Genomic DNA, 133,221 nt, shown 5'->3' with positions numbered 1-133,221 from the left:
TTTCCCATGTAACAAATACAAGAGTTTCCATAATGAATGACCTAGATCGCCATTCTCACTTGAATCGTGACATCAAAAGTCACACTCCAAACCCAAATCCAACATTACATGGTGTAACAAAATATGAAAAGAAATACGACCAAAACACAAGCTGCAATTGTAAGGTCCAAGTCTGCAGCTGGAATCGCCAGGTCCTGGAGGAAAAACAATGGGAAGCGACTGAACAGTGAATGTGGTTAGCGGCAGAGAAGGCGCCCCTGCACTTTAATGTGGCTTCGAGCTGTCGCACAGGCTGCCAGCTTCTCGCTGATTTACACCACAGCAGCGATTCACAACCCAAACAAACCCCAGACAACTAATTATGTCAGGTTTACTCTGTCAGCTTATCATAGAAGAAAAACAGAAAAGAAGCTAGTGACCACAAAGCCCCACGTTTCTGGAATGTAACTCCAGACAATATGGTGATGGGGCCTTCGTGCTGTCTGCTGCGGCCGGTTTGCGGATCTACTGTACTACAGTGCACAAGCCCAGGGAGGTCTGAGGTGGACGGGATGTATATTTTATGAGGTGAGGAAAAGGGAGGCCCAGCGAAAAATTTATATCCCAGCTCCATGAATGCTTGTAGTATTTTACATCAGCACTGATACATATATCTGCATGCTTTCCCTCACTTTTTCTGCTTTGTTGTGTAGTATTAGTAGTATCAGTATTAATGTTGTGTAAATGAGTCACGTAAAAACAAAGCTAAAAAAACTTGAAAACTTATGGTGAAGGTCTATGCATGTTGTAAATGCAATGTAAGCGTCTACAATTTAATGGAACATAAGAAGAAATGTATTAATAATCCTTCTTTTTATTGTCTAAGTAAAAATCTCATTGAAATTCAAATGTCATTTCCTGGCCTGGCAGTCTCTCTGGGAAGTGTGACTACTTTGCAGTATCACAGTATCTCTGCCTGATCACAGAATTGTGATGCTATTTTAATAAATGTGTATTTAAGAATTGCTACAAATTACTTTATTAAGGCAGTCTAACAGTTCTGCCTAATAAGCTCCAAAATTGTGTTATTTTAGTATGGTTATTATTTCTGCCCTGACTTCCACTGGAGGTCGAGATCAATTAGGGTCAACCCATTTATTTTCAAATACTCTAAAACACCAAAAAGAGACGAAATAAAAGATAAAACTGTTTATTTTATCATTAAAAGGTTCCTGTATAACATTTAGAAAACAATTGATATTGACACCTGCAGCTATTAATTGTAGTTAGCATCCTGTTCGTTGCTTGCACATCCTAACAATAGCCAAAATAGAGATGAAACATACAAGACAGGCCACTGTTGCTGGATGCCATGTCAAACTGTATTTGTCACACACTTTATACTCATGTGCTAATGTTGTGCAAGTTAATTTGAACGTATTCTTACCTGTTTACAAAATGCTAGCTACAAAACATAGCAGCTAGCTACTCTTCCGTAGGCCACAGTCAGAGGCTGAGAGACCGGTCTACAATCATCTGGCAACTACTGATCACAAAGGAGCCAGTTGGTGAGTGATTGCTGGAAGTTGCTGGCTGCTGTTAGGTGGTACAGTCATCCCTAACTATAAGGCGGTTCACAGGTATCGCTGTTTCGTGGATTGTTTTTTTTGTGCAGTTTTATTGGCTGTAGACCATTGTCAATTAATCTCGTGCTGTGTCTCCTGTACAGTACAGAATGCCTTCAGCTTGTCAAATTCACATAACTATTTGATCGCTAGCAGTGTGACTCTGAAGTGCTGTACTGTATGTTTTTAAGTTTTCTCCCCAACAAACAACAATGTCGACGAAACGTTTTGCACCATCAAAGGAACCTGCGGGTGGTTTCATTCTACAATACTGGACTTATTCTTCTACAAAGGTTTGAACTTTGAGAACAAGAGAGAAAAGTGTGAAAATGTTAATGCCTGTCTGAGAAAAAGAGTGTAGTGAGGGGTTTTACTTATAAAAAATAAAGCTGGCTACTTCGCGGATTTTTAGAACGTAACTCCCGCGATAAAAGAGGGACCACTGTATATGGTGCTGCTAAAGAAAAAAAAACAAAAAAACCACCTACTTGTGCAATTTTTTTAGTGGTTGCAAAGTAAGTTACTTGTGCTGTATGCAATTTTAGATACACAGAAAGTCTTCACTTACTATATATGGCTGTCATAGTGTCCTTATCAAGGGCAGTCCCTGGGACAGGCTTAAATCTTCTGCATTTTGGATTTTTGATGCAAATTCAACCCCAGTTCTTTACATAGAAATCCATCCACAAGCTGTTAGATGTAGCCAGAGTGAGGAAGGTTTTAACTTACATTTGAATCTGTTTGCACATTAACAGTAAAAATGTTTTACTCATGAAAAATGTTTCAAACAACAAAACAAAACAAAACTCTCTCTTGGACATCTCACCAATCCTTCTAACCGAGCATACTAGCCTCCAGCAAATGTATATCCACAGAGTATGAAACAGGTTGACCTTCTTGGATTACAAAAATGTATTTAGGCTGGCTTTGTTCCTCAAAAACAACCCGAGGCTCTCTAATTCCTCCTTCTGAGGTTTAATTCAACTAGACAGACTATTTTTCTTCGGATAAACTTTTTATTATTGTTGTTTTGGAAGAAGCTGGTCTGTTGAAAAACCTAGGCTGACGTACATGCAGACTTCTGTGTGGTAGTCTGACTCCTCGTGTCTGGCTCTGTATCAGTTTGGCTCGTGTTCAGTCCACCTCTTGCCTGTTATAAATGCTGTTTTTACTGCATACTTTCCTATACACTCCTGTGTCTGAGGTTTACAAGTTTCCTAGTTTTAATGGCACCACTAAGGTATTTTTTTGAACTTCCTAATTCCCCCAGCTTAAATAGTATTGTAATAAGAATAAAAAAGGTATCAAGGGACATTTTAACCATTTTCATTTTAACGATTTTAACATTTATTTTTTTAAGGAAGACAATAACTGTTTATTAACTTAAAAAAAAAAATCATATCTACTCTGGATGGTGGTCACCTCAACGGGGTTTTTTCAAAATAAAATCGGAAACACAGCCGCAGGAATGCGGCTTACTGATACTCAACTACAAAGAGCACAAAAGGCATTTAATATGATGCAGATCTCCACTGCTTATCTGAAAAGGAGAGGAACAGTCAAACTTGGCTCTCCTACAAACTTTGGGTATATAATTTCATCTTTGCCTCCTTAGAGGCAAAAACAATGGTCTCTTCTCTCCTAAGGTTATCCAAATAAAGCTGCAACCTTCCTGACTGAAAAATAAAGCCAATTCAGAAGTGCTGAAAGCTCCAATTCCTTGAACAACCACTTCAGGTTGGTTCAGTCTCCACAGACTGTCATGTTAAAATGCCCAGATTTCAAGGAGGTCAGTATCTGTGTGGTGCACCTATACCATCTAATGATGTGCCTTGAGTAACAATTTAGCTAGTATTAACTTTTGGCTTAGTGCCACACATTGTCATCCAAATATTGCACCTTCTGGCTTCAAATTTAAAAAATGAAAACACTTAATATGCAACAAACATTTTTCAAACCAACAGGCGGTGCCATTTGAACAAAGTGGCAGTTTGTCACATAACAAAGGAAAATATGTTTGTTTATCCAAGACAAGCAGAAGATATCATCTTCCCCCTTTTTAAAGGCAGATGAAAGAAAAGTACTAGCAATGTATAATTAGTCATGATTGTAACTGCTCATGGAGGGAGAGTTAAGCTTTTACTGAGCTGAATTCAAACTGTTTATCTTGTTTTTGAAATAAGTCTAATGGGCCAGATATGTGTGCCATATTGTCATTGTATGAACATCTTACTAAAACCCATTGAACAGCCTTTATTTTTATTCTATTTTGTTGGCATTGATTCAACAAGGTGCTGGAAATATTCGTCTTTTGCTCAGTATTGACATGACAGCATCACACAGTTGCTGCAGACATGTTGGCTGAGGTTGAGTTCTGGTTACTTTGGAGGCTAAAACAGAAATCAGTTTGAGTTCTGTGGCATAGCTGGAAGCAGTCAGCCAAAGGTGGGTGCACCGTGGTCCCTATAAAAGGGATGGCCATGGTCAGCAATGATCCTCAGGTAGGCTTTGGCATTTAAACACCAAGAAAATGTCCTCCACACCAAGGCAGGAGGGATCTGTGCTTTCATGTTGTTAACAGTGCATTCTCATCCCACATCAAGACTCAACAGACCAGGAAACATTTTTTTAGCCTTCTTTTGTCGAGAGTCCATGGAAAATGTAGCCTTAGTTTCCTGTTCTTAGCTAATGGTGTGGTCTTCTTCTTATTTGAGTTGGTGTCGCTGTCCTATCAACTCTGACCCCTGATATCGCCAGGTATTTTCACCCAGAGATTTGCACTCACTGAATGTTTTCTTTTCCCATCATTCCCTTAAAACCATAAAGATGGTTTTGTAGGAAAAACCCCAGTAGATCAGTTTTGAGAAATACTCAGACCTGTTGTCTGGCACCAACAACCATGCCCCAAAGTCACTTAAATCAAGTTTCTTCCCTATTTGGATGCTGAGTTTGAATTTCAGAAAGCTTTGACCATGTCTACATGCCTAAATCCACTGACTTACTTCTACACTATAGGCTAATATATTTGCATCAATAAGAAGTTAAACACTACCTAATAAAGTGGCCAGAGGGAGTATGTTGATTTAGTGACTCATAACCACATTAATGTGGCTTCTGTGGGAGTGATACTGTGCACAGAGCAGCTTATTCCGGCACACTTGTTTGTTTAAATTGTTTCCCCATTATTTTGACCTTCCTTTAATCAGTTTAAGTCTTTAATCATTCCGAGTCCTGTAGTTTTCTAGTTAAGAACAAACATCACACTGCGTCAACAACAGTGTCGCAGCACACTTGCTGTAATCGTATACGTGGGCCAAAACAGAAGTTTCAGCAAGACAAATTAATGCAAAGATAAAAATGTTAACCAAAGAGTCGTCTGGGGGGATCTATTTATTCTTTGTTAGCACTCAGGCAAACACAGGAGCAGGAACCATAAACATTTCCTTTAGAAACTTGAGAACAGGCCCTGTCGGTTTCTTCGAGGCCTAAACAACTGACACAAACACTACTTTTCAAAGTCTTTTGTTTAGCTTGGAGACTTTCACGATCTAGCTGACATTAAGAAGAAATGCATGCAATGTTTGGGTTTGTTTTTGTTTTTCCCTTCACTGGCATGTGTGTCATGCTGAAAATAAACTGAGGCCTTTTGTTCCTGTGCTGAATGGTGTTTTTCACAGCCGTCTCAATGTGCTGACTGAGCAGAAATGAAACAAAACGGATGATGGAGGTAAAAATATGAGTGAAGCCACAGAAACAGTTTCTCTAAGAAAAAACACCAAATAAATTATGATACAAACAAGACTATGTTAACTTATCTCCTTTAAAGACTTAGAATCATATATATTCAAGGAATAATTAAAGGAAGTTCCTTTCACCTTGTAAATTCTTGCATGTCTTGTCAAAAACAGAGGAGTCCATTCATCTATTTTCTTCTGCTTATCCATCAATCTGCTTTAAGTTGGGTATGGCAATAAATCTATATGTATATTAAAGATATTGACATGGTAAAGCTCCGTGGCTTCCTCCTCCCCTCCTGAATGGAGGTCCAGGCTCTCTTGCTCACTTTCCCTAGCTTTCAATTTTGGAACATGGGTCACCTGACAACTCGAGCAGGGCAATGACCCTGCATACCCAAAGAAATCCCGATAATGCTTTAGAGTTTAAGTAATTTGCAGACTTCTTTCTTATGTTTTTGTTTTGTTTTTTCATTTATCAGAGAGAGTGTATTCATGTGTTTAGGAAAAATTTATGGCTAGAGGATTTCATGCTGGCGTTTTCTGAACAGAAAGCCACAGTGCATACAGTTTGCAAAGGCTTAAATAAACACAGTATATAGTGTCAAGTAGCTCTGCCACATGTCTTTACAAATACACTGCCATGTGACTGTGATGTCACTTATTCTGACTTCCAAGGGAAAGGGAAAAAATGGTTCTGGGTGAAGCAACTCATTCTTAAAACCACAAACAATCACTCTCTCTGCACAGAACATGCAGCATTAACCAGAGAATGTCTAACATTAGTATGCAGTGATTTTTGCAGAAAATATGAAGCGACCAAAATACAATTTCTAGAGGCTTTTAAATCCAAACATATAATTCTCTTGTAAAATTTGCCTTGCCGTCGCGACGTTATAACCACTAAGAGCTTGATTCACATACTGTCTGTGTCGAGACTTGCCTACAAAATCATATCATTATATTGCAAACCCTGAAGTTGGAAAAAACATTTGCATAATTTGGAGCATGTTCCAAATGGGAGCATATATAAGTACATTTGGAAGTTCAGAAGATTGGCTAAACTAATGCTAACCATGCAATGCGAGAAAAGGCAGCTTTCTGCTTTTCATTAGCGCCAGCTTGCAAACTGTCAAGTGTAGCCAGCACAGACTTTCCAGATGCATATGTCCCTTTGCGCTCCTGAGATCTGCTCTGAGGTCTCACCTCGGGGATGGAAAGCAAGACAAAGAAGCATGCGCAGCAAGGGAGCCCGCTCATCCGGCCAAAGTTGTACGTTTGCAGGAAGCTGGGCAGACAGGCAGAAGGCTGTTCTGCAGTGGGTCTGCCAAATTAACAACACATCTCTGCACTCAGTGACTGGCACAGCTGTTTAAATTGATGCCAGGGTTGTTTTTTCTTTTTTCCTTCCTTTTTTAAAAAAAGTATTTGTCATGTGTTGTTAGTGGGTTGTTGTTCTTTCAAGTGGCAGGACAGGAGAAAACATTATGCCAGCACGAAGTCTTTCATCCAGTACAACTTGTCTCAATCACCTCTGAAACCTCAAACATATTAAAGGATTTAGCTATGCTGCTAACAAAGACTTGCATTCACCTGTAGTCAGTTTTATTTCAAAAGAACAAACACAAATTGAATGCCTAATGTGATTTGGAATTTCGGGTGGTCTGAAAACTACAAACTGATCCCACTAAATTCCATTAGAAGCTGGAATCAGATGATAGTGCTTTATAAATTCACCAAATCAAGTGCTGTCCACAACAATGTCCTAGCGAGGATAATTAATAGTAGATGCTTGCTTTTATTCTCTTGAAAGCTGTGATTGGGACTTCAAGCAGCTTTAACAACTGAAGGGAGTGATTCACCAGTTGTGGTATTACATTTTGTTATTTTCTGCTATGCAATACCGTTCAAAAGTCTTGACTTCTTTATATTTTGAGAAGAAAATGTGGAATAGGTCCAGCGATTTTTAAGTATATAATGCAAAAACAGCTTGAACAAAACCTTTACAATTCTAGCAGTTTAAAATTCAATATTTGGTATGACCACCTTTATTCTTCAACACAGTCTGAACTTGGGCAAACATTCTTGCAGTTTCTTTAAGTAGTCTTCAGGAATAGTTTCCAAGGCTTCTTATGGGACAACCAAAGCTCTTCTTTGGATGTGGGCTGGGCGTTGTTCTGTTCTCTGTCAAAATGTGACAAATGTTCACATCCAGGATCTGTGAGGCCAATCCATGACTGATAGAGTTCCATTGTGGGTTTTTCCTATCAAGATATTGCACTGCGTAATGATTCGAAATCTGGCTATCATTTTCCGTGTTCATAATTTCATGCCGCCTCAAACTAGGACAAAGCCTCCTCGTGATTTTCTCCACACATACTGGTAAAAGTAAGGAGTGGTTCAAGAGTTTTGCACAGTATTGTGTATGCAGTTAAAATGATAGACACTCATATCAAGTGGTTTGAACAATGAGATAAGAGCATGTAAAACATTGAAAACATGGAAACATTACCCACCTTCTGTTCAAATCTTAAGACCAAAGTTAGATTAAAAAGGCTTGTTGCAAACAAGCTGGACTTATACAAAAGTACTTTATTTGAATACAGGAATCAAATATGGTGTTGGAAAGTACAATTATGGGTCCCTTTTAACATTAGCATTGCCAGTACTGGCTTAGACTTGTGGAGACATGCAAGACAGTCAATAGTTAAATATTGTAGAAAAAAAGAGAAAGAGTGCCAATAGGTTTCATCAAAGAAAACCTTCTAAATAATATGATGTAAGAAGTTGTACCGGCCAGCTGAAAACCAGTACCAGTACAAGTGTAAACATCTCCTAGAAAAAGTAGTGAATAAATAAATAAATGTCCTAGTAAACTAAAAGAACTGTTCAAAACTAATAAAAAAATAAAAAAATCAGTCTGTAAAAAATAATCCTACTCAAGCAGAACACTCTGCAAAGTTACAAAGATAACTGACATTTGGATAATATCTGTACTTGGTGTGCTTTCTTGAATCTAAATGGATAACAAATGGATCTGCCAGGGAGTGATGAACACTGGCTCAACAACCAAACTTCTCATAACCAACTTTTCATGTCTGTCCAAAGCATTTACTCTTATTATTAACGCCATACGACCAGCTTCTCGCAAGGACAAACACACATTTGTCAAAACTGTCCCACATTTAAGATTTTGGCTAAAGCAAAATTATGCTGTCATGCTTCCTCTTCACCGATTAAGCAGGCCAGGAGAAGAAGTAATTATTAGCAGGCAAAGCAAGCGGACAATCAGAGGGGGTAAAATTATGACATCACTTCCATAGAAGCTTCTAAGACTTTTCTGTTTATGTCAACAAATATTCAGCCAGGTCTGTCAGGAGTTCTGACAATATATGAAACAAGAGAAAAGTTTGAAATGCATGAGCTGGAAAACCAATGGACAATTAAATGATTGGCTTAATAGATTTCAGGCTCCAGTAGATCTGTTGTTTTTTTGATTTTTGTTTTTTTCACGTCATTTCAAGTCTACTAGGTCAGAGCTGTTTTCCACTTTCCCGTTTCACTTTCTGCATAGACAGTGTTAGGTGACAGACTTCAAAGGCTTGTATAAACCTCAAATTTTAAGTAAGTAAGTAAGCTTATTACAGTCATTTATGTTTATGTATTTACAGTTGGTCCTACAGTGTAACTCACTGGTCAAAATAATCCCCATTTAATAGGTCCTTTGTGCAACTCCTCAGTTCAACCTACACCTGAAACAAGCTGCTTTGGCTTATGATTGACGAATGCCACTTACACTTTAAGTCAGTTCTCTTCTGATACACTTGATTAGGATCTGACATCTGAGGAAAAATTTATTTTGCTTGAAAGAGACAAAGATAAAAACTGTTGTAGTGTATTCGTTTTCATGCTCAGTGGTACATGGTATAATGCAAAAAATGCAATTTAAATGTGTGCTATCAAGAGGTGTTCAGTTGCCGCAGTAGTACTCTACCAGGGCAAACAAGGCAGGCAGGGCTTTCCCAATTAAATCTAAATACAGATATTAGTTAAAACCTGCAAATGTGAACTCAGTCTCTCTTTCCACACAGCGTTCTGTCATAAAGAACATTGGGGGGATACTCCCACTGGGTTTAAATCTGGGACTCTCGGCCATTTGACCTTACAACTGAAGAAGCTTCTCGGATGAGAGGTGGAACGTCTTCAAGCAACTTAAAGAAGTCCAGACGCTTTTCTTTGCAAGCTCCTTTGACTACGATGACCTGAATGACTGAGAACCTTCACAGACATAAAGAACATACGCTTTTCTCATTGCCATCCTTTAAATTACTGCCTTCTTGTGTATGCAGTTGGCTATTATTTCTGGAAGCAGGCTTAACTGTGTTTTCGTCAGACTTCACAAAAATTATTTGGTATGCGTATCTCTTTGTCCCACTAACAAATGCTGGAGTTGGAGAGCTGAGAGGACAGCAGCCTTTACGTCTGGTCTTTGATGGCAAACATGTGAGACAAGCCACTGGCTCTGCTTTCACTGCTCTGAGATCATTTATGATCTGTGTGATTTGTGGAATCAGAGATACCATTTCCAAGTAAGCAAACATGCTATGATTTGTCATCTTAAGAGATAGGTTCCCTGTTACTGATGACATAATACTGATAGGTCAATGCAGCTACACAGCTCCTTACACTGACCTATAGGTCAGCAACACTTTGAGCATAAATAACCTGCAGGACTGATGGACTTACACCTGGTGCCAGTTTTTAGATAATTATGCTAGTTAACCTTGCTCACCATAAAGCTATCTAATACAATACAGTAAATTAAAGCACAGAATAACCTGGGCCCTAGTTCAATTTAAATTTCTTATTTTCTCTGTCTCCAATTGTTGCACTTCATAAAGTTCTGTTTTCTTGCCTATAAAGAGTCTATGATACACCAGCAGCGGATGTTGTTGTCATCTATTTCCCACTTCTATTTTGCACTCCACAAACCAACCTGCCATTATCATATAATGTATCCATGAAATCATATTTCACCACTTATTACAGAGCATAAAACCACATGGTCACAATTTTAAATCCACGAAGTTCAAAATGTTTCTCAGTGACTCACGATTGTCCCCGGTGTCATGGCTGAGAGCTACGCAGACAAGCTGTGTTCATGTAAGACCACACAAACACAAACAGCAAGGGATTCATTTGAAATCTGCAGGGGGAAGCCAGATTCATAATGAAAGCAGATGGTTACTGATATAAAGTTGAAAACAATTACAGCATCACATCATAAAAAGCAAGGTTTAAAAAAGTGTGTTCCCATTTATGATTAAAAAAGTCGTGCTTTTTGGTCAGTTTCAAAACTTTTGCCAGCCACAGACAAACATGGTGCATTTTTACACATTCTTGTGCAGTTTGAATTGAAAAAGAATTAGGAATTTTGAAATCCCAGCCACCCACTGATAAACATTTCTATCACTACTGTTGTTAATTTCCTTTGAAACTGTTGGGTTGATAACAGTTTTTCACCCCAAACATGATTGATAGAGCTGTTGACAAAAGCACTAACTGCAAAAAGGCTGCTAGTTTATCAAGTCCTGAGGACAGAGTGGAAGAAACCCAACTGCTCGAAACATTTCATACACTGCTGATTAGTGACTTAATCTATTCAACAGACTATTCTATTCAATACCCTTGTAGATGTGTCATTTTAAATATCTGTGCTTCTAGTATTTATTTGTACAGAAACAATGAGTAAAAGTAACTATTCCTTTTGGGATTATTCAGTGCAAACACACTAAAAAGCATTATGCTGGATTCTTACTGTATTTCTTATTTTTCCAGTTACCAGCCGAGGTTGTTGTGTGGTTTATTCCTCCACAGTTCAAGCACCAGAGCTGAGAATGTGGCTTATGCCCATGAAAAACCTGCCAAAATTTCTCTCCTAATATCAAACAGCTTATTTTGACTCTTTTTCCCGCAGTGTCACTGTTTAGAAGTCTGAAGAAACGAGATAAAGCAGAAATTCAACATTTCACAATTTTACAACAGCTTGAAGAGTAGTTGACCATCAGCAGTCTGCAACCAAAGCAATCACCAGGAGGTTTTCATCAAGCAGCTGGGGAATACACATTTTTACTATGAACAATGATTGTCAGTTGGTCGCTAACCAGTCTTCAGGCCTGTACGACTGGGGTTTTGTTAATTTTATTCACTTCTTTTTCCCAACCAAAGCAAGAGAATCTTAGTGAAATGCTGCATTTCTGCCTTTGATGGATACAGTTGACTAAAAACAAAAACAACACAAAAATCCATTACAATTTGTATCAGGTTGACAGGTGGGAGATACTATATGTTTGAAAAGCTATAAACTAAGTTTTTTTTCTTCTTTCTGGTTCCAAAAGCTGCTCTGTCGATATGTTTTCCATGGTGGCTATATCAAATAAGTATGTTGTTACATAGACACTGGTGCATTCTCAACTGGTGAAATCAACAACAACTTAACTATGGTGGGTGAAGGATGAAGGTTATCTAGTGGATGTTTTCTGGCCATGACCCTTATACCCATTTTGGTGTAATGTCAGCTCAAATGAAAAAGTGCTGCTCCACTCATATTCCAGCTTTCTCCAGTCCTGTGCCTTTTTGTGAGAGCCACTGATGTGTCTCATTTACTACCTGAAGTTTCCAATGCACCTGGTTAGTCAAACAGGCCTGTCTCACGGGGTACTTACCTAAGTATCTTGGGGTGTTGTTTACGAGTAAGGGGAAGGGTGGAGTGGGTGATGGACAGAGCGGTTGTTCTGGGTGTCAGTGATGCAAATACTGTTCCAGTCTGTTGTGATGAAGAGAGAGCCGAGTGTGACACCAAAGCTGTGAATCTACCAGTCCATCTATATTTCGATGTTTTTACCCTCGTCCATCATCACGAGCTTTGAGTAGAATGAGACTGCGGATTCAAGCAGTGAAAATGAGTTTCCTCTCATGGGTGTCTGAACTCAGTCTTAGAGATAGTGTGACATTGTTTATTTGGTAGATGGATAGATGAGACATTTCAGGCATGTCCTAGTGGGAAATTTGTTTGCTTGGGAACATCTCAATGTCCTACCAGAAGAGCTGGAAGAGGGAGGGGAGAGGTTATGTGGGATGGATGGATGGGCTGGCACTACAGGGCTACAGTTTTGAAATGGAAAGTGTTAACCTACAATCTTTAATTAATCTTAACCAAGCAGTTTTAGGGCCTAAACCCAACTCTGTAACTTAAAGCAAAAGTGAACATAAAAAAAAACATGTTTGTGTGTTACACTCAACATATAACAACAGTTTTGTTATAGACAGAATGTGAAAAAAAAATCCATGAATTCACATGGTAGGATTTGTAAAGAATTTATTCGTAAATCAGGGTGGAAAATAAGTATTTGGTCACCTCAAACAAGGAAAATCTCTGGCTCTCACAGACCTGTAACGTCTTCTGTAAGAAGCTTTTCTGTCCCCCACTCGTTACCTGTATGAATGGCACCTGTTTGAACTCATCATCTGCAGTGGCGTGTCTAGAAAATTTTTGTTGGGGGGGCCAGGTAGGGGCACAGATTTGGAGAAGGGTGGCAGATTTAATTGGCAGATAATGTTTAAAAAAAAATTCTACCAACCCTTAACCATAATTCAATAATCCTATAAACCTAATAACCAAATGCACTTTTAACTCTTATTAGAATGAGATTTTAACCACTACGGTGCAAAGTTTTTAGATACTGCGTTGATAAAGTACAAGAGATACAATCAGTGCTTTGTCAGTGCTTACTCAGCATTCAAGGACATCAATATTTGCATAGCATTTTTACTGACATGTAGTGCACATATGTTTTGGGCAAAAACATTTTTGAAAATTAAAATACGAACATTTGTAACAAACAATTGACAAATTAGCCAATGCCAATGCAAAACTTTATCTGCCTGTTAAAAAAAGAAGATAATCTTCTCACAAACTGGTGTTTGATTTTGAAACAGGAAAAAAGTGGGGAAACTACTGAAAAGACTAACATTTGAATAAAACCTGAAAGCAAGTAAATACTTTCTATGCTGCCTTATGGTAAACTTTGGTAATATTGATAAAGAACAACACTGGCTGATGATGAAATACAGTCAGCTGGCATGGTGACACTGCCAGTATTAACCTGCAGGGCTGGACTGGGACAAAAAAATTGGGCATTTTTACTACAGACCGACCCACCAGGTATTAAAGCCATAAAGCCTTTGAATGAAAACAAATGCTGTTGTGACAGTGATGTACAGTCTTTTTGGTATATGTATGATTTCTATACATTTTACGTCAGATAAAAACTTTGGTTGTAAGATTTAGATAATTATTTAATAAAAACTAGGTATTTTAAATGAGAATAAGAAAGAAAAGTATTTCTTTGTGCCCACCTTTCCCTGTTAATGCCCTACCTGGCCCCCTGGCAAAACTTTGCTAGACCCGCCCCTGCACAGTTACCAGCTGTCAGCTACATAAAAAAGGATCCTGGTGTTATTCGTCTCTCAGAAACAGTTCATAACTTCAACTCATTCATGTCACCTAAAAGGTAAACCTGTTTCTCCATCACCTGTTCAGCTCTGATGATTCAGTAAGGACATCTCCTGGTTTCATCTTCATGTTTCCCTCTCACCACATATCTAAACAGACATCATGACCAGCAGCTTTACAGCTGTGGCTCCAGCAAACATCAGCTGATACTAGAAATTAATATTAAATACATTCTAACAACAGCTGATCAAGCTTAAACGTGCTGCTGTTATTTAGCGCAATATCCGCTGGTTTCCTCTTTCTGGCGCAAAGTGGGCAATAAACAAACAAGAGAGACGATCAGCTGATCATTGATCAGTTTCATGATTGAAGTAGCAACAGGAGAGGGAGGGGGAGAGAATGAGAGAAGAAGAGGCAGCTGTGCAGCATAAAGACAGAATAAATCCAGCTTTGTGTCTTTTTTCCATTCTAGCTAAAGTCCGGGACAAACTGCGTCTCTTCTCAGCTCAATACGAAACGCGTAATATTTTCTCTGAATGAGGGACCATCCCATTTTTTTAAGGAGCCGTTGGCAACTCTACTAACCTTATGAATAAAATAAAGTTCACTATCAGTAACATCATAGCACCCACCCAGCTGTATAAAAACTCCGTCAAACTGGCTAGAACGCAGTATGAGTTATTGCAACTGACAGTAAAAAGTCAGCAACATGAAAATAAACTCCACCTAAACTTGGTTTATATCTGACCCAGATAGACTGCAGGTCATAACTTCTTACCTGAAGTTCAGTTCACCTGACACTCGGACTGGCGGCTGCTTCGGGTCTCTCCTCCTGCCTCCCCTTCCCTCATCCACCTGTTGCCTCTGTGGAAGCCCCGTCATAGCCACCACCAAACAACGGAGTTATTTCTACACATCGACCTGCATCTGGCCAATCCACCACCTCTCATTGTTCATGCCATTACAAAAAAATAAAATAAAATAAGTCACCGGGCACATGCCCGGTATGCCCGATGGCCAGTCCAGCTATGTTAACCTGCAACCAAATCTGCAGCTCCATGCAGCAATGTTACGACTTAGATTATATCTTATAACTCATAACTCTTATGTTAGCTGCCCTCAGTAGCATACTGTCTGAAATATTCCACAGCTGCAATAATTCTTTAAGTGTTATTTTTTTCCTTGGTATTCTAATTTCACCGAAGTTTACTAAATTCAACAAACTTGATATTACTTACCGGGACATTTATTCTGTCCTCATTTTCTTTCACCGAAAAATTGTTTCCTGCAGTGCCGTCTTTCGCGCTTGGCTCTCCTACCTTTGCTAACGTGATGCGCATAGCGCAGAAGCGATGCTGCATTCACTTACACTCGGATATCTGAGCGTCACCGTGAAAACATAATCGGACATTTGATATTTGATTGAATTTTATTGTTTTGCCTTTGGGGTGGCACCTGGGGTGGCCAGTCTGGTTTGGGGGGTGGCCTGTGCCCCCCCAGGCCACCCCGCTGGACACGCCATTGATCATCTGTATAAAAGACACCTGTCCACAGCCTCAAACAGTCAGACTCCAAACTCCGCCATGGCCAAGACCAAAGAGCTTTCGAAGGACACCAGGAAAAGTATTGTAGACCTGCACCAGACTGGGAAGAGTGAATCTACAATAGGCAAGCAGCTTGGTGTGAAAAAAATCAACTGTGGGAGCAATCATCAGAAAATGGAAGACATACAAGACCACTGATAATCTCCCTCGATCTGGGGCTCCACGCAAGATCTCATCCCGTGGGGTCAAAATGATCATGAGAACGGTGAGAAAAGATCCCAGAACCACACGGGGGGACCTGGTGAATGACCTGCAGAGAGCTGGGACCAAAGTAACAAAGGTCACCATCAGTAACACACTACAACGGCAGGGAATCAAATCCCGCAGTGCCAGACGTGTTCCGCTGCTGAAGCCAGTGCATGTCCAGGCCCGTCTGAAGTTTGCCAGAGAGCACATGGATGATACAGCAGAGGATTGGGAGAATGTCATGTGGTCAGATGAAACCAAAGTAGAACTTTTTGGTATAAACTCAACTCGTCGTGTTTGGAGGAAGAAGAATACTGAGTTGCATCCCAAGAACACCATACCTACTGTGAAGCATGGGGGTGGAAACATCATGCTATGGGGCTGTTTTTCTGCCAAGGGGACAGGACGACTGATCCGTGTTAAGGACAGAATGAATGGGGCCATGTATCGTGAGATTTTGAGCCAAAACCTCCTTCCATCAGTGAGAACTTTGAAGATGAAACGAGGCTGGGTCTTCCAACATGACAATGATCCAAAACACACCGCCCGGGCAACAAAGGAGTGGCTCCGTAAGAAGCATTTGAAAGTCCTGGAGTGGCCTAGCCAGTCTCCAGACCTCAACCCCATAGAAAATCTGTGGCGGGAGTTGAAAGTCCGTGTTGCTCGGCGACAGCCCGAAAACATCACTGCTCTCGAGAAGATCTGCATGGAGGAATGGGCCAAAATACCAGCTACTGTGTGTGCAAACCTGGTAAAGACCTATAGTAAACGTTTGACCTCTGTTATTGCCAACAAAAGTTATGTTACAAAGTATTGAGTTGTATTTTTGTTATTGACCAAATACTTATTTTCCACCCTGATTTACGAATAAATTCTTTACAAATCCTACCATGTGGATTCATGGATTTTTTTTTCACATTCTGTCTCTCACAGTTGCAGTGTACCTCTGGTGCAAATTACTGACCTCTGTCATCATTTTAGGTGGGGGAACTTGCACAATCGGTGGCTGACTAAATACTTTTTTGCCCCACTGTAGGTGATATTATCCAAGTGTGTGCAGGTTTAATACACAGGTCTTAAGGTGGGGACTGGTATTAGGCCTATAAGAGGAAACGTTAAAATAATATCTAAATAGCGTTAGCAATATTTGAGTTACAAAGCATCATAAGTCCCCTTAAAATTAAACTCAGCCCAACTAAGCCGAAAGTGAAATGTATCTTTAAGACATACACAATAACAAGAAGACGCATAACAGTCAAGCTATTTAAAGCAATTTAATTTAGCAAATTTTGTAAGTAATCTGAATTTAATAAGACTGTATTGTCTTTACGTATTTTGTTTGTTTGTTGCGTTTCTATGAAGATTTAAATTTTAGACCCATCATTATGGTCAGCTGGAGTCAACTGCTAATTGGGTGCTGCCAAGCCGTGCTTCCACCCACAACCCCATTCACCGAGCAGGCAACTGTGACTTCCTAACCACATCAATAAATCCCATCAGTAAGAAGACGACATCAACAAGACTTTCACATAAACACCTACTTGTTTGCTGGGAATTCCCCAATGCTTGGGCTATGCCATGAAGCAGTTTATAAATTCAAACGTGCACAAATGTGACTCACTTCAACCACTGGTGTATGTTTATGCAGCATGACTTTTTCTTTCCTATAATCGGATGCTTATGGTTGTTCAGCGTTTAGTTCTGCTAGACACGTTTATACGAAAAGACGACCATCTTCTTGAGCTATATTAGACAACAATCGCATCATTACTGCTTTAATGTGTTGGTTATGGTGACTGGCTGAATATGTGCAACAGGATCTTTTTCAAGCACACTGTGGGAAGACTTAAATTTTTGGGGGGAAAGTACGTGCTATTTGATCTCCAGTTTGCAGGGCTTTTGGATAAAATTTTAGCAATCTATCACTTTGTGTTGCTTGAGTGTGGTAGGCCTGAAATTTGTATTGGTAATACATGGAGAGTTCACTGCCCAAAGACAAATGTTAATGAATATTTTTCACTATTCTCAGTGCTTCTATGAATTTTATCATGTTCTGTTTTAGTAATTGGTGACAATCTTTGACTGATTATACCATGGTGTCCTCAGTGTCACAATTGGTGGGATTCTGTTTTTCCCCCCGCTACTTCTCTATATCCATTGCTTTCTCATTGCCAGCAAAGTTCTCATCTGGGTACAGCCAAGTTTTTCAAAATAGAAGCCTAAATGTGGCAGCACACCACCCAAAACCAGCAGTCAGCCAGTCGTCTGGGTGTTTTTCCCTTATTTTACAGATTTTGTCCCCTGGCTTGATGTGGCCCTTAACAAGAGGGTGGTGGCACAGTGCTTCTGACTTCTTCTGTGTGAGTTTAATCATCAGAGGACAAAACTTGCTATGTTCACATATAGAAGAGTTTGGAGAGGCTTTGGACTGTAAAAGCGACTGATAATTTCAACTATGACCAACTATGTTTTCACTGTGGCACAGCAAGTTATGAACTGCATTTAGTGTTCATTTTGAAAAGCAGTACTAAAGCCTCCAAAAGGAGTACGCGTCAAAATCACATCCAAGGAGTAGCCTTGACTCAAGTAACACGATCAGATCACAAAATAAAGGCAGTTCTGGAGAAGACGATGTGGTTTCACTGGCTTGCAGTACCATAACGTTAATGTCCCCTGTGCTCGGCAAATCTGTCTCTCTCAGACGCCATGTGTATGTGAAACCCCCTTTATTTAACCCCTATTCACAGTCCCACAGTGATGGGAGCTAATTGGCATAGACAGTTAAAATTGATAATGATAAGAGGCAGCTCCCCTAGACCGTTTCAACGAATCCTGATGTTATGCTGTTTGTCACAGCACTGGGGCTGGAATGCAGGGCCTTCTTGGAAAAAAGATGAACGCAAAAAGAACAAAAAATGTGAGGGATTTTTTTTATTATTATTTTGATCTGTTGCTTTTTGCTTTGTTTTTTCAAGCTAGACCTGAGAAATAACAATGATATAGTTGTGTTATGTTAGCGAAGTGAAAGAAAAATTAATATATTTTGATGCATTCTCTGTTTTTGTGATTGGATGAAACAATATATATTGTAGATCAAAAGTTCACACCGAACTGCCTGGTAAGCAGCTGTAGTGGTAGAGAGGCTTGTCCATTAATCACAGTTGGCTAATCCCTGGTGCTGTGATGGACCAAAGTGTTCTTGGCCAAGTTATTAAACCTGAAGTAATGAGAGTGCTTTGTAAAGTACTTTGGAGTCACAAAGGTTTAAAAGGTGCTTTATAAGTATAGTTCATTTAATCTAAACATTAGCTTCTTATAACAACAAAGACAGTCAAACCACTCCGTGTATATCAGTGGTACTTGGGTCACTCTGTCCTTCTTCAGAGGTCAAAGGTCTTAAAGAAGAACACTGCTCATCATTACATCTCCACAGTCCACTGGGTGCATTTAACTGATCAACAGCTGATGACCGCTTGGACTCAGTCACTCTGCAAGCTGCCTAATAATGTCTAATGACCTGCTGGGTAGTAACCCTCATAGATGAAAGGACTCTCACGGATGATGCTTCCAGACTACTGGGGTTAAAGTGTTTTTAGAAAGTTCCTTTGTTGTCTTAGCCACTCGAGCGGCACTGGAATTTACCTACGAAGTGTGTCTGGTATTTTTTTTTTTTTTTTGTTAAATGCAGTTTTAGCAAAAGAAACAAAATTAGTTTCGGCCTTCTCTTCTAACCATTCACATATTTGCACAGCACTTTTAGATACTTACATATGGCACATTTCCTCTTACATTAACTCATTCTGCTGCTTTGTCTGCAGCAGCTGTGCTGCTTTCTATCATTTTGTGTTTAACATAACATACTTTTTAACATGATTGCTCAGATGCTTTCCACGTACCTCCCACTCTTTCACACACACGTGTTTTGTTTTGGTTCTACTGACTGTCATTTCTCTTACTTCCAGAGCATACCTCTCGTAAACCTTCCACCTCACTACAGATCGCAATTTTCTGCAAACATCATTGTCCACAGAGACTCCTGCTTGACCTCAACTGCCAGCCCATCCATCACCACTGCAAAAGGGGCTAAATGCCGATCTCTGATGTAATCCCGCCCCCACCTTGAACCCATCTGTCACTCCTACTGCACACTCACCTCTGTCTCGCTATCTTCATACATGTCCTGCACCACCCTTACATACTTCTCTGCCACTCCTGACTTCTTCATTTAGTTCCACAGCTCCTCTCGTGGCACTGCACTAGGTTCTTTCTCTAGATCCTTCTCCATCAACACTCTCAAAGCAAGCATCAAATCTGTAGTGCTCTTTCTAAGCACAAAGACACACTGCTTTCCTATATCTTCGTGGTGTGGCTCATCAGCTTTATCTCTCTGTGGTTACTGGAGCTCTGCACATCAAATTAATTTTTGAAAACCAGTACCAGTACTTTCCCTCATGTCAATATCAGAGCATACTGTTCAATTCAATTCAAAATTTGTTTGTATAGCACATTTAAAAAACAACAGAGTTGACCAAAGTGCTTCACAATCGTTTAAAAACAAGAGAAAACATTATGGTCCAGGTATCTTGAAAATGCAGCTTTCCTTCACACCATAATATCACCAAGCTGTGAAATCAAAACAATAATCCAAAGGCCACAAACACTCTAGGAAAAGAAAACGTTGCTTCACTGTGATATTTATTATTTGGGCTCCCATTCCATGTATTTTATTTTGAACTGCAGCTTCGCTCAGTTTTGCTCACCTTATGTTTAATAAGCCTTAAGTCGTTTACAGGAAGAAAAACAAGCAGATAAAAGGGGCTCACTGTTGTTCTTGTGCTCCCATTGGAATATCTCTGTAACCACTATAGCAGTGTTGTGTATTTAAACTACATTGCACCTCTGAAGACAGAACAAATACTCTCCCTTCAGACTGCAACAAGGCCACAGCAGTTTTAATTAACTGCAATAATATCCTGACATTATCAAAAATAGATCACCACTGACCTGCAGCTTAGAACAGTAGCAAGAGTGTCCTTTCAACATGTTTGAGATATTGCAAGTTTCCCAATCGCCAAAGAGGTGATTATTAGAAGATAAAGTAACTTAAAAATATATCTTATTAAAATTATTTTATTTAATGTTGAACTTTTCTGATCTGTTTCATGGAAGGCTGTCAGATTTGAAAAACACTTTGACTGTAAAGTGTTTTTTGCTGACTTTCATTGGAAAAAAAATCATTTGTATCTCAGCTGCCTACTGAAGCTTTGATGAACCAATTAATTTAATAAGCAGTGATCATTTATAAAGCACTTCAGTTTGAAAAAGTGTGTAGCCAATACCAAATTAAAATAATGCAAAAAGCTCTATTTAAGCATTTAAGACCCTCTTTACTGTGCAAAGAGAAACAGTCACGACTCTGATCAGGATCCTGCAGAGCAGAGAGGCCACGGGCTGCTCTGTGTTGTGACTCCAGCTGCAGCCAGACATTTCCTGGACGTCCTGCACGTGAGATGGAAAAACACATCACTGTCCGCTTCCCATGTGAAATTCCCTGCCCTTTACTAATCCCCTAAAGTATGTGGATGACTCATTAAAATCACAAAATTAACAGACAGACATACCTGGAAATTAATGGAAAAAACAATAAAATGGGGACATGAGAAGGTTAGATCTTTAAGATGTTTTCAGTTTTCAGAGTTGGTCATATGATGATTACTGTGGAAAAAAGGGGAGAATTCAGTGTAGAGCCTTCATTATTTTTATTAGATTTTTATTTTATTACATTTTCTCAATAGAACACCTGGATAAAATGCCTCCATAAATTACACAGTGTTCTAGTGGCACATGTGCTTTCACATGCAAAGAGAATCCATTCTTCATCACTATGCATCAATACTGGGATAACCTGAATTTGTAATCATCTGAAACAGATCAGGATTGTAATAGATGTTTTTTTGTAAGATTATTTATGTAATTTTCAGAGCAAACTACTACAGAACAAATATTATAGTAGGCCTAATGGTTTCCACATGAAGAAAAGTCATCATTCTACATTATTCAAAAAACAAAATAACAGATGATTAATGGGCCATCTGTCTGCCCCACTTTAATATCTAATTGAATAAACTATGGCAGCAGCTCAGTAGACAAGATCAAGGTGACCTGCTGAGATTCAAACTGAGCACCAGAATAGGGGGGGGGCAAAGGTGATTTGCCTGACTTTGAATGCAGCATAAAAACATCCAGTGAGTGGCAGTTCTCTCAGCAAAAAACAAAACAAAACAACTTGATGGAACAGGAAGTCATCGGAGTAACCCAGTAACTCAAACAACCCCTCATTACAAATATGGGCTGCAGCAGCAGAAGACCATACCGGGTCACACACAGATAAACATTGCCTGGTCTGATGAGTACATTTGTGCTGTGACATTCTAAAGACAGGGTCAGAATTTGGCACAAACAACAATCATGGATCCATCCTGCCTGGTATCAATGATTTAGGCTGCTGGTGGTGATCTAATAATAATAATGATGTGAGCCCCTTACTATTGGACCATAAAGTATGGCTGCTTCCAACAGGTTAACATAACACGTTACAAAGTTCAGATGAACTCAAACTGGTTCCTGTGATTGTCCTGGGATGGTTAGGATTCCTCTGTTCTCTTCACTAATGTTTTGGCCTTCATTGAGGATGTGCAAGTCCTGCCTCAGACTCCACCTGCTGATTGAGCCCCCTGGTTTCAGCCTACACACCTGATTCTCATCAGGCCATCAGTGACAGTATTTAAGGACCAGCTGATGTTCCCAATCGCTGCTAGATTGTTGTTTATTGGTTGCAAAGACGTCTTTCATCGACAGAAGGGTGCAGTCTCCTCAAATTTTCTCCATTTTCTCCTGCATTGTCTGGTAAGGAATTGCTGAATACTTGCCTGCCCGTCCACCTTCTGACAACACCTACTACCTTTGGAATCCTAACCAGTCATTCCCAAATTGCCTTGCTCCTGGAAAATCAAAATCAGTCTGCCTTTGCTGTGCAGTAGACTGAAAACCTGTCCAGGGTCTACTCATCCTTTTGCCTCGTGACAGTTGGGACAGGTATCGGCCCCCATCCAACCTTAAATCAGATGTATAGATGGACTCTACACTACACTAACTCTAAAATACACTTTAACTCTATAAACACACTGAAGAAGCAGAAAATCTGAGAGGTAAGTTATTCTTTAGATCACCATCAATTAACCAGTTTCATAATGAATGGAATGAGTCTGCTATGTTGAAATGATAAGGATGTTTTTTGTTTTGTTTTGCTTTTTACCTTTTGTTCCTGATCCTTTTGGATTACTTATGGGTATTAATAATCTTCTTTAGCATGTTGAGATGATGTAATAACAGCAAGCAAAATCTCAGATAAGCCGACGTTGTCGTTTGGTGCTAATGACGAGAAGCAGATGAGGTTATCAGCTACTTAAAAAATATAATGAAGTTAGTGGAGACTTAAATCGGAAGAAATCCATCTACAAGGTAAAGTTGCTTTATGCATTTCCTTGTAAATAGGCAACAATTTGTGAAAATGCCTAGTATATCAACTTTATGAGGCGATAATAAGCAATTGTGTTCACAGTTGCTACCAAGTCAGTAAAAAAATATTTATGGTTCTCATAAATATCTCAAAAATTGGCCACAGAAGTTTAGCAGGCTATCAACGTGTTTTTTTTTTCTCACTTTTTTCCCCCTTTCTTACTTTATTTGCTCGCTTGTTTTGTTTTTATTTCTTCATACATCAACTCCTTGTGAAGAGGACCTCATGTGGCCACTAAAGGAACTGCAGATTCTGGCTTCATTTTTCATCCCTGTAGATTGCCAATTGGTGGGGAGGCAAAGGCTAGTCTGCAGTTCTGTATTACAAATTAAACAGTCAGGATGGTTGTTAATGTATAACGCCAAACCTTTTTGCAGGTATTTCTTCCTGAAACATAAACCCACATAAAGCACAGTGCATCTGGAGTGCACTCTGAGGCAATGCGTGGCACAGTGGCACAAGTGAGTCTTTGTTGTTTAGTGGGTCTTACATCATCTCCAGACTCCAGTTCCTGGATCAGCTACTGAAGGGGTTGGTAAGCGATCCCAGAAGTGCACTTTACCCTGGCCTGAACCCACTGGAGTTTTACCTGTCTCACAAAAGCTGCTGTTAGCTGCATTTTAACAGTGCATGTTCCCACAATATGTTTTTGGGATTCTGTCAACCAGTGAATTAAAATCTCACCTTCATGTCCAGTGTAAGCCTTTGAGCCTTGCTGTTTTCAATCAGTAGATGCAGGGAGCCCTGCTGGCAAGCAGGTCAACAGTTTCAGTGCTGAAACAGTTGTTGCACGGCAGTATGGCTACTGCTGCTGCTCCATCTCAGCCCCATCTCCTGCCTGAGCTCAGCTTTTCCAGCCGTAACTCATTCCTGCTAATTAGGACAAAGGCTCTTGCTGGTCTGTAAGGGAACCACTTTCACATGGGAAGCCCTTCGTTTGTTTCCACCCCCTGTGCCCAAGCACGAGTTAGCCGCGTTATGAGACAAGACTCCAACAGAAAAAAACACAGACAAGAAGAATCTTTCAGCTCTTCCCTGAGGTCACCTTCACTTGGCAAAATAAAATTCCCCTCACGTGAGTGCTGCTCAGCCAAATGTATAAACATAAAAAATTGATGGAAACAGCTATGAGCTGCTCATCCTTCATCCAACAGACATTTCTACATGATCTAACTTGACACACACAAAAATGAATATGTAAATAATTTTCCTAAACCGCACAAGCTTTGAAACAAGGTGCTATTGATCAGAAGCTGACATGTAATGACTTACTGACATGTAAATGATTCATCATTTCCAAATATATACTTTTTTTGACTTTGCTGAGCACTAAAAGAGTTTGGTGCAAGTAACCTTTAGTCCCGTGCTTGCTGAACACACCTCACTTTGCCTTGTAAATTAGTGAGGTGTAAATGACCCTATTTAATTGGAAAAATCAGTGCAGACGAGTGTGGAAGTAAATGGAAAATGCAAATCAGTAACTGGAGTCAATACCCAAAACTGGGTAACTACAGGGAGTGCAGAATTATTAGGCAAGTTGTATTTTTGAGGAATAATTTTATTATTGAACAACAACCATGTTCTCAATGAACCCAAAAAACTCATTAATATCAAAGCTGAATGTTTTTGGAAGTAGTTTTTAGTTTGTTTTTAGTTTTAGCTATTTTAGGGGGATATCTGTGCATAATTATTAGGCAACTTAACAAAAAACAAATATATACCCATTTCAATTATTTATTTTTACCAGTGACACCAGTATAACATCTCCACATTCACAAATATACATTTCTGACATTCAAAAACAAAACAAAAACAAATCAGCGACCAATATAGCCACCTTTCTTTGCAAGGACACTCAAAAGCCTGCCATCCATGGATTCTGTCAGTGTTTTGATCTGTTCACCATCAACATTGCGTGCAGCAGCAACCACAGCCTCCCAGACACTGTTCAGAGAGGTGTACTGTTTTCCCTCCTTGTAAATCTCACATTTGATGATGGACCACAGGTTCTCAATGGGGTTCAGATCAGGTGAACAAGGAGGCCATGTCATTAGTTTTTCTTCTTTTATACCCTTTTTTAACAAGCTTGACTCCATCCTCAACCCGAAAAGGCCCCACAAGCTCATCTTTGATGATACCAGCCCAAACCAGTACTCCACCTCCACCTTGCTGGCGTCTGAGTCGGACTGGAGCTCTCTGCCCTTTACCAATCCAGCCACGGGCCCATCCATCTGGCCCATCAAGACTCACTCTCATTTCATCAGTCCATAAAACCTTAGAAAAACCAGTCTTGAGATATTTCTTGGCCCAGTCTTGACGTTTCAGCTTGTGTGTCTTGTTCAGTGGTGGTCGTCTTTCAGCCTTTCTTACCTTGGCCATGTCTCTGAGTATTGCACACCTTGTGCTTTTGGGCACTCCAGTGATGTTGCAGCTCTGAAATATGGCCAAACTGGTGGCAAGTGGCATCTTGGCAGCTGCACGCTTGACTTTTCTCAGTTCATGGGCAGTTATTTTGCACCTTGGTTTTTCCACACGCTTCTTGCGACCCTGTTGACTATTTTGAATGAAACGCTTGATTGTTCGATGATCACGCTTCAGAAGCTTTGCAATTTTGAGACTGCTGCATCCCTCTGCAAGATATCTCACTATTTTTGACTTTTCTGAGCCTGTCAAGTCCTTCTTTTGACCCATTTTGCCAAAGGAAAGGACGTTGCCTAATAATTATGCACACCTGATATAGGGTGTTGATGTCATTAGACCACACCCCTTCTCATTACAGTGATGCACATCACCTAATATGCTTAATTGGTAGTAGGCTTTCGAGCCTATACAGCTTGGAGTAAGACAACATGCATGAAGAGGATGATGTGGACAAAATACTCATTTCCCTAAAAATTTCCCAAAAAGTTTCCCAAAACCTCTCCGCTAAACAGCCACCACAAAGCAACAAAGAAAAACACAGTTCAACAGTCCAATCCCCCGGTCCAGTGGCAGCAAACACAGTTCTGGTGGCCGACCCGCAGGACGGCAAAACAAGCGGGACCTGCTGTGGGTTAGGCAGTGGCGGCAAAACAGTTCTACCTCTAACCCCTTGATGGAAACGCAGCAGCTCTGGGCGGCCACGGGTCCGGCAGCAGCAGCGGAACAGTTCTGGTGGCCTGCCACGGGTCCGGTGGCAGCGCTGCTCCTCCGGTGGCCTGCCCCGGGTCCCGTGATAGCAACAGAATGCATCAGGCGGCCTGCCACGGGTCCGGTGGCGGCGGCATCGCAACAGCTCCGGCGGGCGGCCACGGATCCGGTGACAGCTCCGGCGGCCGGCCACGGGCCCGGTGACGGCGGTGTTGCAGCTCCGGCCGATGGCCACGGGGCCGGTGACGGTGGTGTGACAGCTCCGGCGGACGGCCACGGGTCCGGGGGCGGCCGTGTGACAGCTCTGGCGGACGGCCACGGGTCCGGTGGCGGCGGCGGAGTAGAATGGCCCATAATCCCCGACGTGCTGGACGTGGACGGCGTGGAGGTCGTGGACGCGGATCGCGTGGATGGCGTGCTAGACGTGGGCGGCGTGGATGTCGTGGAGGGCGCGCTAGACGTGGGCGGCGTGGATGGCGCGCTAGACGTGGAGGTCCCTCCGGCTCGCTGACCTCCGGCTTCGGCTGAGCGGGTCCCTCCAGCTCGCCGAGGTCTTCCGCTGGCAACGCCGGTCCCTCCGGTTCGTTGAACTCCTCAGCTGGTGGTTCGTTGAGCTCCGGCTCCTGCACGCTGAGCTCCGGCTCGGGCAGCGCGAGCTCCACCGGCTCGCTGAGCTCGACAGGCTGCGGCGCGGGCTCCTCCCGCTCGCTGAGCTCCCGCTGGGGCTCGCTGAGCTCCGGTGCGGGCCCCTCCGGCTCACTGCGCTCCTCCGGCTCGCCGGGCTCCTCAGCTGGCGGGGCTGGCTCCTCCCGCTCGCTGAGCTCCTGCTCGGGCAGCGCGAGCTCCTCCCGCTCGCTGAGCTCCTGCTCGGGCAGCGCGAGCTCCTCCTGCGGCTCCCGCTCGCCGAGCTCCTCTGCAGGCTGCTCTGCAGGCGGCGCGGGCTCCTCCCGCTCGCCGAGCTCCTCTGCAGGCTGCTCTGCAGGCGACGCGGGCTCCTCCCGCTCGCCGAGCTCCTCTGCAGGCTCCTCTGCAGGCGACGCGGGCTCCTCCCGCTCGCCGAGCTCCTCTGCAGGCTCCTCTGCAGGCGGCGCGGGCTCCTCCCGCTCCTCAACTGGTGGCTCGCCGAGCGGCTCCCGCTCCTCAGCCGGTGGCTCGCCGGGCTCCCGCTCGGGCAGGGCAGGTGCGGGTGGCGAAGCAGCAGCCGGTGAAGAAGATGGCTGAGGGGTGACTGCAGGTGGATGAGATGACGGCGGCGCTACAACTGCAGATGGTGAAGCAGCGAGTGGTGTGGAGACCGCTGAATGAGGCGGCGCTAGCTGTACCGTTGGCCGGCTTGCAGCAGCGTCAGCGGTGTCACCATCCACTGTAAACAAAAAAGCAGACGGGGTGAGAAATGAAAAAGTGTCCTTATTACTCACCACAGCCGGCTCTTGAGATGTCCAGGAGGTCGGCTGCGGTGAGGAATGCCGACGGCGCGAATGTCGTTTCCGGGTAGACGTCGGGGCCGGCATGTCGGGCTGAAGAACTTCAGGCTGGCCGGGTGGGGGGGCAGCCTGGATCGGAGAGTGGAGGTGAAGGGTGTTGAGCAGGAAATCCGCCACAATCGGAAAAAGATTGTCCAACACCCAGGGAAAACAAGTCAGTGTTTCCTGCAACCGCTTCTCCACAGCGCACCGTAAAACCTCCGCGTGCGCTTCCAGCCACAGGTCTCACAGGTCCATCTGGCAGGATCGTTCTGTCATGGTCTGGGTGGCAGACCGTGGGGGGATGTTGGAGAAAGGACCCAAACGCTGGACTTAGTGGAATGAGCAGTGGATTTATTTACAGTGAGGTAAATGTACACCATACAATAAATCTCCAAAGTGCTACCTCGACTCCCGTGACGTGTCTTCCCCTAAGTGCTGGTATCTCGTGCTCTCTGCCCTGTGCCTTCGCACACCCCATGTGTCTTGCAGTCCTGTGTTCTGCTGTCCTCCTGAGAAAAAACGACAGACACAGCCATTATGGCACCAACTCCAGCAGGCATACACTGACCAGCACTATCAACACTGACATGGAGTCTAACTCAACGATCCTGCCCCGGAGGAAGCTCCATCGCTCTGTTAAGTACGAGCCCGATCAGAAGCAGGTGTGTGAGAACCTAGGCGTGACCGGCAGCCGGAAGGGCCACGCCCATCAGGCCTGCAGGTGGCTGTCCTTCATTCTTCAGTCACACCCGCAGACACCCACACACCCACACCAGCATGGAACACAAGAGCACAGTGCAGCAAACATACATCCAATACACTAATAACAATAATAATAACAATAACAATAATGGTTCACACTGTTCACGAACCCCGAGTCCCCGGAACCGGATCCGGGACATATATACAACAACTATTTACCTAAAAATGAAACCAATGGCTCTGGCATTTTTTTGTACAACCATTTAAAACTTGCCACATATAATTTGAATTGCATATATTTTTTTTAATCTGAACTTTTTTCTACATGGCCTATCAACACAATTAAAACTGGTATATAGTTTGAAGTCTGCAATTTCAACACAAGTTGAAACAGAAACATAATGAGGCTGCATTTTGCTGCTATGTCATCTTAAATTGGTTATCTGTGTCTGTTTGAGATTCTTGCATAGAGCTATCAGCATTAGCTGATAACATAGCCCTCCGCACTGCTGTCCAAATCCCATTACCAAAATGCTATAACTGAGGCGCCGGTTAGTAAACAAACCAATTAGTTATGTCACAGAGCCCATCTTCAACATACAGTCTATGCTTTCATACGTTCACTAGCTACTTGCTAACATTGTTTGTCTTTGCAGATGACATAGAGCAAGGTTATCAAAGATAAAAACAACTGTACATGGTTGAAAATGACAGCAGCAACAGGGAACTAAATCACAGCAATAAACTTCTTGTCCACCTAGTCAGTGGGTAAGTATTCATATGGCCTCTTTGGTAGTTACATCTTGCTAGTATCAGGTCAAGAATTCAGAACTGCCTGAATTCTTTATGGCACAGGTTTAAAAAAAGCGCTGGAAACATTTCTTTGGTCCACATTAACAGCGATAGTATCACACAGCTGCTGCAAGTTTGTTGGCTGCACATCCATGATGCAAATCTCCTATCCCACCGCATTCCAAAGGTGAATTGAGATCTGTGACTGTGGAGGCCATTTGAGTACAGTGAACTCATTGTTATGTTCAAGAAACCCGTTTGAGATGATTTCAGTTTTGTGACATTTTGAATTATCATGCTTGAAGCAGCCAGAAGATGGGTACACACCGTGATCATAAAAGGATGGGCATGGTCAGCAGTTATACTCAGGTAGGCTGTGTTGACTAAATGATGCTCAGTTGGTAATAAGGGATCCAAAGAGTGCCAAGAAAACATCAGAAGCAGCCTGAGCTGTTAAGTTATTTTTCTCTTTTTTTGTATCACTTTCTGTAAACCCTAGAGATGGTTGTGTGTGGGAAAATCCCATCAGATTAGCAATCAGCAGGCTGAAATGCTCAGACCCAAAAAACCTGCCATGCAGAGTCACTTAAATCACATTTTCAGTAGGCCATCTTGACAACGTCTACATTCCTAAATGCAGTGAGTTGCTGCCATGTGATTGGCTGATCATCCATTTGTGAAATCAGGGCGTTGAACAGGCAGTGAGTGTACATCATGTTCATATGAAAAAGGGAAAAAAAACACTTTTTGTACAATTTATTGCACAATATGGATTGGCTCTTTTTTATATAACTACTAAATGTAAATAATATTTTACTCACTCAAACATTCATTCTTTAGGGGGTGATCAATTTAAGGGTTTTAAATTCAGAAGATTCCCAGGAAATGATTTTTAAAAAATCCCCAGGAAAATAACACAAAGTTATTCTATGAACTCGTGCAGTTTTGTTTATGTTCTATGAAAATGTGGGCCAACAACAAAAAGGTTATAACCCCGTGGACTTCGCTCCTTCTTTTTTTAATGTGCCACAAAATCTGCAAGGTTTCGTGCTGATAAAATTACACTTGGGTAGCAACAACACTCTGTGATTGTGAGAGCCATTGTGCATGTTTTTATATGAGACACAGTAAAGCTGGTATGCAGCAGAGCGAGGTGACTGGGTGGAAAAAAAAACACAAGGAACACGCAGTCTGAGCCACAGTGGGGAATACAGAGAAAGCTTTAAACCAGAAAATCTCCCCTTAAATTACAAGAAGCCAAAGGAACAAGAGATGCGAATAAGAAGCCAAGAGCACGACGGGCAGAAAAAGAAACAAAGAAAAAGAAAATACAAGAGGCAGATAGAGAAAGGGAATAAGCCCTGCAAACATTTAGACAAAAGGTTCTTCCCTGTATAAACTGAAAAAAGAATCAATAAATGTATTTATTTGTGGCGCCCTGGAGAACTGTCTGCTGTTAAAAATATATATTGCCCCATCTGGCACCAGCAAATATAAATAAAGCTTATCTTGACAGACAGCCCAGGCTTTCTCGAGCTTCTTTGTCCTGAATCAACCCACTGAAGTGTTTGTTATTTTAAGCGTAATGATTATTATATTGCACGATAATAAACACATGAAACACAGAAACGTACATGCACGCACAAGACAAATTAAAAAACGGTCTTAGGGTCTACTAAAAGAGTAACTGTGATGTTGATAAAACTGATTTCTGTTACATTTTATGAAAAGAGGTCATTTTACTGACACTGAGTCTTTTCAAAAGTCCAGCAAGTTCATCTTCCTGCATGGTTCCTTTGCTAAAAATAAGTCTTTTTGGTGCCCAGGAGGTTCATCTGGCACCTTGTTGCAGGCAAGTTGCACATATTCATTCTGCCCTCTGCCCCGAAACAACACATTTTCTTCAAATAGACTTCTCCCCAAAGCAAAGCACTGGTAAATCTGTCATCATACTCATCCAATAATGCCATAAATCAGCAGCCTGCAGCTTATGAGCCAGTGTGAGTTTTAAAACTGGGTTAACATGCTAATATTTTTATTGCGTGCACTGATGTTTATCCTTTTTTCCCCAACTCCAACATATTCTCCTTGCACTTAAAGGAACATGAACGTAAAGATGACTGAAAAATAGTCGTCAGTCTACGGGAAAACTTCATCACCGCTGTGTGTTCTGCCCTGTTAAATCCAGCAGATGGGGTCAGAACTCCAAGCACTCTTTGATTGGGGTTATTGTGACTTCGGTCTGCTGGGAGAATATTGTTACAAAGCCTCGAGAGCTCAGTCATTTAAAGTATTTTATCTTATGTAGTATATAAATATCATCCCTGCTGAGCCCAAACAAGGCCACATATCTTAACTGAATTCAACGGTTCCTTCTCTGCACCATTTTAACCTCAGCCTTTCCATAAACCTTTGGTCCGATCAAAATCCTTCTGGTTTTATTATGTCTCCTTGGACGTGGATAAAATAAACACTCATGTCTTTGAAGCTGGACTCAGAAGGAAGACAGCATCTCTGTGTTTGCTGTCTGTCAGCTACAGACAGGCACAGGGTCTGATTAATGGATCATGTTGATTCCTAATTGAATTAATATTTGCGCAATCATTTTAAATTCTATACAGCAAGATTTTTAACTTTGCTTCATCAAAAAAAAAAAAAATGGTTGCAGACTATGTATTTCCTGAACAATGCATCCATCTGTTTTCTGACACATCTATATATGCATCCATCCAAATGCCTGCTAGTTTGTGTTTCTGTGATCGCTGGCGTGTTAAACGAGATCGCTGGGCGTCCGTCAGCACATCAGCCTGCCTCTGTGTTTGCCGCCTCTGTCCCTCACAATCCTCCAAGACACTGAAGCTTTGATGCCTGCTGTCACCAGAACATGAGAAACTGTCATGTCTGACAGCCGTTTGGTCGCATGGCATGGAGAAAGTGCCTGAAGGAGCGGACAGCCTGCTGTCATGGCTGATCATCATGAGCTACATGTCTCTCACCCTCACAGAATAACCTGGAAAGATTTCTGACCAGTCTATTGCAATTCGTGACTACTGTTGGTTTTGTTATCATGACTCTTTAAAGCACAACAACTACTTGCATAATGTCAAGGTGTTTCCTGTGAGGCACTACTGCCCTCTATTGGCCAAATCAGCCAACATTTCCTTTTTTTTAAAGAAATGTTTGTTCAGATCTCTGTCACTTAAAATCTTGTGTCATTTTTTTATAAAGAATCTCTATTTTTCATCATTCTAATGAGCTGCAGTTGAAGGTACATGCGTTTATGCTTTAGTAGGTAAGCATCCACATAACTGCAATATCAGTCACGCTTGAGTGTGACAAAGGGGACAGCAATGCAACAATTAGTCCTCTTTTCAATGTAGCACTCTCCTGTTTTATTACCTATGAGCCTTGTTTGAATGGTTTTGCTGATTCTCCTGCCTCAGTAATAAAGTCACCTATAAATCTGTTTAAACAAAGGTCAAGTAAATTAAAGGAAAATAATAAAGCACTCAATGTCACCTAATGCTTCTGCTCAAGTGGGCAAATTTAGAAAACAAAATGTCACATTATATCAACGCCGGTGTGCCAAGTGTCTGCGCAATAGGCTCTCAGCTGAATTAGAAATTACAGTCATGTTCAACACTAAATGTCAGCTGTCTACACTGGTACATAATGAGAAAGTAAAAATGTTAAGCCTTTTGAATCTCATTGAAGTTAAACTACAAGAAATACCGACTGTGAAATTAAATAATGGAGCTGCACAGTGCATGAGCATTTTCGAGCTGCTCTGTGTACGCTGCATTCATTAACAGCGCTTCTCTGAATTAAAGCAAGAACTGAATGAATAAACTTGCCTTTTTGGTTATGCAGTACTTAACGTTAATGGAAGGAAAAGATTTAACCAGACAGGCTATAATGGAAACTTCTTTTTTTTGGTTGAAAAAACTGACCCCAAATTGCCACTGTTAAAGTTTGTGTACTTTTAGAAAGGTAATGTAATGAAACGTGAAATATCTGAAGCACAGCGGTCATAGCTTTGACACTTTTGCCACAAGTCTTCATTAGATTTTAAACAACTAACCAAATCATATTATTTCCATAATCTCTACTTTTGTAAATGCCCCACAAAACCACGTGACTGCTGTAGATATGCGCTCGCTAGTCACTTTATTAAGTACACCTGTTCAACTCTTTGTTAACACAAATAACAAATCAGCCAATCACATAGCTGCACCTCAATGCATTTAGACATGTACAGACTGTCAAGACGACCTGCTGAGGTTCAACCTGATCATCAAAATGAGAAGGAAAAAGTAATTTCATTGACTTTGAATGTGGTTCTTGGTGTTGGTCTGTATTTCAAAAACTGCTGATCTGCTGAGATTATCCCACACAGCCATGTCTGGAGTTTACAGAGAAGGTTCTGAAAACCCACCAAACTAAGAACAGGAAAATGAGCCTCACCAATAATTGGATCATAGAAGATTAGAAAATGAGTTTTCTGATGAGTCTCAATTTCTGCTGTGACATTCAGATGGTATAGGCTCAGAATTCAGCATAAACAACATGACAGCGTGACTCTATCCTGCCTTGTACCAGTGGGTCAGACAGCTGGTGGTGGTGCAGTGGTAAGGGTTATATTTTCTCTACATACTTTGGACCCCTTATTACTAAACTGAGGATCATTTAAACTGGACTAGGTGAGGCTAAATCCTCCCTTAGTTATGTTGACATAGGCCAAGACTTTTGAGTTGTTCTTCACTCAACTTTTTCACTTACTATGCGTTTATACACCACTCTGCCTTTAATAATGAGTTATTATGGTCTCTCACTCTCTTGCTGTTTTCCTCCCCTCACCCTCGTGGCAGATGGCTGCCCTTTCCTGAACCTGGTTCTGCCCAAGGTTTCTTCCTTTTAAAAGGTAGGTTTTCCCTTATGCTGTTGCCAAGTGCTTGCTCACAGGGGTCATCTGATTGTAGGGGTTTTCTATATATTTTTGAGTTTTCACCTTACAATATAAAGTGCATTGAGACAACTGCTGTTGTGATTTGGCGCCATATGAATAAAACTGAATTGATTTGAAAATTAAACCCCCACGGCCTGCTTGTGTGTTGCTATTAATGTCCACAATGTACCCATCTTCTGGGTGAACACATCACCTCACAAAGCTAGGATCACTCAAATTGGCTTCTTGAACATGTTACTCAAATGGCCTCGACTGTCACCAGATTTCAATCTGATAGAGCACCTTTGGGATTTGGTGGAACAGGAGAGTCTTATCATGGAGGTGCAGCAGACAAATTGACAACTGACAATGGTGTGATGCTGTCATGTCAAGATGGAGCAAACTCCCTAGAAATGTTTCCTGCAACTTGTTCAATCGTAGAATTAAGAAAAAGGTTGGTCCAACCTTGTACTAGCGAGCTGTACCTAATAAAAGGCTGCTGAGTGCACACCAACACATAAGATGTGTGACCCCAATTTCTATCTCCCTTTATTGGATAGTAAATTGAAGTGAATCTAATAAAGAATGTTGAAGGCATGCAGCATGGACTCAATCAAGAAATCAATCAAAAACGTAGCTAAAACCTGCTTGCATTTTTTTAAAGTCTGTACATTATGCTTACAAATTAAAGTCCAAACACCTTTTGTCAGACTGCTTATTAACAGTTCACATTATGGGTCTAAATTTACATTTATTTTCCTCTGCATTACAGCCTTCCTACAACCTATGGAAGCCAGTTTCCGCCACTAAAAAAATCAACAAAAAAAAAAACATGTATCCATAACTCGAAATTTCAAGTTACTTTTCTCTAAATATCGAGTTAGCTCTGCCAATCAGTAATCTACGTGAACGAGGTCACTTTCTTGTTACCCCGAAGCATATGGTGCAGAGTAACGCACACTCAAAACCAGATCGCAACAAATTGACGCTTTCGCGAGTACGTTTGCTGATAGTAACGCCATGTGATTCAGCAAATAACACAAGGATTTCATCATTTTTGAAGCCACGCTGAAAAAAATCAGCAATCTATGCATTCATGACCGGATGTAACACCGGCAGCTTAGCTGTAGCATTTGTACCTGAGGGCTTCAGCTTCCGGGTAACAAGAAAATGACGTCATCCACATAGATTACTGATTGGCAGTGCTAACTCGAAATTTCGAGCTACTTTTCGCAAAATTTTGAGTTAATAAGTCAAAATTTCAAGAAAATAACTCAAAATTTCAAGAAAATAGCTCGAAATTTCGAGTTATGGATTCTTTTATTTTTTAGTGGCGGAAACGGGCTTCCATATACAACAGCAGCTCAAAGTATTTAACATCAAGTGTGTCATATGGTTCAGATGGACAGGGAGAAACTGCAGCAGGTTGCGTGACAATTGAAAATCTACAATTTTGTAACCACTAACTATCTCTGTGACCACCCATTTAAAACATATTTTATTGCCAACCACTTCATGTAGACACTATTTTTATTTATTTTTTTAGCCTGAAGTATTGTTGGAAAATTGCTAGGAAAATGCAGATCATTATTGACGTCATTTCTCGTTTAAGTGGCTTCAGGGTTGTTAAAATTGTCTCGTTCTTCCATGTTGTGTGTCGCCGTATTTAAGTCCTTCACTAAAACTACTTAATTCACTGAGCTGTGACCTGAAGAAGCAGTCATGCATTTCTATGTTCGATTTAGAACAAAGGTCAGAGCACCTGAGCTTGCATTTTCTATTGATTATTGATTTAAAACTTCATTACAATAGACTGACCTGTCCTGCAGTAAAGCCTCTGCAGTTTCCTATAGACTTGTTGAGTGTGCAGCTGTCATCGCTCCTTGATTCGCTATCTTACCCAAACCCTGCATGAGTCGCAGAGAGCTGGAGGCGCCCCAGGTGAACGCCGGCTTCCCAGAGGGATGATGCGCTGCGGTCTGAACGTATGTGACAGGCTGAGAAAATCCTAGGTTAGCTCTCCGCCTGTCTTTAAATTTTAAACAGCAGTGACAAACTTTAGATCTCTTACAGGTGATTGATTTTTTAAAATGCAGTATCAAGAGCAGCAACTATTTTTTTAGGGTGGCATGAAGTACAGGCTGCAGGAGGCACAAGCAAGCACAAAAAATTGAACATTGAATATTAGATATATTTTCTCTGGACAGTGTTACAGTTATGCATTATACAAATTACATAAGAGGTCAGCCTCCTTTTGCATTCATCATCATTATGATTCTCAGAATTGGGGAAAAGGTTGCCATGGGGATATTTGCTGGCTACCGTTCACCAGTACAGGTAATTGTTCCTCTTCACTGTCTCTCTCATGTCCTACTCATTCAGTACTTTACAGGCTGCTCCAAAAAAAAGAAAAAAACATACATACAAAAATGAAAGAAAAAAATGTTGCCTCTCATTTTTGTGGATTGTTTCTAATACTTGTTTTTTCACGTGACACTTGAGATGAGACTGAAACATGAGATTGAGGATTCTTAGTTGCTTGCGTTAATGTCAGGAAATTAAACTCTGAAGATAAACAAGAAGTAAAATGTAAACTAAACCTCCAGCACTGAAAAATGAGGCCGACAGAAAAGAGCCAAAAACGGAAATGCATTTCGTCACACGGCCATTCAATAGACAGTTTATGACCACACATAAGAGGCTTGACCAAAAGTCCACATTCTTTTTTTCTGAAACACAGCTGGGACAGATCCACCAGCATTTCAGCATTTCCATGGTGTATCAGTCCAAGAGTACAGGGATTTTGCAACAGTTGCTCAAGACGGGACATTCTTCAGCAGACTGAAATATCCTCTGTATTTGGTTTGTTTCCTTTTTTGTTTTCCTCTGTTAAGAAGGCATCGCATCCACTATTTGAGTCAACGAATCCGATAAAACCTATCCCAGCAGTCAGGGCTGAAACACATAGATGAACTGTAGGTCACCTGTCTGTTGAAGGGGTGAAGAGAAAGTTATATACAAACTGTGCAATCTTTGGCATTTTTTGTAGATCCAGCTTAACACATTTTGCCTTTTTGCACTTGGCTGCTAGTAGCAAAGTTTCTAAATTACAATTTAAAATTTGTATAAACACAACACCAGTTTGTCTTTTCAAATAGGTGCCTTTAATATGCTTAATTAAGTTGATGATTAGGCTAGGGTTAAAGAGTGATTAGACTAGCTTAGCAAAAAAAAAGTTATCATTAAATGGTCGGGTACAAGGAGTGGACTGAAAATGATTGAAAAAGCAGCCAATGTTCAAAGAAAAGCTTTGATCCAGTAGAAAATCTACTGCACACAATACCCAAAGAAGATCAGGTTTTATGTGATGAAACTGTAGACTGCAGTGCCAAAGGTATGAAAAACACAAATCTTTACCTTTCCAGTTAGAAGTGTATTCTGTTTTTTTTTTTTACTCACAGAAACATCAGGTGTTGTTTTAAAATGTAAACACATCTGCACTTTAGACAGGAGAGAAACAGAGTCCTTCTGAGTAGGAAAAAGGAGTCTAAGCGGTTCTACATCACCACCATCACCTCTGACAGAACCTGTCAGGTTTTATGCATCAACAAAAATATATTACTGATGAAAGACGAGAGGCACAGGTGAGGACTGCGAACAAAAGGTGCCAGCTGAGCTCTGGGGCCAAGTCTGCATTGATGCACATTTAAATGACACTGAAGCTTTGAAGAATACATCCTAAACATATTAACAGCTAGTTCTATAACATGCACAGAGAACACTGAGGATTTTGGAAAGACTGCTGAAGAAATGTCAAGCTTTCAGATGTAACCATGATGACCTGACACTAACAGAGATGACACCTGTCATTTTCACACCTACACACTAACTCTGCACTCACAGGAACAACCCTTAAAACTGAAGGGCTGAGTGTGATTGCGTAAGCTAGCTCACTAAGAAAGTCCAAGCAATTTCCATTATTTATCTTTAAAGGTTTGACGAAATTACCATTTAGTCATCGCTTGTATACAATAAAAGAGTCACGTGACATCCTGCTGATGGGTTTCAGGCCGAGGTAATTGCTTTGACTCACTTAAACTCACACTAAAAGAAAAAGAAAAGGCTGTCGAGGCACACGACTGTGACAGTTTCTTTTCTGGGCTGCCAGGCAAGCTGAGCTAAGCTGGGTGCAAAAATTGGGTCTCTTGGCCCTGTTGCTCCCAAACAGCTGCCTTCCACTTGTCACACAGGCTTCTTTTATTTATTGAGACCGCAAGAGACACATTTCAAATATCATAGACCAAAGAAAAACCCTGTTGCTGAGCTGTCCTTTGTTACACACACCCCAGAAAGTCAGTGAGATGTGATATAAGAAAGAGTGTGTTCAGGGGGTAATAGCAGACCAACGGGATGAAAATGAAGACAAGACCAAAACATTCAAACTAGTCAAAAAAAAAAAAACAACTTAAAATTTACAAGTCAAAAGAGCCCTCAAAAGCTCTCCCTTATTCAAAAGTTTCTATGTAGACTTATACACCTCAGAATCAAAAAAGAACCCCGCACTATTTGAGATGTTCTTTAACAAGTTTAGTGTACCTGTGATCAACCCAGACAAAGTAGAACAACTCGAAAAATCCATAACTATACAAGAGATACAGCAAGCAATAGATAATTTACAGAACTCCAAAGCTCCGGGTCTAGACAGTTATACTTCGGAATTTTACAAGGCCTTTAAAGACCATATCTCACCCCTGTTACTAGAAGTATATAATGAGGCGCTGGACAAAAAAGCCCTACCGCCGACTCTATATCAGGCAAGCATCTCTTTGATCTATAAAAAAGAAAAAGATCCTTTAGACCCGGCTTCATATAGACCAGTGGTTCTTAACCTGGGTTCGATCGAACCCTAGGGGTTCGGTGAGTCGGTCTCAGGGGTTCGGCAGAGCCTTCGCCATGGCTCATTTTGTGCACCAGTAAAAAAATCACATTTTATTTTTCACTAAAGAGGGGTTCAGTGAATGCGCATATGAAGCTGGTGGGGTTCGGTACCTCCAACAAGGTTAAGAACCACTGATATAGACCGATCAGCTTAATTAATGTAGATAATAAGATACTTGCAAAGATTTTGGCAACACGCCTGGAAACGGTTCTGCCAACAATTATATCTCAGGACCAAACAGGATTTATTAAAGACAGGCAGCTGTTTTTTAATATTAGAAGACTTTTAAACATTATCTATACGCAAGACAAGCATAATCCTAATCCTGAAATTTTGCTTTCTTTGGACGTGGAGAAGGCCTTCGACAGGGTCGAGTGGGATTATCTCTTCTCGACCCTGTCGAGGTTCGGATTTGGCCCTTAATTTATTTCTCTGGTTAAACTACTATACATCCAACCAAAAGTGTCGGTACAAACAAACAATGTCCACTCCGACTATTTCGATCTGAATCGTTCAACAAGACAAGGCTGTCCTCTTTCACCTCTGCTTTTTGCATTGGCTATTGAACCTTTAGCTCTTCTACTGCGCTCAACAGACGAATATACAGGGATCAGAAGGGGAAAAGCAGAACATAAAGTCTCGCTTTATGCAGATGATTTACTACTGTATATTTCTAACCCTGCAAAATCAGTCCCAGTAATCATGGAAATTTTGCAGAATTTTGGAGAAGTGTCAGGATACAAATTGAATTTATCTAAAAGTGTGCTATTCCCAGTCAACTCTAAAGCAATAGGTAACCCAAGTTGTTTCAATACCTTACCATTTCGGGTTTCTAATCAGTTCTAATATCTTGGAATAAATATCACTCAGGATTATTATGGTTTATTTAAACACAATCTCTCTAAATTATATGATGAAACCAAAAATAACATAGACAAATGGATTAATCTACCAATTTCACTAGCAGGGAGGATAAACATTGTTAGAATGAATATTCTTCCCAAATTCTTATTTTTATTTCAGTGTATCCCTATTGTGATTAATAAAGCCTTTTTTAATAAATTAGACTCCTTAATATCCTATTTCATATGGAACAGAAAGAATCCAAGAATCAAGAAAAGCTACCTGCAGAGACTGACATGTCAGGGAGGGATGGGGTTACCATGCTTCCGTCTGTATTATTGGTCATGTAATGCTCGTTCCATGCCGTTTTGGTTGCGGACTAAGGGGGCCGACTGGACAACGATGGAGAATGAAAGCTGCTACCCCTCCTTATTAGAAGCTATGATCTATTCAGCTCTCCCTATCCCTAAACATGACTTTAAAAATCCTGTAGTCTCTCATACAATTAAAATCTGGACACAGATAAGGAAACATTTCGGGTTGAAGGAAGCTTCCATACTAACTCCACTCATGAATAACGCAACATTCACACCATCACTTTCAAACATTTCATTTCTCCAACGGAACCACAAGGGGCTGCACTCAATAAAGGATTTATTCATCAACAAGGTTTTTCCCATATTCCGGCAACTGCAAGAAAAATTTGACTTGCATAGTAATGACTTTTTCAAATACTTACAGAGCAGAAGCTTTGTAAGGAGGCTTTTTCCATCTTTTCCAGGTCGGCCCCCAGACTCTGCCTTAGATAACTTATTTCAGTTTGATCCACTCAAGAAAGGACTAATAACAAAAATTCACAACGCATTGTTACAACTGGATGGAATTGACACACTTGACTATCTGAGAGAGGCCTGGCAGTGTGACCTTGGTACGAGAATTACAGACAATCAATGGACAAAAGCCCAGGAAAATGTACACTCTTCCTCTGTTTGCATTCGTCATGGACTCTTACAGTTTAAAGTGCTACATAGACTCCATTTATCAAAGTTGAAACTGTCAAAAATATTCCCCAATGTAAACTCGTCCTGCGAAAGATGTAAACAGCAACCTGCTTCACTGGCGCATATGTTTTGGAATTGTCCCTGTATAGCAACATATTGGAATAATGTCTTTCATATCTTGTCTAAAATTCTAAAAAAAACACTTAAGCCAGACCCAATCTGTGCTTTATTTGGAGTGAAGCCGGTTGTTGTAGACCTATCAGCCACCCAAAATAATGTGATACGTTTTGTGACGCTGCTGGCACGCCGTTTGATTCTACTAAATTGGAAACAAAAGGTGCCTCCAACCACATCAGCGTTAATACAAGATTTATTGAGACACTTGCAGCTGGAAAGAATTAAACTCCTACTAAAGGGGAGGCTGGAGGAATTCCATTCAACCTGGCAACCTTTTATAGATTTCTTCAATACTGTACAGATATAAATGATCACTGAGCCTCATTGGTAGTTCGATAAATAACATCCTCTGTCCAACGTTGTTTGTTGTTGCTTTTTTTTGTTTTGTTTTGTTTTGTTTTGTTTTTACTTTGTTTAATTTTTATTGTATATATGTAATCATTTATATTTGAATCTTAGTTGCCTTTATGATAAAGAACACTGGAAAACCAAATAAAGAGATTTGAGAAAAAAAAAAAAAAAAAAGCTCTCCCTCAGGTTATGTACTCCAGTCCGAGTGCTGACTGCTGAGTTGAGTCAGCCGTGCACAAACCGTTAACTCCACAGGATAAAACAGCAACCTCTGAAGCTAAATAATGAAGTGCCAAAAACTACGGTTTCTCCAATGGCCACTTAAAGCTGGCTTTAAAAGTGAGATAGTCCCTCCTGTAGTTGCAAAAAAGCAAAGTCCAAGAAAAAAAGAAAACAAAGGAAGAAAAACTACTTTCAAGTCATTGAAGAGAATATTAGGTTTGTTTTTAGCTCCTACGATAAGCTTATGAAATAGCTAGTCATCTATTGTCTGTCCAACCCTTCAAAGTTCACAAGAATCGTTGCACCTCCGACAGCAATGCTCAGACTTTTTCTAATAGGTTTTGATCCAACTGTGCTTCTGGTCATGATTATGTTTGTCATTGTCATTACTGCCAGAGTAATGGTCAGGTTTTAGTGAAACAAGATTATTTTGTTCTGGATATCACTGTTTGCGACGCTTGCCTTCTCAATAGATTCTCATTGGTTTCTTTCTTGTGATGGGTGAGCCGAATGAGCTACTACACTACGGATATTCTGGTTTAAATTATGTTCGTTCTGAAAGTCAGAAAGGAGAATTATCCAGGATATATCCTATTCCAAGTTATTAGCCAATGCGAATATAGCTTCCTGAGTTCCTCAGTGAGTTTGAGTGTTGGGCATGACACATTAAGTTATTGCTGTACTAAATTCAGTAATTATAATAAAGTTATAATTGTGCCTACAGTAGAATAAGAGTGGTGACTGCTTTAAAATCTCTGACTTTGCATCTGTCTGCCTGCCATCATTTGGGCACTCCACATTAGCACCACCACTCTATTCATGTCCTTAATACATACTCACACTTGTTCTGTCCTCAGCCTCCCATTTGAAACCAGCACAATGGAGCTGCTACAGCACCTGCACTAAAGGAACTGGGTTCAGTTGCCTAGCCATCACTCTAACTAGACATCATCATTTGATTCCACTTATTACCAGTAATGGCTACAAAAAATAAATTATACATTTGTTTGTTTAAAAAAAAAAAAAACTTTTGTGCTGTGTTTGTATGTGAGTTCAATTTACATCTGTGTGCTTGTTGTTATTTAATGTTTTAATGATACCAATAATGGCTCTGTGGACCACTTAGTGACTCATTTTCTCAAATGAAAATAAGGCTTGACCGCTGCATAATGACGAGGAGCATATTAAATTATCATTAACGTTGTTGTGCATTTAAATGAACTAATCACCTTTAATGCTGCATTGTTATGTGGTGTGTTTCTGAGACCTCTGTAGCTGTGGCAACGTTTCTGTTCATGTACAGGATACACCTAAATGATGAGTGATGCACAAATATAGTTTTCTTTGTGACGCAGCAGAGAAGTCCATGTTCCTAAGCCTTCTTTTATAGCATGGCTTCAAGCAGGAAGGCAATTATCATTCAAATGTTCTCATCACACTGAGTCTCTGGCTCCCAATTATTGTGTAATTGAAGTCTCTGGGTTTATGTTCTCAGGCCTCTCTGTCAGCCAAGCACAGAATAGCTGATCAGTAGTTAAAAGCAGCTTCAGCCTTTCTTGTTTTCAGTACTACATTCTACCAAAACCAAAGTCCTGTACAATCTGGTCATTGTTATATAAACCTTAAATAAACTATTTTTTCTTTACCATAGTTTCTGTTATTTATTTCACCAACTGAAACAAGTTACAGTTGTGGTCAGGAGCTTACATACACTCATCATGGGCATGAATGTCATGGTACTTTGGGGCTTTTAATGATTTCTTTGAATTTATTTTTGTATTTCCTTTAATCTACACACAGCCAGAAGTATAGATACAGACTCAAATATATTCCGATAGTTCTACAATAGCTTTCATCTTTTACCGTATTAGTCATCATGATTGACTACAACTGGTAGTTACTCTTTGCCAGCATGAAAAGGGTTCCTCTGGAAGCACTGACTGAACTGACAGATTTTTAGAACAATGGAAAGATCCTAAAACTCAGTGAAGATCTAAGAAGGAGATCTATACATTTATACAAGTTATTTGAATGTCTAAGCACTTTGCTAAACTGTGAAGGAAGACCCAAAATCTCACCCTCAGATGTGAGGAAATTAGGTCGTATGTTCAGGAATAACCTAGGAACCACCAAAAGTTTCAAGCCTGCCATGAACTGGAAATGCTTTTTGGCCATAATACCAAAAGGTGTATTTGGAATATGGAATATAGGTGAGGTTTTTAAACCTAAGAACAGTGTAACTGCTGTCAAGCATGCTGATTATCATCATGCTCTGGGGCCGTTTTGCTGCCAGTGGTACTGTTAGGTTGCACAAAAAAATGGAATAATGAAGAAGGAGGAGTACCTCTAAATTCTTCAATTTCCGCTTCAATTAACAGCTAGATGACCTAAATCTGGATAAATTTAGGTGTTCCAGCAGGACAATGATGTCAAATACACATCATGGTTTGGAATGTTTAAGCAGGCTAAGATTAAGCTTCTGAGGTGACCTTTCCAAAGGCCTGACCTCAAGCCTAAAGGAAATTTGTGGACTGCTAAAAAGCCAGGCCCACTCCAGGAAACCAACCAATTTCAGTGAAGTCTTAGACCACTCCTCTGCAGAGAAGTCAATCATCCAACCAGAATGTTCCCATTCTGTGCGCATATTTATTTACCGGTTGGGTTAGAATTAAATTGAAAAAAAAATTCCAAACTGTGCAACCAATTCTTGTTGGGTCTTTTGGGGGTTTTTTTAAAAGTAATTTAGGATGTATGCTGGACAATCATTCAGCCCTGGGAAAAGAAAAGTCCACAATTACCGTAACATTCATGCCCATGATGACGTTTGTAAACTTATGACCATTTATTACATTTTCCATCATAAACTACCAGCTGTGTATAACAAGAAAAGGCAGAAGTAGTTTGGTGCCTTTATATGCCCTCAGACTTTGACCCAAGAGGCTATTTGTGTTATTTATAGTCAGTGTTTATTTCTTGTGGAAGATTATTTTTATTACTTCCCACAAGCAGTGTAAATTGTTTAGAATTAACAGTTAAATGGCACAAATGGCACATCATCAAAATAACATCAAAATTCCATTCAAGACCATTCTTCCCAAACGGGGATGTTGCATAAAGTTTGGGGATGTGACACAACCAAAAGGATTCAGTTTTAAGTCTGCTGTTTGCTATTTTAGCCACTCTGGGAACCCATCAGCTCGTCTGCGGACTTAGCCTCCGAGGTCAAGGGACAGTTTTTTGGGGCTTCGAGTGTAGCTAGCGGATATACAGGCCAACTTTCAGTTTTTCCACTACATTTTTTTTTCTAAATAAAGCTATGAGCAACTATTCAGATGATAGATGATGTTTTAAGATTGCATTTCAGCTAGGGCATTCCCTTTTCTGCTCTCTTCATGACCTGTTTGCCTCCATGCACGCAACAGCTTGCTCAAACCTGATTGGTGAATAGAACTCTGACCACAAAGTCCTGCATATTAAAAGGCAGATTTTAAACTAATTTCATTGAGTCTAGTTCACCACTTGTCAAGATTCTTTAATGGATGATCACTATCAGCCCTTAACCACTTAGCCAATTAGCCCTGAATATTTTAACCTAAATCCTGATTGTTGACTAACTATAATCTACATCATCTCTTTACAAAAGATACTACAGTTTCTAACATTATAGGCAAGTAATATTGTTGTTTAGTTTGCAGGACTTGTTAAAAATACTATACTAGACTTGGTGAACTCCTCAAACAGTCTTACCTGTTATCTTTGTTGTCAGAGTGTTGTTTCTACTCTTCACCAGCAGCTCACTTATGGCTTTCAAACTGTGCAGCCGAACGATTCCACACCAGACTTTGTAAAACTGGTTTTTAAGCTGGAGCCTTTTGGAATCATGAACTGATTTTATTTAATATGATGGTGGTTTATATTTCTGCTAGAAGAGCCTCTGCTTTTGGCTGTTTAGGTTCCAGTTTATAATAGTCCTCCCATTTTTTTATTTCAAGAGAGCATCTTCTTGCTCCTTTGACATTTTACCTGAGTCTTTGTTCAAAAAATGCCTTTCAGTCTATCAGTCCCTGTGTGCTCAGTAAAACTGATGCTTCACTCTGGTCAGGTCCCTGTCTATTTTAAGAATGGCATCATCCTGCTTCAAAAAAATTCTAGTTACATACCAACCTTATAATTAGATTTTATTGCTGGGTTTCAAGAAAAGGTTTTGAGAAGCAGCTTACAACTGTTCTAGAAAAATACGACATTATTGATCTTTTTTTTTATCTTTTTCTGGTGATTATTTCTCTGAAACTGCTCTTGTTAGAGTCTCCAATGACATTTTGGTGTATGGTGATGCAGGACATTGCTCTGTTATACTTATCTCTGTTGATCGTCACATTATGCTTGATTATCTGAGTTACTGGGTGGGTATAGCTGGGCCTGCTTTTGAGTTTACCAGATCCCTATCCAGCACATTTCAAGCACGCTGAAGGACATTTCTTTTCGCTGCTATGTAAGTGACATCATCTCTCTCTTATGAGACCCAAGACGTTTCTTAGTTAGAGAACTTGCATAGGTACTGTAATAAAAGTTGAATAGTTGGCAATTATTGTCAAGTTAATGAAGAAAAATGAGAAGACCTTGTTTGTGGCTCCAACAAACTTGAACCCAAGGTAATGGAAACTCCAGGTTCCCTTGACACATCCCTTGAGTGAACTTTTGACTCAGTCTTTCTTAAGAAGGAGCAAACTTACAAAATATTGGTAAGTTGAGTTCTTTTGTATCACACACTGAATTGGAGATTATTCATTCATGCCTTTATTTCATATTATTATTTAGATTTATTCTCTGTTTACTTGTCTGAACAAAACCTCCTTAAAATATCTGAAGTTCTACTGTAAGGCTTCTGATCCACTCGTATAAATCCTTGTATCGCACATTTGATAATTCTGTTACACTGACTCTCCATTAAAATCAGGGTCCACTTTGAAATTCTAGGCCAGTGAACTTTTACATCCATATATGCTCCGGAGGTCCCCTGAGGTTAAGTGGTTAGGACCTGATGGCTTTGCATGATACAAGACATAGCACTAAAGAAGAGAGAGTTTTAAAAATGGTGGCTGCCAGTTTCTTGAACTCTCTCTCAGTGAACCCAGAAGCTGGGGGCTCAGTGATCTCTTTAAAAGTAGGCTAAGCTTTTTAAATCTTTTTAAATTTGCTTTAAATTAACTTTTTGTCTTTGATTGTCACGTACCTTGTAATATTTATCTTGAAATGTGCTACATAACTACTGTTTATTTTAATGAAATACACAAATTTAAAATTATATGACTAAACAACATTTCCATGCTACTTTGTCATAGCATTTCCATCATTATCTTTGGTTTTACTTCTTAATGGCACCACCGAATTGATCGTGCCCACTGACTTGGTAAACAGCACCTAAAATCCAATACTATCTTCCATAAAAGGGAAAAAAACAAGGACGGTAACCAGTGACGACAATTCCTGCTTAGATTACAATAAACCAAAGCTGATAACAAATACAGACTTTGTTCTCTCACTTCAGTTACTCAAAAATCTGTCATGTGCTCCTTCTTACAAAGACGGCAAAGAAGATTAAACTTTTGCAGTCTAGATTGCAGCTGCTATAATTTGCTGTAATTAAAAATGTTGAAGCATGTTTTACTTAGTTTTTTTCAACTATCTTTGCAAGTCACATAACAAGAGACAGTTTCAGACTAATAAAAGATGGGGGGACTCTTTAGTTAGCATGCCTAAATTCAGCAGCTTTTCGAATGACAGAATACATTAGAGTTTTTATGTAGGTGGTAATCCACTGAACTGCTTCTAATACATCTAGACATTGACCACCCCGTTAGTCACAATAACAAAATCCTTGACAACATGACTAAAGCTCAGCCACAGCAGCAGTAAACTGAAAATATTGGTATTTTCCTGCAAGTGCAAGGAGTCCTCTGTACATGGTGCCTTATGAGGGGATTTTCCAAAGAATACAAATGGAGCACAAATCTTGTTGCCTGAGGACACCAAAGGGAAAGCCAACATTTCAAAGCACACCTACATCATATTGATAGTGGTACAAAATATCCTCCATGTCTTCTTTTGATTGGATGGAAGCACTTTTTTCATGGCCCATTTGGGCCACATCAACCTACCACAACACCTGCAGCTTCTCTGCATGTGTCACTCATGTATGATTTTTTTTCAGTTTTCAAGTTCCTCTATGACATAAATTATTCCCATAACCTTATCAGTAAATTTTACACCAAGGTATTGCATCTGATTCAAAGACACAGAACACTTTTTTATGGTTTTTCTCAAAAGTGATGTTTGGTTTCCGTTCGTACTTCTTTAGCATTAACCACTGACAGATGATGAATCCAGCTGAGGCCATGAGAAACGAAAAACCTTCTGATGATTTCAGCCAGACAGTTCTATTTTTATGCTTCCTTTAAGTTGCGAGTTGTCTGCAATGGTAGTTAGCTGCGTCTCACACAAGAACGTGACCCAATTTTCTGTCAGAGATTAGGTTATCCTCCTCAGTGTCAATCACTGCCTTTGAAGCACTTTCAGTATCACACTCTCTTATGCCATTTTTATTTCCCAGCAATTACTTGAACAAACTGGGTTTCACTTTGATAGAAGTTTAAATTATTTTATGTTATTTTTTTAAGTAAGCAGAAATTACCTCTCTATGTATCGATACACAATACTCAAACAGTAAATAGTCACTTTATAAATTTTTGTGCAGCTGTCCAATATCGTGCAAAGGTCTTGAGCCAGATGTTATCATAATTTTCTTAAATGGTCTTGTACAATAGTTCTCCAGGCTGCTTTTCACTTTCAGTCCAGTCCTGGGACCTGCTAATTTTCCAGAAAATTGACCAAGGAATGTTTCTTTTTCTGTGTTTGTTTTGTTCTTTTGTCCACTTAACACTGAGTAAATGAGTTATTTTAAGTTTTATTTTTAGGCACTTAGTTACCAGAAACCAGCTGCAAATTAATAAGTTAATTAATTAATTAATTTCAATTAAATAAAAAGATATTTTTTCCTAATTCTTTGGGTGAACTTAACAGTATTTGATTAATAGTTCGGGGAGGTTTTGTACTAACAAGGTGAATCACAAAACGTTATTAGCCAAAAGTGTGGCATCTTTCAACTTGGTGTGTAGCATATCCTTAATAAAAGTAATGAAATTTAATAAGTGGAAAACAAAAGAAGAAGTTACAAGTGCCTAAGGTATCTGCAGTGGATTAATAGTATCTGAAAGTGATGCCCAGCAGGCAGCAAAGACCTGACACTGAACATGAGAGATTCATCTGCATTTCAGCTGATCCATCTACTGTTCACTGAAGCCTCAACAGAAGAAATGGTCTCAGTGGAAGGGTGGCTGTCAAGAAGTCAGGAAGGAAGAGATACGGGGAGAAAAAGTTGATATATACCAAATTTCACAAGAACTGCACAGTGACAACAGATCTTATGAAGTGGTGGATTTAAATTTTTCGGTACAAATCATTGTACACAGGAGGTCAAGAGGTACAACACTGAGTGTCTACAGCCATCTGTAATAAATGATGGAGGTGCTGTCATGGTTTAGGGCTGCATTTCAGTCAGTGGTGTTGAAGAATAAAAGGTGGTGCTGTAAAATATTGATTTTCAAGCTTGTTATATTTGTGCAAACTCTGTTTTTGCCTTACATACCATATTTCCATTTATGTTTGCAAATGTTTCAATAAATCACTGCACCCATTTCCCATTTTCTTAGCAAAATATAAAAAAGGGAGGGGCTGACTCAAGACTTACGCAGTGTACTCTACAAGTTACGAAATGCAGTGCACACATGGACTTGCCTCAAGGCACAGGGAAACTAACACTGATTTAACTCTGTAAGAGGTTTTCTGTGGGTTTTGATTTATAATTTAATATTTGACATGAATTTACATAACTCTGTTTTTCTTTTTGTCTTTCTTCTTCAGGGCCATGTTAGCCTAAGAGCTTAAACTAAAAATTCATTACTGGCACTGATCAAAAGCTTCAGAATGGCATCTTAACCAACCTGTGATGGTAAGACCTCCCCAAGGTCAAGAACTACTGTATTCGTTTAGGAAGCAGACTTTAAACCTTAGTGTGACTTCTCTTTTTACAGTTACAATATTTCTGTTGTCAAACCCTTGATCATTGCAAGAGAATCAGGTTAGGGTCTTTGAATAAGCCTTGAATCAATTTGGGTGGGAAATACAAGTCAATATTCTAGGAAACAATCAATAATCTTCTCCTTTTGGCAACACTGAATAACATTTTCTGCTCGGTTTATCCACTATATCTATTACAGCAACTACCACACACAGCCTGACCGCTCAAAAAGTCACTGCTGCATCCAGTGTATTTGAATAAAGCTATTACTCATCTCTCTCTTGCTTTTAAGTAGCACCGGTGGATATTATTTCAAGTCAAGCATGAGTGAACGATTCGCCTGATAACAGCATGGGTAGGATGCAGCATAGATTCAGCTCCTCTGTGGACATAACAAGGAATTGTGGGTAGCCCCGAAGGGAGTTACGGCTTGACAAATATTTGAAGTGTAGCCCAGCTCTGTTTACCTCAGCCAAAGGTGCAGGTCAAAGCTTTTACTGATGAATTCTGCATCACAAAGGAGACAGAGCCAGAAGTGTCAATCAGAGATATTTAAAAGGAAACATGTTTTACAGAGCGTCAGATGATATAAAATGTGCACTTGGTATCTCTGCTCCTACTTATTATACAACATTTTAATTGAGCAACTGACTTTCAGGAAATCTGTGAGAAATCATTAAGATTGATGTAAGGTCGCTAAAAGATCCCCAGTGTGCATGAACCTGCAGATTTCAGTATATGTGATGCACTTCCAGAAACCAAGACTGAACACACAGTTGAACTCGGATTGTTTCACATTGTAAACATGTATTTGCATACTCTACGTCAGTGTTTTAATCTTATGAAAACCATCGACATCGAAAGTGAAAATCACGACAACATCTAAGACATTACTAGAAATGTTCAGAAAGTGGAATTTGACAAAAAACAAAGGCAGCAGACAATACCCAAAACATTTCTGTAAATCAAACATAGAAAAGAAAAGTCCCACAATGGGTTAAGTGAAAAGACCAACACTGAGATGTGTTCATATACACAGTGCAATCAGATTAGAACTATTTTTAAAAACTGTTTTGTTAGCAGGTCCATAATGGTTGCTTGATTATTTGCTGTGGAAATATATTATCCATTATCAGTGCATCCCTCAAGATAATTGGATTTGTACAGTGTTGTTTGACTACTGATGTCACCTCCAATAAAAAGAAAGATTTATGAAGGCATCTATTTTCCTTCATCATGGAGTCATTGTGGAAGTCCTTAATTATAAAACTGGACCTCTCGAAGAGCTGTGAAATTGGATGGAATGGACATATTTGTCAGACTAGAAATATTATATTGATATCAAATTGATTCACAAATGGAAATACAGTGCTTCAGGGAACCTGCTTTTCTGCAGTAAAATGTCGAACCTGAACTTCTACAAGAGCTACAACTGCAAATCAGAAGAAGGAACCAGAAGAAACCATGCAGACATCATTGTCTTCTCCCAAAGGAGTTCTGATTTTTCCAGTGTTGCAGATCAGAGGCCAACAGTACAGTTCATGGATCCACGGTGGGAATTGTGCTGACCTTGTTGTTCCTGCTGATCCTGCGTTCTGGCTTCTGCTTTGGCACTTTGGTCTGGATCAGCTCCTCAGGCGTGTTACCCAGCGGTGGCAGTAGCCTCTTCTTGCTATTCCTGGTCTCAGGTAACCACTGAGGTGGCAGCTCAAAAGGTCCAAAACCAAACTGTGGGGAGTCCTCTGCTTCTGTAGGTGTAGCAGGTGCCACTTGTGATGAAGAGGCATAAGCGCATGTATGGACTGGAGAGGCCCGGGGGGCTATAACTGAAGGAGGGACCTCCTTGGTGATAACCAGCCCTCCTCCTGTGCCCTGCAGAGAGTCCTTTTTATTAATCACTTCACCTCTGAGGCTTCCCATTCTTGACCCACCTTTCTGGTCATCTTTGGGCCCTGAGCCTTCTCCTGATCCTTGAGATGGGAGCTCCACATCATTCTCCCCATCCTCCTCCTCTTCTTCTTCAGACGGTCTGAAGATCTGCTGTTGGCCAATGTTAAACATCTCTAGAAGCTGGCTTCCAGATCGACCAGCAGTCTCCAGTCCTACTGGCTCCCCAATCACGCCATCTGCTCCTAAAGAAGCCAGACCTCCAGTGCTAACCACGTTACGGCGACTGTAACGTCTGTGAATCCTGGCCAGCAGGTCCAGACAGCTGTGACGCGCTGAGCGGTTAACAGTCAGAAACAAAAGTGGGTTGGTGAGCAAGGATACCTTAGGAAGCCAGAGGGCTGTGAGATACAGTGAGACAGGCAGCTCTTTAGCATCTGCCAAAATAGTGCGGTAAAATACTAAGGCCCCATAGGGCGCGCTGCAAGCTGAGAAAGCCAGTACCACAGCCAGAAGAGTTACATGAAGTTCGGCTTCCCTCTGGGACACGTATGGGATAGAGATGCTGTTCTGGGGAGTTCGCAGAGCTGCGATGATCACCTTCTTCTTCTGGCTGGCACTTAGTGCTCTGCGGATCAGAAGCATGAGAAGGAAGACCAGAGCCAGGGGGAGGATCACTGTGGTGATGTTGTAGATCAACACATACACCATGTGACTCAGCGAGCGGGCGGGGTCATTTGAGCAGGATGAGGTCACGTACACATCAGTCACATTGGTCACAGCAAACACGGGGAGGCTGACCACAGTTGCATGGACCCAGATATAGATGACCAGATCTCGAGATCTTGCGTCTGAGATTTTCCTCTCCAGTGGGTACAACACTGAGTAGTATCTACAGACAGAAAGACAAAGTAATTCAATGCTTAACAACATGTATTTGATATTTGATATTTGATAAACCCACTCAATGTCCATTATGCGTTTCCTACTTCACCTTCTAGAGGCTTATTCAGAGAAGGCTTTCTTGCCTTGCTGAATGGAAGAAGTAATGAGTAATCTGTTTTCGGGCTAAAATAGAAGCAAGAATCCACATATGAGGCTGTGAGGAAGACTTTATTCCACTTTACACAAGTGTCTTACATGTTTGAGGTTCCTCGTGTTAGAACATTTCTTACAAGCAATTTCTTTTGAGTTATTTGGAGCTAGCTTGCTGACAAAGCCAACTAGCGTTAGCTGCTAATTTAGCAGTCTCTCGTCCAAAAAGTTGTGACTTCTGGCTCAACAAAATAAATAAACCACTCACAACTCTAAGCACTTGTTACTAAGCTATACTTGTTACTTAGCTCTCCTATGTAATCTGTAATACAGTAGCTAACTGCCTTCTCAGCCTGATTGTAGAGGAGAGCATCTATTAGCAATAGGTACAGGGCTGATAACAGCTGATAATGGTTATTAAATGGTCTGATAACATTCAAATTGGGCGCTTTCCCCAGTGGAGAATTTTTTACATCCTAAAGCTTGCAGCAAATCAATAGAGGCATAGTTTTGGTGATGTTCACACTGTGAAAAAAAAGCTTTTTCCTAAGCCAGAGTGTCACCTGAGTCCAGGCGTACTGAAAATGCTCACAGAAATCCATCTTATGGTGATTTATGTGAAAATTATTTTAAAATAAACGTTAAAAATACTGACGTATGAGCTTGAAGGGGTTTTAGCAGAAAGGTAGTGCTGGTATAAAATTATTGAATCCATTATACAAGCTCCAAATAGACAAAAAGGTGAGAGGTGCAGTTTTCTGGGAGTTTTTTTATGTAGTTACTAAATTTATCCTGCAGCCTCTTCACATATTTATTGTATTACATAGGCTTATTATTTGTCACAGCCATTTTGAGGTATTTTTATAAACAGGAAAAACAGGAAATTCCACAGGAAATGGACAAAGCTCAGTTATCTAAAAATAAAGCCAATTGTGCCATTTTTAGTGGCCACTTTGGATACATTCAATCATGAACATTTAGCCCTTTTTAGATCAAAGAATTTTAATTTATCCATGGTATATTAACTTCTGCAGAGGTTAAAATTATATGGGTGATCTCTTGATAACTGCAGTGCAGATAATAGCATGCAGATTGCCTCACATCCTTTTGTTTTCCCTTACTCATAAGGAGAATAAACGAAATGAAAAAGTCATTACTACGATGTCCCTTGACTATCTTGTCTGTGCTGCAGTATGATTGTGTGTGTTCGTGTGTATGTACACTGCAGTCCCAACCTGTGTACAGAATATCTACAGCCTCGATTACCCTCCTGGAGAATAAATAATTCATTGGTTTGATATCATTCTGACTGTACCAGTTGCTATGGAGGCAACATAATCTCTATAGCAGTGAAACGAGGGCTGGGAAGAGGTTGCAACAATACAAAGTCTCCCTGCAATCACTATAAAGTTGGTAGAGGATATTCACGTACTACTGCAGTCATCCATATTATCCCTGGTATATTTTAATATTATATATTAATAAAAATGTGGCTTCTGTGCACTTTTATGCTCCATTTTGAACATGTCTATTCATGATATTTGCTATTTTTTTCTGCATTACATACAGAAGCTGTGTTATCTTAAGCTGCAACATGCAAAGAGATAAAAACATGATTCGATAAATATCATATAATAATAAGTCATGTATACGATTCTGAAAAAGGAACTCTTTTAGGTTTTCTCAATACTTGTATAAGTATATTTTTTATATTTCGTATAAGTCTGTGCATCTGTACTTGGGCTGCCCACTGTTTTCTATGCCAATTTTCTATTTTCTTACTGGACTTTTTTTTAAGCAAAAACAACACTGGTGTGGAGAAAATGCAAACATTAGAGCCACTGAATAACTACAGTCATTTTTACACATGAGTTCTGTACAATGTTGAGAGACTCAGCTGGGAACAATCTGTGAGAAAGGTCAACTATGGACAAAGTGGACAACAGGAAATAGTCACAGTTTTAGGAAATATTATACACATAACCAGCACCCACTTGCAATAATTAATGAAAGCAAAAGGTTAATTAAAGGGTATAGCATAAGAAAATGAAATTAAACTAGTTAAACAATATGCTTCAAACTCTTCAGCTGAGATAAAGTGGGGAAATAATTAAAATTATCACCTGTTGATTTTATAGGTTTGCTCATTTACAAAAATGCAGAAAAGTAAATTACATAAAGGTTCAAAATTGATTTGCATATCAGTGAGTGAAATAAGTACTTCATCCCCTACGAGCAAGTCAGAGTCTGTGTGCTAATGTGGCAGACAGATTGTGTTCAATTATTCAAACAATGACAAATACTCCTGATCTCAATTTATGTGTACAAACCACACCTGTCCAGAGAATCAATTTCTTCTACTCCAACCTCTCTACCACCACGGGAAACACTAACGAGCTGTCAAAGGACATCAGGGACACAATTGCAGTCCTGCACAAGACTGGAATGGGCAAGAAGCTTTATGAGAAGGTGAGAACTGTTGGTATGATTATTTGGAACTAGAAGAAATATAATGACCATCAATCATCCCCTATCTGGAGCCAAATCATGCCTCATGGGGTGAGCTACACAGGACGAGCATGTTAATGATCTCAAGGCATTTTGGACCAAGAACATCATTGGTAACACACTACGCTGTAATGTAAAGGATTCAGAGAAGGCTTGGAAGAAAGTCCTGGGGTCAGGTGAAACCAAAATCGAGCTCTTTGGCATCAGCTCGAGCCGCCGTGTTGGGATGCGGAGAAATGCTGAGGATGCCCCAAACCACCCTATCATCCCCACAGTGAAGAACGGAGGTGCTAAGGGTACAAGATGACTTCACTGCATCGAGGACACTGCCAATGGACAGGGCTATGTACAGTCATTTTGAATGAGAATTTTCTTCCCTCAGCCAGAACACTGAAGATGAGCTGTGAATGGGTCTTCTAGCGTGATAATTACAAACATTAACCCCAGGTTAACAAAGGAGTGGCTAAAGAAGAAGCACATTAAGGTCATAGAGAGTCCTAACCAGTTTCCAGACTTCAGTCCTGTAGAAAAATCTGTGGAGAGCGCTGAAGCTTTGAGTTGTCAAGCGACAGCCAAGAAACCTAAAGGAGTTGGAGAGTTTCTGTAAAAAGGAGTGGGCCAAAATCCCCTCTGAGATGAGGGTCAACCTGGTGACCAACTACCAGAAGTGTCTTACCACTGTGCTTGGCAAAAAGTGTTTCTCCACCAAGTACTAAGGCGCGTTTTGCTAGAGGATGAAATACTTATTTCACTCAGTGACATGAAAATCAATTTGTAATCTTTGTGTAATGTTTTTTTCTGGATTTTTGATTGGTAGTTTTTCTTTTCTCCATTAAAAAGAAACTACCATAAAATGAGACTATTCATTTAGTTGTAAGTGAGCAAACTTACAAATTCAGCAAATTCAAAGTGGTACTGGGAGGCCTGGGACACACGCTCCACCAATCACAACCCTGCACCTCCTCTTAACAGGGTGTTAAAAGAAGGTGTAGAGATGTTTTTCTGCTTTAAAAAAATCTTTCAGAGTTGGATTTCCAGGTGTTTAAAGAAAGAGAATTAGCCAAGTTGACTATGCTAAGCAACATATTGACAAACTGATCAGAGAGCTGATATAAAGGACCCACTTTTTTTGCCCCAAGCGGTCCATCCAGATACAGAGAGGTGAGTAGGAGGTGCATGTTAGTGTCTTTCAAAAGCATCATTTAAACACAGTGATTCTGGCTACAAACCTGAAGTGAGAAAAAATAAACACATCACTCATTTTACTGAAAGGATAGAGTGCTCTTTGGGTTTTGTAATTTCACGCACAATCCACACTTGATGACTGAAAACAAATGATGCTCCCCCTATCTACTTTAATTCTGTGTATACACTGAAAAGTATCATGTTTTTGCATTTACCTGTCCAATGCGATGGCGCTGAAGCTGAGAACGGTGACAGAGCAGAAGAGTTTGTGGAGGAACTTGAGAGCTTTGCAGAGCACCAGCGTGTGAAGCCACAAGCAGCACCGAGGATTGGCTCCGAGTGCCACATCAAAGGGGATGCACACCAGGCCGGCACAGATACCAGACCATGCCAGGTTCTTGATGAATCGATTGGTCACTGTTTTAAAGACGTTTGTGCAGCAGGTGCACCACAACACAGTGGCATTACCTGTCGAGAGAAAGAAAGATGTTTAAAGATTTAGAATAAAATGAGATTAAGTTTGCCTACTAACCTGCACCCCTCAGTAGAAGCTACAATTATCGACTCCTATAAGTCTGCATCTCTGCCAACCAGTCAAGTTTTGTTTATACGCACTCATTGTAATAAATGTAATGAAGATTTTATTCATTTAAAGGTTAGCTCCAAGGTTTGGTGTCACCAATCCTGCATCCAACCAAATGTGAAATATGGTCACAACTTGGTTTTCTGATCTTGAGTTAAAGTGTAGAATTATGGTCATATTATCAGTTCACATACAAAAACTTGAATTCTACAGTCTGTGTTGTCATAAGTCTAACTCAGTTTAAATAAAGGTTGGAAACCTGAACGCTGGTACAAGCAGCCCTTTCCTTTTGTTGTGCTGGTATGAGTTTTTACCAGGCACACCATAGATCTCAAAGAAAAGACCTGGTTAGCTTGAAGACTAAATTGCCCATTGACAGGAAGGAAGGCTTACTTATCTTACTGATCTGCTATAGCACAGATTAATGATTTCTCAGCTGCTTATTCCTGACGTCCATCCAAGACAAACACTGCGACTGAACAATGTAAGGAATGCAAGTACTTCTCGGACTGAGATTTAAGCCAACTGACAGATGTACGAAAGGAAAGAAAATGTGTCACTTTCAATCTGCCCGTTTTACACTTGCCATCAATGAACTCATCTGTGAACTGGAAGTCTTTACACATTAGATTGGAAGCTGCCTCACAGCAGGACGAGGAATCCGCTACCAAGAATACTGCTTCAAATCAAAATCAAACTCTTTATGAATTTGTCCAAAAAAAAAATGGGGGGGAAAGTTCAATTTGAATGTTATTATTTGCATCTGGACACCCCTTTTTACCCCCATTTTACTGCAAAAAGGCTTCCCCTGTGACAGTTCAAGGAGTTTCAGCCCCCAGACTTGCTCTTTCTTTTCTTTTCTTTTCTTTTTATTTTTGGGGGATTTCTTGAAAAAATTATGAAAATTGTTTAAAGGTAAGCGCCTTCTTGTAAAGACTTGATGGCAGAGCACAGGACAAAATTAGTGATGCAGGTGCCGCTAAAGCATAAAATAAAAAATAGCCAAATGAAATAAATCTATATCAGCAATAACAAATTCGTGCTGTATGTCACTTGTAGCAGGTTCAAAGAGGGATAAAAAGAAAAAAACAAAAAAAAAACAAACAGTTGGTCCACCCTCATAAGACATCCTCCCAATCATTTACATCTAATAGCCTGCAAGCTGGAACTTACTAAAAAGAAACTGTAACTGCAACCAAATCAAAAAGGACAACAGGAGACATTTTTATGTTTCTATTTCTCTCTGCATAATTTGGAGTGACAAAGTGGTAACGATTGGTAATTAAGTTTCAAAAGGTGAACTTTTTCCTTCTTGCACTGCATTAACTCATGTCAGGTCACACGGGACCCTGTGTGATTTCAGCTCCTTCAAAAGTAATTACCCACAGAGTGTTAGCTGCACTCTGGCTGAGAGCAAGATGTTCTGCAGTGAAGGAAACTGTTTCACGTTTTTCCTGAGACCTGTGCTTTAAAATAAAAGGTCTCAGTTTGTCAGAAGAAAAACGCATTCATCGTCAGGTGGATGGGGGAATAGAAAAGTAACCATAGTTTATAAAACTAAATGAAAGAGAGAAAAAAGACCTTTTCTATGAAAGCAAGGTCGTATATAACAACCACTTATCCCTGATTTCTGTTGTTATGTACCTCAGGAGGTTTCAAATGGAGGCGGAAGAAGCTGTTTTCAACAGGACATGGTGTGCTTTAACTATGCAGAACTGTGATACAGAATAGCACATAGGCGTGGTATTTCGGGGAAACCCTGGTAAAAGTACATTCTGCTAGGCTGACTAATGTGGAATAATTAAATCAGCACAAATATTAATTATTTCAAATGCAAACTACATAAAAAGAATGTTTATTACAAATGTCTGTTCATACGGTATGTTGACATTTTATCTTGCTACCTTTGGTCTCTAATGTGAGGCAATTAATACCCAGTCTTTCAAAAAAAAAAAAAAAGAAAGGAAGAAAGTGTGATACTACATTTATAAGGCGATAAAACTATTACTTAAGATATTTTTGTCCAGATCATTTCCAGAGTCATGCTACCATGTGATGTTCAAAGCAGATTTCAATAATCAAAATACAAGAGTTGATTTTTATCTTATAGATTTCAGACAGAAAATAAAAACCAAATTTAATCTCTGTTAAATACTCATAGAAACTGGTAGCTGCCAAAGATTTAAAAAAAAAACTGCTGTGACAAAAAACAAAAATCGTTTTATTTTTTGTTTTTTCAGGACTTGTATTGTCTGGAAAAACAACATCACCTTGTACTTTTGAGCCCAGAATGCTCGCTGGGCATTTGAGGAACACCTTGGTAACCATAGTCAGAGCAGCCAATAGCGAGAGAGCGCAAACAGTACGGATGATTATTTTGCCCGCTTAACAAATGGCACCCTAACTAGTGGTAGCAGCAACGTGGTCTGCTTCAATTTGAGCTGGATCATTTTCCTATTGATGTCTAACATGTGCTGTTCGACATACTAAGTATACTTAACAGTTTTTTACTTACATCCTGGTGATTTATAATTAACCTAGTTTTAGTGACAGGCTCATTTAGGTGCAGTAACCGCAGAGCTAGTCAGCCACATAATTCCCCACAGACCTTAATACAACTGTTGGCAAAGTCAGCCAGTGCCATGCACACTGTGACACATTAATGAGATTTGCAGTAAAACTCAAATCTTTGCCTTATCAGTGAAACTGCATAATTATGGCAGCAAATGTTATACATTAAAAAAAATCTAAATTTTGAGGAATCTATTCTCCCTTTCTAGGAGAGTTAGATGAGAAAACTGGAATGGCTCGCACATCTGTGCATTGGGGGGGGGGGGGGGCATTTCCTGCTGATGCCTCTCTCTTTACTTCAGTTTAGTTTATATTTTAGGAAGAGTTACAGCTTTCTAATGGGGCCTATCTACGTCTGTTTCTGCAATGAAATGACTGCATCAAACTAGTTTCCTCTTTATTTATGGTGTAAACAAACAAGATTTCCTAACTGGTCAACTTTGGAGGTATTAGGCATGTTTGGCATGTTTTAGCACTTTCCCCTCCTACCAGGGTTTAAGCGGTTATCCTTAAAGGTATGAGACAGAAATGCCCTCCTGATCCAAATCTGAAAACAGAACAAGTGTTACAGAAACATTTCTGAAACGTGACAAAATCAGAATGAGACTACAGTCACATTTGAGAAGATTGTGTCTCTACACAACTTAAAGATGATAATGTAGAGCGTTACAAATGCAGTGGTTAAGTGGTGTAAAAATAACTCCCCAACTTCTAACGCCTTTCAGCACACCCACCAACAAGTGCCCATGATTCTCTGGCAAGCTACACACTTCCTATCTGGACACACGTGTATCCAGGTGGGAACATTGAGGAATTAAATGGGATATTTAACACCTGCCAAAGTACTCAGCAAAGTATACTTTTGCTGAAACCACTATATGGCTATATGTCAGTCAACTCCCAAAACAGCATTTTACAGCACACTGTGGCTTTTCAGACCCGTTAATCAGCAAACCAGCTTGATGTTAAGCCAAGGATCCCTACATTTCAAAACATAAAGCAAAAGATGAAGGGGAGGGAACCTTAAAAGAAGCAGAGGAATTTCTATCGTTAATTACTTGTGCTGGAAAACAAACCTTCAAATTTAGATAGCAGGGTTTTTTTCCCACTAGAGAGACTGTTCGTTGGCCTAATTTGTGATAGAAAAACCCTTCTTACATATCCATTTCCATGGGTTCAAATGCTCCACATTCATGCATTATAGCTGAATGTCATTCAAAGCTTCAAAGCAGATCCTACAGTTATAATTTATTAGTCTTATTAGTGTTGTTTTGTTGCACACATCTACAATGTGTGTTAAAAAAAAATCTTTTAAATTTAAAAAAAAAATGTCATTCTTCTCGAGTTTGAGTATTTCAGACCAGAAGGTGGATGATTCAGCGAGTTAATACCGATACAAAGTGCACAAACTAAGTGAAAACAATCTGCATCACTGAGAATTTAATGTGCTCTGGATGTTACCACATTGAGGCTTTTCAACAAATTTGCAGTTTGTGCAACATTTAATTTCCTTCACCTTCGCACATCTCTGTGTGCCATAAGAGAAGAAGTCATAAGCAGATACAGAAGGCAGTTACTTTTATCTTTTCCATGTCAAATGCCTCAGGTAATAAACATGAATCCTTCAACGATTTGTATTGATGTGCACAAGTTGTTAATGACACAGATGCCTCCAAAACAGACATCTCCCCATAAAAATTGCATGGTTTTTTTTCCCTTTCAGCCAGTGATGCAGGTTTTCTTTTGGGCACTAAAACCCCCATAGAGACAACAAAGTGCCTACATAATGGAACCAGCATATCCTGCTCATCTATGATAATAAGTGATGTCTGAATATAAATATGATGCAGCTAGGCTTTTATCATACAATCAAAGCCTTTTTTGAAATCATTAAAAGTAGCTTGAGAATTGACCACAGACACTTTTTTAGGGGACTCAACTTCAAAAGACAGCCCCGTGGAACCATCATCATTTTAACACTCATCATTTTATGCTGCAGGTAATATAATGCATGTATTTAAAGGTGCCCACTGATGAAGTGTTCAGTTTCTGACTGGTCCTGAAATTGATTCAGATATCTGATGCTAATTATCTTTATTTTTTCCAGTAATAATTATTACTGTGATTATTGTGATTATTTCATTAGCAAAGGGGAACCCATTACTGTTATGGCACACACAGTCTGTTTGTATTTTATCACTCATTGTCTTATAGCTGTCATTAATATGTCTCCAAGAATCTTAGTGACCACACAAAGGTGCCCTGTTGTATTGACGTTAGAGAATTTATGCTATTCACCTTCCTGGAAGTGGGTTTGGTTCATTGGTGTATGTATTCCCTGCGACACGTAGAGCATGCAGAGAGAAACAAAAAGGCATTTTGAGCCATGCTGGCAGAGGGCAATTTTTACAGCTAGTCAGGGCACGCTTCTCTGACTCTGCGCATTGCACTGAGCAGCAGGAGGTGGCACTGGATCAAAGCAAGTCATTTGGACGTGTTTTTTTTGTCCGTTTTGTATCAGTTGCACAATATTTCATCATGGTGAGCTGTGCTCCTGCTTCTCACTGAGCCCATATGTTTCCATACAACACTAAGGCTGTGTGTGTTTCTGTAGCAGGGCAGAGAGGGCAACACAAAAACATTTGTGACAAATAACACATTTATTTGTAGCAATCATTAGAAGCGGGTTAATTATGCTTCTGGCGATCTATATGATGGAGACGGGATGTCAAAGCCAGGAGTGTGCAAGAGCAGTAGATCATTCTACACAGCTCCTTCCACACTTATACCACCATCATCATCACTGATGTCTAGTCAACACATATTCAACTCTAAGGAAGTTTAAAACATGTAAGTTACTGCTACTATTTATCAGTTTTCTGGTGGAAAAAAACAATAAAAATCTTCTTTGCTGACTTAAATATACAGCAAATTTTGCCAAAGTATTTCTGCTTATTTTAAATGGAATGCATCCACGTCAAACCAGAAAATCAGGAGTTATGTGTGTGACTGGTTTAGTGTTATTTGAATGGTTTTAGCACCTTGATCAAACTTATACATGACTGCAGGGGGCTGAGAGGTAAGCAGAGTAAGCAGGTGACATGGGCTGTGGGTTGTTTACATTTGGCAGCTGCTGGTGGTTTTAACGGGATATTAGATTAAAAATAATAATAATGTACCCTTGTAGCAGTTTTGTTTGTTTCTAATAAACTGGCCTACGCACTCATTTCTGTCATGCTTTTCTTATCCTTTACTTTTTAGTCGTCGTTTGACTTTTCTTTTAGTCGAAGATACTAGTTTACTATACTGACCAGAAGATGATTGATTGGCTGACTGATAAACGCTGGAAAAAGTCTCAGATATTTCAAATACATTCTACTGGGACACAGGTTGTCCGCACAGGAAGATCCCCTACACAAATCTTAGAGTCTCACTGTTTTCAATTGTATTTGAAAAGCAGTGCCCTGTAGTTCAAAAACTGTGCAGCTGTTTAATCTAAATTTAGCAGAAATGAATAAGTAAATACATAAACGAGGCTGGGTTTGTGTTTATGTTTATGATTCCCTACTGAGTTTGCATTGAATGTGTGGGAGTACTGAGCGGACTTACCGATCAGCGAACCTAGGAGGATGAAAACCTGAACGGTGGTGGTGAAGTCCCGGTAGGCTTGCTCTCGCACGAGTCGCTGCCGCTCGTCCAGCCCGGTGCCCTCGGCAGGCGGGCTGCTGTCCCACCGGGTCGATGGGCTCGAGGCGTTCAGTAGATCCAGCCAGAGGTGGGCTGCTGTGAAATTGACTGCACCGTCCCCCACCATCGCTGCCCGGCTCCCTGCACTATCCATGTCGATTCACGCCGAGATCCTAAATATGCCTTTCTGTTGTTGATGTTTGTTTGTTTGTTTGTTTTTCAAGAAAGCTCACAAAGAGTCAACAGCCAAGAGTAAAGGGGCATTTCTGACCTGCTTTTTTTTTTATAGTAAAAAGGGGGATAATCGACATATCACATCTTATGTTGCACGGGAGATCTCCATGAAGATTTAACGCGGACACAGGCAGGAAATGCGTTCCTCTGCCAGCAATGAGATGGTCTTTTGTCAGTAATTATGTCTGATAAATTGGGGAGGAAAATACATGTTAAAATAATCCCAGTCTGTATCAAAGCACGGGGAGATGGAAAGCCTACGCTGTATGCCCCATATTTCCCCAGTAATGCGGATGCACGGCAGAAATCGGTCACTGAAATCCGTGCGCAGTGTGGCTGGATGGATGCTGGACTATCTGACGCCCAGTGCACCTAAAACCACACCGGTTTGCGAAGTGTCCATTCCGGGAACGACGCCTGCAGCACCGAGAACACAGCACCATCACCCCTCGCCGTCCAGAAAAAAATAAATAAATAAAAATATGTGTGGCTGACAGACTGTTACTCCTGCTGCCGCTGCCAATCGCACTGTCAGAGGCCGTTTATTGGTAGACTGGATGGTGCGGGGAGCCTGCAACTGAATATTTAACAACGTGAGGTGCAAGACTGAAGAGGAGAGCCCTCCTCTTCATGTAGCACCGAGAAACTCCACTTAATCTTATGAATGACAAGCAGCATGGAGGAAGAGGAGCCTGGCTGATACCGAGAAATAAAGGTAACGGATGGCTACATTCCTAATAGGCTGTTAAATCACAAAAAAAAAAAAATACTTTAAGGAAATACTTCATTACATTACTTCACCTTAAAAGTCGTGTTTCTAAGCACTTTATAAACCTTTATATTGGTCAAAAGGCGGGATTAAGGATTAAAATTCAAAAACAAGGGTAGGTTTAACTTCACTCTCTTTTCACACTGACCCTGTTGTCTTGGTCAGTCTGTACTCTCATGGGAGCTTGCGACATTCCTCTCATGGTTGCTGAAAATACCAAAAATAACCCCGTACCAGAGGACATTTCATGGATCACTTAGCATTTTAATTAATAATGGACTTTCTTTTGGAAAATACCATGAAAAAAATGTTTAAATGTAGAATTAGTGCCATTTAAATACACTCCATGTTTTCCTGTTTGTTAAATAAGATGACATCCTATTACACAGAAAATCCACATTTTCATGTGATCAAAATATCAGTGAGGGACATATGTCTGTATGTTTTTCCCAGCTTTCGAATAAGACTCCCTTCTCTGGTGCAGTGTACTCTCGGATCCTTGCTCAGATCATCACAGTATATACACATTCTTGAAACAGGCATGGAAATAAAACCAGCACAGCAGGATTTATAATAGTATTTACATATTTGCTTTTGCTTTATTATAGGTTATATTGTACATGACAACAAATTTCTTTCATTTTTTGGGCAAACATCAAATATTTTTTACAAAGATCACTTTTTTCAGCTTTCTTAAAATACAGAATTATTCCAGTCCCTATACAATTTAAATATCAAATACTGCTAGATAAGTGCCAGAAAGATAAAACAAGATTAAAGAAGCTTAACTATTGGTTTTCAGTAGGTGATTCCATAACATGCTACCGTTTTGATAGTTTTCCACTCAAGCTCCATGCATTTTCACCAGTTCAGATGCCCAAAAATCTGGCACCAGCACCACATATTTACCCCCCCCCCCCCCCCCCCCTTTTTTTTTTTTTTTTTTTTTGCTATACAACATTAAACACTAAATAAGTTACAAATAGCACAAAAGCAGAACTGGTTCTGTACCAACATCATGTCAGTGGAGAAGTTATCATATGTAGGTTATTTTATAGGTAGACATTATGTCAAGTAACTGCAGGAAAAGTCCAAGTGTCTTCTACTTTTGTGAGATACTTCAACAAAACAATCAAGTTTGAGCTGATGGCTGTGGCTTATGACGTAGACCACTACTCAGACCTTGAGTCTGCATCAAGAAGTGGGGATGACACTAAATTCAACACCCTACCCCAACAAAACTCTGTAGTGCTCTTTATGTGCAGTCCCTTTACATTTCCTTCCCATGACAAGACAAAATCTCAGATTCTTTTTACTATAGACGATTTTTTGCTACAAGCCCGTGTCCTACTGAAAAAAACTCATCTGAAACCAAACGATTGTTGGAGTGTTTCCGATGCAGAACACTAGACGGTTAATGGAGTTCTCACAATTTTACTAATTAGAAAATACAGGCACTGGTAACCATTTCTAAGAACAACCATTCAGAGATGCTCGATGGATTAATACAGTATCAAGTGCTCTTGTTGCCCAAGTGGGTCTTGAAGAACTCCTGGACTCTTTCCCACAGGTCCAGCTGAGCCTCAGAGTGGGCTTTTGGCTCCCCACCAAACACCACAACACTCCCTACAGCTGGATGAAAGCCAGATGAACAATAAGGCATGTACGGCACATCCAGAAAGTGACCAGCTTTTGGATAAGTAACAACCTCGTAGGATTTTTTGCCATGCTTTTTCAAAATTTCAGCAGCCTGACTGGCAAAAAACGTGCTGTTCCAGTTGTGGTCATCTTCAGAAGCAGCAAACAGGAAATGGCAGGTGGCTCGTTCAATTGGAATCAAAGACGCCCTGTTCTTGCCCTTGGTGGGGTCTGGTAAGGCGTCACGTATATCTACAAGCCCAGACTCTGTGAATTTCACATTCTCCATGACAGGGGGCAGTGGCGGGAATACAATGTCTTTGTAGTGTAAAGGAAGCACAGTGTTTGCATTACAGGCATTAATACAGACAGTCGCTGAGATCCCAGAGAGAAAAGATGACATGCTCAAAGCCAAGGCACCACTATGAGAGATTGATATGACGCCAATCCCAGGACCTTTCACCTGAATCAAGAGATTTTATGTTAGTTAAATTTTTTAAAGTAACAGGTGCACATCTGCTAATACAGTGCAGATCACAAATTGATGGACACTAGCATTTCTTTGTTCTTTAGGCTCAGCTTCAGTTAGAATGGGTTTACTTCAAAAAAGAAAGATATGCGAAAAGAGGAGAAAAGGGAGCAGCTCATATTGTTATCCGTTCAAGATGCTGGGAGTTCTGCAATGACTGAGAGACATTTAATTGTGCAGTAGAGGACAACAACCTTGTTATATATATCCAATGTGACCAAAGAGGGAGATTATCCTTAGCTGCACAAGTCAATCGACTAATTTTAGTTCAAGAAATATGAGAACAGGGTGTTGTATGCTCACTAGGACTAACAAAGTGTTTGCTGTTGTTTCCATGTCTGACAAATACTTTCTTTAAAATATAAAACTAAATTTTGCTTGTCTTTGTGTGTTTCTACTCAATTACTTTTGAACCCCTAAACATTTTGTAATGTTATCGAACTATTACTACCACAGATCATTACACCTTGCTGTAAACCTCCAAAATCAAAATTACTTATGACCAATTAACTATTTCAACTAAAGAAAAAATGACAAAAAGCTTGTAATATTTTAAGACTTAAGAAATATAGAGGTTTCATCATTAATCCATGATGGTGATATCAGAAGAAAAGCCAGCAGGTGGCAACATTGACACACTAGACACAAATATAGGCCTCTATCTCAAATCCACTTCAAATGCAGATGTTTGAGCAATATTTTCACAACCTTCACATACATAAGATGCATAACATTGAATTACTTCTAATAAATATGTCCTTTGCTGTTTGCTCTTCAATACTAACCTCTTGCCGCTTCCTCAGATATGTGACCGCCTCCTCGAAATATTCCAAATCCAGGTTTTTAGGGTTTTTTGGGAGATCCTGGTAACGAAAATAAGCCAGTGCCAGAACAACAAAGCCTTTACTTGCCAAGAGGCTGGATCTGGGTTCAGTGAGACCTCCACCAAAAGTGTACAAATCTACAATTCCTGGGAATGGGCCATTTCCTAAAGGGGGGGACAGTTAATGTTGACTTGATACCTAATTTTGTGAATAATTTGTTAAAATCCTACTAACCTGGTGGTATGAAGAGGACACCTCGTATTCTGCCCTCTTGTAAAGGTATTCTCTTCATCCCCTCAATCATGTATCCTCTCTCATTAGATTCAGATGCTAAAACCTCGCCAGTCTCTCCATTAAGAGCCTCCAGGGCCACGCGTGTTGGGCTGAGCACATCCTTCTTCATGAGTTTAGTGTGTGGTGCGTCTGGTGCCAGGGCCCAAAACAAACCCATGGGCTCCACGCCGGTGTAACTACCACCCAGAGAGGGTGTGCGGAAGACATCCACCTGACCACTTTCATCTGCTTTGTACAGGGCAGAGGCTTTGAAAGTGACACCTTTGTCATCAACCAGTCTGGACCTCAGCTCCACTGGTTTGTGAGGAGTGAGTCCCTCTACTTTTACCCGCACCATCTTGTCAAAGAAGCTGCGAACACTAGGGAGAATTTTCAAGCGGATCTGTGATTGCACCATTTCAGCTGTTTAAGATGGGAACGGTTGTTTCACTGTAGCCTGGAATCGTGTCACTGCACCTGTCAAGGCAATTGAGAATTAAGTCAATGTAACTGCTTTCACCTAGAAATCACTTTTATGGGTTAACATCATCATTTACAATAGAAATATTCACAAAACAACAAAAAAAAGAGATAAATTTTAAGAAAAACTATTTATACCACAATACGAAACCTAACTGGGCTCATGAGATATATCACAAATCTCATTTTGCATTTAAGCAGCCTATGCATGGTGCCTAGGTGGAAGATAAAAGACAGTCTGTATTCAGCAAGAGGCCTTGAACATAGCCATTGCTCCAGTTTAGATAATTTATTTTGGAGATTGACTACAACAACCAAACAAGGACCGAAGCTGTGAAGTTAAATTGGAAAAACAACAAATGTAGATATAACTACTAAACTTATGATTATCTGTACACTTGCTTTTCATATATATGTAAATTAAAATAGCAATATACCCGGTATAGAATTTGGAGAATACGTGGGGTATTGTAGGATGTGTTCTCTCCAGCCTTGTTGGTGAGCCTTGTACATTAGAATGACGGCATTGACACAAGACCACAAATGAAATTTAAGAATAAAATGGATAAATTTAAGTGAAAGTAACCAAATGAACACTATAATGTACACGTTATTATTAAAATTAACCTTTTACGCACAATAAGAGAGTGACGAGTCACATTGGCACAGTTATCAGGGGACACTATGGTCTGTCACACTTTCTAGCTAAAGTGTTTAAGTAAGAAATGGTTTGATGGTCATCAGTTGATGGGAAAGGCTGGTGTCACGCTGAGATTAAGCAGCCACACGGCGTCACACAGTAATGTTTAACTGGGTGAAAGGTCAAGAAATTCTTTCGTTTTCTCCGGTTGACAAAACAACAAGGGTAGAAAACACAAACAAGCTAACTTGAGTTGCTTTCATTGTTTGGGCTAGCTATAGTTGTGGGCAACCAACAGGCTAAAACCAGGTCAAAATGTTTATATTAATATCAGAATTAACACACCCCCTCTCCAGTCTGACCGTACCTGTCCAACCTTGAAGCTTTAATGTACAAAATCGACGCTAATAACGGAAGTAGCACTGTCCAAGTAGAAAGCAAGCGGAAGCAGCCACTTATAAAAACGGGGGCGTCGGGGGTACGATTTAAGATCACCTGTAGCTTTGTCGTGTTTGTATTGCGTTAGTGTAACACTCTTTTTTACCCTGGTTTTCTAAATATGCCTTTCAAAATGTCAAAAGTGAGAGACATTTTTATTTCATGACAGTTTGAGAAGAATTGTTATCACCACCACCCCCACCATCCGCAATGTAACCGTCCATAATATTTTGAACCAGGTGATCTGTCAAAAAGCGATCGTCTGCGCGTGATTTCTAATGTTTCTATACGATTTTATGCCTAATGTATTTGCTTATGTTGGTAACCTGTAGTCAACTGGAATTACAAAGGGTTTATATAAAAATAACAAAATTGCCTGTTTTGCAAGTGTGTTCATGAGTCTACGTTATTGTACCTACTCAGTTTTCTACAGTATAATCAGTTCAATCATTTTTGGCTACTTAAAATATCCTTACAGAAAATTTATGTTAAATTTGTCGCAATTTCTGCTGCACATTCATTCACATAGACGTTCACATTCACATACAGTTTTAATGTCAGTTCCTGTTTTTATATGGATAAATAAAAGATACATACTTACACTTTAAAATCATTCATGAGAAATATGTCTGAGATTTCCTTGACAGATTATGGGGCAACTCATTTATATAACTAAATACCAGTAATCATCCATTTTTATCACGACACTAGAATGTAAATGAGTGTAAATTAACACATTTCTAATGATAAAGTAATTTATACGGAGATCTTTCTTTTTTTTCAGCAAATATCATGAAGTAAAATACCTATACATGTAGGTAAGTAGTCGATGGAGCCACTAGATGTCAGCACTAGTACAGACTTCTAATGCACAGTCTCACTCAAAGATAATACAGGCTACTTTACATATAGCCTGCGGTCTTCTGTAGAAGACTAGCACTTTTTATATATACATATATCTTAACACAGAATAGACATTTGCATCCAGAGCATGCCCCAGTCTTATCTGTGTGAACACAAATCCAGAACAGAACATGATAAGTCATATCTCATTTACTTATCTAATGTATTTCAATGTAGAGCGAGAGATATTAGTTGTTAAACCACCTTAGTGCATACATTTAAATTTTTATGAACAAAGCGGTTGGACAGTGGGTGTCCCGCTTCTTGTTTCTCTACTGGGTATGAGTTTCTTTACAAGACTCAGTGGCATGTCTAGGTGTCAAACTGGAGTCTTAACATAATCCTATAACTGGCTGACCTTTACTTGGGCCTCTGTTATCAGGGAGATTTCTTCTCAGGGAGAGGAGAAGAGAAAGGAAACTTTTATGGAAAGAGGGGAAATTAAAACATGACAAAGGTGTGAGTAGGGATTAGGACGGCATCCAAATTTAAGCAAAACTGGAAAGGGTAAATTTTAAAAATGTGTTTTAAAAGCTATGCAGACACAACACGTTGGCAAAACATTAAACAGTCGTCAAAATTAGTGATCTCTTATTGGACTCTGAGGGATTTAAAAGGAAATTATTCACGTGACTCGAATGGATTTAAGAGGATAAGAGAGATTACTGTATGATAGGGATGAAATTAAACTCACATTAAAGATAATTCTGGTTAATATCATCCAATTTAAAATCACTCAGTGAGACCTTATTTGGTTTCCATGACTTCTTTATCGGTATTTCATTTTTTTTTCTCTTTAGGACAACCATTCTTTAAAAGTGGATGACAGAATTGGTTAAATGTTTTTTGATCTATCGGCAGTGATGTTTGCAAACAATTGATCAACTTTCTTATGGTAAGCTCTAGTAACATAAGGGGTTTAAAAGGAGTGACTACCCTCTTTCATCCATATTTGCAGTAAAACTTCATGATCTGCAGAGCTGAGTGACGTTACAGTGATGTGTAAACTGCATTTAGCTATAATGAGAAATCTCAAAGATCTCACATTTCTCCTCTAAGCGAATGAAAGCAAAAATTTTCCCACTCGTTTCCTGCCTTCTTCTACAGGCATATTGCATAAAGGCAGACATTTAGATCATGTGTCTATTTATGCATTGCCTCCTCAGTTTAAGAACCAGCCATCTGAGTTAATACACACTGGGATGTTCTTTCACTGTAGCATCAAAACCAATAAAAAAAAATCACATCAAAAGATCTAATGACACACTCACAGAGGCACCAACCAAGGCATTGTTGGTTGCCTCTGCAGAAATCATCGGGAAAATTATTCATTAGATATAAACCCTGGGAGATAATTCAAATACTAATACATTTACATAATCTCACACTTTACCTGTGATATAATGGTAATGTCCAGAATGTATTTGTTTTTAAAGCATGGTTGATGTATATAGAGTATATTAACCTCAGTAAAGGGGAGACAGACAGGCACTAGCATTCTGTTAAAGAGATCATCAGAAAGAGCAAACCTTTAAATTAACAAATAAATTAAAAAACACCTATGCATGAAAAAAGTATAATAATTCAAACATGAAAAATGCAAGGCGCACACAAATAAAGAATCTATTAACATGTCCACAACCCCTCTGGACTATTCTTTTCTATTCTTAGCATTTTAGATTCTGTGGAAACACAGGAACATCACATTATTCCATTCTTCCCTAATTCATGTAATAACGTTAAATGTTAATTGACAAATAGTATGTTATAAAATTAGATATTATATACTAGATATATTGTAGAATGTTAACAAAATGAAAAATCTTTACAGTCATTTTTACAGTATTTTACTGTCATCTCATAAAGCATAACTGATAAACAGGTGAATATTATTTTCGATTATTACTAATTCTCTGATAATATTTGGCTTTTTATCTCTTGAAGCTGATATCTCGGGATATCAGATATTTATTAACCCAAATCTGTTGGCGAGCATACTCATACGACTTTATAAAAACTACATGCAACTGTAGCATACAGTTAAGCATTTGCATTTTTATTGTCCTTTTGTTTGATTCTTTTTTTAGTGATTCTTTTGTTTCCCCTCACCAAAACTCTGCGCTTTTATTTTGAAATCCAGCCCAGTGACTTGACAACCCATGGATCCGCCCTTTTTTTTTTACAGAGGTAGCCATGGACACCGCGCGAGAGCGAGTCAGCCCCGTAGAGTTCTCACAGCGAGTGTTTCCGCTCACCTAAAATAAAGAGCTGGCTGAGTCGAGGACAGGGGACGAGCGGAGCGGCACTGACGGAACTTGACGCCGAGGACGTCGTATTTTTATATTTCTATACTCAGGTCCGAGCGTCTCCATTTATACAGTCCTTAATGCCTCGAATGTGAATGTAAGAGAGGAGGGCTCGCCGCCGCTGGTAACCTTTACGTTGGTGAGTCTTGAACGTATTTTCGCCAGCTAAGCACACACAGGCCACACGAGAGCTCTTGGTCTTCTCTCTTCTGTCTCTGTCTTTCTTTCTGTCTCTCTCTGCCCGTCAGTATTTGGTCATTACATAATAATTATAATAATAACCAGGAAAAGCGTAACCAATCTTAGGGTCACGCTTACTAACTCGTTAGTGTAAGTAATTCGTTTGATCTTTTTCCTTTTATTTTTGTTTAACAAACGAGGTCGATTATTAAACTAAGCTAGCGTATGATAAACGTAGTTACTGTTTGGCTAAATGTCATATTTTTTTTTCTCTGACGGTCTCTTGGATATAAGTTTGAATCTGTGGAAATATCTCACCTTGACTTGTCAGATACAGTGAAACAAAGAGCAAATTGTCTGTGGTAGCTGGTGAGTCCCGTCTAACAGTTACCCACTGTAACAACGTTACAGCTGGTCATGTGAACAAAAAAAGGAACGAGGAAGCAAGAAGTCTGCTTGTATTGTGTTGTTTATGGTGCATACATAAGAGGCTGAGTCGGTGAAGAACCGGGTACATCCAGGTGTATTGCTTGTTTGAATCGTGTTGTTTTCTCTTTTTATTCAGCTTTTTTTTGTTTTGTTCCCGTGGCATTGGCAGCCCACCACACTCTTTGTTTAAATACCTCACTGTACAGTTGCACGTGTTGAAGCGTGTGACTGCCGTAGGACTGCTAAAAAGAGCCAGCTGACCACAATTGATACAGTTGCAGAGATGCATCTTTGAGCTATTATTTGTCTCTGTGTGTGTGTGTGTGTGTGTGTGTGTGTGTGTGTGTGTGTGTGTGTGTGTGTGTGTTTGCTCTGGGGGGGTCTCTCATTCCCAGCAGTGCAGTTTCCCACCCCACGCTTTTGTTCCAGTAAAACTTTTTTTTTGAGTCGTTTCCTGTTACTAGGGAAAGGGTAAGATGTGACACTTGACCCAAAGCGGAGAGCAGGGAAGTTCAGATGTGAACTGTTGTGTTTATACCGAAGATCAGAGTCTGGGAAGTATTCAGGTTCAATTTCCTATTGTGGTCTCTTGATAATACAAGGCTGAGAAATGTTTTGATCCGATCTCTGTGCGCCACCTTCTTATTGTTTTGGTCGTTTCATAACATATACCGTATACAGTAGCCCTTTATTTAAGCTCCGATTTTCAGCCCAGTTATCATATTTTGTAATCATTTTTACCTTTCTATTTTTGTTTTAATAGAAATACAGCATTTCATATCATGTAGACATCCCAGACTTTTTAAACATGCACCAAAGTTTTTGTCTTTTTCAAAAGATTTTGTTTTTTATTAATATGTTTCAGTTATGTGCAAAACATTTTTATCACGCTAGTTAAATGATTTACTCTAACATGTGTACAACATGCTGTGAATAGCACTTTCCTGCCTACTGGCTACTTTATTGAGCAGGTCAAGGTTCAACAGTAAGTTGTTTGTGCCCATCCCTCGCTCGGTTTGCTCTTTAGAAATCCAGCTTACAGCTTCCATCTGCTGTCAGCTCATGTTTTATGTGAAAAGACTTCAATACATTCACTAATATGATGGGCTTATTGCCCCAAAATTTCCCAATATTTCATAATGCTGTCACTCCTGCTAGTTGTTGTTCAGCGATACCCAAATGTTTGCGTCTAATTCCTAGAGCTTATTTTTGTTGGATAGGTTTTTTTCAACAGAATTAAGGCGTGAGCTGAAAGGCTGTTTTTCTTTGCTGAACTCACTCATGTTCTTAATTTATTTATTTATTTCCCCCATTGTTTAGACTGACTAGTTTTGTTTTCATGCATTGTACAAGCCTTAGCATCCGCAGAATAATGGATATACAATGTGAAGCTTTAATGGTTCTTAGTTTAAAGGACATTATGTAACTGCAGTGAAATTTTTATAACTCCGGGCCCTGAGTTTGGGGGCGTTTTCTGTTTTGACAACATACCTAGAGAAAACACATTGTGAGTATAAATGAGAGTACTGCTTTTGCCTTAAATCCTTTCCTCATCTTTCACCACTATCATATTTCCCCCTTTTTCCCTTGTTTCTTCTTCTTTCTCTCCTTCATCTTTCTCTGTGTCTCTCTCTCTTTCCTTGCGGCAGTACAGAGGGATGCTGAGGCACTGTGGGGTTTAACACTATCGTACTTAATAACAAAGGGTCCTTTCTCTTCTGCCATGCAGAGCCCCGTTTCTGGGCTCCCTTCATAGGCCCACGTAGGCTCTACCAGCAGCAGCAGTAGCATGGAGGGCTATCGGATGGAAATCTCCTCTGGGCTGTTTCTTTGGCGCACTGAGTCCTCTCTGTTCCCGGACACATGCCTGTGCTGCTGCTCTCTCCTTGGCTCCCTTTGCATTCCAGGAGCCTCGGGCAGCTGAAAAACTGCAGTAGCAGTCTGCTGACTGCCTGGTTGGCTCATTGGTGTCTCAAGTGGAGAGTTACATAGTTTTTTCCCCCAAAGTTCAAGACTACACACTCTGAAAATGTGTTTATGTTTTTAAAACCTCAACTTCTTTAATGTGCTAGACCTAAGTATGGCCTACAGATGTAACACATGGAATGAGATAAACGACCAAGAAATGTCCAAATGACTTATGAAGTGCAGTTTTAAACTTGAGGGATGTCATGATCCAGTTTTTTCCATTTGATAGCCATTCCTTGGTTTTGGGTATCTGCTAAGACAGAGTACTTATCCAGGTCCAGTGTTAAATTACCACACTTTTTTTCCTCACACTGAAAAAGAGACTGGGAATCATCCTTTTATTGGGCTTTACACAAAGATTTTATTTTCTAATGTTGTAAAATAAAACTTGATGGATGAATTTGTTGAAGAATATAAACTTACCTAATTGGTATTTTTTTTAGTAAAGTAATGCATAAAAGAACAGACCAAAAACAACTGAAGTTACAATTTTATATATCTTTTTTGCCAACATCTCATTTCCACTCAATTAAAGAGAAAGTCATGGTAGTTTCTAGTTTATTTAGGGCTTTTTTTTTCCGTCTTTTTTTTTTTTTTTTTGCCTCTTTGTACACACACAATGCGGAACTGACAAGAGATAGCTGAAGTGAAATATTAATCTAGTTCACAGTGTGTTGCTGTAAGTGTAATAAAAGCTTACCGAAACAACATCCTTCTAGTTTCTACTTTATATAATGTCTCTCCCAGCACAGATAACGAGAGCAAAACTAAAAGGGAGAGAAGACAAAAAACATTTCGTTGTCTGAGCTTTTCACTTGACCACAGTTTGCACGTAATGAAAAACATATAAAGAAAAGCTGTCAGTTTAGCAGGCATGAAATACATCCAAATCGCTTGCTCTTTTGCTGTTAGCTCTTTTCAGCTCTGCTGCTGTCGCATGGCGACATAAACATAGAACAACAGTTAAAAGATTTGAATAGATTGGTGCAGAGACTGGGAAGTTGTCACTGATATGCGATCCAGCTTTACAAGTCAATATCTGATTACAATATTGGATCGTTGCATCCTTAGTCTTCTTAATCAGACTTTGTGGTGCAGATTGAAAATTTTGGTCAATAGACTTCCTTGTCTATTAACTTAATGGCAAGCTAGAACTGCCCGTACCAGTTTTGTTGGTTGGCTGTTCTTGCCACTTCCTGTCCTCCTGCCTCAGAATGCTGTTACAGTATTGTTTACTGTATCTCATTTTTATGGGGGGTTGGTATGTTTTCTGAAACTCACACAGTTTTTTCCTTTTAGTTGCCTTTTTGTTGGTATATATAATTTGATAGTGATATTTAGTATAATAGTATAATGTAAAGTAGTTATACTCTAATAATTCATTTAGAAGTCAACCATTTATATTGGTTTGATTTCTAATATTTGCTATCTTTAAAGACACTGTACTTTAGTTTCGGTCTCAATTGCTTTGTTAGTACTGTGCAGCTTCTGGCAGGAAGTGTTTTTGTGTGCAGGTTGATTAAAAAAAAGGTGTTTCAGGAAACTTGAGGTTGAAAATAGAAGCACATTCTATAATGTGATGTTTCAAGCTTAACATCTTTTGCTGCATTTGACAGGAAACCCACACATTTGCAAGGCAGGTTGACATCCAGACTTAAAGTATTCCTGTGCTTTTAGCTGTCAACCTGCCTGCTCTGTTATTAATCAATTAAATATGTGAACATAAAGTCAGTGCATTAGAAGATGTGCAAAAATTCCTTTCATGTTGTGAAAATGTCTTGTTATAGCTAATTGGAAGCTGTGCTTTTTAGGATACCCTAGAACAGACTTAATGACTTTCTCCTTTTTCAGACTCTCTTGTGTGAAAGCAATTAAGCTAATTCTGCTTTAGTTTTCACTTTGTAGACATTCTGGCTGGTCAATACTATGCCCTCAGCTTTTTCAGGAGGTCAGTCCTGCATTTTAAATGCAGCCCTAAGCAGTTATTTAAACCTCAACAATTGCAGTTTTTTGTCTTTCCTTTGTGCATTTTGTCCTTGATACTTCTAAAATTGACATTCATCTGTCAAAAAGATAATGAAGGGCCTCTATATAACCCGACAATAGCAGCCAGCATGGACAAATGAGAAAGCATCTATGGATCAAATGGCTGGCACAGATCCATTGCATGTGCTTTTGACTAGCTGCCCTTTGGCTCAATGCAGTGCCCAGACTGTCCTGCCAAAATTGACTTACGTCACTGTTTCCCACTGGCTTGCGCCACAGTCAGGTATGACTCTTCATCCCACTCTTAGGGGCATCAGAAAGATGGCAGGCAGTGGGTGGGCTGCTTTCCCTTGTTTGTGTTGGAAATTTGGAATATAGCCCTGTCCAGAGCACTCAAATGCTAAAACACAGGCGATTAGAAATACAATGTTGAAGTTAATTAGAACCTATCTAATCACCTTGATGCAGAAAGCACACTAAAAACACATGACTCTCATTGACTTCTTAGTGAAGCAATGAGGAAGCAGCTATATTTTAATTAAACTGTCATATCTGCATCCTGTACCTGAAAAACGTAATAAGATTCCAGTATATAGTCACTATATACTGGAATCTTATTACGTTTTTCAGTAACTGTAACTGTAAGTAACTGTAAGGACATATACACTATATTATAGTGTATATGTCCTTACAGTTACTTTCTTCTACACAGTCCAGATCATATGCTGTGTCAGTGCCAGTGGCCATCCAGCAGATCAGCAATTAAATTTGCGGCTCTCTAAGTGCAGCCATGCCATTACTGTAGGCATTAGCTTCGCAGCCTTGTGGAAATGTAATGGGCCTCTGCCTCCTCTTGAGAATATTCTGCCTGCAGGCCATCTAGTTTCCCACAGAACAGAGCCACTTCTACTTCATCCTTATCCCTCTGATGCAACATAAACAGCTCTATGTGCATCTGCATCTCATTTACGTAATGGTGTGTTGCATCGTATCACCTCAATCAACCAACAAATGCTTTTAGGAAGTTATTTAAGTTGGTATCATGGAGAGATATTGGTGGAGAGAGGATGAGGTTGTTGCTCTCTATTTGCATATTACTGTTTAAAGATGTCTCACAGTAACTCTTGATGTCCTTCATGCTTTTGTTTGCTGTCTGCCCAGAGAACTAGGTGTCTGATTTTTGCATTTGCATCTTACCTTTAAAAAAAAAAAATTACAGCACTGATTTTGATTAAACTTTTTTATACAAGAAAAATAATCCGTAAGTATTATTTTCCGTCTCCAAGTAGTATAGGGAAAAGGAATCTGAACAGACTGATATCATTGCCAATTTACAGTATATGGTAAACAAAATATGGGAATCATTTCTGAATGCATCACCTATTGCCATTATCTTTGCATACATTTTCCATCACACTCCATTGTAGTAAACAACCAACAGTATGGAATAGAATCACAGTTGAGGTGCACACATAGCATGAAAAAATCTTTAAGAACACTGTTTATTTAGATGTATAAATAATATTATGAAATATAAATGATATCCTTACAAATGTCTGAATTTTTGCTGATGCTGACTGCTTTAACAGCACAGTAGAGTGTGAGACATGATCTTCTGGAAATTAAACTTCTTTCATGATGATGGTTTTCTTAGACAAACTCCTTTTTCCCAGTCATCTGGGTCTTTGCAAAAGTTGCAGTTGTAATCACACCCAAATTTTCTCTCTCACACACATTTTTAGCCTCTGTCTCCACCATGCCCAGCCGCCAGTGTTGCTAACTCACCAGCAAGAGTGATCTCGTTACATCATCTACAACGGACTTTAACGTCTGGTTTATTTGGTTAGATGCTGTGGCAGAGCCAAGATTAGGGATCGAGTGGAGATAAGAGGAACACTGGCTAATGCTGGAGGATCCTAATAATAGATCAAACAAATGAGGAGGAAATGGACGTAGAGTCATTCATGCAGTTATTAATATTAGGAATTCAGCTGCTGTTTAATAAGATGCAGGTCAGGGCTTCACTTTGTGACTCTGTCTTCCAGCCCGTGCACTGTGGCTATCTCTTAATTCCCTCCTGTCTCTGTGTTGCTTGTGGTTACGTAATCCTCGCTGAATGTTGATAGTAATCCGCGCTCTTCCTCCCCCCTCCTCATACCTCTCTGTCCCTTCCTGTCTGTGTGGCCTGCACAGGTTAAGCCATAGAGGACTCTCCCTGGTTGTCGGAGGAAAAGATGTGCGATGGAATGGTAGCGTTTCAGACGAGAGCCCTGTCCTCCTCTTCTTCATCCTCTACCTCCTCCTCCTCTCCAGCTCACAGGCTGGCTGCCTCCGTGCTTATCCTCCTCTTCATCCTGCTCCCTCATGGTCACGCATCAGGTAAGTCACATGCTCATGGCTTTTTGAATTCTCTGCCTTTTCTCTCACACGATACACATCAAATAAACTGTTATCTTTGCCTGTCTCTTGTGAATTGATTGAGGTTATTTTCCCCTCCTCCCACAGGTCAGTTAGATTAAATCGTCTTCCTTTACCCTTGGGTTGGTCAGGTTCAGAGCGGCAGCTAAGAGCTCAGTCCCACACGCTCTGTGAATCCATTCACTGTCCTAATGAGTCACAACAGTTTTCCTCCCCTATTGAGTGAAACAGAGAGATGCGGTCACATTTCTGTCATAAGGTTTTAATCAACCATGACATTTAGAACCCTCCGAGAGCTTTTGGCACGGCTAGACAACTTTTGTTATTGCCCCACAACAACCCTCAGATCAGGTTTGGCGTTTTACCCTGAGGTCCTACATTATTTGGGAAGTGTCAGGTTTTAAAACTGAATTCATTGTTGTCTAATGGAGGGAAATTTGGTCTTGCACGTGGTAAACAGTAACATAATACAGGAACTATAAAGCTGATGTCCTTTGTTTCCTCTAAAGAAGTGTAATGTCGATGCTGTGGACTTGCTGAACCCCTCCACTTGTGTCAGCTTTCTTTTCTCTTCCAATCTTCCAGTCCCCTCCCCCCTACATACACACAAAACGCAACCACACTCACACTCACATGCACTTTCCACACATAGCCAGCTTGTGAAATGTGCCAGATGTCCTTGCCACAGAGTGCAAGTATACTGTGTGAGCGTGTGTGTCTGTGTGTGTGTCTGTGTAAGGAGTGGTTTAAGGCTCTCAGATGTTTATATGCATTAATTGATTTTCTTCTTTAATTCCTTAAATAAATAGTGTGTTTATGAGAGTCAGAAACAGCAACAGTAGGAGTATAAAACGAGGGAGATGTGCCGTTGAGCAAGGGAGGAGGGGATTGCTAATGGCAACTGTATTATCTCTCGGTATGCCTTATGTAACACACATGACTCATGTTGAGCCCAGGGGGGCTGGTATCACGCTCACGTTCTGCGTCCAGCACACTCGCACGCATAGACTGTCTACCAATACCAACAAAAGTGTGTCCTCAAATCCCTAGCCCACGTGCTCAGGGTGCTGTAGAAGATTGTGTGTGTGCACACGCGTGTGTGTATGTAATCAAGTATTTCTGTTTGCTGTTTTGCCTCCTGTAGGGCTGAACACAGATATTCGAGCTACTTCATTCTTTTTGACACAGAAAAAGGAACCTGCGCCTTTAAGACTGTCAGTCAGCTTCTGGGAAGTCACAGCTAGTTCTCAATACTCGCAACATATATTTGAGCATAATATGAAGTGTCTTGATCCCTCCGACATACAGGAAAGAAAGCAAAACAATGCTTAGAAATGAATTAAAAGACAACATTGTGTTAATGAATCTCAACGTGAATGACTGTAATGAGTCTGTACTGCTGTTTAACTTGGTTCCAACAAAGGGTGTGCCACTAATGCTTGCCATGGCCATGTCAAATGATTCAATATTGGTATATGTGTACAAAACAATCCCTTTTTTAAATATATGGTAAATGTTAACCTAAGTCTTCTATCCTCTTACTGCAAGCATATAAATGTTTGAATTAGGAGACAAATATTACTTTTTGATGAGTGTAAAACAGTCTGATTTGAGTCTGTGTTTGACCTCTGCAGTGATGCATATTATACAGTTGAAAGGATGTAGGCTCATTTAGTTGTTTATACAGCATTTCAGAGGATTGTTTTATGTAAGTAATCTTTGCATGAAAATATCAGTCAGCTCAAACATAAATATAATCAATTGTGCACCCTGTCTCACATGGGATGAAGAGGACTAGTACTATTATGGTATGTAAATTGTACAAAACAGTCAACATTTTTAAAGAGAAAGCTCTTGTTTTTTGTTTTTTTTTCTTTTGTAAAGAGAGACATGCTTTTGTAGGCCAACAAACAGCCTACTGTAAAATAGTCTGCTGTGTGCACTACATTTCATGGAGTTTTACCATAATTCTGAAATATGTGTGTCGTCTGTCCATTCCGTGGCCCTTCATTTGCTTCTGGAAAACAAATGTTGCACACCCTTGCTTCAGCACTAGACTTTTAAGCTCTGTAGCATTCTAGTCTTGCTGTCTTTTTAGCAAGTTGCTTGAAGGAATCTGTATAAATCAAACTAAGTGTTGAAGTTTTATAGTGATTTTGTATATACTTTTTTTCTTTCTTTTTTTTAAACTTCCACTTTTATGCAAAAAATTGTTTGTCATGCTGCAACTAGCTGTTCAGGAATGCAATGGAACATTTCAAACGCTGCTGCGTGTTAACTGATAAAAATCCAAAGGTTATTTTTAACTGTTGTAGCTCTGTAAGTTTTTTTTTTTTTTTTACTTCCGACCACTTCCTTACAGTACATAAGGCAGTGTTTAAGCTGACTCACAGTTCAAACGTTCAAGTGTCCTATAACACTTAATATTTTCCTCTTTGGCATTAATTAAGTCCAAATGAAGATGGCTTATGCACAAGTTTTGGGGGGGTTTTCAGTACAATATTTCAGATTTCCTTTGAGGTTTCTGGGGTATCTTTTCAATTCAAGCACCGTATTATAAATTTAAATATTTGATCACAATCACAAGGAACTTGTAATGAGCAATGAAACATTTAGAGGCTTAGCTCCTTAGTAAACAGAACTTGAAGCTCATTTCATTCTTCTTAATTGAGCCCAGATCGCACAAAGCAAGATGAACCTGATATTTATTGATGAGACTCTGGTAAACTATGTCAGGATTAAAAAAAGAGAAAGAGAATTCAGCCAAGAAAAGTCATTGGAAATAATGGTAATACGGAGGGTTGGCTGTAAACATAAGTGCCATTAGAACAAGACACGAGTTGCAGCATTTACAGCAGAAGTATGGTGTTAAATCGATAATTAGAGTCAAATTACCATAAAAGCAAAACACTCATGTTAAAGCGTTAACTTCATCATTAGCTACTGGCCGTTTCCTTTCGCTCTCCTGCTCGACATACATAATTCACACAGGTAATCCCTTGACGTGTTCCAGGGATGGAGATTGCTGTGGAAATTTCATGAATCTAAAATTTCATCACAGCCAACAGGCCTATTCCAGACTCCAGCAAACAGCAGTGTTGATGATGAATAGAAATGGATACTAGAAAATATACTATAGTCCATTTAAATAGAAGTTTACACTACAGCAGAGAGCAGCATCAGATTTCTACTTCAAGTCTGTGTAGGTTTTGTGGATATAACTCTTTTAGGAAATTTGACCTTTAGCTGATGGAGAGAGAAAATGATAGACATTAACCGTTTGAATGTGCTTTGCCTGTCTTTGGTTCCTTTAACACGTCCGGGAAAAGCTTTAAGCGCCTGTATTTTCGGCCTCATGTTCTTTCTGGAAAAGGTCAGGAGAACAATTTCTTGTAACTGCTAATACAGCCTGTTAGAAAGTAGTTGCAAAGCCTTCAGAGTCTAGGTATTTTTAAAACTGGCTATGTCTTGTCTCTTGTCATGTCTTTTATATCTGTCGTTCAGCTGTTCATTGTAAACAAGATTACCAGAAGGTTATCTTCTGGGTTAATGTAAATGGCTCTCTGGGATTTGTGTTTGTGATTGCTTCACATGATTACATTTGCGTTTATGATTCTCGACATTCTTCCCAAAGTAGCAACATACTAAACAAAACATCCTATTCATTGAAGCAGGGTGCCAGTAAACAAACATGGCTACGAAGCAGCACCTTGGGTTTTGTGTATGCAAAGGATAAATAGCATCAGTCTGGAGGATTTTCAGGGCACAGTGCAAACGCTGCTTGTTTCATGTCTTTTCTGAGTCTATCTGACATCCCACTATGCTAGCTCCACAGAGCTCAGTTCCTAATATGGTGTCAATTCCTAACAGTAAGCCTTTGTGGTTTGTTTCAGAGGAAGTGAGCCCAGACAGTGAGTCAGAAGTGAAAGAGCAAAGATGGAAGCTCAGAGGGTCTATTCACATAACTGCATGCTGCATGTTTTCTGCTCTAAATGTGTTGTGTATCAAGAGCCAGAAAGGCTATAACTTTCCCAGTCAAATAGATAAATATTGCCCCCCCCCCCCCCCCCAAAAAAAAGAAAGAAAATTATCCTCTGAAGTTGAGTTAAAGCTGTACATGAAAGCACTAGCAAGGACCAGAAACAAGCCCGCTGTGTGCTCTGTGTGGTGGTGACATTAATGTATGTTCATGTGTGAGAAAAGGAAACGGCTCTCCAGGGCTCTGGGAAAAAAAAGTATAGGATAAAGAGAGCAGGACAGGGTCCAGAGGGCTGCATTTTTAATTTCCTTTGTAATTTGTGTTTTTAACAGTCAATTGTTGTGCATTCATGGAGTAAATACATTTTTCTCTGCCTCATCAAGAGCTATTGTGCTCATAAATCCATTTTTCTTGGCATGTCATAAATCAGTCCAACCCAAGGAACTTTTTTTCTTGAAGGCTCAGTTTTAAGTCTTAAAGAATAAGACTTGACAACTCTCCTCTCTCTATAATAATGGAGTAGACTCTAGTGGCTAACATAGCGTCATTGCTCTGACCACAGAGGAAAATATCTGAATGGGCCATGCCCTACTTCTTGCATCTTCAAACAGGATAAGTCTTTGAAACTTGTTGCTTTATGTAGCAACAAAATGGTGTGTGTGTGTGTGTGTGTGTGTGTGTGTGTGTGTGTGTGTGTGTGTGTGTGTGTAACAAAAAGACCACAGTGTGTGAGTCTCCTTCTACACTATTGGTTTCCAACCATCACAGAAAGTTTGCTAGATAGGCTGGGTTTACAAACAGTGCAGCCCAAGGGAGGGGGAACAATTGTTCCTATGCAATTAACTCTTCAGAAAAGCCCCCTAAAGTCCTGTTAGCAAGGCGGTTGCAGGCAGGCAGGAGTAATCCAACACACTGGCTACTGGCTCCTTACTGAAATGTGAGAACAAAGAAGGCTTTTAGCCCTCTATAGCCCAAATCACAGCAAGCTGCACCTCCCCTAGATCACCACTCAGCAATTAGGACTGCTAACTCAAGTCTGTGTGTGTATGTGGCTGTGTGTAGAACACACTAGAGCCTTTTTTTTATATGATGTCTCTCTTCTTCTCTCGCTCTCCTTCTCTCTCTTCCTCTATGTGTAAAGCCAGCCATTAGCCAGGTGAGACTGGAACCCATTAGCAGCAGTCTGGTCGAATGCAGCAGCCTTTCTCTTTCATTACCTGTGTGTTTATCACTTGAGCCATCAATCTCTGCTCTCATCTTGTGTCATTTAACAGCTCTACCAACCAATCAAGCCCTAAGGGGAAACTTTAAATGCCTCACCAGACAAAGAAATACTTCATGAAAACAGATGCTGCAGTGTGGACAGGTGATGCAAGACTATCTCATTCACTTTAAAGTGTTGACCAGACAGTTCCATTACTGGTACACATCCCAGATGGCCAGGATTATTGTTAGCTACACAGTGCTGCCTCCCAGCTTTTTGCCACTAAGCTTGTCACAATGTATGATTTACATTTTTTTCTTTAGTGTTTATCTGTATTTTAAATTTTCTTCCCATTGATTTTGGTGCAGTTTTTGGTTAACATGTATATTGTCCTGTCCTTAAGATGCTTGACTAGTCCTTTGCCATTGACAGATGTTTCATCATAAAGGTTAATGAATGTCAAACAAGGAAGTAGTGGTACAAGCGCACCACCAGTAATGTACAAAATGATAATGTACAAAATGTACACAAAGCTGCTTTTATAACATAACCTCATTCTTACTGGTTACACCTCAGGCTGATGTAGTGTGTGTTGTGTTAAAATCTATGCAGTTATCATGATTAAAACATGCCGCTTTGTTGTTTAAAGCTTTGGTTTTGGGCCTCTTTTCAAAAACTGAGAATCATTTTGAAGCAACATTAAGGCTGTGGAGAGGAGAGGCGGTTTGTAAATTGTTTTCCAGTGAGATGTGTGTGGTTGTCTGAAGCAGCAGGCAGTCATAATGATTTCCAAAGGGCCTCATCTGAGGGACCAGCCTGCTGAGTAGAGGACATCTCTGACTAATGAGCTGCTAAATATATCCCCCAGTCTCCTGTCTTGTGTTGCTTTTGCTTCTGCTTTTTTCTTTTTGTCATTTATTCACTCAATTTTTCTTAACGTGCATTAACTCCCAATGTTTTTGCCTACCTTTGTGAATTTCTGTTTTCTGTTTCATGTTTTTTTTGTTTGTTTGTTGTTGTTTTTTTTTTGGACTTTGCATTGTCAAGCTGTCACACCTTTATGTTAATCTCTTTCTGTCGTTGACTCTTTTTTTTCTATCGAAGTTCAGTCTCCTTTTTTTTCTGCCTTGTCTTTTTTCCCTCCTGTCTCGCCTTAACTTTGATGTGTGTTTTTCAGGCATACTGAAATGGTGTGGGCTGGGTTTTTTTTCCCTCCTTTTTTTTGTATCACACCGTTAGTCAACAGCAACATCCTGTTCAAACAAGTTCATCAGCTCACACATAAGGCTCCGAGCATCCCACACACATATGCTGAATCTGCCAATGGTTGAGACATCCAAGCTGTTTCAAACTGTGAGCAATCGTCATGAGCGCACATGACGTGGGTGCATCGTGCATCGTGAATGGTTTTCTGTGTAGCAGTATGGAAGGGTAAAATGGAACTCACACTTAATCTCATGAAAATGTCGGCAGGATCAAGCATTGCTGCAAAAGTGTTATCACTACTACAAATACTCTACATGGTTTAGGGAACGAAGCTGACCAGATTAGCTTTCACTGGACTAAGACAACTTATCTGTTCTGTTGTTGACTTGGACAGCAGCAGACAGTACAAACCGGTACACTGAGTCTTTACACATCTGCATGGAGCCTTGCACTACATGTTTGATAATGACCTTTATCTCATCAAGATCCTAGCTTAATGGAGGAACGGAAACTCTAGCTTGCCTTGAATATATGCAATGACTTTACAGTGTGCACAATCTGACACTGAGTTAACGTCGAGAAAAGTTCAGGAATTTGGTTTTAGTGATAGGGGCCAATGATCAGCTTTCTGCTGATTTGACCAACCCCCATAATATAATTGGAAAAACAATGTTATCTTGCTTTGTAGCTCAGTTGATCTCTGACACTGTTGGCAAATAAAGCTGCACTTCCTGTTGTTGCGTGTCAATGAGGCCTTCCAACGCATCGCCATTTGAAAGCTTTTACCATGAAGCAGAACAGCGGCTACAACTCCAAAACATAGAAAGATACTTGGCTATACAGAAATGTTTTTGTCCTTTTACCTCAGCAGTACCTCTTTTAATGGTACCTATCATGTTTCAGCCAAAACTGCAAAAGTGAAGTACATTGTAGATATGTGCAGTGTATGTTCAAGCCTCAACATGTGGAGCTGTGCCGAGGCAGTGAAAATGGGAGAATAATGCACTGCCTCGCCACACAAACCCTAACTGTTACCCTAACTGTTACTTCAGCTTTACTGCAACTCTTCCTTAATCTCCAGCTTTCATTTTAAAAAATCAACTGGTTTAATAACTAAATAACTTCTCCAAAGTGCATATTGGCTGCTCAAATACAGTCACTCTCATGCAGAAAAAATGGAAAGCAAGATAAAATTTGTCTGACAGATTTACTGTTATTGAGCCAAGGGGAAGGGCTGGGCTGTACATGTGCTATCCTGCTGCATGTGTACCGCTTGTTGTCATGGGTGGAGGTGCTGTACAGCTGTTTCTCTTTAACCAACTGAAATGCAGTTGGTTAAAGAGACTCTTATCTGATGTTCTTGCATAGAGAAATCAGAGAAATACCATCGCTTGATTTTGCACATGCTTTCAGTATTGAAAACGCTTCAGTATTATTTGTGTTTACTGTTTTGCAGGCCTGAGATGGGTTCTCACATAAAGCACATCCCCTTAGTCTCACCCTCTTGACACGGCTACTGACTTTGCAGTGAATGCATTGTACGAAACTTGGCTGTGGTCTCAGGAGAATGTCCCAATTACCAATCAGCATTTCCTGTCTATTTCTCATTATTTCGTGTTTCTTTTTCCTTCTTTTCTTTTGTCTTGTCTCATCGCTCAAACTTTAAACAGCCCATTAGTTGGAGTGTTGAGATATTTCGTGGCCAGTTGGCTTAGGTCCACTCTAATGCCCTCTGTGCTTATTACGTAATTTGTAAACAGCTCTCTGTGACAAACAGCAGCCAAATGGTGAAAGTGTTTGTTTATGCTACCCTGGAATCCATTTGGATAATTGTGTTAGCATTTACAGGAAGCCGGCTTGTGTATATCCTGAATATCATATTTTTGTATTTGCATATCTATTTGTATAGGTGTCTTCCATCTATCAGAGTCAAGAAATGTCTTTTAAAGTGCTTATTTTGTCTGACAAAGTGTGAGCCAACACACTTAGATTTAGAAATTATGTGTTTCTTTGGCTCTTCATTTTCATGCAATGAATTTGCTAAATATGTTTAAATTGAACAGCTGGGGCTTGCATTTGTAGGCTGAAGTTATTACTACTAGTTGTTTATGTCGCTGCGCTGGAGTCCCACAATTTAGTTTTGATAATGTATTTGGCACATTTAAAAATAACTAGAAACTTGTGACACTCTTAATGACTGGAGGCTTGGCTAACTTCTAAATATGAACAATTATTCTATTGTTTGTAAATGACTTATTTGTTGTTCATTGTTTTGTGCTTCCTCTTTGTGCTCTCATTCACAGTGCTAAAATGTAGTGTGGGTAAAGTTGCCCTCCTGGCCGCAGGGCCATTCAGGCTTTGAGTTTTATAACATAGCCGTTCATGTCCATAAATGGCTATGTTTTAGGTCTACCCAGCAGTATAAACTGTACTTTGTAATTGCCTTATGATGATACAATAGTTATCTCTCCTTCTCTTTCTGGACCACTTACTAATAATAAAATCAACCTGCGTTTCTCGCTTGAAACTCTGTTGTTTTGTTTTTACCCTTTTTTCAAGCTATTATGTTTCTATATTCTTAGAAATACATCATTTTATATTCAGTGTTTTCCATCAGGGATGTTTGGCCAAAGAAATCAATTTAAAACTAAAGACGAGACTGGAATCATTTTGTATTTATCGCTGTTTCATACGAGCCTGGAATTTTTTGGTCGTGAATCATTTTTGTCTGTGTTGAATACAGGCAGGAACATCTTTGCTTTATTACTCTATTCAGTAGGACTGACAGTAAGTGGAGATGTCATTATCAAGTTTATATTGCCCCTGATGTGTATGCAGTTTCTGAAATAGTTAGCCTCTGACATACTGAACACAATTCATTGCTTGCTAATATGTGAATTTAAAGTGCTGGCTGCTGTTTCTTTGTAACAGTTGTATCTCTGATTAGGAGATAAGGTTGCCTCTGCTATACACAGAACAAACAAAGGGTATAAATGGATCAGGCTTTACAGTAAATAGTCTATCGGAAAGTGTCTGGATTGTTCCCCGGGAAACCTTATGAGAAAATTAACTGATCGTTACAGCAGAGTAAACAGACTTGCAGTGTTTCTTCTTAGATTTGCCACAGACATCCTTTGACGTTCTTAGCTTGTTATTAAGAGTGTTTGGTAACAGTTTAAGGTTTTATGCTGAAGAAACATGAAACGGTGTATTGTCAGCTAAGTATGTTAAGTATATGGGCCAACTGTTACAAAAAATGTGAGGCACACATGGACAAGAAACAGCATACCACTTCTATCAGCAGAGCAGGCTGCAAGTGTTAAGAGGTGACACACACTCATGCTTGATGCCATTTGTCCACCCTCTCGGTGACTTGCTCAAGCAGTTGCTCTGTCTTCGTCCAGTTGGACTTCATTACGTTGGTGGTAAAAGCGAGGCTGCAACAGTGACTGCATTGTCTGAGTGTGGGTAACATTGTTTCTGTATTCCCTGCCTTTCTCTTTTTGACAGGTATAGGATACCATAATCCTGTATTACCCGATGTTGACATAACAGAAGTAAACATTTATTGTTCTTGCTAAGTCTTCCAGTGCTCTGCAGTACGACTGCTCCATTTATTCGTGCTTTCCCTCTAGCCCAGAGGTGTCAAACTCATTTCAGTTCATGGGTCAACACGGTGCAATTTGATCTCAGAGGAGCCAGACAAGTAAAATGAGTGCATTAAAAAATCCCTTCCTTTCATTGAAAAGATGTATAAGTTACTTGTGAAACCACTGAGATTTAATGAGCCATTCATTCACAAAACACCCTGAAATCTCTTAATAAAAATAAGTGCAGTTTTGTCAGTATGTCTCAGATTACAAAGCTGTTCAGTGGAATACACTGAACCCTTTGGCCATATGTTGGACATCTCTAGCTCTAGCCAGTGTGTTGTCTGTAATAAACTTGTGTCCTGTGCTTTTGCAGTGAACCTGTTAATGAAACAGCTCACGCAGGACTGAAAGGATGAGTTGGCCAGAAAAGAGCAGCCAGCTGCAGATTGAGCTTATGTCACGAGCACGAGTTTTATATAACATTTCTTTGCTATTATATCTCGTACACTGCTCTCAGCAGTGGCTCTGCTACTATTAAAACACCAGCATGCCAGCTCTGGTGAGCAGGGTTGGTGATTTCACCCTGACTTTCACCTTCAACAAATGTTCCAGGCTCAGCATTCATACCTCTTCAGGCTGTTAAGCTCACACTGTTGAAATATGATCAACCCACAGTTGCACTGACACTGCTTTGGTTAGGGGGGGGGGGGTTGTGTGTGTGTGTGTGTGTGTGTGTGTGTGTGTGCCTGAACACATGCACGTGTATGTAGAAGGGGTCCCACACACTCTTTTGTTTTCCTCTGAAAGCTGAGAAGAAGGAATGTCTGCCTCCCAGCTGTCCTCAGCAATGAGGGTAACAGCAGAGCGAAGGGGGAGCTCACTATTCGCCTCCTCTAACATCCTCCCATCTGTTACATGGAGGCTGAGAGTGAGTGTGTGTCTGTATGTTGAGGTCACACAATAGGGGTACTCCCCCTTGCCCTTACCCTTAGTCGCCTTGGCCTCTCATGCATATTTAACCCTTTAGATGCAAAGTTGTCTGTTGCCCTATTCAGAGGCACGCTGCTTAAATCTGTCACTGTGCCCCATCCCTCAATGAGCAGGAACAATGGGATGTATTGGCAGCACACGTGGCTTGCTAAATGCATTGCAACAGCAGGGGGGTAATGGGTGTGGAGGGGGAGGGGGAGGATGCCTCTACCTGCTTAGAGGCGATGCAGCGTGGGTTAGTTGCTCTGGGGTGCAGCTGCAGGAAGATAAGTGGCGACTGGATGGCTAAGTTTTCTGCAAAATGCTCCTTTGGAGGCTGGCAGCTGTTTGACTCATGTTTTCTGGCAAGTTTCCTGTTTACCCTACAAATGACAACGTTGGCTTTGGCAGCAGTGTAGATAACCAATAGTGGTTGGCCTTGGAGAAAAACAAGTATAGCCTGACTGATGCTGGATCAGGGGATGGGGGTCGGGGGAAGCTGTGTTTATACATAGGGAGTAAAAATTCAGATTCTGATTGATATTTACACATCCAACCCCTTATCCAACTTAGGATTGGCCACCAGCTAAAAATAGACGTGCGCGTGTGTTATGAGATTCAGCCAAAGTAGCTTTAGTTTTTATCGACAATAAGGTTGATAACATAAGTAGTGAAGATGATGCTGTCGTTGATTATAGTGGAGCTGGAGTCTCTTCAGAGGGAAACAAATAGACAGCGCTGCAACTCACAGTTTTCTCGAGCTAACAATAGCAACGCTCGTTACTATAAACACAATCAAAGCCTTTGAGGCGAGGAAAACTGATCTAGTTCTGGACAAATGTTAGCTTGGACAGCTCTCACCACAGGGATAAAATGTATGTGCAAGACACCTTGTGATATACCTGCAACCTCTGCTTACATAGTGAGTAGACTGCTTGTATTTGTGAGTACTCAGGCTATTGTATAAAGGCAACATCACCTCCCTTTTCTTCATCCTCCACCTCCCTCCTTTCTTATGTTCTTCCATCTTCCAGTTAAAGCTCAGGACATTGATCAGCAGCACCTTAAAAAATGTGTTTCATGCTTTTAGATTTCAGCTGTGTTTGAAATTTATTCCAATGCTACAGTAATAGAAGTTCACTGTTTTTTTTTTTAAATATTTTTTTCTTTAGTTTCATTTCCAATATTTTTTCTTTTTCATTTTTTGTGCTCTTTCTTTCTCTTTAAGCCCAGCCTTTACATATTCTAAGTGGAGTATGATTTGAGTAGGACTGTGTGTTTCAGTGTATCAGGGTTTTTAGTACAACAGGACACTGCTATTATCTGTCGCTCACATAACAAGCATCGGATATTACATATCACCCACCTAGGTCGGCGTACTCGTTGTGTCACTGTATACTGTGTGAGATGTCTCTCTGCTTTGCTTGAATGTGTGTGAAAGAATAAGTATTACACATAGGATGTTGTGTCACATTATGCAGAAGCAATGACTCATCTAATAACTTCTAGTTTCGTGCCTACATGACCAAATTATGAAATGCTTTCACTGTCATGACTTCACAATAATAGGGTTTTTCCCAACATGTGGAAACCACTAAAGATGTGTTATCCTCCCACCAGATGAAAATAACCAAGACGCTGAAAATTTTTTGACCTTTTTAAGTGGAGTTTAATTTACTAAAGCATGGAATACATTTGATTAGCAAATGGCCAAAAATGCCAGGAAAATACACAGACTTCTGTTGCGTAAGGCACCCTAGACCAATTGATGTAATTATGTGCAGACCAGTCATGTTTATGAGGTCCATTATAAACCAGGAAAAATCTTTTACAAATACCAAATTTGGTAAAGTCAAAACTTTTACTGACCAGTTTTCTGTCAGTAATCATTTTAGTAATATTTTTACTTTTGGTAGACCTTTCACAATGACCACACTGTCAATTTTTTATTCTTTTTGGATATTTAAAATGAATCATAACAGATTTTACCAATGGTAGAAATGAGTTGGCGAGACCACTAATTCTTTCCAATGCTACCCTCAACACAGGCTCTGGTGTACTGTACTGTACTCTAATAACAACAGCTTGGCTAAAAATCCCACGGATTAGCAGGAGAGACAGGGGAACGTGGCAAAAAACAAAAAAACACCCATCCCAAAAATGACAGCAACGTCGTCAGAAACAACAACAACAGAGGACTTGGAGGGAGGCCGAAAAATGAACAAAAACATATTTACACAGCCAAAGAGAGCATCATCATCCCCCCCCCCCCCCCCCCCCCCCCCCATAGCATATATCCATGCACACAAATTCCCTCGCTCCCTGACACACTTAAACATGCCCACTGGAAAACACACCCTCTTTTATGGCCCATTGTTGCATAGAACAACCAGACAGTTGGCTACAGAAGTCATCAGTATCTGATTTGCTTTAGAGCACACCCAGCTTGTAATGGAGGATAATTAGAAATTTAATTTGCTGGGGCAAAGAGGGCTCAAACCCTTTTTCCCACTTCTGTTTTCCTCAATCCATTCCCCACCCCCTCCAGCTCTTAGCAGACTGACTACCATCAGTAACAGATGGGAAAAGGGAGATATTCACAGCCCGTCCGACACTTTAGAGCAAGGCAGGCGATATTAACGCCCCCCGTGGTCTTAGTCTCCTAGAGCATAGCCTTAAGGCGCTGAATGTTGGGATTAGCATTCAGCCTCATGGGTGCCCTGTGTGGGCCCAGTCCTCCCAAATGTTTCCCCAACCTTTTAGCAACTAAGCTCTTTCGTCAGCTTACAACTGCGTTCTTAGATTTATTCTAATATTTTAACCTTTTCACATGTTTGTTTTATTTAACTCAATATGGTAAATGTTGGAGCATAATACTGCTGGGGTCTTCAGTGGATAATGAAGGCAAGTAGGGGATAATCTGTTGGCCACATCCTTAAACACAAATGTATTTGTACAAATGTATTATTTTTTTTTGAAATTCTATAAGTGTGCTTTTTACACTTGTTCCTTCCACTGGCTTTTACAAGGCACTTGTGACTCTCCTTTAGTCATTGTTGTTTTTTGACATTTCTCAAAAACCTGCTCTCTTGAGCAAACTCTTAACATCAGACCAGCGAGAGAACAGCTTGTGTTTAACTGTGACTCATTCCCTTCTTCATAAGCACAAAACGTGGTGTGCTGAAATCCACTCTGGCATTGCTTAGTGCTTTAATCATTTTTCCTAGTGTGTGCTTTCAAAGCTAGTATTCAATTTAGGCTGAGAGGCTGATGGAAAAGGGGGAAACAGCAAGGTTATACATTATCTTTACCACTGCACCATCTCTGGGCACCAAACGAGTGTTTATTCTTTCCTTTAACAGCCTCTATCCGTTTTTGCTTGTCCGATCCATGGTGTGGTATGAACTGAAGACTCATCTCCCCATTGCTGTAGTGCAGAGCCTCTCCCTCACACTTATGACTGTTAGTTGACACTTACCTGCCGCAACATGTCTCATTGTGGATTGTGATTGCTCAGAGCCATCATGTTCCACGGTAATGACGTATTTCTGCGCTCTTCCTTCTCTCGCTCTTCCTCCCTTCTCCTCCTGTTCTGTTTATCTCATGATGAGTGCATATTCTTGTCAGTATTTTATGATTTTACTGCTTCTCGTTATTTTCTTTACCGCTTCTAAACGTCACCTCTATCTTCTTTGGTAATTTTCAGAAGTACTTCTTTTCCCCATCTGTGCTCTTTTTGCAGTTGAATATAATTATATATTTGACCCTCAGGTAGGCTCAAACTAGTTTTGACAAGTACAGTCCCATGAGGGTATGGGTTTAAGTCAAATTTCTTCACTGCTCCACTTCCTTTTGACGTTTCTTTATTTTCCAGATCTTTTTCATCATTTTCACTTTTTAAGCTGTCATCCATTTGAGTTTCTCTATTCCCAAAGGATCCAGTAAGGGAAAAAGTGCGTGTGTGTGCATGTGTATTTTACCCATACCTGAGTCCATGTTAGCACTATAATGCAACACAGAATTACTTTTATTATCACTTGAACAGCTAAGTAATTTCATAGCACCGTTTTAATAGTTTTGTCTTAAGCTTTATACGAGAACCTTCCTGAGACCAAAGCTGACATATTGAAAAAAAGATACATTTACAGTCTTTTCCACAAATTCTTACTTGTGTTGTTCAATCTGGGTAGATAATAGAGGTATCTGATGCTGTTTAAATCATCCTTACAATAGTACAGGGAACCACACTGTGTTCCTCTGCAGTTTGTAAAAATATTCTGGGCTGTTTCTGTCGTGACAAGCAAAGGCTTGTCACTGATTTTCTTTGTGAATGCTAGTCTTGGTGTAGCAGATGCAAATGAAAACTCCAATAATGGAACTCTCACAGAGCTCATATGCAGTTCAGGTTTTTCCTGCCTTGACTGAAAGCACTTAGCTTGCTGGGCTTCTTAATGGAGCAGAAGTTCCCACATTGCCATGCATTTCATTGCCTACGGGGTTCATTCAGACTGGCCTGACTTCAGTAAACTGTGTGACCTGAACAATCTAAGCCTGTCATTGGAACAGTTTCTTACTGCCCTGTCAGCTAACACCATGATCATGCAGGAGCCTTGTTGACTTACCAACAACATAAACAAAAGTGTATGTGCTTAAAGTTACAAGAAGAGCGAGCCTCTCATTCTTCACTCACAAGTATTATACATGATTTGAGATAAAGCCAGATTAAACTCATTCTCTGGTCTCTTCTGTGTTTTTCGGCTCATTATTTTTTATCAAGCAGCACATTTAAATACAGTATGCAGTCTGAACTCATTACTATAGAATAAAGAGAGAGAACAGAGGAAGCCTTTGTTGTAATAGGTTTAAGGTATTGGCATTGTGCATCTTTTTTTTTAAATCTGTCTTTGTTGAAGAATAGCATTAACTCAACTTACATTAATATGCAGATGCATATTCAGATGCATTTGTATCTGAAGCAGTCCTGCAGATAAGAAAACATTCAAAAGAACAAAAGGATGAATGCAATTACCACTGATCTGTCTTCTGCACTGCTATTGACTACCTTGCAGTGCACCACAAAAGATCAAAACAGTGGCTAAAGGCTGTTGCCCCAAAATGCCCCCTCAGGCCTTTTTTTTGTTCCCTGCTGCCTTTCAGCCCAGGGTCATTAATTCATCACCTTACCACCTCCGTTACTACCATCCTTTACTCAGAGGTCCTTTAATCACCCACAAGCAGTTCAGGGACCGAGTCATGGTGTCAAATGGCATCCTGAAATAAGTGCAGACAGTGTTTGTATGTGTAGGAGAAAGCGTGACTGTGTGTGAGTGTGAACACTTGATACTACTTTAACACACAAAGCTTGGCATTTCTTGTAAGGAAACTCCAGCTCATTGTTAGGGTCTGATTATTACTGGTAATCTCTTTCAGTACATTAAGGCAGCTCTTTAAATATCTCTTTACAGATCCTGCCTATCAAAGCCAACATGTTTGTGTCTGTTTGGATTGTAGATTTTAATTTAGGTAGCTGCTGTAATCATGTTTTTGAACTTGAGATTCAGGATGGATCATCTAATTACATTTTGAGATGTGTGTTCTGTATTAAATCTGTGTACTATAGAAGCTAACTAGAGCATAATTAGTATTTGATTAAAAAACTAAGCAATCAAGAAAATGAATGTAGGAGCAATTATATTAAAACCAAATGAGAGGTTTCAGTAAAACCAAATGTGAAACATTTGTGTGTTTCTTTGTCTTACATCATCTTTGACTTTTGGAGACTTGACAGGGTGCAGCTGCTAATCTGGTGATATCATCTGTCCTTTTGGGAAACTTTAATCAGCATTTTTCAGGGTGCTATGTTCTAAATAGTTAGTTATTCAAGATAATAACAATGTTATCTTGAGCTTAAGCCATAATGAAAAATAATTGCTAGCTTCTGCTGATAAAATTAGATGATTTGAAAGTAAAGAGGGTTTAATGTCAACCTCATTATCTTCAATTTTATATCTAAAACTGTACTTATAATTTTAGAATATACATACAATAATGTTATGGTAACTGCATGTTTTGTTCTGCTCAAAACACCCAAACACACACACCCACGAGCTCAGGGTGTGCCTTGTTTCTGGGTGTTGACTTTGTGTGTGTGTGTGTGTGTGTGTGTGTGTGTGTGTGTGTGTGTGTGTGTGTGTGTGTGTGTGTGTGTGTGTGTGTGCGCGTGCGCGTGCGCATGTTTGTTGTGTATGAGTAGGCACTCGCACATTTAGAGTGTTTGCATTTAATCTTGTGCTGCCAGCTTAGAGCGGCATTTCTCTACGGAGATTACAGGATGTTCGAGGCACTGCTGTGGAAATAGTCTCTCTTTCAATCTCTATACACACACACACACACAAGAGGCAAGACAAAGTGCCTGTTTGTGGTGTTGGTGTGTTTGTTTATGTCAAGCAAGTGATAAAGCACTGCATTAGACCTTGGCTAATATGATTTTATAAGTACTCAGACCAGGGATTAAATAATGAGCCATATGGTCATTAGCGCTGATGGCATTATTAATGTTTTTGTGTTGAGTGTTTAATTTTACTTGTTAGTAAAAAAAAGCCACAACACAGTGTATAATTCAAATCAATAAATCAGACAAATATGATGTACGGATTAAAAGACAAAAAAAAATCCTTCACTTATTATGACAAAATTAATTTATACATTATTGCCCAAAGGGGTTTAAGTGTTTATTGGAAAAATACCCGACCTCCCTCCAAATGGGTCACATGGGTGGTAATAAAAATGTATGTGTATGATCCGCATATCTTTTTTCAGTTATACCGAAAGCAAAGTCAGTCTCCTGCTGTCTCAATTTACACAGGTGTTGCAATGTTGATGTCAGATCGGCTGGATTTACAGGCTCTGCTCTCGCCAGTACCAGCTCTTGTTGCCTGCATGTATTAACATGGCAGTGGGAGTGCAGCACAAATTCACTCTAACACGCACAAGACGCAAAGAGCAGTTGCCGTGTCACTGCAGTATGTATGTGTGATATATGGAGCACAGGAAGGTGGATCAAAGCTCGATTAACTTTAGGTCTTCTGACTCATCTTGTGTTTATTGGCTGGCTTAGAGCTTCAAGTCTGTCATTAGCACGGAGCAAATGAGCCTCGCTAAAGACTCTGTCTCTCTGCCAGACAGATAGAACCAATGTTAGCGTGGGCTGAAAACGGTTTAATGAACAGCAAATAATCAAGAGAAATTAGATCTGTATGAAGCTCCTTGTGACATTTTAATCCACTGTAGGCTCTTGAGGTATTCTCTAAGATGCACAGCACGGCTGTCTCCACCTAACTTGTCATGTTGATACAGTGCTTCTCTCTTGCTGTTGTAAAAGCAGCCTAGTTTCAAGTAACAATACCACAGAGCTTTAATTATAAGCTCAACCTGTCAATTTGACAGAGGCTCCCTCTGAAAAGTTGTTTGACCCTGTGGCAGTCGCCTGCAGGGGAGACCAAGATGCAGTTTATGTCAGAGTAATGAAAGGACAGCACTATATTCCAGCAGCATTAATCTACCACTAAAATTTTAGTCAACGGAAAATGGGTCCCTGTTAAACTTTGATGGAGTCGGACAGAACACAAACTGTTTAATTCATAAATTTGGCACAATAATGGTAAATTATTCTTCAGATAACCCAGCAACTTCTCAGTCAAACACTTCCTGTTTCCTTGTAAGCCCTATAAATTGGAAAATTCTACATGAATTGATCCTTAAGATGTACATCATTTCCAGAAGGAGTTTCAGCTTCATTTAGTTACATAATTTATAATCGCTTTATATGGATCAAGATCCCAAATTGGATGCTGGCCTGCAGCTGGCAGTTCCCTAAGTAAGTGAGGGGAAGAGTTCTCAGATCCTGTTTACGTCTTGCTCAGAAGAGGTTCTCCACTGACAACTTAAGCAGCCCACTAATAATTATTTCTTTGACTTGTTTTTGTATCTTCAGGTTGTCAGCACCCACCTGGTGTGCAGCACGGATACCTGCTGAACCAGACTGAATCCAACCGGGGCTCTTTCCCACCTGGCACTGTGTTAGTGTATGGCTGCGAGTCTGGATACATTGCCGAGTCTGGATCCAGATCCATCGTGTGTACCACTTCTGGAACCTGGTCCCAACAACTGCTACGCTGCATCAAAAACAATGGTAAATAAGCTTCAAACATGCAAATATACCTGTGATAAAGCAGACAAGCAATGCAATTTAGTGTTTTTAATGCGACTTCAAGTAGCGTACTGTCAATTTTGTGGTCAAAATCCACATTTTTAGCTGATTTTGCACATAAGAAAGGCACTTTTCTTTATGCTGATAAAACGCGCAAATTATTTTTTAATATTGCGTATGCACTTATGTAGGCAGGGCTGGGAGGATGTGTATGGATATTTGTATTGCTGTCATACATATTTGTATTTTATAGTTTATTTACTCTTAATGTCTTCCCTATAAGGCGACTTTTATTACTTCTAACATTGATCACGTGCTCATAAGAGACATGGCTGTACCAGATCTGAAGTGTCAGACCTCTTTAGAAAATTTAGCTTAATTCTGAGAACTCAAGCCAAAGGAATTAAATAAGTACACATGTAGTAAATAACAGTGAACACATTTTCAACAACAAACATAAAATCTCTATTGCCTGTCTCTCTCTCCAGTATGTTCACTCCCTACCCAACCAGAAAACGGGGGCTACCGTTGTCATCCGACTCACTGCAGCCCTCTGATTGAAGGCACCGTCATCGAGTACTTCTGCGCCGAGGGTTACGCTCTGAAGGGAGAGTACAAGTTCCTCACCTGTCGGAATGGCGAGTGGGACCGTCCCATGCAGATTAGCTGCCGACTCACAGAAGGTCTGCCATCTCAGCTAATCTCTGTTAGCTGTTATAGCTCTCTTCATGAGCATGCATAACCAGTTGCAGATATGTTAAAATCAGCAGATCACATTCTCACTTCCTCTACGTCTTGTTTTGTCCTCTCAGAGAAGGAACCGAGTTCTCCACTGGGTACACCTGCTCTGTCTATTGTGATAATCACAGCCGGCTCTGTGGCATTCGTCCTGCTTTTAGTGGTGCTGTTTGTTCTTGTACAACCAAAGCTCAAGTCTATTCATCACAACAGGTAAGACACATAAACTTTGCTGCAGTCTCACACCAGCAAATACTTCACGATAAAAAATTAGTTGGATATGTTGCTGATAACAAAAACGCCGCTTCTACGCAGTCGTGTAGTTTCTCAATCGACTGAAGGCATTTTTAGTTGTGGTTTCATAAATTTCAGGACCTTATGTAACATTTTAGAGGGTATTTTCTAAGACAATTGAATAAATTGTGTTCATATCCTTGTTGCAAAACATAGTTGCTCATCTCTTCTTAATGGACTCCATTGTAAAGCTGGTTTCAGGGAAGTTGCTCCTCCGAAAACATCAATAAAATTGGCCAGTAAAGTGTGATTACTTGAAATGACATCAGGCTTTAGATTTAGTCACATTTTACAGCCCGGTAAAGACTTTTCAGCCTCTGTGTGGCTCTGTTTGTGTTTTGTTTGTTGAAAATATATATATCATATCAGTCTTACATGGAAACTTTCGGAAGCTTAACCTTTGTGCCATAAATGAACACAATCGTTCTGTGACACACCCATCATTCAGACGTTTTGGTTGGCTCGAATCATAAAAAGTTTATGTTTGACTAGTTGCGCAGGTTAGCATTTCTTGAATTCCTTAGTAATGAAACATAACCTATGTTATGAGTTACTGCCATCTGCGTAACTAACCAGCTGTGGTTTCAGCTTGAACATGGACTTGGTTTGGTGATTCACCTGGTTCACACTTTTCATTCTTTCTTCATGTCTGTTTATCAGGAGGGAGCAGGGTGTGTCGGGCCAAGCCAGCTCCATCATGGTGGAGGGTGTACAGGTGACCCTGCCCTCCTATGAAGAGGCAGTATATGGAAGCAGTGGACCATGTGGCCCTTCCGGTTCTCTTCCTCCTCCTTCTTCACCGCCGCCTCCAGTCCCTCCAGAGTCTAGAGTTCCTATTGTGCTCTCTGAGGGGCTTCCTCAGGGAGCCACAGGAGGTCAAAGCTCCAGGAGAACCCGCCACCACAGAGACTTAGACTTCTGTCTCCCATCCACCTCCTCTTCATCCTTCTCCTCCCGCCGTCATGCAGAGACGGTGTTGGTTCACCAGGCTCCCTCTTCCTCCTCTTCATCATCATGGATTACAGAGCACCCTGGGGGTGCATGCGCAGGTCCCCTACCTCTCCGTAGAGACTCTGACAGCAGCGACCAGCACAGCCTGCTTTCTGTCACCTCAACAGATGACTTTTGTGATGGTAAGACAATGCAGTCTGCTCATTTTTCTCTGATTTTTAAGTTGTAGCTGCATTGGTCTAACTGTGTTCATATATATTCCATAGACTGAGTTACAGCTAAGATTCTGAATAAAGACAGAGGAGCACTTTAGATTAAAAACTCAACCACTCTGCATTGGATTAAGTTTGTAAATTTAAATAACAGATTTTTTTCCCTTTTTTGTTTGTTTTTTTGTTTTTATAGAGGATAGCATTAAAAAGTAGCCAGTGTGACACCTGTGTAATATGTACATGGATTTTATTTTCCATAGAACATGTAAAGTGCATATCAAGGGCAAGAGTAGACAAGATCAAAAATGACAAATGAATAAAACTCAATATAAACTTTGATGTAATGTATTTTAAGTGTGATGGGTTGAGGACTGCACTAAGAATGACCCTAAAGGTATTGGTCATTTGTCATATGACTCTTCTCCTCTCCTGCAGATATTCCCCTGTTGAAGGAAGCATGAAGCCTGCTGGCCTGCTATCAGCATCAGCAGCAGAGCCCCTCTTTCCCTTTCTCACGCTGCTGGCCAGAACTGACTGTGGCTGTCAACCTTCTTCCCTGATCCTGCCCCACTGCAGCCAGCAGAGAAAAGACTAGAACTGTGCCCTTTCCCTATCACAGCCTCTTCTGCCATTGCTAGACATGCAGAGCAAAGCTGACAACCAATACCCATATTGCACTGTAAGGCAATTACGGAGCACCACAGGACCCACCTGCTGGATCAGACTAAAGATGAGCCAGACAAGCAGAGTGGTGCCAGTTTAAGTTAAATCCTGTAGATCCTGTGTATATGAGTAAAAAACATACCTGAGTCAAGGTTGTGTACTATAGGCTATGTATTACCATACACTTGCCTCTACCCAGATGTATTTCTCTATATTAACATTGCTAAAAGAGGCTTCTTCAGAGAAGGCTACAACAATCGAGACACGCCAGCTGCATCTGACACAACTGTGGATACAAAAAAAAAAGAACAAGAAGAAAAGGAAAAAAAAGTGTGATTTTCGCTCCTGATGCTGTCGGCACTCAGTCTTCCCGCCATACTTGAAAAGTTGTGAGTGATGCCTGAGTTCCTTGTGAATGCTGCATGTGGTTTTCAGTTGTTTGCTGTCACGGCACGGCGGCCTATTCTGAATGAAGCATGAAGCCTCCTCTCTGACTGTCTGCTTATCTGTGCATCCAGTTGGCGTCTAACGTGTGGATAAGTAGGAGTGACAACCACTTCACCGAATCACAACTATAAAAAGATCTGTTTCTTCTTTTTTTTTTTTGTTCTTTTGCTCGCTGCACCCGGCATCTGGAAGCTGCTCCTTCTCTCAAATGAGTGGGATTAATTGGTGTTTTGGATCCACAACTTCGCTACACATCTTAGCTGTACAGGGAAAGAAAAACAAAATGCAACATTTTATCTGAGCTTAAGAGTGAGCTGTTATTGTTGTTGTTGTTGTTAAACAAGGTGATTGGGCACATGAGCCAAATTTAATTTCTTCCCATCGTATTTATTGCGTGGCGTGTGGCTCGGTTTGCTTTAAGTTGCTTGATTTTGAGTGCGTGTCTGTGCGTGTATGTTTATGTGCCAGCGAGGCCACAGAGAACATGTCCTCTTATTGGTTAGGCCTTGATACAGCCATTTCCTGATTTGCCTCCCTTCTGATCCGAGGCTGGCTTCACAATGTCCCTGTCAGTCACCATAGGAAAACATCCCTCCCAGCATTGAATAAGTCACATGAACAAACCAGCTTCACTTCGGGCGTCGAGTCCACAACACAATGTGTGTATTATTCATTCGCTCTCAAGCTAGAATAGTTATTATGTTCTGCTGAATGGCTGTAAAACACGGGCCTCCTCAGAGGAACTGGCTCATGCTCATCTTCACACTGAACTAAGGACTCTCCACTTTTGTGCATTATTGACACAAACTGCAACTGGTTGCAGTGAATTAAATAAGAGTTTTGTTATAAATATAAATATATACAGCACCCTGTCACATGTACTCACTCACCCCTCGAATGCCAAGTGCAAGCTTAAGAGAGAATCTTGTTATTCTGTTAGAAGTCATCCTCTGTTTTCGTTGCCACTTGAAAAGCTTAGGGGGTTGAGCTGGTCACCCTGACAACAGCATGACTGGGATGGATCCTCAGAGCTACTTTATAACCTTAACTGCCTGGGAAAAAAATACAATAACACAGCAACCTGTCTGAATTTCTATTCTCAGTTTTATTTTGACATTCGTTTGTCACGTCAATGGCTACATTATTAATGCAAACAGATGTTGCCTTAGACTTGTAAATGTTTTTTCTTTTTTTGATGTATAATCTTAAGCCTCTGCATTGGTTGCGCCACAATACTGCAACATGTTCTGTTTTCCCAATGGCCTTACTCTATTCTTTTCTATTCTATGCATAAAACTGTCTGTATATGTATCAATGAGTTTACTTTTGTTGTGGACACGACTAAATGAATGTCCATCCTTCTCTGTCCTCCCCTAGCTTTTCCAGCTACTGTGATGATGATGATGATGATGATGATGATGGTGATCCTTTAAGCACCTATGTTTTATTTGCCCTTGGCTTTCTCTTTTGTTACAGGGCATTAAAAAAAATTATGGTAAAGGGGAAAAAATTTAATTCATTTGCATTCAGAAGCACTGTTGTACAGTGTTGCTTCCCAGTTAGAAAAACATCTGGATTTTTGTTTGTTTCAATGCTTTCAGCTTTGGTTTTTCCTCTGTACATGGCAGTGGGTGTGAAGATAGTAATTTAATATTTGTATAAAGTTTAATTTAATTTTACAGTGTGTATATAACTTTCTAATTAAAGCTTTCTTTTGAATGTGTAAAGTGACCTGTCTCTTATTCATTGCCACATCGTGCTGGACCTACTCTGTGTTGCCGAATTTATGCACTTCCAGGAAAATATTGATCACATTCTCATGTCAAGACATTTCCAGTGCAATGTGTATCCGCTTGTGTTACTCGGAACATGATTCATTTTCCTTTGGACTGGAAAATGGAAGACCTGATTCTCGTTTTGCACATGGATGGCCAGCTCCAGTCTGAATGAATGCACAAGCAGACTTCCTAGAACCATATTTTTAAGCCTAACAGGGCTGTGCAGTGAATCAGATTTTTATTTAAATACAAGTTTAGCTTCCTGCAATTATTAAAACAAGATAATCAAGATGGAAATTTGGGGTGGGCGATATAAACGATATACAATAGAAATGATATAAATTTGGCCAACGATAGAGATTTTGACTATACCGCTCTATCACGATAGCGTATGTTGATGACGTCATCAAGCGGCGCCTGTTCTGGTCGAAAGCATTGCAGCGGCTACAACCATTATCATCTGCAAATTATGATGGGCGACAGTCACAGCAAAGAGGTGAAGCACTTTTGAAATATGGGGAAAGCCAAAAACTGCGCTTCCTCCACTTTGACATTGATTCATTAATATTGAATTCTCTGGCAGCTGCGCTATTCCAATGTTGTTGCAGTATATTAATGACTAACCTCGTATTGTGGATGAATAATCTCAGCTGTTCTCCTGGCTGAAGTTTGCTCTGTGTATAGCATCCTGCTATGCGATTGCATTTGTCCCTAACCACCAGAATCCCTCACGTTAACTTTTATCAGTGGAAAGAAGTTGGCGTTCATCCTCCAGCGTCACTGTGCTAATGTTATGCTAACATAGCTGTGTCGCTAGCAATCACGTAGCACAACATTATATACCAGGTAGTCCAACTTCAGTAACCCTGCAACGCCACTGCTGTTTAGTTTTCTGTCTTTATGTTGGAAGTGGTAGCAGAGCTGTATGTTTGAATTGTTTCAGAAATCTCTCAGTCAGAACATGGTATGTCATGTTTAGGTGGAAACTAGCGAGCTAACTTCCTGTTAACTTGTAACTCCGTTAAATTTAATAAATTCTGTTTTCATGGATGCCTGGATGTTAAACTCAATTGTTACACCTGGTAAAGCAGCAACGCTGATGATTTTATTAAAGATTAAAGAATTTAGACCGTTTTAACTCTGTGTTCGTTTGACTTTTGGACCCAGATTACTCCGCAAAGCTCCTCACTACGGCCAGTGTTGCCAACTCCTCAGTAAGGAAAATCGCTATTGGTTGTCCTAAAAGTCGCTAGAAGTCGCTAAATGACGTCATCGCCTAATTTGCATAATTGGTCATGCTAATCTAATTGTAACCTATGTTGTTGGAGAGAGAAATAACATCGTGGAGGAGACATAAAGTGAGTAAAAAACGTCCTAAATGCATTTAGAATTTATTTAGAACTACAAATTAAATTTCTTTTAGCAAATATTGTTTTTTTTAATGCCACAATTCCAACCCTGATCCTTTACCGGGCTTGGACCGGCAAAAGTGACCCGAAATTGGCACTCTGGTGTGTGTGTGTGTGTGTGTGTGTTTATAAGTAGTTTTAAACCTTGTGATCCACAAAACAGCATAAGAGTAAAAGAAGAACTGACTGTGTTACAGCACCCGCTGCTTGTTGAGAGTAAAAGAAAAAAAGTGGTTAAGGGGTCTGAATATAGCGACAAAGTCGCTAAGTTGGCAACACTGACTATGGCAGCCGTGATGCTCTGACAATCCATCAAGCAGTGCAGCTTACCAAAGTTGTACTAAAACATTTTTTAACAGATTTCTGCACGCTCAAATCGGTTCGAGGTCAGTAAGCACAACCAGAATTCATACATAAGGAACACTGGATTTTTGAGAAAATTAAAGGATTTTAAGTGTTCTTTATAGTGTAAATAAAGCACACTTCACGCCTCAAGGCATGAAGCACCTTGAGGCGACTTTTGTTGTGATTTGGCGCTATATAAATAAAATTGAATTGAATTAAATGGTGTGGAAAATACAAAAGAATATATTGCGATATATATCGTTACCGCACGTGCTTCAAATTATACCACGATATGGATTTTAGGCCATATCGCCCAGCCCTAATGGAAATCTTGTTTAGCTTTAAGCATCGTTTTACTTCACTTTTGCCTCTCCATTTAATGTCCAAATTGAATTCACAGGCTATGGCAGAACTGCTTCTTTTAGCTTTTCAGCTGAATTATAATTAAAGCTAAAGGAATCATTCAGTATTAAATAATTCTGATCTATCCATATTGATCATATATATTTTTGCATTACCTAGCAGCTCAGTTTTGGGTGGTATTGCATCTCCTCCAAATCAGTAGAAATAAAATTTAAACGTTTAACTGATAGGAGATGGAAATATGTGTACTCATGGTTAAAGGTTATCGTGGTTTGTTTTGATCTATGTGTGTTGTCTGCTGTATTTGATTGAAACCTGAGAAGCCTATCCTTCTTTAAAGGTGTGGTATTGCTTTCTTATTACCTGTTTGTTTGTTTTTGTTTTGTTTTCTGCTTGATTTCTGTAAAAATTATTGCAACTTGCGCCAACAGCCCAATTAAACCGTAGACATAATGCTCAAAGTGAGAAAATTGGTTTTAAATGTTTTCTATATAGTTGCCGAGTGACACCTAGTGGTCAGACTCCAAAACTACATGAGTCGGATTTGTGACGTCATCTCCGTAGACGTTCTCCCAGCACTTCGGCTTTTTTCGAGTTCTGCAGTGTCAGGCTGCGTCACTGGTCACGCGGGATGTACCCCACTCCCTCCTCCCAAACTCCCGGAGACAGCTGAGGTTCCATTTTGTTTTATTCTGGAGTTGAGGCTCACTGTCGCCAGTCAGTAAAATCAACTGCTGCTGCAGTCCTCTTAAAGGTACGTGTACATCGACTGGAATTTATTATATCAACATTACAGACGGGTGTCATTACTTGATATTATCTGGGTATTTAGTTATCTTTGGACCGACGGTTGACAGGCTATCGTTGCGAAAGCGGGCCACAGGCTGAGGCACATAAGTAGGTCATTTGTATTCCTCTGAAGCTGTGTTAGCTAAATCCTTAAAAACTAACGCAAGTGTTCTGCTTGTAGCTAATTAAACGTGACCAAATCATGAGCGGATGTCGTATTTTCATCGGCCGGCTGAGCCCCTCGGCCAGAGAGAAGGATGTGGAGAGGTTTTTCAAAGGATACGGCCGCATCCGAGATATCGACCTGAAGAGAGGATTCGGCTTTGTGGTGAGTCACCGAGCGAAAGTAGGTCAGGATGGCTGAAAGGTATTTAAATGTACTCTGGGCGCCATGCACGGGTCTGCTGTTAAATTTAGACTCCATACTTTATTTTACAGACCTGACGTGGTGTTTTGAAGCAGGCTGCCGCAGGGAATCCTCATGGTTTCGTTTTTACGGCCTACTTCTTGTTTAGCGACATACCCACCAGTAAATCAGGGCCAAGTCGAGACTCGTTCATATACTTGGAGCGTTTTCTGCATACCAGAGTCATAAAGAAAGCAATTCAAAATATATGTATTTTTTTTTAAATCGGAAATTTCATAATAAAAAATCCTAAATTTAGAGGTGGAACAAAGCTCGACTTTAAGCGGTTTTGTATATATTTCAAGGTGACCGTTGAAATAAAGGTATTTTGCATAATGCTTCTAAATACCTACCCAAATAAGGACCTGGGAGCGTTACAAGATGGCTGCCGAGTGTCGAGACTTGGATCTGGAAAGATTTTGTTTTTTCCTGCATCGATAATGTTATGGCATCCCCTAAAGAGGATTTGGCCTTCCCCCAATGAAAAATCACCAACCTTGTAATGACGTTATGATTTTAATAGTTTATTCTACTTATTAAATGGCCTGGGCTAAATGATTTCTCCGAGATTTTGCTCCATATCGACATTGACAGCATCACACAGTTGCTGCAGATTTGCTGGGTGATCATGATGAAAACATCCCAAAGGTCCTGTATTGGATTGATGTCTGCTGGATTGAGGAGTACAGTCATGGTCTCATTGTCAGGTTAAGAGCTGTTTTAGATGGTTTGAGCTTTTTGACATGCAGCATCATCCTGTTGCAAGCAGCCATCCAAAGACGGGCACACTCTAGTCATGTAAGGATGGACATTTAACGCTAGAACCACCAGGAGGTGTCATTCTTGAAGTAGTGTTATAAATTTTAATCAAATTTTAACTAAGATTTGACAACACGTGCTTGGATGTAAGATGAATTTTCAGGGGTTTTAAGCAGATTTCTAAAATTTTGTCGATTATTTCATTACAAGTTAAAATCCACATTAGAATAAACCGAACATGGCACATATCTATCACAAAATCTACATCTATCAGTGGGATCTCTTTTTATTGAAATAATAAACACTTTCGTTAAAGAAATCTGCATATATGGAAGGAAAATCCATAGATTTGATTCGACAAAGTAATACCTACTGAAAAATCCTGGCATTAGCCATTACTTCTAAGCTAATAGTTTCCCCTGTTTTCATGTCCTTGAACACAATTTGGTCTCATTTGCTCTGATTTGTGTCCACTTATGCAACATTAATATTTCCCTCTCTAGAAGGACAGAAAAGTCCACATTGCAACACTTGGAAGGGTTGAATTGAATCACTTTACCGCTCAGACCAGAGACCGATTTTGAGTCATACGTGTGATGAATTTTTACACTTTTCTAAAAGAGTGATGTATCTTTTAAATGTTATTCGTTACCATTCTTTTGGTATTAAAAGCTATTTGATTAGTCATTAAATGTTTCAGTAAAGTATTTAAAAACAGGACACATTATTGGTGATGAAAAGGATAAACATTAAGAACTGTGGATGTAAAAGGTGTTGTGTGCTTGGTCTGCAGGAGTTTGACGACCCCAGAGATGCAGAAGATGCTGTTTACGAGCTTGATGGCAAAGAGCTGTGCAATGAAAGGTAATGAATTTCCTTTAGGAAACGAGTCCCTTTATTCACATTTGTTGCCATAATAAAATATATTTTTAATGCTTGATACATCAGGGTGACCATTGAGCATGCTCGCGTGCGTCTGCGCGGTGGCCGCGGACGCGGTGGCGGCGGCGGAGGGGGGCGTTTCTCTGATCGCTACGGCCGCGGCTCCCAGAACAGCCGGAGGTAACAGCTCCCCTTTTTAAGATGAAATGCAAGTTCCCTTTAATTCCATTCAAAAAAAGAAGAATGGATGCACACAAAACCTCAGCAAGCACGCTCTGTAAACAGCTTCTGTTATTTGGTGAAAGGTCAGTCGTCAGATTATTGTGGCAGTTTAATGGCCTGCAGGCTGGAAATGTTCATAGCCACGATTAACATGCAGCACAAGTCTTGTCTTCGCTGATCTGGAAAGCTCTTTAACATGAGTTAGCCTTGTAATGACAGTTTGCTGATGAGAGCTCTTAGACTCTGGGTAAAGTCTGTATCAGCCCTACGCTGTTATTGCTCAATTGCTTCTTTTATATCTTTCCATTTCCAGTCGTAACCCTCCTCCAATGCGCACCGAGAACCGCCTGATTGTGGAGAACTTGTCCTCTCGAGTCAGCTGGCAGGTTAGTATTGGCTCAAGCGTCTTTTAAAAACCAGAACAAAAGCAAAAAAACAAACATGACAAGCCTTTGAAAGCTGCAACAGAACACAAATGTTATCACCTCCAACAGTCTATCTCCAAAAATACACATTAAAGTTTTAGAATTGCTGCTAAAAACAGACTATGTTACTGAAATCAAAACAGTTCGAACAGTTTTACCTTGTTATACATCAGTCAGCCCAAGTTATTCTTTTTCAGAATAATTGCTCTGATTAATCTGCATATCATGCAGTTCATTAGTGATGCAAAGAGCAGCAGAAGCAGCAACAAAACACTTAATTTGTTCCTGTTTTCACATTTTAACCAATTCTTCACCCCTTTATTTGCCAGTCATATGGAAGAGCTCGCTTATGGTGGAGTTAACCCCTTCTGGGTCCTTCTGTCTGGGTTGAGCCTGTGGTGTCAGCCAGTCTGTCCTACTCCTAGTTGATGCCTGCTGGTCATGTGAGCGCTCGCTCCACACTAGAGGCGCTGGCGGCCCCCTTCGCTCGCTCGCAACGCCTGATGTGTGGTTGAGGGCGAGAGAGAGGAAACAGAGGGTTGGCAGAGAGAAAGCAGAGGAGAGAGCGAGAGTCGATGGTGGTGGCGTATTGATCGATGGTTCGTTAATTTGAGGGGCTTCGATCGATATCCCCCCCTCCCTTCCCCCCTCTGGTGTTCCCGCACGTCGTGAGCGAGAGAGTGTGAATTCCTGCCAGGTGCCCGTGGATATAATCTGCTGTTTTCCCGGTTATGGTGGGCTCGGAGAGCCTGCGGCCCACCCCAAAGGGTTTCGCTCTCAGGTAGTAGTTTCCTCTCTTCCACCCTGTTCACTCTCTTTACTGAGGTGGGGTGCCGAGGCAGGGATGATCCCGGCGCGGAGCCCTGTGTCCTCCTTCCCAAGGAAAATGGGGCTCTGAGTGCCAAATGCTGCCCAGGCTGCGCCTCTGCAGTTCTTGCAGATGGTGTTCATCTCTCTGTAGTTTTAACGAGCGGTGTGTCCAAGGACCTCAAAGCTGCTGCAAGTAATCCGCCAATCACAATTGGCTTATACCTTAATTAGCAATTATGAAACCTTCTTCTCTCTCCCCCCCCCCCCCCCTCTTCTATTTTTGTAATTTTCTATATTGTTGAAACACTTGCAAGCTGAACAGACTGTGAGGTTCTTGGACTCATTCTCCTTATCTGCAGTAGTCTGTGTAGTCCTCTCAGAGAATCTAACCATCTCTCTTCAGTCCTGTTTGTGTCTCAGCCTGTGCTTGTGTTCTGAGGCGCTCCGTAATTTGACCAAAGTTTGCATGTGTAGGACCTGAAAGATTTCATGAGGCAAGCTGGAGAGGTGACTTTCGCAGACGCACATCGTCCCAAGCTCAACGAAGGGTGAGACTATTAACCGGTGCCCAGTGTCTGTTTATAATAAAAAAAGGAAAGTGAGTTTTTGACTTAACAGTGTGTCTTATTTGTTTTCAGGGTGGTTGAGTTTGCTTCTCACAGTGACCTGAAAAATGCACTTGACAAACTCTCTGGAAAGGAAATTAATGGCAGAAAAATCAAGCTCATCGAAGCTGCCAAGAAGAGGTGTGTTTGTGGAAAGCCGTTCACTTCAAATAACGCCAGAATTTATGAAAGATGTCTTTTTTTTTGGCTGATGAACTCACTTTTTCCCTGTTTTTCTTTTATTTCTTTTCTTTTTAAAGTAAATGGCCTGTATTTTATATAGCGCCTTACTAGTCCCTAAGGACCCCAAAGCGCTTTACATATCCAGTCATCCACCCATTCACACACACATTCACACACTGGTGATGGCAAGCTACATTGTAGCCACAGCCACCCTGGGGCGCACTGACAGAGGCGAGGCTGCCGGACACTCTGACCACCACCAGTAGGCAACAGGTGAAGTGTCTTGCCCAAGGACACAACGACCGAGACTGTCCAAGCCGGGGCTCGAACCGGCAACCTTCCGATTACAAGGCGAACTCCTAACTCTTGAGCCACGATCGCCCCATAAAGTGTGCTTCAAACTGAATTCACCCAGTTGTAACAAATCAGTGCTGCTTTCAAGGAACTGCATATGCTTTTATGAAGAAAAACAGCTTATGTTGAAAGTCAAACATGTTTGAGTTTTGATAGTAATTAAGGAGACATTAGGTTAACCATTCAGTGCACCTGAACTAAATGTTAAACCCTCGCTTTCAAATTGTGCCATGTACAGGCTGGTGGAATGTAATACTGTACTAGTTTCTGATTACTGTGTTATGAAGGCAATTCTCAGTAACATCTGTAAAAATGGTTCCCTTGAGACGGATTTAATTAGTTTGGGTTTCACTTTGAGCGCACCGCATAGACTCTTACTATTATTAACTATTATCTGTTATTAACAGATTAGTTTTCTTTTTTCATGAAACTGAAAATGCTCATTTAAATAAAAGCTAATAATCAAATTTTTTATGAATATTGATATGAAGCTGGTGTTATATATATATATATATATATATATATATATATATATATATATATATATATATATATATATATATATATATATATATATATATATATATATATATAAAAAAAAAAAATAAAAAATTTATTTATTTTTTTCCCCTCTTTCAGGTCGAGAAGTCGCTCACGGTCTGAGAGCTCCTCTCGTTCGCGGTCCCGTTCCCGTGGCCGCTCTGCATCACGCTCCCCAAGACGCTCCCGCAGCCCTGCCAAAGCCCACAACCGTTCCCGCTCCCGCAGCGGCTCGCCTGCCGGCGGCGCATCCTCCCCAACCTCCAAATCTAAGGAGCCCGCCAAGCGCTCCTCCAAGATGAGCAAATCAGCGACCCCGCCCTCCCCCGCGCCTGCCCAGAGAGCCTCCGCCTCCCGATCCCGCTCGCGTTCACGCTCCCGCTCTCGTTCTCCTTCTACTGACAGCCAGCGCTAAAGGCTGAGTGTAAGTTCTCGGGAGTCAACAGAAGCCACGGCTTGTTTCATCAGTAGAATCAGCTCGGAGGATTTGGCACACTGGAGCTCCTGTAAACTCTCTTTTGAAAGAGTTTTCCCGGAGCAAGGTTTGCTTTTTCCTGTCTGGACATTTCAAGTCACTGTTACTTGATTTTCCCACATTTACAGGTGTTCTCTGAATCCAGAACATTCTCGAACAGAACTTCTGTGGACAGCGATGCTGTTTGTCCTCTTCCTCACTAGTCAAGAAAGCCCGGACGCGTATCTGTTAACACCCTGTGGCTCAATTTCAGGTGTGGACATGCACCACCTTTGTTTCTTCTAGCAAAACGCTGTGTGAGCCAGCATCTGCATCAGTTAAATGAATCTCTCCACTATAATAAACTCTGAACAGGGATTTGAATTTCTGTTCAACTCTAGGATGCTTTTGATACGTCACCACTTAATCCTTTTGTGATACCTTTTGCTGGTCAGTGGCAGAATTTGAGATCATATTTCCTGTGCTTATTGCTCATGTTTTCTGAACCCCACAGCTGCTGCTGTATAACTTCTGATGGTTGCATGTGCTTTTGTTTCATCAGAATATAATACCTTTGTTTTGTTTTTTTACCTATTTGTGCTTAATACTCTTAATGTAACTTTGGCAGCTCTCTATCAAGAACAATTGTGTATAATTAAGCACAGCGTCAGTTAAACAGCTGTACAGAAAAATTAATTTAATAAATCCCACTTTTTTTTTCTTTTTTTTTTTGTGGTGGCTTTATTATTTTAAGAGTCAAAAACTCAAGGATCAGTGGTTTTGCTTACAGAATGCAGTTTTCATTAGTGTTGTACTTGTTTTTATTTGGGATTTTGTGTACAGATTGCAGACTTTCGTTTTAAATGTAATTCCAGTGGCCCTTGTTGGTACTATGAGAGTTTGGGTGGGGGGTAGATTTTTGTACATGAGGATTTTATTTTCAGTGAAAATTATAATGGGTGTTTGTATGGTGTAGAAAGACAATAGACTTAACTAATAAAAGAATTTTCATTAAAACTGGATCGTCGTCATTAGTAACTTAAGTTATAAAGCACCAATACATTTACAAGTTTCAGATTGCAGTATGCTATAATAACTCTACAGTAGGACATTTTTCCGTTTGTATAGTCAGCTTTAAGATTTACTTGTCTGAGAATTCACATCATTGATTGATGTTATACAGTAGACTCTTTCAGCTCCTCCCCAGTAGCTGCAGGCTGGTAATTCTCTGTGGGTTAGAGGCAGGCTCATTACAAACCAAGCTCTGGCACAAAAGTTTCTAGTAGTTAGACATGAAATGTTAAGGTCTGGTTATTCGTCTGCGTAGACAAAACATGATCACACGGTTATTCTTTGATTGTTCTTTTTTTTTTGTTTGTGTGAATGGAAAAATAAGAACAAACAGCAAACTGTTTTCTCAGTATCTGATTGGTAGTTTGAGATTTTTACAGACATTTTGACATGTTCAAGCAGGAAAAGCTGGCCCTGCGACAGCCTGGCGACCTGTCCAGGGTGTACCCCCGCCTCTCGCCCTATGACAGCTGGGATAGGCTCCAGCGCCCCCCGCTACCCTGAAAAGGATAAGCGGAAGCGAATGGATGGATGGAAGCAGGAAAAGCTGGAAGATTCAGTTTTCAAGAGTTCATGCTGCCTGACAGAAAAATTGTAAATGAGTTTGTAGCTTCATAAGTCATCCAGTGGCTTAGATAAGTGTCACTGAATTTTAAAACGCATGCATCGAAAAGATATACAGCCAACTATTTTAAAAGCTGATCAATCTTTTAGTCGTTTATCAAAGAAACTCCAATCCAACGAAAAATGAAGCTGTGATTTTTCACAGTTTTTATTGGTTCTAATTTTTGTCCTCTCTGTTTGATGGAGTCTTAAGGCCATGTTAAGAAAAAAAAATATTGGTGATCATTCTGAGAATAATGTAAAGAGAGGCTGCTGGTGACATTTTACAGAGCCACCATAGAGAGCATCCTAACGTACGGCATAACAACATGGTATGCAGGGTGCTCAGCTGCGGACAGGAAAGTACTGCAGAGGGTCATCAACACAGCCCAGAAGATCACTGGCTGCTCTCTGCGCAGCCTGGAGGTCACTGCAAACTCTCGGTACCTCAGCAGAGCTGGCAATATCATCAAGGACCACTCTCACCCCAGCAACCAACTGTTTGAACTATTACCGTCAGGCCGACGGTACAGGTCACATAAAACCAGGACAAACAGATTCAGGGATAGCTTCTTTCCCAGAGCTATCACCGTAGTAAATAAGCATAAAAACAATTGAACCTGCTTAGCTATACCATACCGTCACTGTCATTATATTATGCTGCTATTCATACTGTCATTATATTAATGCTGCTATCCTGTATATATTGTACTTACTATTGTTTGAGTACTTGAGATTGTTTTATTGTACTTTTTATATTTTACATTTATATTTATTATTGAATCTTTAGCCAAGGGAGTGGCACTCCAATTTTGTTGTACTCTGTACAATGACAATAAAGGCTATTCTATTCTAAAAGATTTATTTTGAGAAGAAAGTCAAAATATGGAGATACCATTGCTGTTTCAAGACAAACTGCCACGGCTGCTACGCCCTTTACAAATTGCCTTGTGTAGGTGAGTTGGTGAAACAAATTGATCAGCCAACTGACCAGATGCAGCTTTGTGCACATCCTTTAAACATCCTTATCACCACGCTGTGTTCCCAGGAAGGAAGAGGTTTCCACAATCATTGTTGCAAAGTGGAAGCATGTAGGAACCACAGCAAGTGCCATTTCAGAGGTGTGAACCAGTGCATTTGTTCATGTAGTGTTCAAGCTTCCTTAACACACCCCAGGATGCCACAACTGTAGGTACTATAGAGCAATTATGGTCTTCAGCCTGGAGTTGATGTTGCCAGATGATACCCAACCTTCACTGACTATTTTGACTCTCCTGATGGCAGGTCAGCAGTGGTGGCCAAATCACTACAAACAACCTCGAGGCTTCTAGCCCAGCCCCCCTCCTCCATATACCAGGGCCAACAATAGGCTCACTCAGCTGCTTCCCCAATCCTGTGAACAGCTGTCTACTGCTCATTCCCTGAAACAATACAGTGTTTTCTGGGGACTCTCTTTTGCCATTCTTTCTCTCTGCACTTGGTATTTTATGCTCTTGAAATGTCTCGAGGTCGTATCTTGAGATTTTAGGCCCAGTTGAGCAGATGACCTCCTTACCCTGCTCTGATTAGATATCCATGTCAGGCCTCAACGTTGCCTGGGTAACAGGTGGGATATTCAGAATCAGAATCAGAATACTTTATTCATCCCGAGGGATGAATAAAGGTCTACTCCCATCTGCCACCTTGGAGGATATTGAGCTTAGGTCTTCTTAGGTCTTCTTGCAGTAGATGCAGAGCTTAGGTCTTCTTGCAGTAGATGGTTGTTCCCTTGCCCAAATGAACTGTAATTATCATACTTTAGGCTTGTTTAGTGGTTTTGGCCTTTTCCTGGCCTGCTCCAATCTCTGCAGCCTCTCTAAGCACCTTGTCATTTCACCTGTGTGTGCTGTGTGTCCTGTTTGATCAGGACACACAGCCTTTAGTGTTTGTTCAGTGTTTGGATCCACGAGTTCCTGCCATTTAAGTTCCTTGTAATTAGTTATTTGTGTTAAATAAAGCTGTTGTTAAGTTCAGTCTATCCTGAGAGTCCTGCATTTGGGTCCTAACCTGCCTGCTACACACAACGCTGCATGGAACAATACATTTGAACTATTACCCCTTTGTGAAAATACAATGTTATACTGTTAATAGACGTAAAAGGCCTTTGTCAACATGTAAACTCTGAAATCTGTTGTCATGGTGAGCACCATCCCCTCCAACAGCTGAAACACCATGTAGACTGCCTATCACTTCCTGGGGGAAAACAATCTTCAATACGGTGGAGCCCCGCATGATAGTCTGGCAGCCTGTTTCCATAGAAATGGTCCTCCGTTCCCTGAGGGCAGATAGAGTAATTCACATGTGTAAAAAAAAAAAAAAAAAAAAAAAAAAAAAAATATATATATATATATATATATATACAGAAAGGCTCATATGACCACTAACAATATCCATCAGTGACTGAATAAAATCACTTACGCATGGCTGAGTCTGGAGATCCCAGAGAACAGATATCCAAAGGAGAAGCCCATGAAAGGCATGGGAGCGCCAATGGCCAAGAGTGAAGGAGACAGCACAGCCATGGCGATGTCTCCATTTTCGATGCATGTTAAGATAAAGATCACCACTAAAAAAAATCTCCATTATAGTGAGGTGACTGTTGTTGTGATTTGGTGCTATATCAATAAAATTTAATTGAATTGATGACTACCTGAGAACAACAAGACAAATCACTGTTTAGCTTTTATTCTTGTTTTATATCGTTAACAATTAATTATGTTGTTCTATATTTTAATTATTCAGTAAGAAGTATACAGTAAGAAGTACAGAGGTTATATAGAACATTGTTATTCCAAAAAACACTTTTGGCCCAACACTTACTGAATTTGTTTTGACCTGGTTCCTCAAGTTCCCATATGATGTAGAGTGAAGCCATGTTAATGACAACGTGTGCAACCATTGGAGATGTGAGCAGGACAGACGGAACAATTGACGGAAAAAGTGTGGACTTTATACCGGTTTTTAAATTGTGTTGATAGGCCACGTAAAACCAGAGTTATGATAAAAAAAATGCAATGTTTGTTTTTTTTCCCCTGAATACTATCATTTATATTTACTGCGGGAAGAAATGGTAAAAACAGCATTTTATAAGGAAAGCGCTTGAAAGCACTCGCCCCCTGTGAGCAAGGACAAAACCAAAAACAACCCCATCCTTTCCTATTGGTGGAAAAATGTACCATGTCGACCAATCAAAAGATTGTAAATGCTGTAATTTGATTATTTTCATAAACCATGTAACTTGGATGGATTCGATGCTGGCGTGACCACAGTGAGTGCACACGTCTAATGTTGCTCACAGTGGTCCAAGGGACTGCTCAGGGAGTTTGTGTGTTTGCTCAGACACACAAAATTCTAAAAATTAGAAGGAACATTGCTCACCAGCCACTTTATTAGGTAAACCTGTTCAACTGCTCATTAATTCAATTCAATTTTATTTTATTTATACAGCACTAAATCACAACAGTTACCTCAAGTCGCTTACAGAGAAGCAAGTACTTTGGCAACAGCGGGAAGGAAAAACTCCCTTTTAACAGGAAGAATCCTCTAGCAGAACCAGGCTCAGGGAGGGGCGGGGCCATCTGCCAGGAGTGGTTGAGGTGAGAGAAGGTAGATAGGACATAACACATTCTGTTGAAGAGAGTCAGAGATTAAGTATGATTCAGTGCAGTGAGGTCTATTAACACAAAATGAGTTTGAAAGGTGATTGAAGAAGAAATACTCAGTGCATCATGGGAATCCCCCAGTGGCATTTTAAGCCTGAAAGCAGAGATAGACAAACTCTATCTGAATCCAAACTGGAAGCTGGTTCCGTGGAAGATGGGCCTGAAAACTGAAGGTTCTGCCTCCCAATCTACTTTTGAATACTCTAGCAACAACAAGTAAGGTAGTGAAGTGCTCTAATAGGGTGATATAGTATTATAAGGTCATTAAGATAGCATGGGGCCTGATTATTCAAGCAGGATTTTGAATTCAATTTTGGATTTAACAGGGAGCCAGTGAAGGAATCCAAGAGAGAAAGGAGAAATATGCTCTCTCTTTCTAGTCCTTATCAGTACTGTTGCTGCAGGATTTTGGATTAACTGAGGGGTTTTCAGGGAGTTTTTAGGAGATCCTGATAATAATGAATTACGGTAGTCCAGCCTAGAAGTAATAAATGCATGAACTAGTTTTTTAGCGTCACTCTGAGTGCAGAATTATTAGGCAAATGAGTATTTTGTCCACATCATCCTCTTCATGCATGTTGTCTTACTCCAAGCTGTATAGGTTTGAAAGCCTACTACCAATTAAGCATATTAGGTGATGTGCATCTCTGTAATGAGAAGGGGTGTGGTCTAATGACATCAACACCCTATATCAGGTGTGCATAATTATTAGGCAACGTCCTTTCCTTTGGCAAAATGGGTCAAAAGAAGGACTTGACAGGCTCAGAAAAGTCAAAAATAGTGAGATATCTTGCAGAGGGATGCAGCAGTCTCAAAATTGCAAAGCTTCTGAAGCGTGATCATCGAACAATCAAGCGTTTCATTCAAAATAGTCAACAGGGTCGCAAGAAGCGTGTGGAAAACCCAAGGCGCAAAATAACTGCCCATGAACTGAGAAAAGTCAAGCGTGCAGCTGCCAAGATGCCACTTGCCACCAGTTTGCTCATATTTCAGAGCAGCAACATCACTGGAGTGCCCAAAAGCACAAGGTGTGCAATACTCAGAGACATGGCCAAGGTAAGAAAGGCTGAAAGACGACCACCACCGAACAAGACACACAAGCTGAAACGTCAAGACTGGGCCAAGAAATATCTCAAGACTGATTTTTCTAAGGTTTTATGGACTGATGAAATGAGAGTGAGTCTTGATGGGCCACATGGATGGGCCCGTGGCTGGATTGGTAAAGGGCAGAGAGCTCCAGTCCGACTCAGACGCCAGCAAGGTGGAGGTGGAGTACTGGTTTGGGCTGGTATCATCAAAGATGAGCTTGTGGGGCCTTTTCGGGTTGAGGATGGAGTCAAGCTCAACTCCCAGTCCTACTGCCAGTTTCTGGAAGACACCTTCTTCAAGCAGTGGTACAGGAAGAAGTCTGCATCCTTCAAGAAAAACATGATTTTCATGCAGGACAATGCTCCATCACACGGGTCCAAGTACTCCACAGCGTGGCTGGCAAGAAAGGGTATAAAAGAAGAAAAACTAATGACATGGCCACCTTGTTCACCTGATCTGAACCCCATTGAGAACCTGTGGTCCATCATCAAATGTGAGATTTACAAGGAGGGAAAACAGTACACCTCTCTGAACAGTGTCTGGGAGGCTGTGGTTGCTGCTGCATGCAATGTTGATGGTGAACAGATCAAAACACTGACAGAATCCATGGATGGCAGGCTTTTGAGTGTCCTTGCAAAGAAAGGTGGCTATATTGGTCGCTGATTTGTTTTTGTTTTGTTTTTGAATGTCAGAAATGTATATTTGTGAATGTGGAGATGTTATATTGGTGTCACTGGTAAAAATAAATAATTGAAATGGGTATATATTTGTTTTTTGTTAAGTTGCCTAATAATTATGCACAGTAATAGTCACCTGCACACACAATATCCCCCTAAAATAGCTAAAACTAAAAACAAACTAAAAACTACTTCCAAAAACATTCAGCTTTGATATTAATGAGTTTTTTGGGTTCATTGAGAACATGGTTGTTGTTCAATAATAAAATTATTCCTCAAAAATACAACTTGCCTAATAATTCTGCACTCCCTGCATTTGTTTAATATGTGCATTGAAGAACATATCCTGGTCAAAAATGGCTCCAAGATTCCTCACAGTGTTACTGGAGGCTAAGGTAATGCCATCCAGAGTAAGAATCTGGGTTAGATACAATATTTCTAAGATTTTCAGGGCCGAATACAATGACGTCAGTTTTATCTGAATTTAGAAGCAGAAAGTTAGCGGCCATCCAGGTCTTTATGTCTTTAAGACATTCCTGCAGTTTAACTAATTGGTGTGTGTTATCTGGCTTCATGGATAGACACAGTTGGGTGTCCTCTGCATAGCAGTGAAAATGTATGCTATGTCTTCTGATGATACTGCGTAGGGGAAGCATGTATAATGTAAACAGAATTGGTCCTAGCACTGAACCCTGTGGAACTCCATAATTGACCTGAGTGTGTGAAGAGGACTCTCCATTTACATGTACAAATTGGAGTCTATTAGATAGATATGATACAAACCACTGCAGCGCAGTACCTGTAATACCTGCATGTTCTAATCGCTCTAATAGGATATTATGGTCGACAGTATCGAATGCTGCACTAAGGTCTAGCAGGACAAGCACAGAGATGAGTCCACTGTCACAGGCCATAAGAAGATCATTTGTAACCTTCACTAAAGCTGTTTCTGTACTGTGATGAGCTCTGAAACCTGACTGAAACTCTTCAAATAAACCATTTCTCTGCAGATGATCTGTTAGCTGTTTGACAACTACTCTTTCAAGGATTTTTGATATGAAAGGAAGGTTGGAGACTGGCTTATAATTAGCTAAGACTGCTACTACTGCCAGCTTGAAGGCCTGTGGTGCATAGTTGATTAATAGAGATAGGTTGATCATATTTAAGATTGAAGCATTAATTGATGGCAGGACTTCTTTGAGCAGTCTTTTGGGAATGGAGTCTAAAAGATGGTTTGGAGGAAATCATTACTAAAGTTAACTCAGAAAGATCAATTGGAGAAAAAGACTTTAAATGAATATTCTTGTGTTCTTATTTTCTTTAATCAGTGATGAGTAGTAAGATGTTCTAGCTTTGCGGAGGGCTTTCTTAAACATCACCAAACTATTTCTTTAGGCTACATGATGATCTTCTAAATTTGTGACACGCCATTTTCTCCCCAGCTTACAAATTATCTGCTTTAAGCTACATGTTTGAGAATTAGAACATGTAATCAATTATTGTAAATTTAAATGTTATTAGCAAATGATCACACAAGAGAGGCTTTTCAGGAAACACTGTTAAATGTTCAATTTCTGTGCCATATGTTAAAACAAGAGCTAGAGTGTAAATAAAGTGGTGGGTGGGTTCTTTTACATTACTTTTACATTATTTTACATTAGATTAATACAAATGTGAAATAAGTAAAAGCAACTGAGTGAGGGAAAGCAACTGAATGCATTTAGGCATGAGGGGCTTACAGAGAAAAGGAAAAAACTATCCAGCAAGCGGCAGCTCTTTAGGGGAAAATGCCTTGTTGATGACAGATGTCAGAGGAGAATGGCCAGACTGCTTTGATCTGATAAGAAGGCAACAGTAACTACAGTAACAGTAATCGTTTGTTACAAGAGGGTATGCAGAAGAGCCTCTCTGAACATTCAGCAAATTAACCTCCTAAGACCTGAACTCTTCCACTTTTTTTTACCTGGTTTTTGTTTCTAAGAAAAATGAGAGCCACATATGAGGATATTCGTTTTAAATTTCTATAAAACAGAGGCAGTATAATGTCCTTGTAAGTGGATATCAGGCCCTTGTAGAGCAAAATTTAGTATTTTGGTCTAGACAACCCAAAATGTGATGTCCACATATGTGGACGCCAAGTCCTAGGAGGTTAAAACGTGAAGCAGATTGCTTACAGCTGCAGAAAAGTAGGAAAACATTGCCTGTTTGATGAGTCTCAATTTCTGCAGACATATTTGGATGGTAGTGTAAGAATTTAGCGTAAACAACATGAAATCATGGATCCATGTTGTTGATGCAACTGTTGCAATTTGGTGCTATATAAATAAAACTGAGTTCAACTCAGTTCAATTCAACTCAATTCATCCTGCCTTGTATCAGTTGTTCAGGCTGGTGGTGTAATGGTGTGAGGGATATTTGCTTAGAACACCCTTTAGCACCATATGAGCAGGTCACAAATGTCACAGCCAAGCTGAGAACCCTGTTCATCCCTTTATGGTCGCAGTGTGCCCATTTTCTGATAGTTTCCTCTAGCAAAATAATGCACCATGTTAGAAAGCCTAAATAATTTCAAACTGGTTTCTCGAACTTGTTATACTCAAATGACCTCCACAGTCACCAGATCTCGATTGAATAGAGCACCTTTGGGCTCTTATGGAGCAGAAGATTTAGAGTTGACAAATCAGTGGGAACTATGTGATGCTATCATGTCAATATGGACCAGAAGCTCTAAGAAATGTTTCCAGCACCTTGTTGGTTCTGTGCCAAAAAGGGTTAACGTTGTCGTGAAGACACAAAGGACTCTGACCTGGTACTACTAGGTGTACCTAATCCAGTGCCCAGTAATTGTATACTCCCGTCCTTATTGTGTATTCATGTGAAAAAAGGACTTCTAACTGGGAACATTCACTTTAACGCTAAGTTCCTGACATCGTACACAAAAACATGGCAGATATTTCCCCCACGATGACGAACATTTAATTGATGTTGCAACACAGATGTATTGCATCTTTTTTTAATTTCTATGGCTGATCAGGTAATAACCTTGACACTGGAAATATCGGACAATAGTAAGAATGGACAGAAAGTGCAATTCATTTCAGCATTTAATAAATAAGTTTCGTCGCCTGTCAGAGATTTACAGTTAACAAACAGTCAGGTGAATAAACAACACTGAGACACTTAAGATTGACAACGTGCGGCACGGGTGAAAAGCTCAGAGCAAATCACACCGAACTGCAGTATTCGTTTATTTTTATAGGTTACATCGTCAATATGCAAATATAATCACATTTCCTGTTACGCAGGTCCTGATGCTGTCTGTGTGTGTAAGCTGTGTGTGTGTGTCACAAAGTATGTGTGTTGCAAGTCAATTTCTAAGAATAATATAATGCAAGTCAACTTCTGCGGATATGTATTTCTGTACTGGTCTCTTGTCAGTGTCACAGGGTCAGCTTCCTGTTTCAACAGAAAACTGTCTGGTGAAATATGTATAACATAACTTTTGAAGCATAAGCAAATAAAACAATAAATCAAATCAAATCAAATCAAATCACTTTTATTGTCACATCACATGTGCAGGCACACTGGCACAGCACATGCGAGTGAAATTCTTGTGTGCGAGCCCCACAAGCAACAGAGATGTGCAAACACAACAACACAAACGAGCAAAATACAAGAATGGCCAACCTGAAACTAATAAATATATGTACAATATATAATAGTGTATGCATTTCTGGATGTGTATACTAAATATTTTCCTACGTGTGTGTGTGTGTGTGTGTGTGTGTGTGTGTACACATTTTTACAAATTAAATAGTAAAAAAAAAAAAAAAAAAAAAAAAAAAAATAATAATAATAATAATAATAATAAAATATATAAAATATACAGAGTTGAATATGTGCAAAACAAGTGGCATTTATATACAGTGTGGAGTGCATAATGTTGAAATAAAAACTCCCTAACATCGCCAAAAGTAGGAAAGGTGTTTTTTCGGTCCTGAAATCCATGCACTATTGCTTGACAATGAGGTCAAAAAGAAAACTGATTGAGTCAGCAGCACAGAAAGCATTAGTGCAGGTTGCCAGGAATTTTCTTGGCATTTATAGAGCATATAACAATAGTGAACTCGTGGATAATGTGCTGAAAGCATATCTGCTAATGGGTGCCAGAATGTCACTAAAGATTAACTTTTTTCATTCTTATCTCAACTTTTTTTTCCATCAAATTTGGGCATTTTCAGTGATGAACATCAGGATATAAAAGTGACAGGCAATGGATATTAGGGAAAATTTAATCTGAACATGATGACTGATTGCTCTTAGTTCTTACTTGAGTTAGTGTAAAAAAGAAAAAGAAAAAAAAAGATGCAGAGCTGATCTGAATTTCCAGTAGCAAACAAAGGATATTTTTGTAGACCGGTGAATTTGGACAGACATATCAAGTCAATCAGTTATGTTAGAAAAACATATCAGTGTGTTATTTTAAACATTGACCAATTAACTGCATAACTTTGTGTATGCACCTAAGGTTCATGTCCACCTGTAGACCCAGGCCAGATTAACCACAGCTGTTATATCACTGAACTGGAACACCTGTGACACAAAATCACACTAACCTCTTACAGGGTGCTACAAATACCAGTAAGAATGTCTAATAGTAATACAAATTCCAGTCTGGTGTCAGCTATGGAAACTTAATGTATTGAAATAAAGTACAGTGACATAAATGAGAGTTCATGGGAGGTATAATAAATGGGCGTGGAAAAAAAATTACATTAACCAAGTAACTGAGCTCATCTCTGTCCAAATTTTGTAGGAGGCACAAATCATAACAAAATATCCATAAATCCATAAATAAATATAATACATAAATAAAAAGTGCATTATTTAACTGGTTACTGTATAATCTTTTTAAAATTTTGCATAAATACCAACCTTAGCTATGAAAAAGGCTGTAAGAGGCATGATGACATACTGAGCCACAACTGCAATAGCCAGTCCTTTAGGTTTCATCATGTAATGCTGGAAACTGGGGAAAGTACACAATTATTAAAATATATATACACTCTAGTGCACCTCCAAAATTTAGAAAATTGGAGGTCTTTTTTTTTAAAGTAAACTTTCATGTGTTCTATATTCATGACCACAGGTTATGACCATAGCTCGTGAAAATGAGAAATCCAGTTTCACCAGTTATTAAAACATTTAATACATCTTATGTCAGTGTATTCATTTTTACGTCCTCCCTGTCTCGTCATGTTCATTAGGTTAAGCCGTGTCTCCCTTCTGTGTGCAACTTCCTCTTTTCCCTCCCTGTGTACATAGCTGTGTCGAAAATTCATGGGCTGCATCCTCCTGAGGCTGCATTTGTAGGCCGATTACATCACAGCGACGCGCCGAAGGCTGTCCAAATTCGTAGACTCCTCCGAATACAGCCGACAAATGCGTCCTCCTTTTCCCCGAATTTGAAGGATGGGTCGGGTGTGTTCTTCGTGGGCCTACCATATCCCAGAATTCATAGCGCGGCCCAGCCAAACTCCAGTTTCCGGCAATGGCGGCCGCTACTAAGTTTTAAAATTACTCTTATTAATCTTTCTGGGTCACAAAATTAACTTTTAACATATTTTCAGGCGAGAATGTGGGTGTGTAAACTTCAAACATCTGCTCGGTTTATCAAGGTGTCGCATATTTGCAAAAGTGCTTCGACGTTTTCGGAGACGTCTGTTACCCACCAGCTCGATAGCTAGCCGAGAGCTCGAGGGTCACTAGAGCCGCAGAGAACGGCACAACTCCCGGCACATCATTTTCAGATCACCGCGGACTTTCGCTACTCAGGTTAAACGTAATATATAAATCACCTAGACAACCTAAAAATGTAATTGTTGGGCTTTTTTCAGTGTTTTATTTGTTCGTGAGTAAATCAGTTTGGCTGAGATTAAAGTTATTAGATTAGATTAGATAAAATAAAACTTTATTAATCCCCCGGGCAAGTTCCTCCTTGGGCTTCACACAGCTGAATAAACGTCAAACAGAAAACTGATTAAATGGAAGTGTGAGATGGTTGAGAATTTACTCCAATGTTCTGTTATATTTTAGATAGCAAGGAGCAGACGGCCGAGTTTATTAAACTCCACCGAGACAGTGGGGACGCTAATCAGAAGGCTAGACCGTCCAATTTCCCCAGCTGTTTACTTCCGGTCTACCTCCTGAGGACCTGGCCCACGTAGACCGCGAAGGCCGTGTCCTCATGTGTCCCATGAAATGAAGCAGGCAGCTCAGAGCGACCCAGAGCAAATCAAAGTTGGCATTCAGCGGTGAGTGAGAGGAAGGACGCTAGCATCAACTAGCTAGCCGGTCGTCACGGCAAAGCTACAAGAGCGTCTCTCAGCATGGGCCCGAAAAAAGTTCTGTCAGCCGAGGAAGGAGACGATATTAAGAAGTCGCTGGAGTTTATGACAGAGGAGATTTCTACTGTCAAACTGCAGCAGAAAGCCATCCTGGACCTGGTCGAGGAAGTTAAGGCTCTCCGCATCCAGAACGCCGAGAAGGATCGGCGGCTGGCGTACCTGGAGAACAGAGTGGCGGATTTGGAGCAGTACACCCGGATGAACGATGTTATCATCACGGGGCTTCGCATCAAACCCCGGTCATACGCCCGGGCGGTCGCCACTGACAATGTAGGAGGGCCAGGAGAGGAAGATGTCAACTCCACGGAGCATCAAGTGGTTACCTTTCTACGGTCCAAAGGTGTGGAAGTGGATTATAACAACATTGAGGCTTGCCACCCTCTACCCCGAAAAAATGAAAGTGACAAACCAGCCATCATTGTGAGATTTGCAAACAGAAAACAGAAAACAGCACTGTTAAAACAAGGAAAGAAACTGAAAGGATCCGATGTCTTCATGAACGAACATCTGATAAAAAGAAATGCGGACATTGCCAGGAAAGCACGTTACTTGAAGAAACAGGGAAAAATTCAAAATACATGGACCACCAACTGCAAAGTATTCATTAAACTCAATGGAACACCGGAACAAGCCAAAGTGTTGGTCATCAGAAATATGGAAGAGCTGGACAAATACTGAGGTCAACTTACTCTGGAGGTATGAATACACATGTGACGTGACACACAACACAACACATGGCACAGTCCAAAAGAACTTCATCTGCATCCGGCAACAATATCAACATGACTCATTGGAATTCTCTTTATGATAATCTGGAACTGAGAACATTTCGATACACAGACCATAATGTTCTAGACTTAGAAAAGGATATAGACCCGGAAAATAATTTCTTCTACAACATCAGCTGTAACTGCTGCTACTTCACTGATGAACAGTTTAAGCACACCATCAACACGGAAAATAAATTATCAATAATCCATTTTAATAGCAGAAGTCTGTATGCCAACTTCAACAATATAAAGGAATATCTAAATGAGTTGACAAATCCATTTGGAATTATTGCCATTTCTGAAACATGGATCAATGCGGAGAAAGGAATGGACTTTGGACTGGAGGGATATGAAGTGAATTTTGTAAATAGAAGGAACAAGAGTGGAGGGGGAGTAGCTGTGTATGTGGATAAAAACCTAAACTACAAGGTGGTAGAAAGTATGACAACTGTAATTGATAATTTACTAGAATGTATAACAATTGAAATTTATAAGGAAAAAGAAAAAAATGTAATAATTAGCTGTATATATAGAACACCTGGCTCTAGTATTCAAGTATTTAATGACTTCATAGAGGAAATATTCTCTAAAACAAATCAAAAAGTTATGTTTATCTGTGGTGATTTTAATATTGACCTGTTGAATCCAAAAAAGCATAAAATGAGCGACGAATTCCTAAACACTATGTACAGTTTGAGTTTACATCCTAAAATAACCAGGCCTAGCAGAATTACACCACATTGTGCCACCTTACTTGACAATATTTTCACTAACAATATGGAAAACAACATTGTGAGCGGAATATTAATTAATGACATCAGTGATCACCTACCAGTTTTTGCAGTTTATGACACTAATTATAAGAAAAATCAGCATGAAGAACAACTGAGATACAGACGTGTAAGGACGGAAGAAACGATGACTGCATTTAAGAACGATCTATTAAATCAGGACTGGGACAATGTGTACAAAGAAGCTGATATTGATATTGCATATGGCATATTTTTAAGAATATTCATGGAGTTGTACGATAAAAACTGTCCAACAATAAAATACAACAGAAAGCACAAATATTCAGATAGACCATGGCTCACTAAGGGTTTACAAAATGCATGTAAAAAGAAAAATACACTCTATAGGGAATACCTAAAACAAAGAACAAAAGATGCTGAAAATAAATATAAAAAATACAAAAATAAGTTGACCAATATTATACGTGTATGTAGAAAGGAGTATTATAGTAAAATATTGAACAACAATAAACATAATATGAAAGGAATATGGGATGTTTTAAACGGTATCATTAAAAATAATTCTGGACAACAAAGTTATCCACAATACTTTATCGATAATGGCAATATTATGGAAAACACTGCTGATAAGGTCAACAGCTTTAATCATTATTTTGTAAATATTGGACCAAAACTGGCAGAACAAATTCCTGAGTCACTGCCATCAGTAGAATGTAGTGAAAACCTGATTGATAGGAACCCTAACTCAATGTTCCTCACATCAGTGGAGGAAAAAGAAATAATTGACATTGTACACATGTGTAAATATAAAACATCCACTGATTGTAATGATATTGACATGAAAATCGTCAAGAAGGTCATTGAAGGAATTGTAGGACCTCTAACATATATTTGCAACTTATCATTTCAGACGGGAAAAGTGCCAAACAAAATGAAAATAGCTAAAGTTGTGCCGCTGTATAAAACCGGGGATAGACGCCACTTCACAAATTACAGGCCTGTTTCTTTACTACCACAATTCTCCAAAATCCTAGAAAACCTGTTTAATAAACGATTAGACAAATTCTTAGATAAATATAAATTACTCTCTGACAGTCAATATGGATTCAGATCAAAAAGATCAACATCTCTGGCATTAATCGAATCAATTGAGGAGATTACGAATGCTATAGATCAGAAACAGTATGCAGCTGGAGTATTTCTGGATCTCAAGAAAGCATTCGACACAATCAATCATGACATATTAATTAATTCCCTTAGAAATGCACAAGTGCAGATTCATGTAGATGGTGTGGAAATTGAAAGAGTACTTGAACATAAGTTTCTTGGTGTGATTATAGATGATAAATTAAACTGGAAGTCTCATATAAATCATATACATAACAAAATTTCAAGAAGTGTCTCAATCTTGAGTAAAGTAAAACACATTCTGGACCACAAATCACTCCACATTCTCTATTGTTCCCTGATTGCACCGTATTTGAATTACTGTGCAGAGGTTTGGGGCAATACTTACAAATGTTCGCTATCATCAATCTTTATATTACAAAAAAGGGCCATAAGGATAATCCATAAAACTGGTTACAGAGATCATACAAATCCACTGTTCTTAAAATCAAAAATTCTAAAATTCACAGATCTGGTTCATTTTCTCACAGCACAAATTATATATAAAGCAATAAATAACCTGCTTCCTGACAATATTCTAAAAATGTTTTCTAAAAGGGAACGGGGATACAATTTGAGGGGGGAATTAAATTTAAAACATCCTCGTATCCGTACAACATTAAAAAGTTTTTGCATCTCTGTGTGTGGAGTGAAGCTGTGGAACAGACTAAGTAAAGATATGAAGCAATGTTCAAGCATGGCGCAGTTTAAAAAGCGGTTTAAGGATATGGTTTTTACAGGGTACAGGGAAAAGGTAGAGATTTGATAGGGTGTTCTTGTCTAATATTTTCATGTGTGTGCGCATGCACGGGTTTGTTGGTATGGATATATATATATAATTGTAGGCTGTGTATCCTTGAGGTGTTAATGGGGTTATTGAAAATGTGTATATGTGCGTATGTGTGTATATACGTATGTATGGATAGATAGAAACATATATGTGTATATATTTAAAAAAAATAAATAAATAAAAAAAATTAAAAAAATTACACATAACATATAATGTAATTGCAAGGAGGTATTTCTGTAGTCTATTGATACTAGATAGTGGAAAAGGGGTGGGATTAAATAAGCTTATGCTTCTTCCTGCTCCTTTTTGAACATGGACGTTATTTGGAGTTGTGGTTGCTCGTTTTCCTTTTGTTTGCTTTGTTCATTTGTTTCTTTTAATTCTATTTTTTTTTATACTTTTTCAACATGTTCAAAATAAAGATTCAATCAATCAATCAATCAATCAATTTGGACACAGCTACCGTGTGTGCGACAGTGGCTCAGGGGGTTGGGAAGCGCATCTGTAACCGGAAGGCCGCCGGTTCGATCTCTGTCCTGGTCGTTGTGTCCTTGGGCAAGACACGTTACCCTACAGCCTACTGATGTTGGCCAGAGGGGCCGATGGCGCGATATGGCAGCCTCGCCTCTGTCAGTCTTCCCCAGGGCAGCTGTGGCTATAACTGTAGCTTGCCTCCACCAGTGAGTGAATGAATAGTGGAATTGTAAAGTGCTTTGGGTGCCTTGAAAAGCGCTATATAAATGCAATCTGTTATTATTGTTATTATTATTATTCTTTGTGCTTGTTGTCGGTTAGTCTGTCTGTCATGCCCCTGCTCTCTGTCTCCTCTTCCAGGTATTCAGGTTTCTTGTTTTCAGTTCAGGCTCTGTCCTGGTCGTTGTGTCCTTGGGCAAGACACTTTACCCTACCGCCTACTGATGTTGGCCAGAGGGGCCGATGGCGCGATATGGCAGCCTCGCTTCCGTCAGTCTGCCCAGGGCAGCTGTGGCTACAACTGTGGTTTGCCTCCACCAGTGTGTGAATGTGAGAGTGAATGAATAGTGGAATTGTAAAGCGCTTTGGGTGCCTTGAAAAGCGCTATATAAATGCAATCCATTATTATTATTCTTTGTGCTTGTTGTCGGTTCGTCTGTCTGTCATGCCCCTGCTCTCTGTCTCCTCTTCCAGGTATTCAGGTTTCTTGTTTTCAGTTCAGGCTCATGTTAGGTTTTAGTTCTCCCAGTTAAGTTTCTTATAGCTCCACGCCACTCATTTCCTGTTTTTGTTTGAATGTCACCTACTGTAAATAAAAGCTCACTCGCATCAAAGCCTGTGCCTGCATTTGGGACCTTCTCTTATAACTCCACACATCTGCTGCCACTGCCATGACAGAAACAGTGATTTACATAGATTTTTTAAAAGTTATTATTTTTAACTATAATGAACTAATACTGAAATTAAAACCCAGCATTGTGAAAACCTGTGCCCTTCTTTAAAAATCCTTTAGCTATTTGCTGAATTTCCAAGGAAAATGTCAACATGCAGATGAATTACACTTTTTCACATTGCCTAATATTCATTCAAAACACTGCGCTATTGAGAGAGAAAAAATAATTCAAGTATAATGAACCACTGCTGCTTTTAAAGGACTAATATTGCTTAAATGAAGAAAAGAAAAAATCTTGATCTGAGTTATAACTGCACAGATTAGATAGATGTTAGGACAACCAGAAGTACTAGACGCACCATACACCTGAACTAAATGTTACATCTGTTCCTCTAAATTCTTACAGACATGTGGTCATAATGTTGTCATGGTCCGGGTGAGTGCTGGAGTTTTCTTCTTTTTTGCTGTCTCCACTTCTGGGCAGAGTCGCTGTGTTGCGTTCAGTTCAGTTCAGTTCCGTTCAGTTCCGTTCAGTTCCGTTCAATTTTATTTATATAGCGCCAACTCAAGCCGTTCTGACGCTTCTCCACACCTGGGAGCAATTATGCTGTCAGCATTTAGGATCAGCGATCACCATTACTCTCCGCCAAGTGCTCAGCGTGCCACAGTCAGTGTTAGTCGCTACAGTTTTGGTTAAAGAGCTGATTTCTGCAGAAAGCTGTTGACTTTGTTTGTCTCTACAGACCTCCAGTCGGCTTTCAGGTTTCGTCTTAGACAACACTTACTCTCACCCAGCTGCTGGTCTAAATGTGACTGTTCAGTTTCTCTATCCTGTCACTCATTCAGCTTACCTGCCTGCCCTCCTGTCACCATCACAGAGCCCTACGGATCACCTGCTCTGTAATCAGCTCACCTGGACAACTCATCCTTCCCCCACCTTACCAGTCCACCACCTGCAAAACTGTAAGATTAATTAATCTACACTCTGCTTTCTCCATCTCCGGGGCTCTGGGTCATGGTCCCTTAATCTCCTCTTTTTTTCTTGCAGTGTACTGAGACTCCTGGTTGCATTTCCTGGTGCCCATGCCCTCCACCAAACCTTGAACTTTGAGTGCACTGATGTCTGGTGATGTTTCCGACCCATTCTAGCCTTAGTTTCTCATTGTGACCTTAGATCTTGAAAAATACCCAAGTTATAGTCCTCTGACCTTCTCTGACCTTGTTTCTCATTATTGTTGATAATTCCGTTCAGAGTTCATGATTCATAGTCTTGTTGTAATAAAGTTCTTGTGTTTTACGTCACCCCTTGTCTCCGTGTGTTTTCCGTTCTGAGACGGCCCACTTTGCACGGTTTCAGCTGTGACAAATGTGCTGTTTTTGATTGCTGTGGCATCTCACTAGAGCATTCAAAGCATGGTTTCTCATAAACCTTAAAACCAGCAGCACATACACGGACAGCCCTTTGCACTGAGAGTGCAGTGCAAAAGTCTTGAGCCTCCCCTTGTTTCTTTATATTTGTGCTTCCATGGAGACTTTCTTGGGATTTTTTTTAAAAGTGGTCTTGAGCAAAAAACAAAACACAATTGCACAGTTACTCTTTGATGGAGGTTTTTGTATTTGTTTTGCCTTTTTTGTGGAAAATGGAATACGAATACAGGCAGCAGAGACTCTTAGCCAGAACTTTTTTGTTGCCACTGTTTCCCATTGTCATTTAAAATGTTAGTTTTCCTTGACATCAAATACAAAATTTGTCCATATATCTACCCTACTCTACTCGGTGAAAGTAGGAAGAAAAAACTCTCATTTAACAGGAAGAAGCCTCTAGCAGAACCAGGCTCTGAGAGGAGCGGTAATTTTCCATGACCAGCTGGATCTTTTGTTTTGTCCTCCTCCCCTCCACCCCAATCAATTGCAGGAGATGGATCTGCCTTCCTGTACCTGTGAGTACCTAGTGGAGTACCTGGGCATCATCTTATCCCAGGACAGTTATGGTCTATGTAGCTGTGCTCTTCCTTCTGAAGTCGAGCACCATCATGTTTACATCTAACCGTTTTGTGGGCACCACGACCTTGAGATCTACTGAAAGTCTAAGGTGGTCAAGGTGAACAGGAATGAAAACTGGACAGTGCTCTGTGGAGCTCACGCAGTGCATATCACAAACTCAGAGCTCTGCTCATCTCACATACTGCAGCCTGTAATGTAGTAATCCATGAGACGGTGGACGTGTTTCCTGGCATTTCCTCAGTGGTACTTATTGGTACTTAGTGGACAAGAGCTTGAAAAAACATAAATGTACATAATGAATTTATTTTCAGTGGAAACTTGTAATTGTATGATGTAGGAAAAAGATAGACTCATCAGATTTTTCAAAAATGTATTTAAAACTGGATTTTGGCTTCATTTGTGCTTTATAACTGAAGTTACTAATACATTTACAGGGTTCAGATAATGATACTGTTTTATAATCAAGAAATACAGTTGCACATTTTTCTATTTGTTCATTAAGCTGTAAGTAAGCTATTTTTGGTTACTTCATCTGGAGCCCCTTTGGTGAAACCGTTCACGCTAATGATAATAATAATAATAATAATAATAATAATAATAATAATAATAATGGATTGGATTTATATAGCACTTTTCAA

The 133,221-nt window shown here is 40.1% G+C and overlaps 5 protein-coding genes and 1 long non-coding RNA gene across 14 annotated transcripts in view; 2 read left to right on the top strand and 4 right to left on the bottom strand.

Moving 5' to 3' along the window:
• Nucleotides 1-18,591: 18,591 nt before the first annotated feature.
• On the bottom strand, nucleotides 18,592-24,090 carry LOC101484973 (uncharacterized). The gene is made up of 4 exons (XR_191161.2): nucleotides 23,907-24,090; nucleotides 23,713-23,811; nucleotides 21,265-21,358; nucleotides 18,592-21,142 (listed from the first exon to the last, which is right to left on the bottom strand). It is a non-coding gene; the product is annotated as an uncharacterized LOC101484973 (long non-coding RNA).
• A 26,378-nt stretch (nucleotides 24,091-50,468) lies between these two features.
• gpr176 (G protein-coupled receptor 176) lies at nucleotides 50,469-64,327 on the bottom strand. Its single transcript, XM_004550541.5, has 3 exons — nucleotides 63,305-64,327; nucleotides 56,757-57,009; nucleotides 50,469-52,705 (listed from the first exon to the last, which is right to left on the bottom strand). Exons 1-3 carry the CDS (start codon nucleotides 63,534-63,536, stop codon nucleotides 51,466-51,468), a joined length of 1,725 nt encoding a protein of 574 aa, XP_004550598.1. The 5' UTR covers nucleotides 63,537-64,327; the 3' UTR covers nucleotides 50,469-51,465.
• Nucleotides 64,328-64,952: 625 nt separating this feature from the next.
• Nucleotides 64,953-72,966, bottom strand: LOC101483360 (acyl-coenzyme A thioesterase 1). Of its 5 annotated transcripts, XM_076874027.1 has the most exons (5): nucleotides 69,137-69,214; nucleotides 67,611-68,126; nucleotides 67,338-67,540; nucleotides 66,156-66,486; nucleotides 64,953-66,017 (listed from the first exon to the last, which is right to left on the bottom strand). In XM_076874027.1, the coding sequence occupies exons 2-5, from the start codon at nucleotides 68,065-68,067 to the stop codon at nucleotides 65,899-65,901; spliced, it is 1,110 nt and encodes a 369-aa protein (XP_076730142.1). In that variant the 5' UTR covers nucleotides 68,068-68,126; nucleotides 69,137-69,214; the 3' UTR covers nucleotides 64,953-65,898. The 5 variants fall into 5 exon arrangements, with proteins under 5 accessions (XP_076730142.1, XP_014270032.1, XP_012774442.2 ...); XM_014414546.4 differs by lacking the exon at nucleotides 69,137-69,214 and adding an exon at nucleotides 72,915-72,966 and having other exon boundaries at nucleotides 64,953-66,486; XM_012918988.4 differs by having other exon boundaries at nucleotides 64,953-66,486.
• On the top strand, nucleotides 72,307-103,589 carry susd6 (sushi domain containing 6). The gene is made up of 7 exons (XM_004550540.4): nucleotides 72,307-72,555; nucleotides 79,173-79,358; nucleotides 98,342-98,539; nucleotides 99,046-99,240; nucleotides 99,370-99,508; nucleotides 100,250-100,722; nucleotides 101,188-103,589. Exons 2-7 carry the CDS (start codon nucleotides 79,214-79,216, stop codon nucleotides 101,211-101,213), a joined length of 1,176 nt encoding a protein of 391 aa, XP_004550597.1. The 5' UTR covers nucleotides 72,307-72,555; nucleotides 79,173-79,213; the 3' UTR covers nucleotides 101,214-103,589.
• Nucleotides 103,590-106,355: 2,766 nt separating this feature from the next.
• Nucleotides 106,356-113,203, top strand: srsf5b (serine and arginine rich splicing factor 5b). 5 transcript variants are annotated; one of them, XM_012918987.5, is made up of 9 exons: nucleotides 106,397-106,511; nucleotides 106,590-106,654; nucleotides 106,728-106,874; nucleotides 108,505-108,575; nucleotides 108,660-108,773; nucleotides 109,129-109,201; nucleotides 110,525-110,598; nucleotides 110,689-110,796; nucleotides 111,832-113,203. In XM_012918987.5, exons 3-9 carry the CDS (start codon nucleotides 106,749-106,751, stop codon nucleotides 112,145-112,147), a joined length of 882 nt encoding a protein of 293 aa, XP_012774441.1. In that variant the 5' UTR covers nucleotides 106,397-106,511; nucleotides 106,590-106,654; nucleotides 106,728-106,748; the 3' UTR covers nucleotides 112,148-113,203. The 5 variants fall into 5 exon arrangements, 4 of the variants coding, with proteins under 4 accessions (XP_004550590.1, XP_012774441.1, XP_076730144.1 ...); XM_004550533.6 differs by lacking the exon at nucleotides 106,590-106,654 and having other exon boundaries at nucleotides 106,356-106,511; XM_076874028.1 differs by having other exon boundaries at nucleotides 106,405-106,654.
• A 19,667-nt stretch (nucleotides 113,204-132,870) lies between these two features.
• Nucleotides 132,871-133,221, bottom strand: part of LOC101471852 (hepatic sodium/bile acid cotransporter) — a 12,926-nt gene continuing 12,575 nt past the window's right edge. Inside the window, exon 8 of the mRNA XM_014414547.3 lies at nucleotides 132,871-133,221. This exon is cut by the window's right edge and continues 102 nt beyond it. The gene's annotated coding sequence lies outside the window, so the exon portion shown is untranslated.

The sequence above is a fragment of the Maylandia zebra genome, linkage group LG15 (assembly GCF_041146795.1).
Source record: "Maylandia zebra isolate NMK-2024a linkage group LG15, Mzebra_GT3a, whole genome shotgun sequence".
In the NCBI taxonomy this organism is placed as follows: Eukaryota; Metazoa; Chordata; class Actinopteri; order Cichliformes; family Cichlidae; genus Maylandia; species Maylandia zebra.
This window is presented reverse-complemented; position numbering and strand designations above follow the sequence as displayed.

Excerpts from the sequence above, each read along its gene's own strand:
- gpr176 (XM_004550541.5), bottom strand. The coding sequence starts at position 63,536 with ATGGATAGTGCAGGGAGCCGGGCAGCGATGGTGGGGGACGGTGCAGTC. Across the intron at positions 57,010-63,304 it reads CCTCCTAGGTTCGCTGATCG|GTAATGCCACTGTGTTGTGG; the intron begins GTAAGTCCGCTC and ends TTCTCTCGACAG. Across the intron at positions 52,706-56,756 it reads AGCGCCATCGCATTGGACAG|ATACTACTCAGTGTTGTACC; the intron begins GTAAATGCAAAA and ends TTCTGTCTGTAG.
- srsf5b (XM_004550533.6), top strand. The coding sequence starts at position 106,749 with ATGAGCGGATGTCGTATTTTCATCGGCCGGCTGAGCCCCTCGGCCAGA. Across the intron at positions 106,875-108,504 it reads AGAGAGGATTCGGCTTTGTG|GAGTTTGACGACCCCAGAGA; the intron begins GTGAGTCACCGA and ends CTTGGTCTGCAG. Across the intron at positions 108,774-109,128 it reads GGCTCCCAGAACAGCCGGAG|TCGTAACCCTCCTCCAATGC; the intron begins GTAACAGCTCCC and ends TTCCATTTCCAG.
- susd6 (XM_004550540.4), top strand. The coding sequence starts at position 79,214 with ATGTGCGATGGAATGGTAGCGTTTCAGACGAGAGCCCTGTCCTCCTCT. Across the intron at positions 99,509-100,249 it reads AAGTCTATTCATCACAACAG|GAGGGAGCAGGGTGTGTCGG; the intron begins GTAAGACACATA and ends TCTGTTTATCAG. Across the intron at positions 100,723-101,187 it reads AACAGATGACTTTTGTGATG|ATATTCCCCTGTTGAAGGAA; the intron begins GTAAGACAATGC and ends CCTCTCCTGCAG.
- LOC101483360 (XM_014414546.4), bottom strand. The coding sequence starts at position 68,067 with ATGGTGCAATCACAGATCCGCTTGAAAATTCTCCCTAGTGTTCGCAGC. Across the intron at positions 67,541-67,610 it reads TGTCCTCTTCATACCACCAG|GAAATGGCCCATTCCCAGGA; the intron begins GTTAGTAGGATT and ends CCCCCCCTTTAG. Across the intron at positions 66,487-67,337 it reads ATCTGAGGAAGCGGCAAGAG|GTGAAAGGTCCTGGGATTGG; the intron begins GTTAGTATTGAA and ends CTCTTGATTCAG.